The sequence below is a fragment of the Rhodamnia argentea genome, chromosome 3 (assembly GCF_020921035.1).
Source record: "Rhodamnia argentea isolate NSW1041297 chromosome 3, ASM2092103v1, whole genome shotgun sequence".
In the NCBI taxonomy this organism is placed as follows: Eukaryota; Viridiplantae; Streptophyta; class Magnoliopsida; order Myrtales; family Myrtaceae; genus Rhodamnia; species Rhodamnia argentea.
In genome coordinates this window covers 23,873,501-24,017,679 of record NC_063152.1, presented here as the reverse complement: position 1 = coordinate 24,017,679, position 144,179 = coordinate 23,873,501, and the positions used below count along the sequence as shown (strand labels likewise).

The following is a 144,179-nucleotide window of genomic DNA, read 5'->3' as shown; positions in this document are numbered from 1 at the left end:
CAAATATATGTGCCAATCTTTTTTTTTCGTTCTTTCACGTGCTGGAGCATCCACACAATACATCGTCGGATTTCGTTCGAACTCAAACTCGAGACATATATTTTAACAGAACAGGTAATGTGTGATATACAAAACAAGTTCCAGATTTAGTTTTTTTGCAATGCCCAGTCAAAACTAGCGTAAGCAGTTCTGAGTTGACATTATCCATCAAGAACCGACCTCAGTTTCGCAAAATCTACTTAGGAAGACAATGAAGCTAGTTTGACATTCTGGTTTCGACGAACGCGAGAACAGAAATTTTCGGAAATCGCGACGGCAAGGACGGAGGTGCTGAAAAATCACTCAACGACGTTCGGATCCTCTCTCTTTTCTCTCCTTCACTCCCTTTCTATCGCTCACCCACTGAAATCTCTAGGCGTGTGTCACTCTCTCCACCGTTCCAAACTCCAGAGAACCTCAATCACTCCCTCGTTTTCCCTGCGTTTTTCCTCCCTGTTCCCCTCCTTTTCCCAGCTCTCTCGAGCGAGCTTCCAACTCCTCTCCGTTACACGCTCGAGCAAGAAAGAAGAAAGTAAGAATTGGTTAGTCAGGCCGTTCTTGGAGGAAAAAAGCAAAAACGGGGCTTTAATGCCAATTCAGTCGTAAATCTTTTCATATATCTAATTCATTCCTTCCGGCCAATTTTGTTCGAAAATCGCTGGCGTGGATACTAATCGTGCTCAGCAAATATTTAATAATATTTTAATAGGTTTTTAGAGGTTATTTTTGTTTATTCATTCTTTTCATTTTCCTTCTTTTTGAATTTTTATCTACAAATCTGGTCCGCGACCTCACTCACCGACCATGGGTGGCCACAAGCGAGGGACCGTAACCCTCGCCTACAGGCGAGGACATCGTGGCCCTCTCTGGCCCTTCGCACCTTTATCGGCCATAGACAAGGGCTATGAGCCATAAACTGGTTTGCAGACGACTCACTTGCTTTACTGCCCACTTTAAGTGTGCCATAAATTGGATTTAACATATAATATCCCGCGATGAGTATAACAATTAATACATGTCATCTTAATTGTGTACTGGTTCCCACAATAATACTTTACTTTTTTAAAAGAGTGGTATTTTGTTCCACCACTTTCTTCTAACCATGCTTTCATGGTGGGTTACAGAAATGAACGATTATATTTAGTTAGTTAACAAATAGGTAATTCTCGAGCTTTGTAATCTGACGGGGCATGGCAAGGATGAACCATAAGATAGTTCTTTTCTTCAAATTACGAATTGAATTGAAGGACGGTTGAGGGCTCATAGTCTTTTTCTTCAAATTGCTAATTGAAGGTTAAAGCATACTACAAGTGTCAAAACTTGTGTACGGTGCTCACATTAGTGCCAAAACTTTCAAAACGATCACTTAAGTGCTAATTTTTTTTAAAAACGATCACTTAACTGTCAATTTTTTTAAAAAATGCTCACTCTAGCTCCAATTTTGATTTGAGCTGGCGTGGCTCCCGAAAATCCAACGTGGCCTATTTTTTATTAATATTTGAGCTGACATGGGTCGTCGGAGTTGGCACTGAAATGAGTATTTTTTTAAAAAAAGTGGCACTTAAGTGGTCATTTTTTTTAAAACAAAAATTGTCACTTAAGTGATCGTTTTGAAATTTTTGACATTGAAGTGATCGATTTTCAAAAAATTTGATATTTAAGTGACCGTTTTAAAAGTTTTGGCAATAAATTGAGCATCGTATACAAGTTTTCGCACTCGTAATGTACTTAAGCCGCTAATCGAAGGACCATTGAGGGGCTCATTCATCCTTTGATGAATGAGCCATGCCCAAACGGAGGGTGCGTTTGTGAGAGCTTTTGCAAATAAAAGAGACTTCAGATCAAGGGAAATTCATGAAATGCAAATTATGTGTGTGGTAAATATTCTTCTCTTAGGGTTTGTTTTTTATAAGGAATTTTTAAATGAAAAAGAAAAAGGAAAGGACAATGAAGAGGACGGCGACGAAGAGGAAGCAAACCTGAAAAAAGGGCGAATTTATACTTGCCTTCGATTCTTCTTGCCTTAAGAAGAATCGAAGAGGTACTTGCCTTCATTAAGGGGAGAGCATGCGATTCTCCTTAAAGGCTCGACAACTTCAGTAAAACCCTCCCAGAAACTGATGGATCGTACCATCCATTCATACTTTCTGGAGATTGCAAGCTGCACGCTTGCCACGGACAGCGGACCGGGTACTTCACTTTATTTCTTGCCCTTGCGCTCTATTTTCATCTTTTTTTTCTCCTTAATCTATGTCTCTGTTGTTGTTCTTGATAATCCACGTCTTTTACTTATGAACGGTTTCCAATTTTATATGGTTTTGTAATGCCGGACAAAAAATGGTTCGAAAAAGACCTTTCTACTTCCGTGATCATCCACAAGCGTTAAGAAAGAGCTTGCCTCATTATAATTAGGCTTCATTCGTTTCGCAGAAAATGAAGTGTTTATAAAAAATATTTTCATGAAAAATGACAATATTTTTCGTTGTTCGGCTGAAACTAGAAAATGTCTTCCGCAATTCGGTATGGAAAATTGGATTGGATTCCTTTCCGTGCACTCTTTTTAATAATTTTTATGCTTTAAAAGAATTAGATTTTTATTTATTTTAATTTAATTTAACCTTTTCCTTTTCCTTCCTCCTTCCTTCGCCAGCCACGGCCTTAGGGACAGCCGGCAGCTCGGTAACAGGCCATGACGTGGGCCGGCGAGCTCGAGGCTATCGACGGGTATATGACACATGGAGAAATGGGATTGTAGCTAACATTTTAGGAAATTTTCTCAACAATTTCTAGAACATTGTTGATCTGTTAAGCACATCTAATATCAAGTTAATTCTCCATTTGTTTTTAACACGATTATGTTTGAAATTCACTGTAACTTATATGGAAAATAAGAGAAGTGTCAAAAACACGTGATATATGTATGCCATGATAGGTATGTCACACCTGTATACAATTTTTTGCGTAAAGAATCCTGTCTTACAATTATGTGGGCAGAGGGATAGGGACAGAACAATGCACAATCAAAATTTAGGAGTGAACAGTTTCAGATTTCGCCTAAAACTTGGAACGAACCTTTTTTTTTTTGCACCCGAAACCTATCCTATCACAGATTCCAAGGTCTACACAGGTTTCTCCTATAATTACAGTGAATCATTGCCTTTAATAAGCACCACTTGTTATAATCTACTGACCGTAACTTATATTTAGATATACGGAGAATATGAAATGTTAACAAAGTAAAAATCTCAATAATAGACACTATAGTGAATAGAATTTAGACCAGTGATTCTAGATTGTACACTAATTATCGAATATCATGAAATACCGCATGATTGCGTGAAGATATTGATCAAGAAATACACAAAAACTTGTTTCAAGTTCTACTTGCTTAGAACTTGGAATCCACCCGTCAAAACAGATTACCTAATTTTTGTACCTTGGAACCTACCCTCCATATCCTGAAATTGAACAAATTTCCAACGGTCCGGTTCTCCGGTTCTAGATTCTATCCCGGAATCATGCTCACCCCTATCGAAATTCACTTTCCCAAGTATAGATTACCAAAATATATGAATTTAATATGAGGGAGAGAAAACGAGAGGACATGCAAGTCAGCTTAAATTAATAAGTTTAAAGAAATAGGAGAAACAGAGATCTCATCCCAGAACCTTAATGCGAAACGTGTTCTAGGAATGTCACTGTGATCTGTCACCCAACAAGTATCGTCACAACGGCAAATTATACAGTTATGTTTGTTCTTCAAAAGGATCAATAAAATTCATAATATTTCATATATGAAAGAGATAACTAGCTTAAATGGTCTCTTCACACAATCATGAAGCTTTATTGTGTTGTGCTACTATAAAATGTCCGGAAAATTATAAAAATAAGTCCTCAACTTATGACAATTATGCTAGTTCAGTTTATTTGGCCGGCCGACAATGACGTAGTGAATTTTTATTTATAGTTTAATGTCTTTATTTATTCTTTGTTCTATTTTTTTCCTCTTTCTTCCCTTGTGGCCGGCGAGGGCTTCGTGGCCCTCGCCCGGCCTTGCCTAGACTACGAGCAAGGCTGCCTCCCCCGATGGCCCGCAAGTTCCAGCAAAATCCTTCAATATGCAACAATGTGGCTATTATATGTGGGGCCGAAATCTATTTGGAAATTTCAAATATATATATGTGTGTCTTTACATAGTTGCCATTCCTCTCCACTTGATTCTCAGGATAAGAAAAACATGCGCGTCAGCCAGCGACTCGTAAGAACCAAACGAAGGCTCGAGAATTTTTCAGTATATATAGCGGGGTGCCTCCTTTTTTAACCCGTGGTCCGAAAGGTTGAAATTTCTCGAGAGACAAAATCGTTCGTCAGACACAAACATGAGGAACTTGCAATCAAGCCAACTAACAGTGGGAGTGCTGAACAATACCCTCACCGAGGCCACAGCGCTCATGAAGAAACTCGACACTCCGAAGGCGAGTCTCGCCAAGATTGAGCTTCTCGTGTTCCTCGCGGCCTTGCTACTAACCTGTCTCACCATTTGGGGCTCGTCGAGGCGTCGGCACATCCACCCGGTGCTCAACAACGTGTTATGGGCAGCATACACCCTCTCAAGCTACCTCATCACGTACACGATTGGTCTCATGACTGAATCTTCGTTCCGAAACGACCTGTTCCCGGTTTGGGCTGTTTTTTTGTTAATCTTCTTCAGCAGCTCCGACTCCTTCTCCGCCTACAGCCTCGAGGACAATGAGCAGTGGAAGAACTATGCTTGGCAATATTTGATCACGAACTTTGCGTTAGCCACGTTGTTGGTCGTGTACGCAAGCCCATCGCCGATGTTCACGGGGGTCGTGTATCTATTAATGATCGTGCAGGTCAAGGTCAGTGAAAGAGCAACGTCTCTCAGGATGGCGAGTGGGTATGGCCTACAGAGTACCACCAAATTGATCGCTGACTACATGAGCTCTGAACACCTGCTGCCGAATGAGCCTGATCCGAACCAGTCTGATCCGAACATGACTAATCCAATGAGAGGATACAAGTATGTTGTGATAGGGGAAGAGGAAAGACGGTTAGGCTGGAACCCCTACAAGTGGAGAGAGGAACAAGCTCAAGCAAGAGTGGAAGAGCTGACCCGCCGCAAGCCATTGGAGATTACGGACGAAGTGATCACGGTCGAGAAGGTGTGGGCATGCAAAGGATCTCTTTTGAGCTCGACAGGCGGGGACCAAGACGGCAAGCTCAAGGACATTTGCCTCTCGTTTTCGCTCTATAAGCTTCTCTCCTTGAGATTTGGCGGCTATTCATTGCCCAAAGAAGCTCATGAAAAGACGTGGAAGTTGATTCAACACGGTTTGCTCGCGAACGAAAATGGCTTGGAGCGTGCATTTAGGGTCGTTGAGCTAGAGCTTTCCTTTCTCTTCGATTTGTTCTACACCAATTACCCAGTCATCTTCTACCCTGGACGTCGGAAACGAAAGCTGATGGTGTTCTATTTTTTGGTCATTGGTTCTTTGTCGATTATTTTGTTTTGTTTCACGTGGCACTACTTGAAGAAACCCCTAGATGTAGTTCAATTGGCTACTCCCGGTGGGTTGAACATCGACATTCTCGTGACAACGGTAAGTCTTGTGGTATTCTTATGTTTGGAGTTTGCGCAGCTTCACTTCATGAACATCTCGGATTGGGCAAAAGTATCATTGCTATGTCAGTACGTACGGGAAACCTCGTGGCATGGGAACGAACGGATCGAGAAGAAGATAGGACGGATATGCCGGAAATCGCGGGAGCCTTGGGAAAGGAAACTTGGCCAATACTCGCTTCTCAAGTCGCATGGCTACGCCCCTTCGTGGTGGCTATCCAACGGCTTCACAGCAACTTATATTGATCCCCCAAGGGACGGTCAACAACAAAGCGAGCCCATCGAATTGTCCTCGGTGGTGAAAAAAGCCGTTTTGGATTCTTTAATATTGAATCATGAGGAATTGAAGAATGGAAAAGCTTCTTTGACACAGAACAACGGGGTTCAGCTCTTGTGGGCATGTGGGCTCAAGACGCAGACTCGAGTAATTTTTGCGTGGCATATTGCCACAAGTATTTGTGAGCACGAGGTGGATATTCCCACGAGTATTGGCGAGGACGAGGAGAAGATTGCACGTTCGAACTTCGTCATAGCTACCAACTTGTCCAAATATCTCGCTTACTTGGCAGCGTTCTCTCCGAAGTTGTTGCCCGATCACCCGTTCGACGCGGAATGTGCTTTTAATCAGATCATCTTCGACACAAGAGACTTGCTCAAAGGGTGCAAGACAGAAGAAGAAAGAATTGAGAAATTGAAGGAGACTGGAAGAACGGAGAAATTGAAGGAGACCGATGGGACAATGGATGATGATAGCGGTAGAGTGATAAACCAAGGAGCGCGGTTAGGTCACGAACTGCTGCAACCGAAAGGAGAAGAAGGAGGTTCGGAGCTCATTTGGAAGGTATTGGCTGACTTTTGGGCAGAACCGATGGCGTATGTGGCTCCGTCGGATGACATCAAAACACATGCGGAGCACTTGGCGAAGGGTGGGGAGTTCGTGACTCGTGGGCGTTGGCCTCTCATGGCAACATTAGGCGACCCTAGCCAGAGCTAGCCCATTTGTTGTATCGCATGTGGACGGCACTGTCAGCATGTCTCCATGAGTTTAGACGAGAGGAAAGGTTCGAATCCCTGTCATCAAATAAAGTAAGAGGCGACTCGCTAGTAGTGTTGTTTGAGTGTTTTTATTTACTTGTACTACTCCGTAAAAGGACGGTCAATGCTTTATGTAATTGAGATGGGATGGGTTGCTAGATATGTTTCATTGGGTGTGATCAATACATTTCGAGACACAAACTTCGAGTTTTTCTGACATCCGTCATCGGAACAGGAAGCAAGAGGTATAGGGTATTGCATAAAGGTAGACCAACAGCCCTCGATTAGGTGCGGCGGCCTCTCCCAAGCCCATACCTTACGCGACATTGAAAGTTGACATGTACCACATGAAGTGAGCGGATTAATAGCTAATAGAGGAGGTCACATGTGCATGATGAGAAGTGGAGCGACGGGAGTGGATTAACCCGTACACGATTTCTTGGATCCCCCGCTATCGGGCCAAATTGGCTGATTTAACTCTATATTCAAAGAGTACAGGGATCAAATCCGCCGAAATTAAAGTTCAAAAACTAAATTAAAATTTGAAGGAAAATATATGGATTACTTTAACATTTCCTTCAAAGAATGTTCTAGAGAGCCGTTCCTCGTAAGTGAAGGGCTGTGATACTCAAAATGGTAGAAGAAAAATCTGTGCAACTAGAGAGGTATGAAGTTGTCGCGACCCTCCCGAAGGTTAATGTACCCCAAGGGATGGCTAATGATTATTAAGCCAAGACGGCTTAGCTCAAGCTCTTCGAAGCTCATACCAATTTGCGATTTTCAAAATACTCAACATGCAAAAATAGTCACTACTAGCCTATTGGAGTCGGCTAGAAATCAAGTAAGGTGCAAGAGTATACCTTACTTCCTAGGAAACTAGAGTTTTCTAGGTTCGTGAACTTGATTACACTAGCTAATTTGCTAGTGCCATTTTGGTACCTAAACTTGATTATTCATTTTCTAAAGTGTCCATGTAGTCTTCTTACCGATTTTAGTCCCAAAGTTCTAGTCCACTAAATGTCCATGCAACGGCTCTAATAAGGCAAGAAATGAAACGAAACAATTAATATAAAGAAATGTGCAATCAAATAAAAATCGAAATGAAATGAGAACGCACAATGAGCGACCAAGCATTTATGTCTAGGAATAAACAAGGTCCTAGAGTCTTATTCAATATATGAAACCAAGTTCGCCTAAAGATTTTTACATTTTTTATGCTAAGTCTAATGTTTATTAAAGTTCTAAACTAAGAATGTCTAAACTAATTCCAGAATAGTATTAATACTAAAACCTAGTAAAACTAGTCAAACTAATTTCTATTTTTTTGAAATTTTCTAGAATTTTTTTTAGAAATTTATTATTATTTTTTATTCTAATTTCTTATTCCTGGAATATTATCAAGATCGGGTCAGAGTCAGAGAACCCGACCCATTCTTCAAAGGATTTCGATCCGGATCCTAAAGGCCCAAGTTGTACAAAAAGCCCGGTCCGGCTCCTCATTGACTTGATTGGATTTGGTCCGGCCCAACTCCTAACTGACCCTATCCGATATCCATTTAACCCGGCCCGACTCCATTTTATTCTAATCTCTTTATTTCAAATTATCTTTTTTATTTTCTGTTTTTATTTTTGTTTTTTTTTTTCCAAATTTTCTGCTCTTCTCTGCTTCATCGCAAACCTTCTTCTCCGAGAGATCTCACCGACAATTGATCGAACCTTCTCTGGCCGTCATCGATTGTAGGTCACCATCGGTTGTCGGCACCGCCACCTCCACCTCCGGCGACGATGCCGATCAACACAAACATCATCTGACCGCGAATTACGCTGACGAACGTTTCCAGCATTCAATATCTAAAACCAAGTCGAATTGCACACAAATATAGTAAACCAGGGAATAAGAAAGCTAACAGCAAATAGGCTTAAACCATGAGCATTGCCGGCTCGAAAATAGTGCGTCTAGTCCGACAGCTCATTCGCAGCAGATTCCGACGAGCAAAGATACGATAGAAAACCGAGGGAAATAACAGAATCATATGCAAATTCAACAAAAAACGAAGTAAAAAGAAATCTATCGCTACTTCGAGCGCTGTCCTATGACGGATGAAACCTATTCGAATTCGATGCTTCCTAAACCTTTCATCGAACAGGTAATGTGTGATATACAAAACAGGTTCCAGATTTAGTTTCTTTGCAATGCCCAGTCAAAACTAGCGTAAGCAGTTCTGAATTGACATTAGCCATCAAGAACCGACCTCAGTTTCCCCAAATCTACTTAGGAAGACAATGAAGCGAGTTTGACATTCTGGTTTCGACGAACGTGAGAACAGAAATTTCCGGAAATCGCGACGGCAAGGACGGAGGTGCTGAAAAATCACTCAACGACGTTCGGATCCTCTCTCTTTTCTCTCCTTCGCTCCCTTTCTATCGCTCACCCACTGAAATCTCCAGGCGTGTGTCACTCTCTCCACCGATCCAAACTCCGGAGAACCTCACTCACACCCTCGTTTTCCCTGCGTTTTTCCTCCTTGTTCCCCTCCTTTTCCCAGCTCTCTCGAGCGAGCTTCCAACTCCCCTCCGTTACACGCTCGAGCAAGAAAGAAGAAAGTAACAAACTGGTTAGTCAGGCCGTTCTTGGAGGAAAAAAGAGCAAGAATGGGGCTTTAATTTTGTCAATTCAGTCATAAATCTTTTCACGTATAGTCAATTCATTCTATCCGACCAATTTTATTCAAAAATTGCTGGCATGAACACTAATTATGCACAACAAATATTTAATAATATTTTAATATATTTTTAGAGGTTATTTATTTATTTTTTTTTTGTTTTCTTTTTCCTTTTTTATTTATTTTTATCTACAAATCTGGCCGGCGACCTTGCTCGCCGACTATGGGTGGCCACAAGCGGGGGACCGTAACCCTCACCTGGGCTGCTGAAGTAGAAAAGTCTTGGGTGTCGTTCATCCCATTTTCACATGGCGCCGAACGTGCATCCGTATCAGTATAACATTGATTAGCATGTAGTGTTTGGAATTTGCAGATTCTGTCCAGCATTCATTCGCATGTATCCAAGCATGGAAGTTGGACCCGGGGGGCCGGGGCGGTGTCGGCCCGGCCTGACCCGCAGCTAGCTATGCCAAAATGAATGATATGGGCGGAGGGCGCAAGACCATGGCATGGCATGACCCATGGCCCGTTATGGTCCGCGGTTGGCATATGGCCTAGTGAAAAAAGAAACAAAAAAAACAGTGTTATGTTTCGAAATTGTTTTTCGAAGAAGAAAAGGAATTTATTAACAAATCCTAAGTGAAGTCTTTTGCATGTACTTGTTTTTTTTGTTGAACGATCTAGCTGTGATCAGTCTAATATAGGTCAAGACATTCAAATGCACTCATCGAATCAAGATTGCGCCCTTAATACTGGTGATGTCCTAATGAAAAAACGAGGATATACGAAATGATGGTTTTCTCTTTGTGTTAGCATGTTTAAAACGACAAGAATTTTTTTTTTTGGGGTCCAAAAACGACACGATATTTAATACAGTATAAACAACCTCCTTTTCACCTAAAAGTCAGGTAGAAACATAAAAATACTTGAAAGTTCCAAACAATTTAAACTGATAAGTTGATGGCGACAAGTGTATGTAAAGAGTGTAAGAGTTTTTATGAGGTGATGTGAGCTCCATTAATTGATAGTGTAATTAATCGTTTTACGGGTTTAATTTAATAAGGTAAGATACATTAATCGGTAAAAGGATACTATGAGTATCAATATTTGTGTACGGCACTCACTTTAGTGTCAATATTTTTTTTCGGATCACTTAAGTACCGTCTTTTTTGAAAAATGGTTATTTCGGTACCAACTCCGATGAGCTTCGCCGGAAATCTAACATGGCATATACATGGCTCGCCGGACCTTCCAAGTCAGCAATAAAAAAAACCAAAAGTTAAAAAAATTAAAAAACTAAAAAAAAGCTAAATAGAGCTTGGAAGCCCTCGCCGCTGCAACTTTTGCTTCCCTTATTATTATTATTTTTTTGGGTTTTTTATTTTTAGGCTATATTTCTATTTAATTTTAATTTTTTTAAAAAATTTAACTATTTTAAAGTTGAACAGTCCACGTGAATGGCGGATCCCATGTGGATTGAATTTTTTTAAAAAAAATTGACAAGTGATTAAATGTCACACGTATTGTTTCGCCGGCATTGGCATTTAAGTGATCGTTTTTTGCTGGAATTGACACTTAAGTTATCGTCTTTTCTACTTTTGACACTTAAATGATCCAAAAAAAAAAAAAATATTGGCATCAAAGTGAGTGCCATACAAAAATATTGACACTCTAGGTGTCATTTGCATGTATTAATCTATATAATATGAGCCTAACTTATGTAGGTTGAGTTGGGTCCGACATGTAATGAGGAGGCTTGGCTGAAAACTCCATAAATAGTGATCAAATCTCTCCTCTAACCCTAATGCAAAACAATCTCACATAAGAAACAATTATAGAATTGCGTTGTGAGGGGCGGTCTCATTGAACCAGTGATAGATAGGGTGATAGAAGAGAAGCATTTGAGCTTTGGATTTTTGTTGTTCCGCACAAAAAAAGATTGATTCCAAATCAGGTGCATAAATTCCTTTAAATCATTATTATACTTTTAATTTCTAGTTCTGGCGATCTTGGGGTGCTGTTTTTGCAGCTATAATGTGAATTCCACTGTCAAGCCACGTAGAATATTCAACAAAAGTGAATGTACTCAGCATGATTCGTACCTTTGGCCCCAAAAAACAAAAAAATACAAAGAAACGTGTTTTGTACGAGTTACTTTATACCCCTGGAGTCAAACGAATTTTCCTTCTACCATTTTGAGTATCATTATTCTTCACTTACTAGGAACGTGTCTCTCGAAAAATTTTCTAAGGCAATGTTGGAGGTCCAACTCAACATTCCAGAAGAAATCGTGTGCAGGTTAATCCAATGTGAGCTAGAATCCATTCCCTTCGCCTCCGCTTCTTGTCGTTCGCGTGAGCCTCCTCTGTCAAATTTGAGGAAGGGAACAAGAGGAAAAGAGAGGGGGCAGGGCTCAGGATACTTCATGGATCACCAGACTTTGGGCTAAAATGAGCCCTGCTCCAACTTCTTTTGATGAGCCCAATAGGACCCATTAACCTGCACTAGGTCGCAATTGAGGACGCGAGATTGACAACTGTTTTCTTTATGGGCTCTGCTAAGACTAGAATGACAACCATTCTCTTTTCGGACTTTATTTCTAGCCATAAATAGTTTTTCCTATTTCTATTTCCTAAATAAATTTCTGAACGGAGATACGCGTTCGATAACGGCACAAAATTTTTATTCTCGAAACAGAAATTTATTTGATAATAATGTAAAATTTCTACGTTTGGGCAACTAGTGAAGGACGGAGTAGGGCGATTGGAGACCCACGACGAGCAATTGGTGGACGGAGATCGATGGATGGCGATGGACGGATGGATATCGGTGGCCGGCGAATGAGGATCGGATACCGGTGGCTGGCAACCGAGGAGAGCGGCTTGAGACCCACGGACGGTGATCGGCGGACAACAATCGATTAACGAAGACGGGCGGATGGAGGCCGGTAGACGGTAGCCCCCAACCGGCGGCCATCATTGGGCTACTGATGGCTGGCAATTGACAGCAAGGATGTGAGATAGAGGAAGACTGCACACGAGAAAGAGGCAGTAATCAATGAAAAGAATTCATAATTATATTTTCTGTTTTAGAAACAGAAAAGTAGAAAATTGTTAGTTTTCATTTCTGTTCCAAACTTGTTTTGGGCCTAAAATTTAACCTGAAAATAGGAAAATAAAATTACGTTACCAAACGAATTTATGTTCCAAACATACTCCCTGAAATAGAAAAGTGAAAAAAACAAAGAAATAAAATTGAGCGGCCCGTCACAAATGCAGGCCAAGCTCTCGTGGGCTGCACGAGATGGACTGAATTAGTTTTGCCCATTCCTTTTCCTTTTATTCTGAATTCGAGTAAGGTCACCTATTTAACTAAGTGGGCCAACAGAAATTTTATCGGGCTTCAGTAAAATGAATCGAGTCCAATTCAATAAATTTTGATTGGCCTGATTCAAACTGGAATGGTTCGGTTCACTTGGAGTGACTCTTGATATCCTAATTGCTTTTTCTTTGGGCAAAATAACATTTCATTCATTTTAGCAAAAAAATAAATAAAGAGAAACATCGCAATTCAACTGCTACAACTTCAAAACAAAACAAGTTTCAGACAATAAGATGAATAATCAAGAATAAGGATATGGCTCGCACGCTCAAAGTGCAAATCCACGACTCCATCAAACCAAAATCGGCGATCAATCTTCGAAGCCGTCCTCAGCAATGAGCATACACCGATATCTTCATTTGTTGTTATGGCTTTGCTTTTCGGTGGTGCACGCTTAAGTTCGGCATGCCCAACACCATCGCAATACAGAATAAAAAGGTTGAATGAGCACATAAATGATAATGAGAGCAAAACCTTCATCGAGCTCTTTTGATCTCTTTCAAAACTAGGCTTTCACGCTTACGAAATCCGAGGAAAGCGAAACTTTGAAACCATACACTACAAAATTCTTTGAAATGAAAGAGAGGAGTTTCCAGATCTAGACTAGATAGGAAGATAAAGGCTTTACAAATTGGGAAGGAAGCAAGAAAAACAAATGGAGAACCAAATTAGTTAACTAAGAGGGGAGAGAAGGAAAAGATCTAGCTCAACCCCTCCCCTTCATAGAGACAGACGAAGGAAATTGTGTTAAGATGAGAGGAAGAGGAGAAGGAGGCTAGTGGCAATAGTTTGTGGGTCCTTTATCCTAATTGATTAATCTCTCTTGAATTGCATCACGAGCCCAGCCAATTTCATCTTAACTGGCCCAAATGGTTTGGGTACAAAATTTCCCAAAAAGATTTGAAATATAATTACCCATAGTCCCCGGATTAAATGTTTCATGTTCACACTTTGATAGATGCTTTCAATAGCTTGAGTGCTTACTTTTCGCATTGTTTTTTCAGTAGCTTGATTGTTAATTTCTTTTTCAGATTAGGCAAGGACTAGTTTAGATATTAATGAAAATCACCTTGCAAAAATATTTGCATGACAACTTAGAAATGACTTCGGTACCTATAAAGTCAACTGACAATCAAGAGTGCATGATCATTTAGGTAAACAACCAACTAGTTAGAGATAGGGAAAGGGCGTTAGTTGAAATATTAGCGTAAATAAGTCCCTGTTCTTAAAATCTTTGCTTGCGTATGAAACGAGGTGAATCTCTCGCGTTTTATTTGGGTTCTAGCTAACCCTCGAAAATGGCTAGTAGCGATTCCCAAAAAATACTTAGGTTGTTAAGAACTAAACAAATAAATGTCCCAATGCCGCACGAGAAATAAGCTCGAGAGAGATCAACCTCGTACTCGATGAACCATTCAGAGCATCTTCTGAACGAATACCTCTAAACCCATCTACCATTGTCCGGAGGGTCGAGACAAGCCAATAACTCTTGTAGTAAAATTTTGTGAATTCTTTTGTTAGATTGAGAGATGATTTCGTGAGGAATTGCAAAGTTAAATACCGTGTGAGTTATTGGTACAATTTAAGGCTGAGAAACACTAAAAATATTTGAGTGACTTAAGTGTGTTTGTAATTTTCGTTATAACGCTTGATGTATAATGAAATTTTGTACTACTCTCTCCATGAATGTATCTCACTTCGACCGAATCACCCAAATCCGGTGGCCAATTTGTTTTCTTATTGTATTTATTCTATTAAGTATGATTGTATTTTTCATTATAACGCTAGAAGTATAGGGTGTACTTTGCAATAATAGTTATGTACTCTATTACTAAACAAAAGGAACTTTTCAATAAAGAAAAGAAATTAACAAGTGCGAAAAGAAATTAATAATCATGTACGCCATAAATTCATATGCTCGATTGTTGATTAATAAAAGGAGCTTTTCAAAAATGCGTGCCACCTCAGCGGGCGCACGTTTCTTAGCTCGAATTGGTTCGTGCACACACGCATGGTCCCCAGTGCCATTGCTTGCATAAAAGAGCAGATGAATTTATGGGACATGGATTTAAGAAATTCTTAGGGTTTTGCTTTAACTCTCTCTCAAAAGTTCACTTTAAAGATGCCAACCATGCAACTCCAAAAACACCCATGATACTGACAAGAGACGACATCCTGTTTTCAAACCAAAACAAAAAAAAAACAAAAAAAACAAAAAAAGAGGCAAAGGCTTCGTTAACATATTAGCATTGAAAATGTTAAGGACAACTTAAAGTTCAAGCATATAAATGTCACGTGCCAATCATATTAGAATTGACACGTGAAATTTGATGAATGGGGTGTTCCCAAATGCAAAATAAGTTCAGAGGTGAAAGAAGACGACATGTATAAAAAGAGCATATAAATGTCACAATCAAGCGATGTGAAACATTTTAACAAAGAAAATAAGTGCACTTTCAAAAAGTTATACAACATGGATCCTATTGAATTCCTAGTTTAGTGATTGAATCGATAGATGAAAGAGACTTTTGTCTACATGAACATATAGACATATATAGAACGCACTACATATGAAGGCCGTTTTAGTGACTGAATCGATACGTTGGTAACAAGAGAGTTTTCTCTTGATTTGTCACTAACAAAGCAATGGCCAAGAGTTATTATTTTCTAGTTCTGATAACTAGGAAAGAACATTTTACTGATGTTTCATTCAAAGTGAAATATGACGGGGAAGCAATTGGTTGGGCTATTGAGGATCCATGTTAAGAACCGAAGGTCATTTCTTCAAATTTTTAACTGGTTGCTTGCAATTTGTTTCATAGACCTGAAAGTACACGGGTCTAGTGTTTGTACCCTCGACATATTCAGAAAAGTCAAACATTATTTTTAACTACTCATCATTTGTAACTAATCTGTAGTCGTTTGAATATAACAATTCATTGCGTGAGAAACTAAGCAAGATGAGATCACTTATATCAAGCATCATAGATTGAGAAAAACAAGAGATCATGTTGCCCCCCAAATTATTGCCAAGACAATATTAAATATTTTCATATAATCCAGAGATTAAACCGAACATGTAGCAAAATTTCAGGGACTACATTAAATGAATTAAAAGTTCGGGGACCATATTGTACATTAGGCTAAAATTCATGGATTAAATTGATCGAATTAAAAGTTCATGAATTAAACTACAAATTAGATCAAAATTTAGGAATCACTGTGCCATTTTGCAATATAGGTTTATCGACCTATCTGATATAGTCTGTCTAATCAAATTTACAATGGCTCGTACGTATTACTTCGGGATCGCGATTTTAACCATTCAAGTCGATACCCATCATGTCCCGATCCAAAATAAACAAGCAAAGCCCTCGATTCATGGGTTTCGGGAATGGGTGCGGTTGGACCCGTTCCGCTCCGCAATCTCGCATTTGACAGATTGTGCTAACTTCACTAGATGGGATTGTATGAGGTTGAGATAAAATAAATGCTTCCTTTTCTCCTCCATTGCTTCCTATATCAATCATGAAGGCTCCGTAGTCTCTAACTTTTTCCTTTTATTTCCATCATTTGCTTGAGAAACACTAAAAACATTTGCGTGACTTAAGTGTGTTTGTACTTTTCGTTATAACGCTAGATGTATAATGGAATCTTGTACTGCTCTCCCTATGGATGTATGTCATTTCGATCGAATCATGCAAATCCGATGGCCAATTTATTTTTTTCTTGTATTTATTCTATTAAGTGTGATTGTATCCTTCGTTATAACGATAGATGTATGGGGTGTACTTTGCAATAATGGTCATGTAATTTATTACTAAACAAAAGGAACTTTTCAAAAAAGAAAAGAAATTAACAAGTGCGAAAAGAAATTAATAATCATGTACGCCATAAATTCATATGCTCGATTGTTGATTAATAAAAGGAGCTTTTCAAAAATGCGTGCCACCTCAGCGGGCGCACGTTTCTTAGCTCGAATTGGTTCGTGCACACACGCATGGTCCCCAGTGCCATTGCTTGCATCAAAAAGCAGATGAATTTATGGGACATGGATTTAAGAAATTCTTAGGGCTTTGCTTTAAGTCTCTCTCTCAAACGTTCACTTTAAAGATGCCAACCATGCAACTCCAAAAACACCCATGATACTGACAAGAGACGACATCCTGTTTTCAAACCAAAAAAAAAGGAGGCAAAGGCTTCGTTAACATATTAGCATTGAAAATGTTAAGGACAACTTAAAGTTCAAGCATATAAATGTCACGTGCCAATCATATTAGAATTGACATGTGAAATGTGATGAATGGGGTGGTCCCAAATGCAAAATAAGTTCAGAGGTGAAAGAAGACAACATGTATAAAAAGAGCATATAAATGTCACAATCAAGCGATGTGAGATATTTTAACAAAGAAAATAAATGCACTTTCAAAAAGTTATACAACATGGATCCTATTGAATTCCTAGTTTAGTGACTGAATTGATAGATGAAAGAGACTTTTGTCTACATGAACATATAGACATATATAGAACGCACTACATATGAAGGCCGTTTTAGTGATTGAATCGATGCGTTGGTAACAAGAGAGTTTTCTCTTGATTTGTCACTAACAAAGCAGTGGCCAAGAGTTATTATTTTCTAGTTCTGATAACCAAGAAAGAACATTAATTTTACTGATGTTTTATTCAAAGTGAAATATGACGGGGAAACAATTGGTTGGGCTATTGAGGATCCATGTTAAGAACCGAAGGTCATTTGTTCAAATTTTTAACTAGTTGCTTACAATTCGTTTCATAGACCTAAAAGTACACGGCTCTAGTGTTTGTACCCTCGACATATTCAGAAAAGTGAAACATTATTTTTAACTACTCATCATTTATAACTAATCAGTAGCTGTTTGAATATAAAAATTTATTGCGTGAAAAACTAAGCAAGTCGAGATCACTTATATCAGACATCATAGATTGAGAAAAACAAGAGATCATGTTGCCCCTCAAATTTTTCGCTCTATGAAGCTTCTCAAGAACGCTTCATATGACAATGACAGATTATTGTTATTAATTTAACCATACTCAGATGCATTTTTGTACATAGCACAACTCTCTCCTTATGAACGTGCACAACTTAATCATTAATTGAATTTATAATTCTCATACCTCATTCTATAGTTTTGAAATGCAACTTGAGCTCCGATGCTTAGGGGACACTTTTCCTGGATCAATTGCATGGCTTGTATCGAGAAAATTAAGTAGAACATCTTCAGCTTGCTAGGCTGAGATTGCCGGATAACTTGATTTGTCCGATAAACTACTAGGAAGGCGCATCTTTGATTATATTAGTCCTTCAATATGTAATTAACAGTTGATGAGATCACATCGTCGCGTCATTTGACCTTAGAAGCAATTATAATTAGTAATGCAACTGGATAAGAGTCATTATTCTACTATTTCACATTGTATAGTAATAAGTACTTGCTGTAAATGATGTGCGAAACCAGAATCTTGTAATTTAAATCAATGCAAGAGAGCCAAAGAAAATAATCAAGGAACAATAAAGAACACCAAAGATTTACGTGATTTGGTTCGAATATCAGCACCAACATCTATAAGGAGAGTCGGCAACAAATAATTAGCTATAATTGGAGAGTCGGAGATACAAAATGCTCATGTGCTTGAGTGTTTTCCATACCTAGATTATATCTAAACCTAAAGTATTCACAATCAGACAAATCAATTAAATGTGAAACTCAAGGCACAAATTCATGTGTGCCCCAACTCCTGCCCGCAACCAAACACATACACACACATATATATCCCTTTCACGGTCAAAACCTTCGTTGACCGACCGCACTTTAAGAAGAGGCCAGTTCACTATTTGTTTCTTTCCTCTTGGGCAAATAAATGTACATACAATAAATGAACCCAATATTTTGTCCTGTAATGACAGAAGTTTTTTTTTTTTTTTTTCATCTTTGTTTTTACCTCAAATCAAGCGCCCATCTTTGAATCTATTAATGTCATCAATCTTGCATATTTATCTTATCGGGTCAGATTTCGTAAGGGGCTCAAACTCGAAACATAATTCAACACTACTGACATTTTGTTTTTGTCCCCTCCTATGAGAGTCTATATAATTAACGTTAACAAAGTGTTAGTAGTTAATACTATGCAATGTCAAATCGCACACTAATGACTCTTATCCTGCTGCATTACTAATTACAATTGCTTCTGAGGTCGAATGGAACATATAGAGCATCTTTCAAGATTTGATATCACATTAGACTAGTTGACCATATTTACTAACTTATGAGAGTCTACCCCATTACCTAAATATCCATCGGTGCAACCACACCGTATAATAATAATATCGACTTTTTGTGAGAAAAATTGTCCACAAAGTCTTAATCTTAATGCACTTTTGCTGGAAAAATTACTAAACACGTCTTAAACTTATTGTAGTTGTGTCAATTCAGTCCTAGACCTTTATTTTTTATTTTTGGTCAATTTAGTCTTAAACCTTTTAAATTCGTGTCAATTTAGTCATTCCGGTCAATTTTAACAAAAAATCGCTCACATGGCTTGTACGGTGCCGACGTGGCTCGTCCGGTGCTAAGGTGACCAATTTTTAATGCTCGATGGGTGAGAAAGAAGCGTGGGTCCCGACACTATAAAATATCACGGAAGATGGTTGGTGAAGCCTCGCGTGATATATAATTGCAATACGGAACGATGGAAAGCGACTAGACACATGTCGATCCGGCATACATTGGCCGTTGGGTTACTATCGATAAGTAAAACTTGTACCGTATCCATGTTCACCCCACGGTCCCCATTGCGCAGAACAAGCGATCGAACAATAAAATAGACATAACAAGAAAATAAATCGGACACCGGATGTACGTGGTTCGTTTGTAGAGACCCACGTCCACGGGGAGAACAGCAACGAATTCCACTATAGAACGAGCGATACACAGAGATTACAGACCAAACTCGAGTAACTCAAACACTCTCGGTGTTTCCAAGCCCCAATTACATCCAATAACGCACACAGTGTTTAGCCCCCAATTCCTAGCGATATAATCTCTCAATCCCGCAAAGAAATTAAAATACAAATTCTTACCGTAAGAATTTCTTGACTAGAACACAATGTTATTGAAGTAATTCCACGGACAGAATCCACGACGAAGTTAACCCACTGCTAAGCACTCGTCCCCGGCGCTTCTTGAAGACTCCACGTTTTTTTTTCTTTGTGTCTCCCTTTAAACCACAAGTACATATTATAATATATATATATATATATGTGTGTGTGTGTGTGTGTGTATGTGTGTGTACTCTGCCAAAAGATTAAAAAACGAAACCAACTTCTGCAGGGATCCGTATCTTCCTTTTCTTCTTATCTCTTATTGACCAAGTCAAACTTCAAAGAAAACAAAGTCCCACTTGGACTTTCCAATTGAAAAGCCAAGATCAAAACCGTATATCAAAGTGCATCCGATAAAAATTCCTTATCCGAATCCAATTGCACTTTCCTTTTATGTTTATTTTCTGCGTGGACTCCAATTCGAAATATTTAGATGTTGGCTTCGGGCTCAAATTCGAGACATATTTTAACAATCTCCACCTTGGCTCGATGTTTGAGCCAAGTCACAACCGCTTCGCTAATAATCCGAACATCATTGCAACTACTCTCCCAACAGCCCCAATGGGCTCAACCGCCACAGATATCATCCAAGTCCAAGCCGCGCTTGAACTTCGTCATAACCGTAGACCTCATCAGAATGTCAACTCTACATGCACCTTTAATCGCTCCACAAGTACTTTCCGATACAAGCTCCTTAATCACGGATAAAGCAAAACCTTTATTGCATCCATATCTGTCGGGAGGTCGAATACGTACCTTGTCAATATCAGCAGTTACAGCAACCATTGGCTCTACGGGCTTCACCTCGCTACAAGCACTATCTGTGTCGATTACCACGCTAGTACTTGCTACCTCATGAGTTTTTTGGTTGCAACTCCACCTCAAGCTGAACACCGTCCGTATCCGTATTAGCACCGCCACAAACACTCCTACCCCGAAGTACTGGAGACTCGTTAAAGGTAACTTTTCTGCCGCGAACAGGTGAATTTATATTTGAGTGCCACAACCGATAGCCCCGTTCACCTCGTGCATAGCCATGGAATATGCACCTTGCCCTCACATCGAGCTTACCATCACTCACTCGATAATAACACGGGCAACCAAACATTCTAAAAGTAGAATAATCAGCAACGTTACCCGACCACACTTCTTTGGGAGTCCGATATTTGATCGCAATCGATGGAGATCTATTTATCGGGTAGCTCGCCCCACCAAGCACATCCGCTAGAATTCTTCTAGCCATACCAGCACTAGAGATCATTTTACTGGCCATCTCTGTTGTGGTCTACCGGCACTAGTGCGGTGTTTCACTATGCCCTTTGTCATGCAGAATTTATTTACTAGCTTCGAGCATGACTCCATGCTACTGTCAATTCGCTCATGCTTGATCGACTTAGTAGTCTCCATCTCGATCAAAGCTCTCGATCGCGTATTCCCGACAACATCATCAAACTTGTGCTTCGGTACAATTACCCAAGTCTTCCTCGAGCGGTTGTTAGACCCTCAAACAGATACCGACGTCTTCGGAGCGAAACCCGTCAATGTCTCACCTTGAAGTTCATATAGGCTTCCATGCTTGATTCCTTTCATTATCACAAGGGCACCTCGAACAATCTTCAGAACTCCGCCTTGTGAAGAATACATGCATCCAACTGAATCTAGGGCACCCAAGGAAATTAAGTTCTTTTTCAATTCGGGAACGTATCTTACTCCGATCAATGTCCTCACAATACCATCATGCATCCCGATTTTAACATCACCAACACCCACAACATCGCATTCAGCATTGTTCCCCAACCGCACTTTACTACTATCCGTGCACCGATAAGTAGCAAACCAGTTCCTGTTTGGTGTAGCATGAAAAGAACAACTAGAATCCATAATCCATCCGTCAAATGACGAATTCTCGATGATAGACAAGACACTATCGACAGCATCAGAATTTTCTGCTACATTTGCAATATCATTCGCAGATTCAACTCTAATTTCCTTACCTTTCTCGTTTTTCAGCCTTAAGCAATTCCTTCTAAGACGCCCTCTCTTGCCACGGTTCCAACAGACAGCACCGCCGGGCTTAGACGGACAGCGTCTATTCGAGTTCATACTATTTCTGCTAACACGAGTATAAGTTCTTCCTCTATTTTCACCTACTAAAGCAAGAGATATAGATTCACCAGATTCTCTTCGACGGATGTCCTCGCTCAGAATTAAATCTCGAATCCCATCAAAAGTTAAACTTGTTGATCCAAAGGAATTACTAACAGCAGTAATGGTAGTATTCCAGCTATCAAGCAATGAGGATAATAGAATCAAAGCACATACCTCATCTTCAAAGTCAATATCAACTGAACTCAATTGACTAACAATCACATTGAATTCATTGATATGATTAGTAATAGACGCACCTTCGCTCATCTTCAAATTGAACAGACGTCACATCAAATAAACCTTGTTGATCACAGAGGGCTTCTCGTACATATCCGATATGACTTTCATCAAACCCGCAGTGGTCTTCTCTTTGACGATATTAAACGCGACGTTACGAGCCAACGTCGGCCGAATAACACCAAACGCTCGTCTATCCAGCGGTTCCCAATCAACCGGCTTCATCGTCTCTGGTTTCTCCCCGGATAAGGGCAAGTGCAGCTTCATCCGATATAGATAGTCTTCAATCTGCATCTTCCAGAAACCAAAGTCCTTCCCCTCAAATTTGTCGATTTTTACTTTTACTTCTTCTATCGCCATCGATTCGCTTCAATTTGACAAACCTAGCTCTGATACCAATTGTTGCGCGGAACAAGCAATCGAACAATAAAATAGACAGAATAAGAAAATAAATCGGACACCGGATGTACGTGGTTCGGTTGTAGAGACCTACGTCCACGAGGAGAACAGCAACGAATTCCACTATAGAACGAGCGATACACAGAGATTACAGACCAAACTCGAGTAACTCAAACACTCTCGGTGTTTCCAAGCCCCAATTACATCCAAGAACGCACACAGTGTTTAGCCCCCAATTCCTAGCGATATAATCTCTCAATCTCACAAAGGAATTAAAATACAAATTCTTACCGTAAGAATTTCTTGACTAGAACACAATGTTATTGAAGTAATTCCACGGACATAATCCATGACGAAGTTAACCTACTGCTAAGCACTCGTCCCCGGCGCTTCTTGAAGACTCCATGTTTTTTTTTTCTTTGTGTCTCCCTTTAAACCATAAGTACATATTATAATATATATATATATATATATATATATATATGTGTGTGTGTGTGTGTACTCTGCCAAAAGATAAAAAAATGAAACCAACAGTATCTTCCTTTTCTTCTTATCTCTTATTGACCAAGTCAAACTTCAAAGAAAACAAAGTCCCACTTGGACTTTCCAATTGAAAAGCCAAGATCAAAACCATATATCAAAGTGCATCCGATAAAAGTTCCTTATCCGAATCCAATTGCACTTTCCTTTTATGTTTATTTTCTGCGTGGACTCCAATTCGAAACATTTAGATGTTGGCTTCGGGCTCAAATTAGAGACATATTTTAACAGTCCCCACGGTAATTTTTGCATCCCAAATTGTCAGTCCCAAACGCCCATCATTGTGATTTCATAGTCTATGTTTGAGCAATAGTCTCATATGTATACAAGAAGTTCATGCTTATCTTATAAATTAAATCTAGCATGATTGGAGTAAGCATTACGATCACTCGTGGTATTTATCATACTTCATGTAGAAATTTAAAGACAATTAAAAACTAATTGATGACATAATGTCATGCAAACAATCAGATACAAATTTTCCTTTCATCTTATTTAAAGATGTTAAGCCAATTCTCTCAACTAAGAAACCTTTTCTTCCTTCCAAAACTACCCCCGCATAAAACAGTCATGAAAAATCAACAATTAAAATTCTGTCAACAATTCAAGCAGCCATTTGCTCCTCTCAATATTATTAATTTGACTGGTGAGAACAGAAGAACTCCACTTCAATGCCAAAGTCCCGCTCGCTCATCTCCGGTCCATCCAAAGCAAAACTTGAATTGAACACGGATTGTAAGGGCCGTTGCATGACGTCATGCGTCTGTTGTCATCGAGCGATCGCCGGAAATCAAGGACATTTGGCGGTTGCATGAAATTTTGTCCGGTAACATTTGCACCCGAAAAGCTTAAAGCTGGTTAAACTTAAATGGGGTGAGTATTGTGGGTTTTTCTCGGTCGGATTAAATATGGATATATTTTACTAATACAGGTCGTTAGATTTGTATTGCATGTAGAGAGATCTATTTGAGTCCGGCCATTTTCGATCCTACCCAAAAAGCACCTATGTGACGGACCTAGATTCGGAGTAAATTAGGACAATCTCCTTCGGAGCACTGATTAATTTCTTTCCGGATTCTATCCGGTTTTGTATTCATAAGCCACAAGTAGTGCTGTAAAGGATCACGAGACGTGTTTTGGGAAGTGATGAAGAATGATTATTAGGGATCTAGAAACTTAAAGCTACCCAAACTTTCAATACTTAGTCGTCGGGAGGGTCTTTTTTTAAAAAGCAAAAGTAAGTACTGTACAGCCATGAGTGATGCTTTTCTTCACACTATATTAACCCCACTGAGGTTGGGGTTGATGAACAAAGTCTACGACCAAAGGTTGAGAGAGAGAGAGAGAGAGGTGCAAATCAGAAAGAAAGGAAGAGGTAAGAGCAAGCTAAGAGACATCCGTTCTGGAGATTGCAAACTGCTCGTGCTCGCTTGCCACGAGCAAATGAGGACCCGGTACTTCACTTTATTTCTTGCCTTTGCGCTCTATTTTCATCTTTTTTTTCTTAATCTAAGTCTTTGTTGTTTTTCTTAATAATTCGTGTCTTTTACGTATGAACTGTTTTCACATTTATATGGTGGTAATGCCGGACAAAATGTGTTCGAAAAAGACCTTCCGACGTCCACAACAGTTCATGAGCATTAAGAAAAGAGCTTACTTCATTGTATGGTTGGTATGGAAAATTGGATTTGATTCTCCTCTATGCACTCCTTCTAATTCTTTTGAAAAATTGGAATTTTGTTTTTCTTTTTTTTTTGCATTTTTTTTTCCTTTTCCTTCTTCCTTCTTCTTTTGCTGGCCGTGAGCCTCAACGAAAGGCCATGACACGGGCAGGCCAGCTCGGGCACAAGGCTCGCTTGATCCGGGCGATTGGACTCGCCCGAGGCCGCCGAGCTTGGGGCTCGCAGATCCAAGCAAGGGCTAAAGCTTGTCGGGATCGGTTGAGCGTCGAGCGTGCCAAGTAGAGTCGTGGCTGGTCGCCGCCAAGGCCCATGGCTTGCGGAAGGAGGAGGAAGACGGAGAAAGGAAAAGGAAAAAAAAAGAGAAACATGAAAAATAGAATACAAAAACTTCAAATTAAAAAAAAACAAAATTTTTGAATTACTAGAAAAAAATAAAAATAAAAATAAAAAGAGAAGGGATGTGAATGAGTGGGGAAAGGAAAGATGAGGGAAACCATTTTCCTCTTTGCGAATGTGTTTTTTGGGTGGAAAATTTTTCCTTGGCTCATTTATTTTCGTTGAATCGAACCCCGAAAATTTTGAAAAAAAAATTCCGGAAAGATTCCCGTCTTACAATCATGTGGGCAGAGAGATAGAGACAGAACAATGCGGAATCAAAATTTACGAGTGAACGGTCTCAGATTTCGCCTAAAATCTGGAACGAACCTTTCATTTGGCACCCGAAATCTATCATGTCACGGGTTCCGAGGTCACGCAGGTTTCTCCTATAATTGCAGTGAATTATTGCCTTTAATAAGGACCATTTGTTGTTACAATCTACTGATCATAACTTATATTTAGATACACGGAGAATATGAAATGTTAACAAAGTAAAAATCTCAATAATAGACATTATAGTGAATAGAATTTTAGACTAGTGATTCTAAATTGTACATTAATCATCGAATATCATGAAATACTGCATGATTACGCGAAGATATAGATCAAGAAATACACGAAAACCGGGAAAAGTGTCAAAAAAGTCTTAAACCTATTGTATTAGTGTTAATTTAGTCCCAAACCTTTTTTTGGTGTCACTTCAGTCCTAAACCTTTTATGTTGGTGCCAATTAATTTCTAAACCTTTTGTTAGTATCAATTCGGTCCTAAACCTTTTACAATAGTGTCAATTTAGTCCTAAAAATTTTGTATTTATGCTAATCGAGTCAATTTGGCTAATTTTGATTGGAAATCACCGGCATGGACGTTAATTATCCTATGTGGCACGGTTAGCGCTAACATGGATATTTTTTTAAATATTTTAAATAATTTTTTAAAAAATGCTTAAAAATTATTTAAAATATTAAAATAATATTAGAAATGTCCAAGTTAGCGCTAGCCATGCCATGTAGGACAATTGATGTCCACGTCAACGATTTTAGGTCAAAATTTGTTGGATTAACTCAATTGGTACAAATATAAAAGATTTAGGACTGAATTGGCAATAACACGTAAGGTTTAGGACTAAATTAGCACCAATAAAAGGTTTATGACTTAATTGGCAATAACATAGAAGGTTTAGGACTAAATTAGCAACAATAAAAGGTTTATGACTTAATTGTCATTAATGCAAAAGGTTTATGATTGAATTGGCACAAAAAAAAAAGATTTAGGATTGAATTGATACTAATGCAACGGGTTTAGGACTTTTTTGACACTTCTCCCCACAAAAACTTGTTTCAAGTTCTACTTGCTTAGAACCTAGGATCCACCTATCAAAACAAATTCCCTAATTTTTGTACCTTGGAACCTACCCACCATATCCTGAAATTGAACAAATTTCCAACAGTCCGGCTCTCCGATTCTAGATTTTACCTTGGAATCATTCTCACCCCTATCAGAATTCACTTTCGCAAGTATAGATTACCAAAACATGTAACTTTACGATGAGGGAGAGAAAAGGAGAGGGCATGCAAGTCAGCTTAAATTAATAAGTTTAAAGAAATAGGAATTACAAAGATCTCATCCCCGAACCTTAATGCGAAACGTGTTCTAGGAATATCACCGTGATCCGTCACCCGACAAGTATCGTCACAACGGCAAATTATACTGTTATGTTTGTTCTTCAAAAGGATCAATAGAATTCATAATATTTCATATATGGAAGAGATAACTAGCTTAAATGGTCTCTTCAAACAATCATAAAGCTTTATTGTGTTGTGCTACTATAAAATGTCCGGAAAATTATATAAAAAAAAAAGTCCTCAACTTATGACAATTGTGCTAGTTCAATCTATATGGCCGGCCGATGCTGATGTGGTGAATTTTTATTTATACTTTGATGTCTTTTATTTATTCTTTGTTCTATTTTTTTTCCTCTTTCTTCCCCTGTGGCTGACGAGTGCTTCCTGGCCCTCGCCAGGCCTTGCATAGATTGCGGGCGAGGCTGCCTCGCCCAATGGCCCGCGAGGTCCAATGAAATCCTTCAATATACAACAATGTGGCTATTATATGTGGGGCCGGAATCTATTTGGGAATTTCAAATTCCATATAATTCTAATTGATTGATTGATATATATATATATATATATGCCTTTACATAGTTGCCATTCCTTTCCACTTGATTTTCAGGATAAGAAGCACATGCGCGTCAGCCAGCGACTCGTGAGAACCAAACGAAGGCTCGAGAATTTGTCAGTATAAATAGCGGGGTGCCTCCTTTTTTAACCCGTGGTCCGAAAGGTCGAAATTTCTCGAAAGACAAAATCGTTCGTCAGACACAAACATGAGGAACTTGCAATCAAGCCAACTGAGAGTGGGAGTGGTGAACAATACCCTCACCGAGGCCACAACGGTCATGAAGAAACTCGACACTCCGAAGGCGAGTCTCGCTAAGATTGAGCTTCTCGTGTTCCTCGCGGCCTTGCTACTAACCGGTCTCACCATCTGGGGCTCGTCGAGGCGTCGGCGCATGCCGCACTTCCACCCGGTGCTCAAGAACGTGTTGTGGGCAGCATACACCCTCTCAAGCTACCTCATCACGTACACGCTTGGTCTCATGACCGAATCTTCGTTCCGAAATGACCTGTTCCCGGTTTGGGCTGTTTTTTTATTGATCTTCTTCGGCAGCTCCGACACGTTCTCCGCCTACAGCCTTGAGGACAATGAGCAGTGGAAGATCTATGCTTGGCAATATTTGATGAAGAACTTTGCGTTGGTCGCGTTGTTGGTCGTGTACGCTACCAGGTCGCCGATGTGGTTGGGGGTCTGGTTTCTTTTGAACATGGTGCAGGTCAAGGTCAGTGATAGAACAACGTCTCTCAGGATGGCGAGTGCGTATGGCCTACAGAGAACCACCAAATTGATCGCTGACTACATGAGATCTGAACACCTGCCGCCAAATCCGCTGAATCCACCTAATCCGAACGCACCTGATCCGAACCCGCCTAATCTGATGACAGGATACGAGTATGTTGTGACAGGGGAAGAGGACAGATTGTTAAGCTGGGTGGACTTCCTTCTTGAGACCTGGAAACTGCTGCCACCCTGGAAGGGGGAAGAGCAACTAGCTCAAGCAAAAATGGAACAGCTGACCCGCCGCAAGCCATTGGAGATCACGGACCAAGTGATCACAGTCGAGAAGGTGTGGGCATGCCAAGGATGGCTTTTGAGCTCGACAGGCGGGGACGAAGACAGCAAGCTCAAGGACATTTGCCTCTCGTTTTCGCTCTATAAGCTTCTCTCCTCAAGATTTGGAGGCTATTCATTGCCCAAAGAAGCTCACCAAAAGACTTGGAAGTTGATTCAAGACGGTTTGCTCGCGAATGAAAATGGCTTCGAGCGAGCATTTCGGGTTGTTGAGCTAGAGCTTTCCTTTCTTTTCGATTTGTTCTACACCAACTACCCAATCGTCTTCCACCCTGGACGTTTGCGGCTAAAGGCGACGGAGCTCGGTCTTTTGGTCTCTGGGTCACTGCTGGTAATTATACTTCATTTTACGTGGTACTACTTGAAGAAACCCCTAGATGAAGTTCAACTGGCTGCTCCCGGTGGGGTGAGCATTGACATTCTCGTGACGACGGTGATTATTGTGGTATTCATATGTTTGGAGCTTGTGCAGTTTCGCTTCATGGCCATCTCGGATTGGGCAAAAGTAAGATGGCTATGTGACTACGTACGAGAAATCTCGTGGCATGGGAACGAACAGATCGAGAAGAAGATAGGACGGATATGCCGGGAATCGCGGGAGCCCTGGGCAAGGAAACTTGGCCAATACTCGCTTCTCGAGTCGCATGGTCACACCCCTTCATGGTGGCTAACCAACAGCTTAACAGCTGCTTATATTGACCCCCCAAGGGACGGTCAACAACAAATCGAGCCCATCAAATTGTCCTCGGAGGTGAAAAAAGCCGTTTTAGATTCTTTAATATCGAATCATCATGAATTGAAGAATGGACAAGCTTCTTTGGGACGAAACAAAGTGGTTCAGCTCTTGTGGGCTTGTGGGCTCAAGACGCAGACTCGAGTAATTTTCGCGTGGCATATTGCCACAAGTATTTGCGAGCACGAGGTGCGGATTTCGCATCCAAACTTCCTCGTGGCGACCGATTTGTCAAAGTATCTCGCCTACTTGGCAGCATTTTCTCCGAAGTTGTTACCTGATCACCCTTTCGACACGGAGTGTGCTTTCGCTCAGATCATCCTCGACACGAGAGACCTGCTCAAAGGTTGCAAGACCGGAGAAGAAAGAATAGAGAAGTTAAAGGAGACTGGAAGAACAGAGAAATTGAAGGAGATTGTTGGGACAACAGATGATGATAGTTTTAGAGTGATAAACCAGGGAGCGCGGTTAGGCCACGAACTGCTGGAACCGAAAGAAGGACAAGGAGGTCCGCAGCTCATTTGGAAGGTGTTGGCTGACTTTTGGGCGGAACCGATGGTGTATGCGGCTCCGTCAGATGACGCTAAAGCACACGCGGAGCACTTGGCGACGGGTGGGGAGTTCGTGACTCACTTGTGGGCCTTGGCCACTCATGCTGACATCACGCGACCCTAGCCAAAGATATGCCCATTTGTTAGATTCCATGTGGACAGGACTTTTAGTATGTCTTTAGTTGAGTCGAATAGTTCGGATTTCTATTATAAAATAAAGTAAGAATCGAGTCGCTAATGTGTTGTTTGAGTGGTTTTTCTTACTATGTACAAGCCTATGAAAGGAGGGTCAATGCGTTGTAATTGAGATGGGACATGTTGCTAGATATGTTTGATTGGGTCCGATCAATCAATACTTGTCGAGATACAAACTTCGAGTTTGCCAACATCGGCAGGGAAAACCAGAAGAAAGAGGTATAGGGGCATTGCCTAAAGGTGGACCAATGGCCCTCAATTAGGCACGGGGATCACCCAAGGCCATGCCTCGCGTGACGTTGGAAATTGACATCTATCGCATGGAGTGACTTGATTAATAACTTACAGAGGATGTCACGTGTGCACGGTGACAAGCGAAGCGAAGGGAAATGGATTCTCGCTCACGGTGGACTAACTTGCACAAGATTTCGCTGGACCCCTTGCTCTTGGGCTAATTTAACTCTATATTCGAAGAGTACAGGGATCAAATTGGCCGAAATTAAAGTTCAAAAACTAAATTGAAAGTTGAAGAATATATGCAGTACTTTAACATTGCCTTAAAAATTATTTCTAGAGAGCCATACCTAGTAAGTGAAAGGTTGTGATACTTAAAATTGTATAAGAAAAATCTATTTGACTAGAGGGGTATGAAGTCGTCGCGACCCTCACGAAGGGCTAATGTACTCCAAGAGATGGCTAATGGATTAGTAAGCCAAAAAGACTTAGCTCAAGCTCTTCTAAGTCCGTATCAATTTCAAAATATTCAACATGCAAGAAGAGTCACCACTAGCTCATTGCAATCGGCTAAAAACCGAGCAAGGTGCGAGAGAGCACCTTACTTCCCATGCAGCAAGTGCCGACATCCATTTAACCTAGCCCGGCTCCATTTTATTTTTATTTTCTTCTTTTTCATTTCTTTTTTTTTTATTTTCTATTTTCTATTTTTTATTTTTATTTTTCTGCTCTTCTCCTTCATCACACTCCTCCGAGAGATCTCACCGACAATTTGTCAAAGCTTCATTCTCCTGCCGTCCCCGATCGTTAGCCACCGTCAGCCATCGCCACAATCACCTCCAGGGACAACGCCGATCGACACAAACATCATCAAGCCGCCAACTACGCCAATGAACGTCAACCATTTTAGATCCGACATTCTTCGCCATTAAATCTACCGTCGACGGCCGAAATACAACACTGATGCAAGCATTCAAGATCTAAAAACAAGTCGAATTGCACACAAATATAGTAAGGCAAGATAATGAGAAAGCTAACTGCAAACGGACTTAAACCGTGAGCATCACCGGCGTGAAAATAGTGCCTCCAGTCTGACAGCTAGTTCGCGGCAGATTCCGGCGAGCAAACACATGACACGAAACCATGGGAAATAACAGAATAAGATGCAAATTCAACAAACAACGAAGTGAAAACAAATCAATCGTTACTTTGAATGCTATTCTACAATAGATTAAACTTGTTCAGATTCAATCGCTTCTTAAATCTTTCATTGAACAGGTAACATGCGATGTACAAAAAGAGGTTCCAGATTTAGATTCTTTGCAATTCTCAGTCAAAACTAGCGTAAGTAGTTCTGAACTAACATTATCCATCAAGAATTGACCTCAGTTTCCTAAAATCTACTCAGGAAGACAATGAAGCTAGTTTGACATTCTGATTTCAACGAACGCGAGAAAAAAAAAACTCCAACGAATACTTCGTTCATCAACAGAAGTAATACGTACAAAATATGTTTCTTTCTTCTTCTTTTTTGCCAAAGGCCCGAATTATGCTGAGTTAATTCATTTTTCACATCGTTTGACTGTGGAATTCATATGCTCTTCATATACAAAACATGTTTCTTTCTTCTTCTTTTTTGCCAAAGGCCCGAATTATGCCAAGTTAATTCATTTTTCACATCGTTTAACTGTGGAATTCATATGCTCTTCATATACAAGTGTCTCCCTCAACTTGTCTTTCTTTTTCCATAAATTTCCATACTTCATATGCTCTTAATACGTACAAAACATGTTTCTTTCTTCTTCTTTTTTGCCAAAGGTCCGAATTATGCTGAGTTAATTCATTTTTCAAATCGTTTTGACTGTGGAATTCATATGATCTTCATATACAAGTGTCTCCCTCAACTTGTCTTTCTTTTTCCATAAATTTCCATACTTCATATGCTCTTAACACGTACAAAACATGTTTCTTTCTTCTTCTTTTTTGCCAAAGGCCTGAATTGTGCTGAGTTAATTCATTTTTCACATCGTTTGATTGTGGAATTCATATGCTCTTCATAAACAAGTGTCTCCCTCAACTTGTCTTTCTTTTTCCATAAATTTTCGTACTTTGTCGCCCAGCAGTCGGTGAAAAGAGATCTGTGAACTTCTGGCTTTCAAGCCGCTCTCTCAAAGCGAATTTCAGGCCATCTTTCGCTACGCCGGTTATCTCTTTTTTCCACTAGGGAGACCATGCACCGATTTCTCAACTTCTTGAACCATGCAATGCACTGGTCGACCATTTTGTTGTACTATCTAAAGCTGGCCACGTCCGACGGTGTCACTTCGGGGACAGTCCTATAGAATTGGGCGTGGAATTGACTTTCCATGTCATCCCAATTTTGAACCGAATTGGCCGGCACGCTTGTGTATTACGTAAAGGCTGCCTTTGACAACGACAAAGGGAATGGCCTCAACTTCATACACTCATCTGGGCTGTGAACTTGCTAATATGTTCTACTATCAATTGGCCATCCTTCCTTTTTTTTTTTTTTCGGTCAAAGCCATCCTTCCTATTAAATACGTTAAAGTCTGTTTGATAATGCATTGATCCCTTTGGGATCCTGTATAGGTTGTATTTGGCCCATCTGCCCCTCAGGCGGGGAAGGTGGCCTCTGCAAGTTATCAACTAGCTTCTGCGCCCTACACAGGAACTACCCTTGATTTGACAGCATTGGAGTAGTGATGTTTATTGGATTTAAGGGTTAATCACTCCGACTAGAGGCTACATTATCACATTACCCATAGGCCTAGCGGTATTGCTGGTAAACGATGATAGAACTGGTCTTTCGTTCTCTGCGTTCGGCAAAGGGATATGCCGGTCCGCCATCCTAATGTTGTTTCCATTAATATTGTCCTAGACTTGGCCATTCTTGTTAACGATACCATCTAATGATGTTTGTCTGTGAAACAAACAAAAGTGCCTTTTCCTTTGTCCCACGTAGGAAAAATGAAAGAGTGTGAAAAACTTTTTAAGTGAAAAGTTGTTATAGCCTCTCAAATGAAAATATATATATATATATATATATATATATATATGTGTGTGTGTAAAGTATGCTAGACCCCATTATATGCGGGTATACGATTTTTGTGCGATTATTAGGCACACTTAGCATTTGGTATGCTTTTGTTGTCACAGATCAGAATTGACACTAATCAATGATCATCTTTTTTATTTTTGGAATTATAATAATAAATTAACTATAAAGGTGTGTCGAACATGATAATTGCAATTATAATAATAAATTTTCTAGTGGTTATTAGGGGCTCTTACTACCTCCGAAAAGGTGTGTTACACTACAAAAAAAATGGATTTAGCCACGAAAATTAGTGATGGAAAAAATTTGTCGCAAATTTGGGACGGATTTTGCGATTTTGCGACGAATTGAGTTTTTGTTGCAAATTTATGACGAAAATAGCGACAACAACATTTCATTGCTAATTTGTGACGATTTTTTTTTTCGTCACAAATTTAGCGACAAAAACCCAATTTCGTCACAGATTTACCGACGAAGACTAATTTCGTTGCACATTTAGCGATGAAAACATAATTCCTTGCAAATTTAGCAACGAAAACTCAATTCGTCACAAATTTAGCTACCAGAACTAAATTTCATCGCAACTTACGGGCTGTTGTTTTGTGACGAAAAGACCTTTTCTTCGCAAAATGCGTGACGAATATTATTTTCGTCGCAAATTGTGTGACGAATAATATTTTCGTCGCAAATTGTGCGACGAAATTCAATTTTCGTCGCAACATGCGCTCGGTTATTTTGCGACGAAATTTTGTTTTCGTGGCAAAATTTCCCACGAATTCACGTTAGTCGCAAATTTAGCAACCGAGAACTAAATTTTTGTGACGAAAACGCCTTTTCCTCACAAAATGCACAACAAATATTATTTTTGTCGCAAATTGTGTGACGAATAATATTTTCGTCGCAAATTGTGCGACGAAAATTGAATTTCGTCGCAACATGCGCTTGGTTATTTTGCGACGAAATTTAGTTTTTGTCGCAAAATTTCCCACGAATTAATATTCGTCGCAAAATTTGCTACGAAAACTAAATTTCGTCGCAAAATTTGTGACGAAAACTAAATTTCGTCGCAAAATTTGCAAGGAAAATTAAATTTCGTCGCAAAATTTGTGACGAAAACTAAATTTCGTGGCAATTAGGCTCAATTGTTTTGCGACGAAATTCAGTTTTCGTCACTAAAAATCATCTCTAAACCCCACCGACACTTTTGCGTCGCAAATTTCAATATTTCGTGGCTGATTAAAGTTTCCCCCTTTAAAATCCCGTGACCTTCTCTCTCACCGTACTCTTGTCTCTCTCTCTCTAGTCCGCACTCTTGTTGTTCGACCGCTCTCTCCTCTCTTCATTTTGCCTTCTATCTTCTCGCTTCTCCATTTTTGTATGTGTCTTATGATAATCATAGAATAAGTTATTCTTTATTTCATCATTTTCTTCTATCAAATGGTACAAGCTTCATGAAAGTTAAGTAATTTTTGTTTGTCTTTTTTTAGATACGTGTCTATTTGAAGATCTTGCAATCCAAGCGAACGTTGCGATTTTTATCAAATTAAACACTTTCTCCTACAAAATATTGAACCAGATACTTGGGTAAGCCCCGTTGACATTGCAACTTTTTTTTTTTAAATTACGAAGTAAAGTTGAGCTCATAAGTTAATGTGTCTGTGAAGTAATGCAACATTAGCAATAATATTTGTGACATTTTTCCGAAAAAACGTTCATTTAGGGTCGCAGACTTGTAGTGAATTTTGTCTTTTGTCGGTGCTAGATGAAAATTTGTCCACAAATTTGAGACGAAAAGGGTATGTTCGTCGCAAAATTTGTGATGAAAACTGAATTTCGTCACAAACTATGCTTTGTTGTTTTATGACGAAATAGATTTTCATCGCAAAATTTGTGACGAAATAGTGCTCGTTGCAAATTTGGTATGAAAAATGTATGTTGTTGCAAAATGTTGCGACGAAAATAAAATGTGTCGCAAATTTCACGACAAGGACAATTTGTCGTCGCAAACTACACTCGGTTTGTTTTGTGACGAAAACTGAGTTTCGTCGTAAAATTTGCGACAAAAGTTGAATTTCGTCACAACATAGCGACGAACACATTTTTTCATCGCTAATTGGCTATGAATCGCTTATTTCGTCGCTAATTAGCAACAAATAATCTTCGTGACAAAATTAACAATGGCTTTAGGGTGTCGTCGCTAAATTCGCGTCTTATGGTAATCGTAGAATAAATTATTATTTATTTCACCATTTTCTTCTATCAATTGTCATAAGCTTCATGAACCCGAAGTAATTTATTTTTTAAGATACGTGTCCATTTGAAGGTCTCGCAATCCAAGTGGACCTTGCAATTCTCATCAAATTGATCTTTTATATTATAAATATTTCAGTCACTTCTTGAAATGGTATTTTTTTTTCATTTTTTTCAATTTGAAAGTAATTGTTTCATGGCTGAGTGTATTTTAATTTTTACAATTTGACGATTTTAATTAAGAATATTAAATAGTAGATATGGTATTTTAATATTTTAAGAGATTTTTTAATTTTTATACAGACACCATGCAAAGAGAGAGGGCTTGGATGTATAATAAGAACTTACCTAGACATCAAGGATTGACCGATGAGTTTCGTACTAGGTTGGAACAGTTTTTAAAGTTTGCTAGTGGTAAATTTGAGTTGATGGATGGAAATAAGTTAAGGTATCTATGTAAAAGATACAATAATAATAAATTTCATGTTTGTGACAAAGTTAGAGAACATCTCTGTAGATTTGGGTTCACTCCGAACTATTATAATTGGACTTGTCATGGTGAACAATTTATATCCGATGAAGGATATGGAACAAGTGACCAATTTTCAGTTATGGAGGAATGTAGCTATTATAATCAATTGAACCCATATCGGAGGATGGTGATTGATGCAGCTGGTCAGAATTTCGTTTCGAAATCGAACTATGGGAGAACTAGTTTTGCTCATACATTTGAACAAGTGGGTAATAGTTATGCATCATAAATGGAAGAGGCGGGAGTAACAAGTTTTGATGAGAATGTGCACAATGAAACTTTTACATCTAATCAGTTTTGTGAAGTGTTGAAAGCAGCAAATGAACCTTTATGGGCGGGTTGTGACAACCACACTAGGTTATCAATGACAGCAAGACTATTAAACATCAAGGCAGAGCATAATGTGCCCGAGAATTGCTTCAACTCTTTTGTTGACGTAATGTGGGGAGCAATGCCTTGCGATAATATCATGCCAAGTGATTTTTATGACATGAAGAAGTTAATGGATAACTTAGGTCTACCAGTGGTAAGAATTGATGTATGTAGTACGGGTTATATGTTATATTGGGGGGATGATGAAAATGCCTAATCTTGCAAATTTTGTGGCCAACCGAGGTACAAGATTAGCATGAGGCATGGTCGTTATCAGAAGCATAGACCATATAAGCAATTGTTTTATCTGCCTGTAATTCCCGGATTGCAAAGGCTTTATGCGTCTAAAGCCCCTGCTGAACACATGAATTGGCATGCAAATCATGAAACCGAGGAGGGTTTGAAGTGTCATCCTTCATATGCAGAGGCATAGAAACATTTTGATAGAACATATCCCGAGTTTGTGATGGAGCCTTGAAACATTAGTTCAGGTCTCTGTGCTGATGCATTTGCCCCATCCGGGAAATCGGGAAAAAGTTATTCATGTTGGCCAGTTATCCTAACTCCGTACAATCTGCCACCTGGTATGTGCATGAAGACACCTTATATGTTTTTGACGTTGATCGTGCCTGGCCCGCAAAATCCGAAAAAATTGATAGATGTTTATATGCAACCATTGATTGCGGAGTTACGACAGCTGTGGAATGAAGGTGTTCTTACGTATAATGTTTCTACTAATCAAACATTTGTAATGAAGGCTGCACTTCTTTGGACGATAAATGACTTTCCAGCTTATGGGATGTTATCCGGATGGAGTACAGTTGGGATCATAGGATGTCCGATATGTATGGAGAGATCAAAGTCATTCAGATTAAAACACGGTAAGAAGGCCAGCTATTTTAATTGTCATAGACAATTTTTGCCGATAAATCCTACATTCCGATGGAATAAAAAAGAGGTCATTAAGAATAGGACTGAAAGAACACCCCCACCATTGAGGTTGACTGGTGATCAAATTTGGGAGCGAGTGTATAACTTTCCGAGTGTTGTTGAAAACCCGTATGGCACGACTATTGCGAATGGAAGCGCACATAAATGGACTAAGCGCAGTATATTTTGGGATTTACGATATTGGAAGACCCATCTTATTCGCCATAATCTTGACGTCATGCACATAGAAAAGAATGTTTTCGATAATGTCGTCTATACTCTGATGGACGTCATTGGAAAAACAAAAGACAATTTGAATGCAATAAAAGATATGAGAGTTATTTGTGATCGGCCAGCACTAGATGTGGATGCAAGCAGTAGGGGACCAAAAACCAAAAGCAATTTACACATTGGACAGGGAGCAAAGACGGGTTGTTTGTCGGTGGTTGAAATCAGTACGATTTCCTTATGGATACACTTCAAACATCGGGAGATGTGTTGATTTGAATGAATGCAAGTTGACAGTCCCGAAGAGCCATGATTGCTACATATTTATGGAAAGATTAATTCCAATAGCTTTTAAGGAACTTCTACCGAACTTTGTATGGGGCTCCATCACAGAGTTAAGTAATTTTCTTTATGATATTTGCTCTACAATGTTAAAAGCATCACACATGGAGAAGCTAGAGGGAGATATTTCATTCATTCTTTGCAACTTAGAAAGAATATTCCCTCCATCGTTCTTTGATTCAATGGAGCATCTCTTAGTTCACTTGCCTTTTGAGGCCAGAGTTGCGGGTCCCATCCAATTTCGCTGGATGTATCCATTTGAGAGGTAAAATATATTTTTTAATAAATTTGAAATTACTTTATCACTTATTATATTCTGATGAACTTTTCTCTATTGCAAGTAGGCTCTTATATCATTTGAAAAGAAAAGTGAAGAACAATGCATTTATTGAAGCTTCAATTTGTAATGCATATATTATGGAAGAAGTAACAACATTTGTATCTTACTATTTTGAGTCGCACGTACAAAGCAAGAGGCGGAGAGCAAGAAGAAATGATGAGGGGCCCATTAATCCTAATTGCAAATCATTCTTTATTTTCTATTATCTTGGTCGACCAAGCGGCGCATGTAAGTCTTGTTACTTAACAAACGAAGAATGGCGGGCATCCCAGACATATATTTTGCTGAACCGTCCAGAAGTGGAGCCATACTTCGAGTAAGTATACTTTTACATATATATTTATTGTGTGTCAAACATTCGCTAATATATATATGGTATTTGTTAATAGGATTTTTTGAACTTCAATGTATGGACTACCACCAAATGAGTTCGACCGTGTGTGCGATAAACAATTTGCAGCATGGTTCAAAATACATGTAAGTTGCTTATGGATGAAAAGCAAGTTATTAATATTTTATAAATCAGTAATTAAAAAAATATTGTTAACTTTGCGTGTGTGACTTCAAGTTCACAGTACACATGATCTAGTCGAAGAGCAAGAATTGTTATATCATTTATCATGTGGTCCAAAAAGAATGGTATGAACTTGGCCAATGTATTTCATAAATGGGTACAATTTTCACACTCGAGAATATAGAATGGGAAAAGCCAGGAAAAGTACACTAGAAGTGCCATAACTTTTGTACGGCGTTCACTTGAGTGCCATAACTTTCAAAACGTTCACTTAAGTGTCATAACTTTTAAAAATCGTTCACTTGAGTGCCATGTTGACGTGGCGGCCGGAAAAACTGACGTGGCAGTCGGAAAAGTTACTGTAGCACGCCGAAAAAGTTACTGTAGACGCCGGAAAGATGACGTGGCACGCCGGAAAAGTTACTATAGCACTCAAGTGAACGATTTTGCTCCGATGTAGTACTCAAGTGAATGATTTTTGAAAGTTATGGGACTCAAGTGAACGTTTTGAAAGTTATGGCACTCAAGTAAACGTCGTACACAAGTTATGGCACTTCTAGTGTACTTTTCCCGGGAAAAGCCACAATGAATAGTAGTGTGTGTGTGTTCGGTCATCTAATGGTGGTAGTACAAAAGATGATTTTTATGGCTTGTTGGATAAAATCATAGAGATAGAGTATCTTGGACCATTAATGCGAATGGTGTTATTTAAGTGCATGTGGTTCGATCCCGTCAAAGGAATGAAGGTGAATACGAAGTTTAATTTGGTCGAAGTAAATCACAAGAAAAAGTATATGAAATATGAACCATTTATTTTAGCACAACAAGCAATTCAAGTATATTATGCATCGTATCATAGTTTGAAACGCGACAAAGCTAATTGGTGGGCTATATGTCAAACCAAAGCATGAAGAAAAATCGAGGAACACTGGAAGGATATATCGTATCAACGGGAGGAAGTTTGTAACACAGTTGAAATTGAAGAATATAATATTCTGACTTTACGAGATCCATACGGAGCTGTGATAGATGTGGATCCAAATGAAATTCGCGAATCAAATGTAGAAGACGTTGAAGAATCTGATTTCGAGATGGAGGCTGAATATGATACTCTTGATGAAGAAGAAGATGAAGATGAAGATTAGGATTTTTTACACTTTCACTAATAGGACGTTCGTCGCTAAATTCGATGATTTTGCATTGGATAGGACATTTGTCGTACATTTGCGATGACTTTATGTTGTGTTGTTGTTGTTGTTGTTGTTATTATTATAAATTATTATGTGTTAAATATGTCTTGAATTTTATGTATTTGGTCCGGTGCATCACCCGACCCGACACACACATATATATATTTTTGGGTAAAGAACCCGATATATTTTTGTGTGGCCCAAAAGTGGAGAAAAATTGAGATTTAGTTCGTGATGCGGAGAGTTGGGTGATGAATCGAACCAAGTATAGCGGTGCGAACGGATCTGTATGGGGGTTCAGGGGCAATGCTTCAAAAAAAAAAATTTGGGCCCTATTTATACTACGACTAGGGTTTTTCGTTTTTTTTCGTTTGTCTCAAATTTTTCCACGAGAACTACACTTCATCACAAAAATTTGCGACAAAATGCGATTCCTCGCCAATTTTTCCATGAGAACTACACTTCATCACAAAAATTTGCGACGAAATGCTATTTGTCGCAAATTTTGCAACGACATCTGAATTTCGTGGAAAAAATTTGTGACAAAATACCCTTCGTCGCAAATTTTGCAATGACATTTGAATTTCGTTGCAAATTTTGCAAGGAAATGGATTATTCGTCGCAATAATTTTGCAACGAAATGATGTTCGTCGTAGTAAATTTGTGACAAACATCATTTTCATCGCAAGATTGGCAACGAAAAATTTTTTCGTTGCAAATTTCCAACGAAAACTCTATGTCGTTGCAAAATTCCCCACGAAAAGATATTTTCGTCGCAAATTTTGCGACGAAAATAGCCTTTCATCGCAAAAAAAGAGGGCTTAATTCTCAATTAGGTCACTCTCCCGGCTTCTCCAATCTGTCTTTGCTGAGTTTGCTCTGTACTCTGTCGCACATCTCCTCTCCGAGTCCTCTATATCACGGGTCTCTCACTCTGTCCCCTCGCCTCCCCTTGACACCGATCTTCGCCTCATGGCTGCTACCCTCCCCTCGGGCCCTCGGCTCGCCGCCTCCCTCGCCTCGCATCGTCTCGTCTTGCCACCTCATATCGCCTCCTCGTCTCATCTCCTTGGCTTGCCTCCTTCAAGCTCTCTCGCTCTCGCCGCTCGATCTCCTTCGTTGCTCGCAGCTCCGTTTTGGTGTTACGGGTCCACTCTGCTGCACACGAAAATCGGGTAATTTCTTGTTTAGATGTATCGTGTTGCGGCATTCAATTTGAAAATTTTTGGATCCTTTCCCTTCCTTTTGAGATCTGTTTGTGACGATGAGTTCTCGGTTGAGTCGGATGTGGGGGCTACTTTGGGATGGATGTATAGGCATTCTCTTATTCCGATCCGTTGCTCTTCTTTATGTTCGTTGCATTGTTCAAGCTTGAGGTGAAAGCTTTTGGTCCGGTGATCTTGATTTTGTGTCGTGAATTAGCATGCGACTACTGACGAAAAAAAAAAAAAAACGTCTCTCCGTTACTGCGTTTTTATTTTCCAAATTGCTCTTGTTCATAGGTTTTCTGTCAATTTTGGTATGCAGAGCTCTCTAAATAGGACTCGAGAATTGGTCCCAAGTTCCTTAATGCTAGTGTTGTTGGCTCTGGAGATCTATAATATCGTGATGTTTGGAGTTTATAAAAATGGTATTTGTTACGCTAAGAGCTAATTGAATGGTGTTGTAAAGACATTGGGATTCAAATTTACAAATTTTGGCATTAAAAGACGAATTCCTTTTAGTTGAAAGCACCGGGCTTTTGCTCGGTGGAATTTTTTATACGTTCTATGTGTTGAAGCCGATGCGATCAATGACAGTGTTAAAGCATGGTTTACAATGAAAGAGTGAAGTTGTACAAACATAGAATGGAGCACTGCTTTGTGAAAAATTAGTTGCAACGTGCAAAGAAGGTCAATGGGCATCTTAGCTTTGAATTGCCCTCATTTCATCTTGTGATAATGGTCTTTTGTTTTTTTAGAAAATTTTCCGTCTATTTTCCCATGTGCCTGCTAAATGGTTATCATTTTCTACTTGTTCTTGTATTCTTTTATAGATTTATCTAGTACTAAATGATTTTTCCTTGTGCCCCAAAAAAGTTTGTGGGAATGTTGGCTGCATAGCTGCCTATCTTAAGTCAGAGATTGAATCGGAAGGAAGAGCTGCTTATTATATAGGAGTGCCAATTGTGATATACGTGCATCTAAATCTGACCATTGAAGAGGTAAAACACAGGTTTCAATCTTGGTCCAAATTGGGTTATATTTAGAAGATTTTTCGAATTGAATTACGTTTTCAAATGTTAATATAAAGTGTTTAGTTCAATGTAAAGTATATAGAAATATTAAAATTTTGATATGCACTGTCTACAGTAACTAGGAAAAGAAAATTTCCTTAGGCCAAAGTAGGAAAGAAAATGTTGGGAATGTTTGGTGTGGCACAAATGATATTTTAAATCGTGTAATCATGTGCCACTAGGATCTTGATTTCCCTTAAATGGCCTAAGTTGGCCTTATTTGTTCTAACTCATACTCTCATACTCTCATACTCTCATACTCAAGGATTTTGGATAAAAACTGGTTAGGGAGAGCTATCTTTATATTACTGAAATACTTTGGATGAGGTGGAAAATAGTCTCGCAATGAGATTAGACCAAGTGATGGTATATATAGCTCATGAGGTAAATAATTTCTTTCAATTTTTTAAATTATTTACATAATGACTAAATAACGAAGGTACTATTGATTGGATTGTATTCATTCTATGTGAGGGAGATATTGTTAGCCTTATTGAAGGACTCTCTTTGATGGAAGGGCTTGTTTGGTAAGAACCAAACAAAAGATAGGCAAGTATATAATGTCATGTAATATACTCCTCTTTATTTTTTGTGGAATCTAATGACTACAAGATTTCAATAAGTTCCTTTAGTGCCAGAGCTTTGTATTTATTAGAGGCGATAGCAAGTTCCTTACGCTTTTCACTTACTCTCTGAAACAAAATGGTAAGCTTCATGATGTACGTCATTATGTGTTCCTAATACATGTTCTTATTTTTTCTTATGTTTGTCTAACCTTTTTAATCATCAGTATAAGCATGGAGGTCCCATTCGTGGTATATCTTCACAAGGAAAACCAGGCGCTTCCCATTCACCTTTGCCTTCCCCTAGCTCGTCCCTAGCCCTTTCCTCCGGCTCGTCCCAAGCCCTTTCCTCTAACTCGTCCCCGGCCCTTTCCTCTCACTCTCAACCACTACATGCCGAAGGACCCATCCGACCTGAATGTACTTCAGTTTCACGTGCTTCTGCTCCACCTTCTTCAGTGGAACACTCACATGATGAGGGAAGCACACCTGAAGAAGATAGCCAGACCGTGATAAGGTCATTTGGAGATTTGTAAGTACTTTTTTTTTATTGGTCATCCCTTTGTTTGGTTTTACATATAGATGTGAATTGCATTGTCCTTGTTTGCGGATTCGACGAAGCTACGTGGGTGGTGCGGGTTCTTAATAAAATTGTCAATAACTATTGGAGGAGGTCGTTGATTAGTTATAGTGCCGCTCCAAGACAAGTGAAGGATTTGTGGTGGAATGAGTTCGATGTAAGTTTTATTCTTTTGTTTTTTCACAAACTAAATTCGGCATAAATGAAATCAGTTGTTTTTCCATTGATTATAGCGAAAGTTCAAATGGGAGGAATCGGACGAGGAGGAAATTAGAAGAATTTTTAAGAAAAAAGTTGGTGATCACATTCGCAATGTGATGAATAGAGCAAAGACACAAAATGTGAAGCTAGATTTTATCACTAGTGACGATTGGGCGGAAATGAAGACAAGTTGGGAAAGTGAAAAAAATAAGGGAAGGAGTGAACAAAACAAGAAGAATCGAGCTTCTTGTTCTTTTGAAGGATCTGCGACGTATGCTGGGGGCTCCATCAACGTTGCGGAGCATAGAAAAAGGATGGTAAGTTCTAATAAATATATGGTAAGTTAATTTAATTTAATTGCTCATTTGTGTTTCAATTTTGTAGACACATGAATTGGGGATGGAGCCGATGTATTTCGCTACATCTGAACGAACATTTCAAAAAAAAGATAAGACATGGACTAACAACCGAACGAAATGTATTAAAGTATATAAGGTTATATACTTTTGACTTTATGGAAACACGGTTTGAAAACCATGAATGCATTCAATGTTTATGGTAATTAGATATATGCAGTTATTTTATTTTCATTTCCATTTTGTTGATGTAGGAAAAATATGATGAGCTGTTAATGAGTACGGCTAGTGGCGGTGAAAGTGGGAGTGCGGATGAACTTTCAGCAATCGACAAACAGGCATTGTGGATGAAGGCAATGGGTGGGAAAATATATAGCCCGGGATCCATGTCAAGGGTATGCCCGGGAAAGGCGGCTGGGAGTTCGTCCTCCAGTACGGCTGCTTCAAAGAGGACACGTATGGAGGAGGAAATGACCCAACCGAGACATTTGCTTGAAGAGAAGGATGAAGAGATTAAATTGGTCAGAGACCAACTTGCACGAAAAGATGAGCAAATCAAACAGATGGATGAGCAACATAAATCCTTCGAGTGTCAAATGCGGTCTCGGATGCAAAGGGTCATGCAACACCTCCATCTAAATGACAAACGGGTTCCTCCTGTACCTCCCACTAATGAAAGAGGTGATGGGCAAAATGATGGGCGACACAATGAGGACGAGATTTCTGATGATGATGAATTAATTAGAAGTCTTATCAATGGTTAAACAAGAAGGTGGAGGAGGTGGAGATGAAGACATGATACACGATCGGTTTGAATTTCCGAAGAAGGTATTTTGTTTTTTTCCAAGTTAGGATTTTAATTTTTCTCTCCTTTAAGCCTAAATTTTACTTAGTGAAGTCGAGTAGCACTTGATCTTAAGGTTTGGTCTTTTACTTGATCTTAAAGTTTGGTGTTTTATTTTGAATCAACGATATATGTTGGTAGTGGATATTCTATGGCCTCCTACATATGCTAACAAATGAGAATTTACTTTCCTCGAAGAAAATGAGTATACCTGGTTGATCTTTCTTAAAAAATTATTTGTTTCCAGATAGATTAATATTTCTGTTTGTTGTGTATTCGACTCTGCTGTTTCTTTCCATCTTTTCCTGTATGAAGTTTTCAATAGTTTCTGCTGTTTTTAATGTCTCATTTGATTCCCATGTGGTCTACTGCAATTTGTTAATCTCATTCAACATCACTAGTCTTGCTTATAGAATAGTCATGTTTCATATTGTTGAAAAAATGGTGATGGTGTGATAGATAAATTCCACCCATTTTATGGATTTTTGCACGTGCTTATCTATTCGCCATTTTCTGATGGCCTTTTTTTCTTCATATAGGTACAAGAGTGTCATGATAGAAGGTGTGTCTCAAATTTTTGCGGCCATTTTCCAATGCACTTTAGAGGTGGGATATACTCCAATTTGGTGTTTGTTTGTGTGATGATACCTTTTTTACTTGTCATGCGAGGTGCAATTTCAAAGTAAAATTTGTGCCCTTTGAGTCGTGTGCCATGGATCAGTGATGGTCCTTTTGTTGAATTATGAGACCTTATGTTGTGCTTGGATGATTTGTTATGGCACTTTCGCCTTTGTGACAATCATGTAGACATGATCTAATGCCTAAGCGCTACTCTTTCTACTGTAATGCAGCCAGCTATTCTTCCAATTCAAATGTCGAGATTAGGACAACTGACCATTCTCTCTGTACCAGGAGGTTCGTTTCTCTCTAATTCCATCAGAGGATCTTAATTTCTTGTCATAGCAATGGTTTTCTTAGAGTCCATCACATATAAAGACAACAGAGGATACTCCATAAGTAACTCGGCAACTGGTCGACCTAACAGTATTTTGTGGCTCAAGCTGGATGACAGTCCCTATAATACATGATGTTAGTCAACACAAGCAGTTCTGGTCTCTATGCGTCTTCTAAACAAAATGGGAGGACAACTACTATTCCACATCTGAGCAATAGACTTCCTTTTGCTCCGATAACACGATAAATAACCACACAATTGTAGGGACTAGCGAACAGACATCTGTCCCTATGCAGAAGCTTTCGCACAATTAGATTCAAGAATTGAAGCACAGCCTTTGGGTCTACATTCCCAGAGTTGATTAAGGATGTTCCCACAAAAAATTGGGAGACTAAGAGAAAAGTTTTGGCCCGACTCTTCTGCCTTCAATAGATTATCATTGATTTGTTATATTGTGTTTCCAAATCATCATTTCTCTGATTGATATGCATACTTGTATGAGCTCTGTCATTTCACTTTTGCAATTTTTCGGTTCTTTGTAGGTCAAATTGACGATTATGATCGTGGATCCGAGGGATGTTGAGCGAAGGAGACTTTTTGGGGATCGAAGACCCCGATGCCCCTACCTTTTGCTTTTTGCCTCGTCAAGACTCCTTTTGAGTTATCACAATGCATTTGTATAGTTAGAGTACTAGGAGATCTTTCAGTTTCTTGTAATTGAAACAGATGAATGTATTTTATATTATATTATTATAATATTTATATCTTATTACTTGCTTAATTAATGGTAACTATAAATTTTCAAATTAATTTTGCTTTTAATTATATTTCAAATCAGAAAATAAAAAATTAACAAAATTCGCCGCTAAATTCATCGCTAAAGAATAAATAAAAATTTGCATATCGGCCACTAATTAGCAACGGAAAGCGAAGTTCGTCGCAAATCTGAAATTTTGTGACGAAAATTTTGCCAAAATTCGTCACTAATGTGTTTTACGAGGAATTTTGCGACGATAGAAAATTTCGTCGCTAATACCGTGTCGCAAAATTTGCGACGGAAATTTGCAGATTCATCTCTATTTTGCAACTAATTTTGCAACGAAAATAGGGTTGTCGCAAATTTGCGACAAAAGTCATGTTCGTCCTAAATTTGTCACGAAAGAAAAATTTGTCGCACATTTGCAATGAGTTATCCTTCGTCGCAAATTTGCGACGAACATTGTCTTCGTCGCAAATTTGCGACAACCCTATTTTCGTCGCAAACTTGCAACGAATTACCCTTCGTCACAAATTTGCTACAAACAGTGTCTTCGTCGCAAATTTGCGACGAACATTGTCTTCATCGCAAATTTGCGACAACCCTATTTTCGTCGCAAAATTAGTTGCAAATTTGCAACGAATTATCCTTCGTCACAAATTTGCGACAAATAGTGTCTTCGTCGCAAATTTGCGACGACCACGATTTTTGTCGCAAAATTCGTCACAAATTTGCGACAAATCTGCAAATTTTCGTAGCAAATTTTACGACACCGTATTAGCGATGAAATTTTTTTCATCGCAAAATTCCTCGCAAAACACATTAGCGACGAATTTTGGCGAAATTTTTGTCTCAAAATTCGTTGCAAAAAGCGCGTTTTTTTGTAGTGTTAGACATAAAGAGGTGTTTGAATAAATCGATTTTGGACATGAATAGTTTGGTCTGAATTTACAATTTTTTGGAATGAAGAGCTGTGTTCTTTTCAATAAATATACTACATTCCGTTCATTATTTTTAACTTCTTCCATTTTCGTTTCCTTCAATTTTAAGAGAAATACAACCATTGTTTTCGATTGTTTCCACTGAGAGTTCTTGAAGAAATATCCTAATTGCTATATGATATTCTCGTTGTGAGACTTTGTTGAATCCCGAAGGATTTTGTCAGTAATCATTAGCATCATTGTGAGGCAAATAATTTCTTAAAAAGAGTGTTGTCAAACTTCAAAGTCTAATTCCATTTGTTCTTCTCTAAACTTCCCAACGCGGTCAAGGCCACCTAGACCTAGGTTGTTTTGATTTTGACTGTCGATGGTCCCAGCCCTTTGAAGAATTCTAACCGCTGACTGTAGCATTATCTGGGCCGAATTCCCACCAATGTACATATTAGTGGAGGGGTTGAAGTTACGTAGCCTACAGCCACCTGACCGCCTAGGGTAGGAAATGGGTGAGCCGACGGCCCTGGTGCCGACATGAGTTCCGTCACCACAGTGATCATAGGTTTGTTAACCCCGCAACAAGATTCATCATGGATTGGCCAAGTCGTTCTGCTGCCCTTCAAACATCCTCCTCGTAGTGGCCACCATGACACAGTCTGGGGCCAATTTTCTCTGTTGATCTTCGGTGTAATTGTCATAGTCGGCGACTCCGCCCGAGGAGGCCTCTTGTCTACTAAATGCGGGGACTGATTATCCTCGCCAGCAATGCTACGAGGCGCTTGACTCCTCCTCCTCGCTGTAAACACTTCTTAAATCGAACCATAAATGGTCTCACCAAGCATGCTAAAAAGATGTTCCTCTGGAAATGTCCATCGACGAAAAATCTTTCACCAAAGGATAAGATCTTTGGCTTTTTAAGAATTGAATCGGATTCTATGGCGATTCCGATAGGAAACAATACATATGGCTAAACTGCGAACTACTAATAAAACAATAAATAATGCAGATAAAGAATTGGTAAAATAGATTACAAAAAGAATTGATAATTGTTAGTGATTGTTGGGATCCCTTTACTTCCTTGAGCAATTAATAGCCGAATACGAAAGGTAACCGTCACGTAGCGATTATTGTTCAAACCCTAACTTCTCCCAAGATTCTAAGGCATAATCCTCGCGAATCTAAGACATGATTCGATAACTCCCTGCACTCATTTGAAGTTCTATTCTCATCGCCAACACCAAATGGGGGTTCTCAGAGTATCACAGCCCAGATTATTTTTTCAGTGTCAACGTCTAGATAGTATAAACTTCCATCCTGTCGGTAATCTGATTGTTATCCTAAACCCTAAGCTTTGATGATGATAATTATCTTGTATATTCAACAACAAAAATGCCGGTACATGCAAATAAGACTTCATTTAGGATTGGTTAACAAATTCCATTTTTCTTCATAGACAATTTCAAAACATAGGGCTGTTTTTTTTTTTTTTTTTAAAGTACGAGTTTGACGAGCCATGCCGGCCTGCTCCACATGCTGGAGTGTGAACCATAACGGGTCATGGATCATACCACGCCACGGTCTTGTGCCCTCGGCCTAGGATGGCCCCGCCCATTTCGTTCCTTCCCATATAGCTAGCAACGGGCCGGGCCGACAAGGCCCCAGCCCAACTTCCATGCTTGGATGCATGTGAATGCATGCTGCACAGAATTTGCAAATTCCAGATACTACATGCTAGTCAATACTCGATAGATATTTAAGAAGAGAGAGAGAAGTTCAGAGATGAATGCACATTCGGTGCCATATGAAAATGGGATGAACACAGCTAAGACCTTTCACTTCTGCTCCGGACGTGATCTTGGTAGCTATTATTTTTGCTTTTGTTCGAAAAGACTATTTCATTCATCAACCCAGAAACTCGGAACATGATAGATGAGTCTCGGAGCACAAAATATTCCAAAGAGGCGAAGGTGGATAACACAAGCAATTAGCAGGGAGGAATTTTCCGCGATGAGCTTTGGCAACCCAGTCTGCTGGCTGGTTGGCCTCGCGTGGGCAATGATTCACGCGCAAATCTTTCATGATAGCCTTCTTCGACTGCTAGGGCTTCGGTCTGGCTTGCAGAAGACGCACGAACTGTTTTTCGCAAAACCAGCAATCGGCAAACCCGTTTCGGTCTTTACAAACGGTGAGGATAACGCACCGGTTCATTTTGTGATCTTTCTGAAGCAAAAATAAAAACGATGAGGAGGAAGACGACACGGTATTTAATACAGTATAAACAACCGCCTTTTCACCTAAAAGTCAAGTATGAAACATAAATGGCAAAAGGACATCTGGAGTGCCAATATTTGTGTACAGCGTTGGCGCTCACTTTAGTGCTGATATTTTTCTTTTTGGTCACTTAGTACCAAATCGGAGAAAAAATAATCACTTAAGTGTCAATTCTGGCGAAACAAGACACGTGGCACTTTTTTATTAATTGCTTAATATTATGTGGAATTTTTTAAAAAAAAGTCTGTCCACGTGGCAATTTTTCTTTTGAAATTCAAACCACGTGGACTTTTAAACTAAAATTAGGTTAGTTTTTTTTTTAAAAAAAAAAATAAAAGTAAATAGAAAAATAAGTTATAAAAAAAAACAAACTTGCGGTTTAGCGGCGAGGGCCGTGAGTCCTCACCGCCACCGGCCACCATTGTCGAGGCCTCACCCGGGGTCCGTGAGACCTAGACGTGGCCGGGCGAGGCCGAAATCGCCCAACCACGACCACGCCGAGCGATGGCCGGGCGATTCCGACCTCGCTCAGATCTAAGCAAGGTCGAGCCTTGCCATGGGGTCCGTGAGGCCACGACGGTCAAGACCAGGCCTTGCCGATCCCCGGCGTGGCCTCGGCGGGGGTCGTCGGGGCTAGCGATGGTGGTTAGCGGGACGAGTGCAACCCTTGCCGCTAAAACTGCAATTTTTTTTTAGCTTATTTTTAGTTTTTTTAGTTTTTAAATATTACGTGGATTTTGTTATTTATTTTTAATTTTTTTGTGGAGTTGGCACTAAAATAACCTTTTTTCAAAAAGATTGACACGTAAGTTATCCAAAAAAAACTATTGATACTAAAGTGAGCGTCGTACACAAATATTGACACTCCTAGTGTCATTTTGCCAAACATAAACATAGTTAAGAGTCTAATCCAAAAGTTTAAGCCGTAAAGAGTATGTGAAAATTCATCGTCAAGCAATGTAGAATATTTCAATAAAAATGAATGCACTCAGCATGATTTGTAGCTTTGGGCAACAACAAAAAGAAGAAGAAGAAGAAGAAAAATGGACAAACAAAAAAAGACATGCACGTATTACTTCATACCCCTCAAGTCAAACCGATTTTTCTTCTACTATAATACTTCCATGACAATCCGACAATACTATCAATTATTTCTGACCGTGGATCCTCACACCATCACCCGTGTTTTACATAAAGCACTCATTAATTAGAAAATCGTGGGATAAAAAATAGTGACAAGTACTATCGACTATTAGGGTAGCAACTTTCTATTGAGTATCACCACCCTTCGCTTACTAGGATAGCGTCTCTAGAAATTTTTTTTAAGGCAATGTTAAAATAATGCATATATCCTCCTTCAATTTTAATTTAGTCTTTGAACTCTAATTTCTACCAATTTGATCCTTGTACTGTTTGAATATAGAGTTAAAAGTAGTCCCTTTGAGTCAATATTCGGTCCCATAGACCTCCGACGGGGCAATTCAAACTAGCCCCCCGTAACCATTTTCGCTGATGTGGTTATACACGTCAAAATCAAATCAACAAACATTGTAAAAGATTATGAAAAATAGGAAAAGAGGAAAAGAAAGAGACACAAAAGAGAGAGAGAGAGAGAGAGTCCTTTCCCAGCACGGGGTGTCGGCCATCTCACGATCTCCTCCGGCCATCGAATCATTGCCGACCAGGGCCTGCTTGTCATGACGACGCCGTGGTGGAGTGGCAACTGGCCACCATTGAGCGAGGGCCAATCAACCTACGCTGTGGGGGCGGCGTGAGACGTCACCACCATGCAAGGGGTGCTTGTCGTTGTCCAGATCTAAGCGAGGGACGGTATACCGCTCAAGGCCTCGAGGAGGGCAGCCGATGAAGGAGGGGCGGCGGCGGCGACGAAGGAAAATATGCCATGGTTTAGGGTTTCTAAGGTGACAATTACCAATGTCTACGTATTCAACGAGCTGGAATAAGTTCTTCCGGACGTTATGCTAAGAAAAATGAATTTGTGTTGGTACTGAATTAAATCCCTTTGTCTGAACTGATGAATGGTCATAAAGGTTTAAGGAGTTGAAAACTACGTGAATCACTGCAAATCACATTAATTCATCTGTAAGATCGTTTCATCTCAGGATCATGGTTACCTTTCAAACTATAAATAGGGCACGCTGTCCGCCCAATCCTCAGCAAAAAGTTTTGGAAACCAGTAACATTAGGGCTTCAGAAGAGTAAGCATGGCCACTTTTAATAACAACTGGATAGTTCTAACAGTCCTGATCGTTCATGCGCTTTCGGCGACATCTCACGTCGAATCAGCGGGTGGAGACAAGGGAATCGAAACGTGCGTGAAGCAATTGGACGAGGCGTGTGGCAAAGAGATCTTGCTGAGGGTTTTCTTCAACGACGGGAATCCCTCGGCCGACTGCTGCATGGAGCTCGTGGAGATGGGGAAGCCGTGCCACGACAAGCTGGTCAAGGCGACCGTTTCCTCGCCGCAGTACCGGAAGAACTCGAAGGCGATCCTGGAGAGAAGTCAGAGCACCTGGAGCGAGTGCCTCTTCGAGGCGAAATCGTCCGCTCCCCACATCACCTCGTGCCCCCCAACGTCCGACGTGGACTGCGGGAAAGAGATCTTCTCGAGGATTTTCCGCAGCGAGGGAGAGCTCAGCAACGGGTGCTGCGGCGTGCTCGTGCAGATCGGGAAAGACTGCCACGACAGGCTGGTGAAGGCGCAGATCAACCCTGGGAAGCATGGGTCGAACAAGACGGCGATCCTGGGCGCGAGCTCAGCGGTCTGGAACTGGTGCTCGTACCTCGCACCGAGCCTTCCGTCTCTGAAGGCGTGCCAGGCGAAGATCGACGACAAGTGCGGCAAGGAGATCGGGATGGGCATCTTCCACGGGAAAGGGCAGGTTACCAAAGCATGCTGCGCGAAGCTTGTGAAGATGGGACCAGAATGCCACGACAGATGGGTGAAGACCAATCTGGCGAAGCCTGAGTTCGCGAAGAGTTCTTTTGCCGTCATAGATAGAAGCACTAAGATTTGGAAAAAATGCGTTTCGTATGTTTAGGTTTGCTAGATCGTAAGGAGATTATTAGAACGGTTGCAAGAAATAATGTGCATCAACCTTGTTTTTTTTTTTTTTTTTTTTTGGTAGCTAACGAGCGAGCCTTTGAATGGCTGAGAATGTGCACGGCTTTCCAGCATATTGCTTACCCAAAAAAAAACTATGAGATGAAAAAATCGCATGCAAATTTGGGTTTCTCTTGATTTATTAATTCAATGATCCAATCTTTTTTGTCGATCCATTAATCTTGTACATTTTATGTTTCTCATTTGGAAAACAAATTGTCTTCAACCATATTATTTAATAGCAGATTCTACTAAAAGGTAAAGAACTCTTTATAACTACATTACTAGTATACCTGGGCTCAATTTGATTAGTGGAGGATGTGAAGAAGAATTGTCATCTCGTTATTAAGTTAATTATTCGCATATTTTCTAATGCTAATTCCGATATCGTTTCCGAATCTAAATCACTCAAACTTTCGTGAGATCCTCTAATGGTAAGTTTTGAAAATTTTTCTTGCGGTTCTTTTTTTCGTAGTATTGTATTTACCTATGTAATTTAAGGAAGATATCAGCCAAATTTTATGTGATAGAGCTAATTTTAAATTTAATTTTTAGTAGAATTGTGTTTATGAATTTTTCATAAACACACAATTAGTTTAATTTAAATTTCGGTTAAATTATTTTATTTTATCAATCATTGATTTTGGTATTATGCACTCTTATTTTTCATAAAAATATATAGTTTTGCCAATTTTTTAATTGGCCAAATTTGGCATTTGCACCCCAATAACTTGTGTCTTAGTTTCTTCATGGAGGAATCAAATGATCTCGACATTGAAGGACACGTATGTGTGCCTATATATGTTCAAGCATGTCACATGCCTTTTTATAGCGATAATCACCACGGTTCATATAAGGTTGTTCTTAATTTTGCGATAATAATTTCTTTCATTGTCTTAAAGATATGTGCCCGACAATCGGAAGCTCGTGCAGTATTCATCCGCGAACATCTAATGCCAATATCAAGGCCGCCAAAGACGGTTCGGGGAACAAAAAAACAATTAGCGAAGCTGTAACCACGGTATTGAAGTGATCTAGCACGGCAAGGTACATAATATATATCAAGGCGGGTACGTGCAAAGAGAATGTCGAAGTTGGATAGAAATTGGAGAACATTATTTTCGTGGGTGATGGTTTTGGAAAAGACCATAATCACCGGAAACAAAAGTGTTGGTGGAGGATCTACTACCTTCAATTAAGTAACAATGGGGTAGCTTATATTACTTAAGTTATTCACGATCTTGTGCATTTTCTTCGGGATAAATACTGGAAAGGGGAAAAAAAGAGAGAATTATCAACTACCAGTTAGTCTATTCATGGGGCCACTAGGCTTAACATAGTGTACTTAATATCCCTTATAAGATCATAGTCTCTTTTTATGTCGGCATAAGAGATGCAACTTCGATTGGACATGAAAGATTTAAGAGTTAAAGCATCAATTGACGCATTTAAAGATTAAAAAGACCAGTGGCAAGACAAATTAAAGAAATGTGCACGGCGAGGAAATACAATTAGTAGCACTTTTTATGTTACGTAAAAGCTCATCCATCAGTTCCGATTTTTCTTTTTGTTTGTGTAATATTATAAATCTGTGTCCACGTCGGTCTATGTTTATAAAAAACATTAATTTGCTTGGTTTTTCTCCAGGACATAGTAGTGCAACTGCTCTGGCTTTGCCAGAACAGTCACTTACCAACTTTGGAAATTTACTCCTTTCGGAATGCCACACCAATACACAATGCGCCGTGAGCAGCCAAATGATCAATTCTTCGAGCCGAATGGAATACGCATAGGAAATTGAGTGTTCTTGGATGTGTGTTCATTTGCCTTTCCCTTCTTTCTTCTAGATATTTGTATCTACTTTCGTCTTGTAATTGCTCAGCCAGTTATTTTTGTGTTTTCAAATCTTTAATCTTGGCGCCTTCAATAACTACTCCTTTTTGACCATGTTCTTCATTGTTTTTGTCCCCCAAAACTTGATCTTCAACTGCCATAATGACTTTGAATTTGAATCTTTTTGAATAACCTCCCATGATCTATTTGTACCCATTACTTTCGTTTCCTGCTTGTAACTTCCCATTGATGTGACTAACTTAACTGTTCCATGGCCCTCTTTATGCCTACAACCCTCCATCGTTGACCTTTTGCGATTTTCGGGAAGTTCCAGAATCATAACCACTTACCGAATCTTGAACTTAATGACCTTGCTGCCCACTTCCCGAATATCAGGTTATTGCAGCTTTCGGCATATTACGACCAACTTACTGAATTTCGAAAAGACATTTGTCGCTCATGATTTACCGACTTCAGGACATATTGACGATGATACCCATTTGGTACTTGTTATTATTTTGGTGTTAACAAGCTCATACCGAGTTTTGTTTTGTCAAACCAGTTCGTGCGCTACCCACCATACTGTGAATTCGAATAATTTGTCCTATATTGTCTACGTAATCGGTAATTTGATGTTCACTTGTAGCAGTGTGGCTTAATAGTTGTTAGACTCTATCAGGGATATTGAAATTCGAAACGAGGAGTTGGTTGGACATCTAGACGCTTTGCTTTTCTTTTCTATTTTATCATCAAAGTAACGTGAAGATGCTTTCTTACGATTTTGACATATTCACATTGCAACCATTACTTCCCAACTTTAAAACAATGAAGATCTTAATTACATGCACAATACGAGGTGATGCGTGTTTTATCTCTTTCACCGGTCCTTTCTCGATCAACTATATGTGCTGTATTCCACATGTGATCAGATTCTCATAAATAATTTCTGAACAACCTAATGTAGTGTATAGTCGAATCGACAATTCAACAAATTAAGGTCGTCATTTGATAATAACCATGTGAAGCAAGCAAAGATTAAACATTACACATGGATAACATGCATAATTTTTTTAACAACCGCATAAAATCATATACTATCAGGTCTATATTGTGGTTCAAAGGCTACTCTTTTTTATGCGAAAAAGTACAATTTTAGTACTAAAAATTGTGTACGGAGATCACTTTTGTGCCAAAAGTTTCAATTAGATCACTTTAGTATCAAGTCGGAGACTACAGGATCATTTTGGTGCCTTCGTCGAAATTTTCCGGCCAAAATTGCCACATGCCATTAACAATTAATTTTTAATGTAAAATGACATTAAAAAAAATTCCACGTAGGCTGCCACGTGGACTTCCGCACTTTAAAATAATTAAAATAAATCAAATTCAAACTTAAAAATTAGCTAAAAATTTAACAAAAAACCTTAAACTTAAAAAAAAAAAAAGGGATGTTTATGGGTAGAGAACCAGGTGGTGAGCGCTGTGCAAGCCCTTGCCGCCGGTTAAGAAACATTCACATATTTTATTTTATTTTTTGAGTTTTGACCTTTTTTTTTTTTTTGTTAATTTTAACCTAATTGTTCAATTTTTAAAAAAATTGTATTTTTTATTTTTTATTTTCCAATTTTTTATTTTTGTAAACTAATTAAGTTTGCATTTTTATTTTTAGTAATTTTTTTCCAATTTTTACCTTTTTTTTATTGCTAAATAGATCTCGCAAGGAGCCATGTCGGCTTCAAACAATAATAAAATAATGCCACGTCAGATTTTCGGCGGAGCAAATCGGACTTGGCACTAAAACAATCCTTTTAAAAAAAAAAACTTAGGCACCGAAGTGATCCGATTTAAACTTTTGGCATCAAAGTAATCTCCGTACATAACTTTTGGCACTAAAAGTGTCATTTTCTCCTTTTTTTATGTATAAAAATTCATGAACAGTATTTGTACATAGTTTCTATGTAATACCGAAATTTTTATGCTAACGTGGCTATTTATCGATATATTTTTTTCAAAAGCGAACACGCAACTAGTTGTACCACTTATCAGTCAGCATCATCAAAATAGCAAACACGGCTACGACTCGGGAACCCACCAGTCGATGTTCAAATGCCTAAACTTTAGTCGTATGAACGATCGTGATTTTCTTTGGGGAACGAAGGAACGATCGAAAATAATCATCAACTTAATAAACTACCATGGTAAAAACATAGGAATTTCACCAAAATTTAATTCAATACCAAATCCAACCATTACATGATAAAAAACCAACAAATACAAAAATAAGATGAAAATAAGACTAAAAGAGAGTCTTGAGGAGGAGAGTGGACCGTGAAGGTTGGAAAAAATGGTGGACTTTATTATTCTATTTTGTTTTCAATTTTTTTTTTTGCAATGTATATATTTATATATAAATAATTATATATTATTGGCGTCCATCCAATACAAAAACCCGAGGAACGGCCAAACCGGTCCCATTTTTGGGACCGGGACGACCATCCACTCAAGCGGACCAACCGGCTCTCGTTTTTTTGGCGGGGGTCTGGTCCAGTTTGCACACTCCTACCAGCAATCAATGCTCAATGAATAAGGGAAAGACTCGAGAAAACGAACGCCCAAGCGTGGGCCCAACGTTGCCCCGAGCAACAGAAGCCTGATTGGACTTCAAAACGATGAAAAGAGAGGCCCATGAGAATAGATGAACCGCTGGTCCATGGGCCGTCCTCCCTCTTTCCTCTTCCCTCTTCTGGAAGATTCTAGAAGGGGGGCACGTGGCCTTTCGACGTTCGTCTTCGTTGTGTCTGAACATCACCGTCTCCCGACCATCGTACCTGCGATTTCAACTACCATCTTCATCCATCGCAGAATCCCCAACGCCAAGAGAGAGAGAGAGAGAGAGAGAGAGAGCACAATGATTATCACGTTGACAAGGGAAAATTGGAGAGAGAAAAGGGTCATAGCCCATAGGGAGCGAGTTCGAGATTGGGGGAGGAAAACAAAAAAAAAAAAAAAAAAAACGCAAATAGAAAGAGGGTTCTTTTCGGGATTAATAATACAATTAAAAATCTCAAATCATGCTCATCGCGCCTCGACATAAATATTCCGAAATTCATTCTATGTCGCTAAAAATCCTAAATTTGCTCATTGACACAAATATCCCGAACATTTTTTCGTATTACAAAAAATTCCGAGATTGGATGAAACTGAAATAATATAAGTATAAGTTCAGTTCTTTATTGATGTGAAAAAAAAAAAAAAAAAAAAGAGTCTTCGTATTATAGTGAGTAAGTTCAGGGTTTTTGAAAAGAAGAAAAAAAATTTGTGCTTTTTTGTTGAATTTACTATTTACCGTTCTTTTTAAGGAGTTAGGTTGTTTACGAGAGTAACATTTACTCAGGTATAGCGGGCTAAAAAAAAAACCTATCGAATGAAAATCTTGATCGGGAGAAAAGAAGCCATAACCCCGTTATAAAACCCTCTCACCTACAATTAAATTGTATTTATTGGAGCGTTCTACAATTATTTCACGTGTGTTCTTTTTTTTTTTTTTTTTTTTTGCTTTGCTGTTTTCTTTTTTATTTTATTTCCCATGTGGATTATTTCCAATGAGACCCCACCTCTGCAGCTCCTTCCTCAACCCTAGGAAGGACCGACAACCTTAAATTATCCGCATAAAACCCCCTCACAATCCTTGCATGGGGGTACGTGTCTTTTTTTTTCAGTGAATTCATGAGCAATCGTTGTGTATATATTTCATCAGTCCATCGTCAACAATTGGGCGCGGGAATTGTAGAGCTAGATCATTAATCACAATTTTATTTAGCCTCAAAACGGCATTCCATTGCATGACATACGGATTTTAATGAGAACCTTAAAATCCAAGTAGAAACCATCCACATACGAAACCCTAAAGCCCCAAATCGCCTTCACCCAATCAGCTAGCAAACGAGCTCCGAACAAATTGAGCTTCCGAGAGAGAGAGAGAGAGAGAGAGATACTAACCTTAAAGTCCCAAATCGAGTTTTGAATGTAGAGCAAGGAAGAAAGATAAACGGAGCCCTAGCAAACGACATTCTTTAATACTTTAGCCACATCAAATTAAAAATATCGTTGTTTCCCTTCACTTTAATCCACACTGGCATCCCATTAGCATTATTTGAAGTCCGTCATTCAAGTTAGCGGTTCCATAGGACTTTCAACGGTGATTTCTGATGGAAACATAATCAAGAGTAAATGTGTCATATGAGTATAAATGTAGGATTTTTGATGTCGTAAAAAAAAAATTTAAGGTTAAATGTATCTTAATGGATATAGTTTGAGGATTTTTGACTGCTTTTTCCCAAAAATAAAAGAAATATTAAAAAAAAAAATAAATATATATGCACGTGTAACATCAGTATATATTAAAACTTGAACATGTCACATCGGTTTCTTTTCTCCTCTCATTAGTTTGCTATTTAATTGCCTCCACCCCTTATACTCAACAAATTTGTTTACTTTTAACAATAATAACACGGTGTCGATGAACGACAAAAACTTCTATTGAATTTGTTTTACACGCATTTGGGAGAAAGTAAAAATTGGACGAAGTCTAGGTCATATCACATTCGTGAATCTATTTGTACACTAGTTAGTTACTTCAAACTCTATATGTTTACATATATTTAAATATTAATCATCTGACGATCTATTAATATAATTTTTGTGCTTTGTTTTAATTGTATTATGATAATTTATGCAATGCGTGGGACCGTAGATAAATGATAGGTTGTAAAAGTAAAGCGGTCCTTCGTGTCTTGCTTAGGGTATATGGCAGTGGCCTATCTAACTTTGTGCTTTCCAATCTCTTCCCCACACTTGTGCTACGTCATTATCTCGCCATTAATCAATAACCAAAAGGGTAAGTGTATTGAAGGTCCTAAATCTTATCATGAAAGTGCAATTGAGTCCTAAAACTTTTAAAAAATACAATCAAATGTCAAGTTTGTGAAATCAAGTCATTCCATTAACTCCATCCAACTTGAATAACGGAAGATGTCGACATGTCTCTTTTTATTATTTTTGCTCTCACGCATAGCGTTGACGTGGCTACAACAAGAAGGATCAATCTAAAATGATGTCGTTTTAGTTCAAATTTGACTTTTAAATTTAAATAGAAATTAAAAGATAAACCAAAGTAAGTAGAAAAGAAAAGAGGAAGGAAAAATCAGGCGAGGGCATGCAAGGCCTTCTCCATTACCACCCCACCATGATTGAAAAGGTCTGGCAATGGTGGGGCGAGGGTCGGCCAGGATCGCCGGGCTCTAGTCAATGGCCGATGATCCTATCCGATCATAGCGAGGTCCTTGCCCAATGGGCTAGGGTCGTCACTAGTGGGGCCACCACCTCACCCTCGCCAATGGCAGCCATGCCAAATCTAGGAGAGGGTTGACGACCCTCGCTCGATATGGGGGGGGGCTGCGACCCTCACTAGGCCTTCACCTATGGTTAGCCAGGGTCACCGACATCGAGCCTCATCCCGGTCGTGCGGTAGGGCCCTCTCGCATGATTTTGACTTTATTTATTATTTAGCTTATTTTTAAATTTTGTTTAAATGCTAATTAGATTAGAAAAATCAAATTTGCACCAAACGACATCGGTTTAGCCTTTATCCTTCATGTTTTAGCCATCTCAATGCACATAGGAGAGGAAAAAAATCACATCAACATTTTACTTTTAATCAAATTGGATGAAATTAAAGGAAAGACTTGATTGCATCAATTTAATAAGTTTTAGAATTTTTTTTTTTATAAAGTTTTAGCACTTAATTGCACTTTTGTAACAAGTTTTAGGATATCCAATGTACTTGTCTCTATATGAAATAAATTGACTTAGTCTAACTGGATTTGTACATAAAGTTAGATCAACTTCAATTATGATGGCCATCAGCTACGCAATCAAATCTTGTAGTGCTTGAATTGAGGTAGTCAAGTTAATAATAAGAGAAAAAAACACATATTGTAATTGCAATCCCAAAATTAATAATTGTCCAATAGGATATAGGCCGGTCAAAAAACATCACTTGGCCCAACCCATAGGTATTTTTCTCTATGAAATTGCGGTGCCTATGCTTTAGGTACATGAGCTAAAGAAGTCTCGGGTAAAGATGAACTTGCTGTGTAATTAGTAAACTTCACGTTCTTAAATTGGATAAACAACGGGTTAATTCAATATAACCCTAAGAGGAACCACCGGTTACAAATCTCTTTACTTAGATTCGCACAAGATTTGGCGAGTTCTTTCGAAGCGAGTGTCGTTTTAGATTCATTCCCGTAGATGATTTCTCAATAAAGGTTCTGGTGTTTGTATTGAGACATATAGTCATTCTTCTTGTTAGGTTCACCCGTTCGAGTAGCGGAAATTTTCCTTAAATATAGGGTTTGTTTCTTACGGGAAAATTTTGAGGAAAGAAGGAAATATTTTTCCGGAAATCATTTTCCAGATAAATATTTCCCTCTTTCAAGATTAGAGAATTCATTTTTCTTACATTAAGCATGCATATTTTCTTGGACCGTAAATAATATCTCATGGACCGATCATTTTCATCAAGTCAAGCACGTGAAAGTTCAAAAAATTAATTCGTAGAAATTCTTTTCACTCAAACAAACGCACATGTAAACTAGTAAGAAGAGGATGAAGCATATGTAGAGTCACAATTACGTGGCCAAGAGTAAGGCATAACGCGGCCCCGTGCCAAGGTCAGTCGTGGCGAGTTAGAGTTGCGGAGTTGATGACTAGAACGTAACTAGAGAGACCCCGACAAATGCCGTATAGTGTTGATGTGGTTAGGAGATTATCGACAAATGCGCTTATGACAAGCTATTTTATAGATAGATGTCTCCATTGACAACAATTGAACGTCAAGCTCCTCAAGAAATCTTGTCAAGTAATGTCGCCCACTAGTATGACATGAAAAGAATTTGATCAATGCCATATTTTGAGTGAGCCATGACAAGCTCAACAAAATGGTAAGATGTATTTGTAGATTATGCAAGGTAAAGTGGAGCTATAGTCCATGATGCCTAGAGTTGCATTCACCTGCTTTCAATAGAAAAGTTATTTTTGACGATCCTGCTATCCTATTGTGCTAGGATGTCAAAATTGGTGCCAAAGCATATCTTGATGGTGTTCAAGAGGAGTTGTAACCAGAAGCTTCCGAGGTAGCTAGGGAGAGTACTAGTGCAGCAAATTAATGTAGACAGTGCAAATGGTCGAAATGGAGCCAATAGAACCAATCGGGGTCGAATATATCTCGAATTTAAGTCCAGTTAGATAATTAATATCGTGAAGATTTTCTCTTGCCCTATATAAACAAGAGGTATTTTTGGATTTATGACTCAACTGGCAAAAAAAAAAAAAAAAAGATTTAGGACTGAATTCGCACAATTGTAATAGATTTATGATTTTTTTTATATTTTTTCCTGTCAAATGGATACTACATCGAGTCTCAACAATATTGAGGGTTTGATGAAGTTTTTTGTGAAGTTATAGGAAAAATTTCTTGAGGATTCGTACAAGAGGCTTGTCTCTTAGTCAAGTTTACTCGAGACTTAAAAGAATGTTTGAGCATCTGAGCGTCGTTCTAAATCCTCCTGTTGTCTTACTTGTGCGACATTCACGTCTTTTGTTGCTTTCTCCATAAGCTTTAATCACATGGATTCAACAACATAGATCTAATCATAGTTCTATTCTCTATTGCTCGATTCAAATGTTCGATCGACTTGTTTACGTAATGTGAAAAACTTAGTGTGATTTTTTCTTTTAAGTGCCCCGTACACTATCGGAGTGAAAAAATTATAACTAGGTGGATTCAATGATCGTGTACACTTGTAAGAGTTTGGTTTAGTAACCCTATTGAAGGACCTAGGTTGGGCGTAAGTTTAATTTTCGAGAATTGGCGGGACTTAGTATTTGCCGGGTTGAGCGCACTCATTTTCACTAATCATGCTTATGCCATTCTTAGAGGAGAAGTGAAACATGTTTAGTAGAAGAAGAAAACTGGGGAAAATCCCAAAAAGCCCCTAAGATCGGAGGCCTTTTACGAAAAGAACCTGCCCACGCCGGCATTTGTCTCCTCAAATGCCGGCGATCACGTGCTCCTTTCTTTTGTGCTCATAAAATGCTCGTTGTTGGCTTACAGCTAATAAATCCAGTAATTTGTAAAACCTAACAAATCTTCAAAATTTCTTCCCGGTATTGGATTTTGGGGGGTGGGGAGATTTTTTTTTTTTTGGACAAAATCGCCCCTGCCCTATGGCAAGAAGCTATCATGTGATCGGCACATGATCCGTCGGAAGGTGCTTGTGATCGCCGGCGGCGAGAAGGGTGCCGTGTTTTAGTTGTAATAAAGTGGTTTACTTCGGGCAATGTTTACTGACGAGCGACAAAATAGGTTCTTTCTTCTTCTTCTTTTTTTTTTTAAAGAAAGTGCGCTCAATTTATGATAGACTCCGAACGCGAGAGATTGGTAAGAGTGTAAATGTGACTTGTCAAAAAATGACCACCCATTTTGGTTGGGTTGCGTTTGTATTGGATTTTTCACATGAAATCTCTTGTTTTTGTGTTGCGGCTCTCCACAGAATAATGTTCATAAAAGGGTGTTCGAAATTTTCGATACCTTAAAATATTGATGGGGCAACCTCTTTGAAAACACCCTAGGCTTACCTTTTGGTTAAACGAGGTTTATCTAACTCCGTGAAATGCTATATACAAAGACCATACGACCCTCTTTCCAAGTTTTGCCAAAAGGAAAAGAAAACCAGTAACATCTTGACTAAGCTTTGGTCCTAAACGCACGCGAAACAAACCCTGCGGGGCAAACTTTAATGGATCTCTCTCTCTCTCTCCCCCCCTTCCGTGTAGCAATTTCAACTTAGTCGTCCATCACCCTCTCAGGCAAGGCAACCAAAAAGAATTACAGCCCCCAAGACTTTGAAATTCATCAACAAACCCTGCAGCCTGCAGGGCAAAACTTTAATGGATCTCTCTCTCTCTCCCCCCCTTCGTGTAGGAATTTCAACTTAGTCGTCACTCACCCTCTCAGGCCAGGCAACCAAAAAGAATTACAGCCCCCAAGACTTTTGAAATTCATCAATTGGTTCAGTCCACAGGAGAGAGAGAGAGAGAGAGAGAGAGAGAGGATGAAGGTGAAGGGTGGAGGTAAGAAAAAGAACGTGGCAGGAGCGTCAAGCGAAGGACTTGAAGACGACCCCACGACTCCCGTCGGTAACGGCGGTGGTAAGCGCTGTAGCTCCGATGTCAGTCGTCTGATTCGCGATGTGGGTCTCCTTAGCATTGACCTCTCAGTGTCTGTAATCAGAAGCAGAAGGAGGCCCTCTTGAAGAGAAGGAGGTGGAGGAAGCCGAGGAAGGAGAAGAAGCCGACGAGGACGATGACGAGGACGAGGACGATGCCGAGGGCGAGGCTGATGAGGAAGGAGCTGAACGCCCGAAGCTAGACGAGGGCTTTTACGAGATCGAGGCGGTCCGCCGCAAAAGGGTTCGCAAGGTCGTTTTGTTTCCATGTCCCTTGACTTTTTATTTTCCCATTGTGTTGGATACGCCGTTTTTCGCTTCCGTGTGCATCGTTACTGTCTTGTTGGTTCTTGATTCATGGTAAAAGATCAATCTTTACGAGTAATGATGGTAGGTTTTCCCTTTGCAAAGTCTTGAACGGGACTGTTTGGATTTCTTTTCCTAGTATTTTGTTAATCGTGTTTTCTCGACACTGATTATGCTGGTTTTTATGGGACTGATGGGCAGGGGCAAGTTCAGTATCTCATCAAATGGTTAGTGCGCTCCGCTTTGGTTTAGTTACATTATGATTATTCTGCCTGGCGGAGTCATTTTTGTGCTAGTTATGTACTTGGTTGGTGAGATCTCATGCCTGATGACTCTGTTAACATCTTTTGCTTAATAGGCGTGGCTGGCCAGAGACAGCCAATACCTGGGAACCCGTAGAGAATCTCATGTCGTGTTCTGATGTTATTGAAGCATTTGAAGAGAGGTAGTCTTCTTGTTTTTATGCCGAAATATTCATGCTTATTTAAAAAGCTGCTCCAATGGGCGTTCATTGCTTTTGAAAGAAAGGATATTCAGATGTGGTATATGATTGTTTCTTTTCATTCTCAATGTATGAAGATGATGAATTTGGAGGAAAGGTTTCATGTCTTGCTGTCTTCTATTTAGCTACTGAATTCGTAAGATTAAATTAACAAAAACCAATTTTCCCATGGATTTCTACAGACCCTTGTATTCATATATTGGTGGGTCTTATGTTTCCGGTTTTGTAGTTTGAGGTCGGGAAAGCAGAGATCTTCTCGTAAGCGTAAACGCAAGTATGGGGCTCCTCATGCCCAAGCCAAAAAGAAGCCACAGAATCAGCAGCACCGAGCCCCTTCTGCAGCTTACAGTTCTGGTGGTGCTGAGACTAGCTCTATTGATGAGCCTCCTACTTCTTCTGCCCCTAAAATCTTAAGCTTTGCAGATCTTTCTAACCCTGCCCAAGCTGTGGGTTCTGGATTTAATGGAGAGATTAACTTGGATAGGAATGGATTTGAAACAGACCAGCAAGTGGCTCAAAATGGACTGACATATGGTCTTCAGCAACCTGTCCAGAGAGAAGAACTTGAGTATGATCCCAAGCTTAGTGAACTAAGGGCGACAGCGTGTTCCAATGGTGTTGATCAGGATAATCTTGCTGTAAATTTCCGAGAACCCAAGGCTATTGGAAGCACTGGCCCCACAACTGGGGTGCACAATACCGATTCACTTGATCCAGGTCAAAGCAATCGCAATACAGGAGCTAAGAGACGAAAATCTGGTTCTGTGAAGAGGTTTAAGCAAGAATTGGCCTCAGGTGGTTCAGCTGCAGAAAATGCCATTTGTAGCTCTGAACAACAGGGTTTTGGAAATCCTGACTTCTCAAGAAATGAATCTTGTCTAATTAAGAGCAGTGTTTCCAACAGTGATCCTGTTATAACCAAGATCATAAAGCCCATAGGCTTTTCAGCTTCTGTGTCGAACAACATTCAGGATGTGTCAGTAACCTTCATGGTGATGAGGTTTGTACTGAAATTTTCATCTCTCTCTCTCTCTCTGAATTATGTGGGAATCCTTAGTCCTGAGGTACACAGCCAGTTTACTATGTAGTTTGGCGCTCCCTTGACGGTCGAAAACATTATTTTAGTTGAGTACAAGTATCTGCTCAGTTAAGTGAGTGATAGAAAGCAATCAAAAGGATGGTTGGGTTATAGAACTTGATTAAATATTTATTTTTGTGATATTACAAACAATGGTTTTATCTTATTTGGTCCATCATTTAAGCAAAATTTTTTTTTGTTGGTTACTTGAGTGCAGCACTGATTGGTGTAGGACGTGTGTTGCCTTAAATAGTGGTCTTATGGTGGAGAACAATGATTCATGTGTTGATTTGAGTCGTTCTTCATTAAAGCTGATGACTTTTATGTTTCTACACTTGCGTCAATTGTGGGATCATGTTATACAACGATAAATGAATAAATTTCTATGTTGTGGCTATCTGCTTTTGAGACCTGAGGATGTTTTAATATTAGGTCCCTAGGGTTAGTTTTTTGTATGTCTGATTCTTGCATCCTTCATCATAATTATCTCTCAACAATTGAAATACCTAAAGAAATTGAACCTGCGATATCTCCTCCTCTTCTACCTTTGTTTTTAGGAATATCTGTCCTCCGTTGGAGAAGAGATTATTATTTTCTTGCAACTAGTTCTGTCCATGGAGGAGTTCTTTGACTGAATATTTCTGTTGTCCATGATGAGGCGACATGCCATTTCGTTTTTGCATCTTTCAAGGAGAAAACCTCTTTGATAAGTGCAAACCTCATGTTGGGCCCGACTGATGGAGGAAGTAGCTTGTCATTGTGATTTATTTGTTTATTTTTCCCGTGGAGCTTGTCACTATGATGACTTATGTGTGATGAGCCCAACACTTGTGACTTGGCGCTTCTCCTTTTCCAAGTGAAATGCAAGGTTCATTAGTAGGCCAATGCTAATAAGTAGAGGAAAATGAGGGCACATTAAGAATTTTAACAAGGTGATGCCTTTTGCTTGTAAAGTTGATAAAGCTGAATGAAGTGGAGATAGTATGCTAAAACAATTTCATAGCTTTGTCACACTAATTAAACATCTGACTATTGTAGATTTCGAAACTCTATTCTTGGATTCTGAAATGGTTTCACATTATTTAATGCTTGTATATACTCTCGTATGTCAAAGGGATTTATTACTGCTTTTCGCCCAGGTTTCTTGGTATTTCTGCTGTTGTGGATTATATACTGAAGTAGATAAAATGTTGCTGATTCTTTTTGGATGGCGGCGCTGAGATTAGGTTATGCTAGTCGTATGTTTGCTTGTGTGGGTGTGGATATGTATGGTGAGAGTTAAAGCTGCTACAATTGAATTTTTATTTACTATATCACTAAGAGTTCATTGTTAAGGGAGCATAAGTCGGGCATGCATGAGAATGTGCATGCATGAGAATGTGGGAGAGTTTGGGTGCACGAGCATTTGTGTGCGTGTCCTTGTTTGTGCATATGAGGTGTGCTTCTCCATCATATGTGGTTGAGTATGTGCTAGCACGCTCTCATGTTGTATGCACTAATTAAGTAACTAAAAGATCTATTTGTCACTGGAGGATTTTCTATGGACTATATTAATAAGAAAAAAAGTGAAGTTGGTCTAATGCTAAGTTGCTAACCAAATGACTAAATGTCCACCTTTGTTGAGGATTTATACATGAGGTCCTATATTTCTGCTGGTAATTGTTGGCTACTTATTTTTCTGCTGTTTGTTTATGGCTTAAAACTCCAGAAGTGATCCTTTGCATTTTTATAATGTGAAGGACCTATTGAGCTGTTTCGAAAAGTTTTCATCTAGAGTGTCTTCATGACTAATTCTAGCCTCAAGCTATGGCGATTTAATGGGCTTTCATGTATAAGTAATTGACTTTTGATTTGCTCCTTTTATACTGAAATGTCCTCTTTAGTGGCTACTTCCTCCAAGTCTTGCACCCATTAGTTATCTTTACTTCCTACTTAATCTTGCACTTATGAGGTTCCATTACGACCACACAGCCTCTCGACTACTGGTATGTGACAAACTGCTATTTCGTCTTCTGCAACGGGACAATATTTGTTTTGCCATTTTACCGGTGTTGCCAGCCATTAGTTATCCTTGCTGCCCTTCGATTTATGTTAAGTTTTTCTTTAAAGGAACCCTGTCATTCTTCTCCACATTCTGCTTTTGTTATCTTTTAGACAAGACTGCTGTTTCTTATTGGATTTATTTGTATATATGTATTCTCATCTATAGCCACTGGACGGTATTCAGGAGACTCTGGTATTGCTTGTTTGCATAGAAACAGGGCCATACTTCATTCTTGATTGTATGTGATTTCTATATTTATAACTACAAACCAAAGCTCTGGTTGGAGGAAGTTTCCTTAAGTTAGGAATGGAGGAAAACATAGCCATAGAAAATATAAAGAGGGTAATGCGGCTTAACATGAGGATCATTAAGTTTTTCATTTGGTAATTGTGAGGATATATTGTTGGGAAAAGGGTTGTTTCTGATATCTTGTTTTTATATTAATTGGCTGGTATGAGATCTGAAGCTGGTCCGAAGTAGTTTTTCTTGTTCATCATTGCTTAGTGTTTCAGCTGCATGAGCTTATTACACCCTTTGCCTCCAGACATCATAAAAACATTGGCCTGACGAGGTGAAATGAGAGTTCAATTTTGTTGAACTGGATATTAGTATGTTGACTTTGTGATGTTACATTTACCTGTTTGTCCGTAAAGGACTAATGCGTTGCTTGCTTCGTGTTCGTGTTTGGTTTTCTTTGCACTCGATACTCTAATCAATTGAACTTGTTCATTTCACCGTGTAGGTCCGATGGGAAAGAAGTGATGGTCGATAACCGGTTTTTGAAGGAGAATTGCCCTCTTCTGGTATTGCCATTTCCTGCATACAAGTATCACTTCATCTGCATTCCTGGTGATTGATGGTTTTGTGCTTTTGTTTTGCAGCTGATCGACTTCTATGAGCAACATCTTCGCTACAGTCCGACGTCATGATCGAGTAGAGCTGTATATGGTGAGTTTTAAGCTATTCAGGCGATGTACATGCGAGGCTCTGTGCAGGACAGGCAAAGGTATTTGTAATGAGAAAGACTATTTGCTGTGGAAATTCTGCGTGAGTATGTTGTGAACTTGTTTTGTTAGATCCTCCTATGTCTCTCTCTTCTTGTTGTTAGCAGAACCAATTGCAGTCTGACCATCTCTGTATCATAATCTATAGGGTCTCAGGGTTTAGATGATCTGATGTCTTAAAGACTCGAGCTTTTTAACATTTCGGCATTTGAGATTTCATTTACCTCTCTCCCCTCCTTCTGTCTGCCTTCTGTGTCGAGTGCATGCGTGCGGTCTGCTGTTGCTACATGGTTAGCCATAGTTGTGCATGTACATCTACCTTGATCGACCTTCTATTATTCTATCCTTCTACAAGGACATAATTCGTCATGGTGTTGAGAATGTGGTGCATCTCTCTCTTAAAGAAATCAAACTGAAAAAAACAAACAGAATTCTGATTGAGGAGGGGTTGGAATAGGCCAACCAACCTGCTACTTTTTCAGAATATGCCCTCCCCCAATCCCCAGTTTGCAGCAGGCTTTTTAACTTTGCCAATATCAAAACCCATCTTGTTCAGAGAGAGAGAGAGAGAGAGAGAGAGAGAGAGAGATGAACAATGGAGGGCCATCGCCTCTGGTGCCTTCTCTGCTGGTGGGTGCATTCGGGTTGTACCACCAAGGGTCCACTATGGTTTCCTTCCTGAGGTTTCTGGTGGACATTCTGGAGCAGCTATTCGGAGAGGGCGAGGAAGAGGAAGAAGATGATGGCGGCGGCGGTGGGGTCCAGCTCCTTTGATGACGATGTTTCTTGCCCTCTCGCTGGTTTTCCTTGCGTTCTCGTTGTTAGTGCTCACGCAAGTGGTCACTATGATCTACAAGCAGTCGCATGCCACGATTCGGCGGCTTGGGAACCCCGGTCATGTCGTACAAGGCGTCGGGTGGGGAACTCTGCTTCTCGTCCTCCTGTTCATCGTTCTGTGTAATTTGTTGTGAGACTATTATATGTGGTGATGTGTATGAATTTTCGTCTAAAATAGAATTCGAACTACATCTCAAACGTAACCTATTTATTCTCATAATCTCATGAAAACAAGGTCAATGTGCAATTTGATCCCCGAACTTTTAACATGTTTTACTTCATGTCTGAGTTTTTGGGTACATGCTCAATATATTCCCTAAATTATATGCAAATGCATAATATTGTCTTTAGAGCTGAATTAATGGAAGGACAACATTGAACGTTTTTATGTAGTCCGAGAATTAAATTGAACATGTACCCAAAATTCAAGGCTCACATTGAAAGCGTTAAAAGCTCATGGATTATTTTTCACATTGAGTGAAAGTTCATGGATCATTTGTGTTATTTTCTCAAAAAAAAAAAAAATTTACCAAACAAGGAAAGCACACATTGACTCGTGTTGGAGCTGGGTCTACCCAAAGAACGATTAGTTCTCCTTTGAGAACTCTTTTGACATCTCGTTGTACAATGTTGCAAGTGTTCAGCAATGACACAAAATTAGAAATAGCCGGCCAATCATTATTAGGTCCACTTCCGATGCAAATTATCTATTTAAACGTTCGCGAAGGTGGAATAATCTCTTTTCCTAAAGCCTAGACCTCTAATTCTGCAAATCATGAAGTAATTGGGGCACTCTACACCAAATTGGTGGCGATTAAAACATTCGAGCGCCTACCTCGATCTCTCCAAGTTCTCCGACAAATCGAAAGAATTGAACTGGATGCCGAGGTGCACCCGGGGGCTTGAATCAAGCATTGGTAAGCCAAGATCCGAGGCTCGTGCTCGATTTGAGCCCCAAGTCTCAAGCTCATCGTCGTTGCTGCCTTGTCCTCTTGATGGTAGCTGGTGACAAGACAAAGGGGACAAAGCGGGAGTTTGTTCTCGCCGTTGCCGCAACGGGATTCATAATTCCAAAATTACAAACACTTAAGAAAATTGGGCGACTACAAAATATGAAATATGATAACAATCACCTAACGTTGAAAATTGTGGAATGTAGAAATCGATTAAGATGGCCTATTGATTCACAAATGTAAACAGTCGTGTGAATTTTCCATCTATTGAAAGCATACTAATGGGCCTGTTTGGTAGCCCAATCAAATGCTGAAAACTGAAAAATTCAACTTTAATGAGATTGAGCTCGTTGCCTAACTTTAATTGGCATTGACTTGATACAGTCAATAATTGATGCCGACTGAAATCTTGCAAACCTATTACTAAAATGGAAAAAAGGTGAAATTTTTTTTAAACCTTTTACACTTGCTAATATAATCCTAAACATTTTAAGTTTGTTGATTCAATTCTAGACCCCTTTCACCTTTACCAATTCAATCCTATGGGTCGGAAATCGTTTTTGTGAATGTAGGCCGTTCTACATGACACCGCCGGCGCAGGCGTGGACAAAGTTTTTCCTCTTTTTTTTTTTCCTTTTTCTTTCTTTTTTCCCTCCGTCGTCGGGTGAGGCAGCCCTTGCTCGCCGCCGGAGGGAAAAAATAAAGATTAAAAAGGAAAAAAAAGGAAACTGTAAAAAGATAAATAGAAAAAAGAATAAAATAAAATGAATAAATAAAAACATTCGAAAGAATATTAAAATCCTATAAAATATTATCCATATTAGCGCCGGTAGTGCCTCGTAGGACAACCGTTATCCATGTCAACGATTTCCAGCTAATAGGATCGAATCGGCAAAAGTTGAAAAAATTCACGACTAAATCAAAAAATTTAAAAGGTTTAGAACTGAATTGACAAAAATCCAAAAGGTTTATGATTTTTTTTAGCAATTTTCCCATTACTAAAACATATCGGTAATTGTCAGCGTTATACTTATATCTTTAGTACTTGAGAAAATCAACGCTTCATATTTTCAACTCATCGTCAAGAAAATTTTTAATTTTTAATTTTCACTACTTGAGAAAATCAAAGCTTTATATTTTCAGTACTTAATTTTCAATACTTCCGGAGAGAGTTTTTTTTTTTCTCCTTTTCTCTTTTGTTGAAACTATTTCATTTTTCTCTCTATTTCGAAGAAAATGGTAATATGTTTTCTATTTTAATGCGGGTTGACGTCTATAGTAACTATCGCGACTTTTTATTTTTGTTAAATAGAATTTTGTTTGGCCAAATTCCTTTTTATTTTTCTATTCAATAGGCTGAATTCAATAGACTGAAAAGAAAAAATAGATCATGACTTCATTTTCTTTAATGACAGCAAGAAACAAAAGTAACAATCAGAAACGGATCAAATTCTATTTATACCGCATCTTTCCAAAGCTGTAGGATTAACTAATTGCAATAAGGCACATGTAAGCTCCATTTCACTGCAATAACCTGCTAATTAGTCCTTCCACTAAGCATATTCACGTGATCGAATAATTTGGATTAAAAACTGAACAAGGAAGAGCGCATTCAAAAGATCAAATAAAAATCGAGATCCTAATGCATGTGGATACAAATGGTTCAATGGGAGCAAGAATTTCTAAGAACATTTGGAACATTTCGTTTCTAGGCGGAAGAACCGTTTTCAATTGCCGTCAATCCTTAATTCGGATGATATCGTTATCATTGGTTTCTGTTGATTAATTGGTCTCTAAAACCCTTCATTAATTCGACCAAAAAAAAAAACCCTTCATTAAAAAATTCGTATGATATATAATAGATATGTGTATGTGTGTGGCATTGAAAAATAGTTTTGTGAAAATGTGAGGGCAGATTTTACAAAAATCTGAATGTGAATTCTCTAACAAGAGAATGGTGGGTTCTTTGTTGGGCGTTAATATAAAGTCCTTCACATGCTAATAAATGACACAGAGTTCAAGCCATGAGATTAACGACATCGACATCAATAGCATCGAAAATTCTAGTAATGAAATATAAATAAGTCAAGCAGTACTAGCAAATCGTTGAAGAAAATCCTTGAAACTGATCAATAGGTGCTAAATCACACCTTTGGCCTAGAACAAAGAACATTTGTGCAAATCATGACTCTCTACCAAACCGGTTGGTAAAATATGTCAATGGATCACTTTTGCTTATATCTAAGTTATCCACTAAACAATGTGTGAAACAAAATAATTAAATGAACAATCTCGTTATTCGATCAATAGACATAATTTTGGGGTCTGGGCATTTAATGTTAACACGGGTGTATAGATGAAACAATGAACAATTTCAGCCAGTGGCTTCATCCTAAAAGTTATTTCAGTTGAAACATTCAATCACTTTAGCAACCGAGTTTCCACATATGACCCAAAGAATCCGATCAAAGAGCTCCTTGGCTTCATTTCATAGGACACTAACTATAATCCTAAGAACTGAGAAATTTCAAGAGCGGCATACGGTCCGGTCTGTAGTTTCTTTAATTCCAGACCATGACTTCCACAAGGAACATAAACATTTTCTCCTATCCAAGCATTCAAAGTGACTGTAACTTCCAAACGCACAAAGAATGCGAATGAGACTGAATATAACTGTGATGTGCACGGGTGCAACCGGTAAGACCGATGCATATGTAGCAGTAAAGATATACTGATGAGGAAGAAGAGTGACAATTCCTTTTGAATCCTCAGGTTTCATACATCTGGAAATTGAGGAAGAAGAGCGACGTGTATAGTTTCACCATAGTTTTATTCGAGTTAATCACTACAGAGGGCAGCATACACATACTTCACTAGGTAACTCCACTCATAGAAAGAGGTTCGCTCATAGAAAGAGCGGTCATCCAAAGCATTGTCAACCCGAGGTTAAATGACCAATTCAACATCGGTTCTTGATGCAAAGCAGTGGAAATAGCCATGTCGTGCGTGCCGGACGATGTTTGGCCTTTGGACTGCCTGTCGTCGGCACGCACGACATGGCTATTTCCACCGGTTTCCATGCAGAACCGATATTGAATTGGCCATTTAACCTCTTTTCATGAGTGGAGTTACCCGGTGAAGTATGTGCATGCTGCCTTCCGGACTTCTTATAACGGCGGAGTAGCTAGTGATAAACTCGAATAAAACTATGCCCCGGAAGTATGTGCATGCTGCCTTCCGGACTTCTTATAACGGCGGAGTGGCTAGTGATTAACTCGAATAAAACTATGCTGAAGATGTACACGTCGCTCTTCTTCCTCAAGTTTCGAGATGTATGAAACCTGAGGACCAATTACATTATATGCAACAACATGAACTGGTCCTACGAGACTGGAGAAGGCATCGCCCACTTCCCATCGATCCAATCCCGATGAGGACGGAGCTCTGAGTGGTGGAACTCCATCCTATCTCCAGTGCCCTCGAAATAAATCCGATACCGCATCCCGGCGAGAGCCCTCTCGACGATGCCCTCCCACCACCCTTCATTGTACAAGGCATCGACTCTTGCCTCCCGCTCGTAAGGGTCGACCACGAAGGTCTCTGGCGGGTACGGCCTCATGTGACTTGCGGCCACCTGCTCCCTCAAGTACTCCGAGCTTTTATCCTCCGCTCTGAGGGTTTGGTACTCGATCAAGAACTGTTTCCTCGCTGCCTTGTTGATTATGGTGCCCGCGAACCAAGCACCTTGGAGTCCATCTTCGTCACTTCTCACCTCGACCAGTGCTCCCTTGGCGAACACTCCCTTCGCTGTTTGGCAAACGTCGCCAGATTTCTCTTCCATTGTCGAGGTCACTTCCTGCAATATCCAAAGATTGAGATTGGCGTGAGAAGTCATTGGTGACTTCCTCATTTTCATGCGAACACGACCTTATCGAGATTGCAAAGCATGTCATATACTGCATAAAGTTTTCAAAATTGCATCTTGTAAACAATCGACTGTGAGAATGAGAAACTATTGCCACTGCGTCGACTCAGGTATTCTTTGCTAATACCTACTTTTCCTACCACAATAAATTGAGAACCAAATAATCTAAAGCGGGTCGTTTTTCTGAACTTTATCGACAGAAAGGATCTCTACTTGCCACTACCTTTCAATTGACATAACCATGTCATAAGTTAATCGAATTAAGCATTCATTGTGATTATCATGTCAAATCTTCCTATGCTAATCACGACTAGATAAAGAATTCACTGCTAGCAGTGAGACTTTCAAGAGATATAATTGAAATCCAACGAGAAACCCTAATCGACAATCTACCTCATCACCACCGTCTTCCTCCTCGGCCTCGAGCGGTGGGACCCAATTCCCGTTGACCCACTCGCGGTGCAGCCTCAGCTCCGCTGCGTCGAACCGGTACTGCTGCTTCACGCACCGGAAGTACACCATGTACCGCGAGCCCTTCAGTTCCTTGGTGATCGAGCCCTCCCACCACCCCCCGTTGAGGAACGCGTCGACGACGTCGCCAAGATGGAAACTCCGGCCCATTTCGGCTGGCGGGTTCGGCCTCAGGAGCCCGACGGAAACCTCCTCTCGGTGTGGCCTGGAGGGGCGGCCGGCGTCGCAAGTTGCGATTAGGGTTTTGTACTCTATCAAGAAGGCATTGGGTTTGCGGCGCGATGGAGCGACGATTCTGCCGGGGAAGAGCGTTCCCCGGAGGCGTTGGATGGGGCTGGTGATCTCCACCTCCGCTCCGGATCTGAAGATTGGATGAGCCATGAATCGGGGGATTGACTCTTCACGTCCCTCTCACACAATCGAAGCAACGTACAGAGAGAGAAAACGAAGAGAAAACGTAGGGAATAAAGCGTTCTTATTATTTTCTCTCTATTTATAGAAAATAACATTTACATATATTTTATTTTACATATTAAGTGGTGATATTTGAATATCACAGCAGATTGCGCTTGAGGATTTTCAAAATATGTTCAAATTTTTTTTTAGCTTATGTCGGATTGCACCAGACATGTAATGAGAATTTTTACAATCCGAGGGATATTTAGAGGATATCTAATCCCACTTTATCCTATCCAATCACAATTCAAGTCCGGACGACCATGAAAGTAGCCAGCACAAGTTGGTAGTACTCCCGACAACCATCGGGACCAGGCTCAATGAGTTCAATTAGATCGAAGAAAATGTGTAAGGCAAAGAGCTCGGGCTCTAGCGGGATCAACAAAAAGGCCTAGTTTTTTCCAACAGGAGTTAGATGCCTTGGAGATAATGTTAGATTAAACATTATCTTATAGATTTATCAACTGTTTAATAAATCTATAAAGTTATCAATCCACTTAATTGAAAGATGACAATGAGATTTAAAAATTGCAAAAAAGGGAAAAGCATGTATCCTATTTCATATAGAACTTATCTATTCTTAAAAAAAATGAAAATTAGAGAAGCCTCGTTTGGAAAATAGCTTCGAAAGAGATTTATTATCGTAAAAAAGAAAAAAGAATTTTGGCTTAAGAATATAAGTACTGTTGAGCACATAATGTCTTGTTTTTGTTGAAAAGAAACACCACACTTGGTCCCGTTTTATTTCGTTTGTGCCGCGATTCTCCTCTTTATACATGTCTTGATAACATGTCAAAAGGCACTTCTCGACATTCCTCGACATAAGTGTGGCTGGTTCCTACTAGACCGAATTCGAGGTAGGTCAAGTTAGGGGTGAGCGGTTCTAGGTTTTGAGTAGGTTCCACCTAGAATTTGGAATCTATCCGCTAGTACATATTCCTCGTTTTTCGAAACCTAGAACCTACTCTATGTATCTTGGAATTTGGAACTTACAGTATCACAAGTTCCAAGGTCCGGTTCCAAGGCACCCGAGAACTTGAAATTTTACTATGAACACTTAAGAAAAGTAGCTCTAATATCTAAATAATCATTTTTAATCAGAGAGAGTGATTGGCAGTTGATAAAAAAAGCCGATTGCATTACCAAAGTGCAAGATTGTAAATTATAAAACACGAGACTCGGAGAATTTAAAATATTTGCAATATACCAACATGCCACCTATACAATACCTTTTTGAAATTATCTCGAATCTCTTCCCTCCCTATTTGAGTACAACACAATAGAGCTCAAGTTTTCAATTTTTTTTTAGCTTGCTCTTGTAAACTTCTCTCACTCAGCTTGGGCTCTCTTTTCCTCCACCAACTCCAGAACAATTCGCTTCCTCTCCAAGACGATCTGTTAAAGAAGTTCGAGTGATTTCAAGATCACATTCCCAATTTCTATGACACATACAACATAAGTAGCAACATTCCCAATTTCTATGACACATATATAAAATGTCAGTTTCGGTTCTTGATTCCGGTTCCAGTTTGGTTCCATAGAGAATCGGGAACCGGAACCGGCGGTTCCTCAAAATGCAGAACCGGAAACCGGATCCTATTTCACTAGAACCTAGAACCGGACCAAAACTACAGGTTCCGTTCTCTGGTTCCACTTTTACCTTGGAACCATGCTCACCCCTAGGTCGAGTGGACTCCGGGAGGGCAATAATGTCGGGTTTGCATTGGACTCGGGTTGCTCCTACAGTGACGGCCTCGGCTAGCTAGGAGGTAATTGTCACAACCCGATTTTTCCTGTAACCATATAGGCTGTTCTCGACTAGGAAGATAAGGATGTCAATCTATTATGTGATGGTGCATGATCTGAGAGCACGTTTGCTATCTTTCTTTCCCGAGGATTGCGAGGTTTGTAACTTCATAACTAGATGAAGAAGGATATATTTTAAGCTCTTTGGGCGGGAATTGACGAGGACAGCGAGCCGATCATGCTGGAAAATAAATTGAATAAATGTTCCTAATATATTTGTCAAAATTGTATTATTTTGTTTTGCTTCAACTACACATTTCTTCTTGTACTATTCAAAGATCTTCTCAAGATATTAGAAAATGCATCCTACATATCGATCAATGTGCAATTCCTAACCTTACGACATTTTTAACCTCATAATTTCGCGTACGCTTTATGAGAAATTAGATACTTCACTAATCGATTTACTAACTAAAAATTCTACAGATTGGTCAAAATCAGTTGGACGATAGAGTAAAACATGATGCTCTGTGATGTCGCATGTGCAGCTTCAATCAATATGAATTTGGACAGAAACTGAAGAAGATGCAGGCTTTTTCTCAAAGGCCAAATTTTGATCTAAATTCAACCAGACCAAGCCCAGCCAATGCAAATTATGGACCACAGGACTTTATGGCATCTATAGATGATTACTGATCCTAATGCCAAAGAGGACTGCTATCGGCCAATAGACAATAGGAAAGTCAATAGAAATCATTTATAAATTACTACAAACTCGTACAAAAGCATAAATCTTCGAAGCACGCAGGATGCATAATCTCTCCTAAGACTCAAAGGTAGAGGAAACAATCTGTGTAGGCATATTTGGTGGTGGAAAGGCATCGTGAGAGGGTTCTCGCCGGGATGCGGTATCGGGGTTTATTTCGAGGGCATTGGAGATAGGATGGAGTTCCACCACTCAGAGCTCCGTCCTGATCAGGATCGGGTCGATGGGAAATGGGTGATGCCTTCTCAAGTCTTGTAGGATCAGTTCGTGTTGTTGCATATAGTGTAGGCTGGTCTTCGTACTGAAGTGTTAATTCTATGGGATCTTGAGTTGAGGTGTAGATTACCCATGTGGAGACCAAGAAAAGAGGGGTACGAAGACCTCAGCTCAAGATCCCATAGCCTTAACACTTTAGTACGAAGACCAGCTACACTATATGCAACGATACGAACTGGTCCTACAAGACTTGAGAAGGCATCACACATTTCCCATCGACCCGATTCTGATGAGGATGGAGCTTCGAGTGGTGGAACTCCGTCCTATCTCCAGTGTCCTCGAAATAAACCTGATATCGCGTCTTAGCAAGAACCCTATCGACGATGCCCTCCTATCACCCTTCATTGTACAAGGCATCGAATCTTGCCTTCCTTTCGGAATGGTCGGCCACGAAGGTCTCCAGCGGGTAAGGCCTCATATGACTTGTGGCGACGTGCTCCCTCAAGAACTCCGAGCTATTATCCTCCGCTCTGCGGGTTTGGTACTCGATCAAGAACTGGTTCTGCGCTGCCTTGTTGATTATGGTGCCCACGAACCAAGCACCTTGGAGTCCATCTTCGTCACTTCTCACCTCAACCAGTGCTCCCTTCGTGAACACTCCCTTCCTTGTTTGGCAAACGTCGCCAGATTCCTCTTCCATTGTTGAGCTCACTTTCTGCAGCATCCAAAGATTGAGATTAGCATGAGAAGTTATTGGTGACATCCTGATCCTTACGGAGATTGCAAAGCATTTTACATATCATATACAGTATAAAGTTTACGAAATATGCATCTTATATACAATCAACTATGAGAATGAGAAACTATTACTGTTGCATCGACTCAGGCATTCTCCGCTAATACCTACTTTTCCTACCTCAGTAAATTGAGAACCAAACAATCTGAAGCGGATCATTTATCTGAAATTTATAAAAAAAAGGGTTGCTATTCGCCACTACCTTTCAATTGACATAACAATGTCATAAGCTAATCGAATTAGGCCTTCACAGCTAGTAATTTAAATACTTTGAAATCAACCACAACTTCAACTTAAGAAAAGAAAATCAATCTGGACTTTCAAAGACGATAAGAAACTACAGGTAAGCTAACAAAGTACGGGGCTTTAGGTAATAAGAGAGAAAGCATTCCAATGCATTCGAATTCTGGCAAAAATTCATTGAGACTATTTCGTCAAATCTTTCTATGCTAGTCACTACTAGACAAGGAATTCACTTTAAGTAGCGAGGCTTTCAAGAAAGTAATTGAACTCGAATGAGAAAACCAAATCAACAATCTACCTCATCATCATCACTGTCACCATCTTCCTCCTCTGCCTCAAACGGCGGGACCCAATTCCCGTTGACCCACTCCCGATGGAGCCTCAGCTCCGCCGCGTCGAACCGGTACTGCTGCTTCACGCACCCTAAGTACACTATGTACCACGAGCTCTTCAGTGCCTTGGCGATCGCGCCCTCCCACCACCCGCCGTTTAAGCACTCGTCGACGACGTTGCCGAGATGGAAACTCCGGCTGGTTTCGGCAGGCGGTTTCGGCCTCAGGAGGCCTACGGAGACCTCCTCCCTGTATGGCCTGGAGGGGCGGCCAGCGTCGCTTTGGTCGATTAGGGTTTTGTAGTCGACCAAGAAGGCGTGGGGTTTGCGGCGCAATATATACCAAGAATGATATAGAGCGTTCTTATTATTCTACTTTTTTTTGGTGGAATATTATTCGACTTTGACTTGCACAATATATATAATATAAATTATGGTTTTGATGAAATTTTAGGTTTTATTTTAATTTAGGAAATAATCTTGAGAGAGATCTATTTTTGGAATTACCTTTCTAAACGTATCCCTTTTGGAAAAAAACAAAAAAGAAATCGAGATAGCCATATCTTTTTAAATAAGGATAAAATGTCAACAAGTCCCTTTTTCCATTTGATTACCTCTATGGTTTAGTCAATTTTTACTCCAAGTGATAAAGATAATGAGGAAGCGTTTTCTTTCTTTTCTTCCTTCTTTTGTTTTTCATTTAAAGGGTGTGTAGTAGTAAATAAACCTTTGAATCATTTTGATATTGTTCCATAAAATACTAAAACAGATATGCTAACCCTCAGAGATTGCCTTAAAGTTAACACATATGCCTCTCGATTGAAACCCCAACCAAGAAAGTAGCCAACACAAGTCGACAGTACTCCCGGGTACACATATGCCTCTCGATCGAAGAAGATGTATCTGGGCGAAGAGCTTGGGCTCTAGCGAGATCGGCTAAAACCCTAGTTTTTCCAATAGGAGTTCGATTGCTGCAGAAGGTGATAATTGCTCAAAAAGCCCTAATCTATTATATGACGGCCAATTCAGTCATAAACTTTTCAATTGTGCCAATTAAGTCCTAAATCTTATGACGATTTGTCAATTTAATTACCTTTCAATTATGCTAATTTAACCCTATGCCTTTTGAATATTTACCAAGTTAATTCTAAACCTTATTATTTGGATAATTGATCGAAAGAACTTTTACCGGCAAATTGTCAAAATATTTCGGACTACATTGGCACAATTGAAATGCTTAGGTTTGAATTAGCTACCATACAATATATTTAGGACTTATTGGATAATTTTCCCGTTGGAGAAGGCGATGCCGACAAACCCATTGAAGATGCATTGGGAGGGTGTAGAGGTTGACGAGCACTCCTACATTGCCTTCAAGATACTGTTTAATCTTGACATTGTTTTATGTATGAACTCGAATCCTATTAGTTAATTATGTTGATCAACCGTCTAATAAATCTATCAAGTGATCATCCAATCATGTGAAAGATTACAAATTGAGAAAAAAGAAGGGAAAAGTAGTATCATTTTTTACATAGAATGTAGCTTGACCTCCTACTTCAAAAAAAGAAAATTAGAGAAGTTTGATTTGAAAAATAACTTCGAAAGAGATTTATTTTGGGAATTAATTTTCCGAGGGATCTATTTTGGAAAAAGAAAATCGACTATTTCATGAAAAAAAAAAGCAATATTTTGGCTTAAGAATATAATTTCTGTTGAGCCCACAATATCTTGTTTTTGCCGAAAAGAAACATCACACTTGGTCCCATTTATTTTATTTGTATCATGATTCTCCTCTTTATACATGTCTTGGTAACATGTCAAAAGGTACTTCTCGACATTCCTCAACATAAGTGTGTCCGATCGGGAGAATTATCAATAAAGTCCTAAACCTATTATAATTATGCTGATTTAGTCATAAACATTTGTTTTTGCCAACTGAATCCTAAATTTTTTGCAATTGTGCCATTTGGTCCATTTAGTCGGCTAGTGTTGACATGGAAAATTTTTAGTAATACTTTAATGTTTTTTGAATTTTCCAATAATGTTTTTCCATTTGGCCCTCGAGGTCGGCTGCCCTTGGGTAGGGTCCAGCAACCTCTTTCGGCCCTTAACAAAAAAAGAAAGACAAAAAAAATATTATTGAAAATAAATAAAAAATTTGTGAAATATTAAATATTATTAAAAAAATTACCATGATAGAGTTGACCTACGATAAGGACTGAATTAACACAATTGCAAAATGTTTAGGATTAAATTGGCATAATTGTCATAATTGCAATAGGTTTAGGAGTTTTTGGTAATTTTCCTATGGCCGGTTCTCGCTGAGACCGAACCCGAGACGGGTCCAGTGGACTTCAAGCGGGCAGTAATGTCGGGTTTGCATTGGGCTCGGGTTGCTCTCCTACACCGAGGGCCTCAGCTATTCTTAGAGGCAAGTGTCACGGCCCAATTTCTCGAGTACCCATATTGGCTGTTCTCGGCTAGGAAGGTTTCCGCTCGTGACATAAGGATGTTAATTTTTTCCTATCTTTCTGAGGTTCATAACGAGATGAAGAAGGATATTTTGCGAAGCTCTTTGGGCGAGACCAATCATGCCGGGAAAAAAAATTGAATAAATGTTTCTAATTTATTTGTCATAGTCGTATTATTCCGTTTTGCTTCAACTACGCATTTCTTCTTACACGATTCTAAGATCTTCTCAGGATGTTAGATGTAGATGTCCAGATTGGGAGCTATCGAAAACGCGTCCTGCATATCGTCCAATCGACTTTGACCAAATCTATACAAGTAGTATTTAGTCCATCCATTAGTGAAGTTATCAAATTTCTCATGAAAGCGCATGCCAAATTGAACACGCACCGCGTGAGTCAGAACACAAGAGGAAAGCGCCGAAAGGCACGTAGAGGCTTGGCTCACCATCAGCTCGAAGTAAAACAAGCAAAAATTGCAGATTTTTCAGGAGCAATTGTTTGAAACATCAATGCCCTAACTGTTGCACTAAGAACAATTCACAGCTTCAACAGTAAATCCTGATTTCGTTTGGTCATTCAAATTTGAATTAGGATTGGATAGGATAAGATAAAGTGAGATTAGATATCCGCCAAATATCCTTCGGATTGCAAAAAATCACACTACATGTTTGGTGCAACTCAAGATAAGATAATTTTTTTTTGAAAATATATTGAAAATCCTCACTTGCCCGGTGTAATCTCTTGTGATATTCAGATATATATAGAGAGAGAATAATAAGAACGCTATATTCCCTACGTTTTCTCTCTCTACGTTGCTTTCATCATGTGAGGGGGACGTGAAGAGTCAATCCCGATTCATGGCTCATCCACGCTTCAGAGCAGGAGCGGAGGTGGAGATCATCGGCCCCATCCAATGCCTCCGGGGAACCCTCTTCCCCGAAAGAATCGTCGCTCCGTCGGGCCGCAAACCCAAGGCATTCTTGGTCAAGTACAAAACCCTAATCGCCCCTAGCGACGCCGGCCGCCCCTCCTGGCTGTACCGAGAGGAGGTCCCCGTCGGGCTCCTGAGGTCGAACCCGCCTGCCGAAACAGGCCGGGGTTTTCATCTTGGCGACGTTGTCGACACGCTCCTCAACGGCTGGTGGTGGGAGGGCGCGATCACCAAGGAACTGAAGGGCTCGCGGTACATGGTGTACTTCCGGTGCGTGAAACAGTAGTACTGGTTCGACGCGGCAGGGCTGAGGCACCACCGGGAGTGGGTCAACGGGAATTGGATCCCACTGCTCGAGGCTGAGGAGGAAGATGGCGATGGTGATGGCGATGATGAGGTAGATTGTCGATTAGGGTTTTTCATTCGATTTGAATTATGTTTCTTGAAAGCCTCGCTATTGGCCGTGAATTCTCTCTCTAGTCATGATTAGCATAGGAAGATGTGACATGACAATATCAGTGCATTCTTGCCATAATTCGAATGAATTGGAATGCTTTTTCTCTTATTTCCTAAAGCCCCCTACTTTGTTAGCTTAGCTGTGGTTTCTTATAGTCTTTGAAGGTTCTGCTTGATTCTTTTTCTTCGGGTCGAAGTTGTGATTGATTTCAAAGTACTTAAATCAGTAGTTGTGAAGGCCTAGCTTGAGTAGCTTATGACATTGTTTTGTCAATTGAAAGGTAGTGGATAGCGGCGATCCTTTCCTTCCAAAAAGTTCAGATATACAATATGATCCTCAAATTTATTGAGGTAGGAAAAGTAGGCATTAGCAAAGAATTCCTAAGTCGATGCAACGGCAACATTTTCTCATTCTTAGTTGATTGTACATAACATGCAATTTTCGTATACTTTATGCTGTACAGGATATGTAACATGCTTTGCAATCTATGTAATGTCGTGTTCGCACGGCATAGAGGAAGTCACCAACAACTTCGAATGCTTACCTCAATCTTTGGATATTGCAGGAAGTGACCTCCACAATGGAAGAGAAATCTGGCGACGTCTGCCAAACAGCAAAGGGAGTGTTCACCAAGGGAGCACTGGTCGAGGTGAGAAGTGACGAAGATGGACTCCAAGGCGCTTGGTTTGCGGGCACCATAGTCCAAAAGGCGGCCAGCAACCAGTTCTTCATCGAGTACCAAACCCTCAGAGCTGAGGATAAAAGCTCAGAGTACTTGAGGGAGAGGATCGCCGCAAGTCACGTGAGGCCATACCCACCAGAGACCTTCGTGGTCGTCCCTTTTGAGCAGAAGGCAAGAGTTGATGCCTTGTACAATGAAGGTTGGCGGGAGGGCATGGTCAAGAGGGGCTCTCGCCGGGATGCGGTATTGAGTTTATTTTGAGGGCACTGGAGATAGGATGGAGTTCCACCAGTCAGAGCTCCGTCCCCTTCAGGATTGGGTCGATGGGAAGTGGGTGATGCCTCCTCCAATCTCGTTCGTGCCGTCGCATTTAGTATAGTTGGTCTTCGAACTGAAATGTTAAGGCTATGCTCTGGATAATTGGGTGAAGAAGGTTTTCTGGAGTAGGACCTCTTTTCTTGGTTTGTTTACTTGATTGCAATTTGATGAGGACTGAAGATTAATGCCTGAATTGCAGGTGGGAATATCTTTACTGTTACATATGCATCAGTCTTGCTGGTTACACTCCTGCACATCAAAGTCATATTCAGTCTCATTCCCCTGCTTTGTGCTTTTGGCAGATAGACTTACTTTGAATGCTTGGATAGGGAGAAAATGTTTATGTTTCTTATGGAAGTCATGGTTTGGGATTGAAGAGACTACCCACCATATGCAGTTCTTGAAATTTATCGGTACTTAGAAAAATAGTTAGTGTCTTACAAAGGAGCTCTTGATCGGATTCTTCGGTTCATACGGATTAACTAGGTCGCTAAAGTGATTTAATATTTATGTCGCAAAATATACTCATCATTTCTCTGCGGATGGATAGAACTAACATGATATGACAGACTTTGGTATTGCAATCACTGCTGATGTGATTGGCCTTCGCGTGTCTATTTAAGAATTAATTTTGCTCTTTAGTTGATGTAACTTTCAGGATGAAGCCACTGGCTGATATTGTTCATTGTTTCATTTATACTTGTAGGCCTCCTCTCGGTTTTGCCTGGAGGGGCAGCTGGCATCGCTCTGGGCGATTATGTGTTTGTACTCGACCAAGAAGGCATGCGGTTTGCCGGACGACGGAGCGACGACTCTCCTAGGGAAGAGCGTTCCCCGGAGGCGGTAGTTGGGGCTGGGGATCTCCTCCTCCGCTCCGGCTTTGAAGTGTGGGTGAGCCATGAATCAGGGGATTGACTCTTCACGTCCCCCTCACACAATGAAAGCAACGGAGAGAGAGACGTAGGGAATACAGCGTTCTTATTATTCTACTTTGACTTGCAAAGTTGCAAATATATATATATAGTTTATTTCTAAATATTGAATATGTAAGGGGACAGATCGATAAGTAAAAAAATTTAGAGGTTGCATGAGTGCAATTTCGTTTGCAATTTGAACTACTCATGATAAATTAATTCTAAAAGAATAGAGGTTGTGTATAGTGTTGAAAATCATTCTGATAACCACGCAACTTTCAGGCGTGATTTAGCAATGAAAAGCCTAATTTAGTAACAATTTTGAGAGAGATCTATATTTGGAATTACCTTTCAAAATGTATCCAGATCGGGGGGGAAAAAAGAGTAAAAGAAATCGAGATAGTCATGTCTTATTAAATAAGGATAATTTTTTTTTTAAAAAAAACCTTTTCTAATTGATTAATCAAATTCACTATCCCAAACCCTAACATAAATATCTTATTATTACCATAATCTCTAGGGTTTAGTCAAATATTTTCCGGAGTGATAAAGATGATGAGGAAGCGTTTTCTTCCTTCCCCCTGTTTTTTTGGGTTAAAAGGGTGTAGTGGTAAAGTAACCTTAGTACCATATTGATATTGTTCCGTAAAAATATGGATGCTAAAGTGCTAATCCTCATAGAAAAATTAAATAATGATTACTTTACTGTTATATTTTTCTTTAATTACACATTTCTTCTCATACAACGCATCCTACACATCGATCAATTTAGACTTTTCTCATGCGCATTTTTCACCTCATAATTTGATATGCACTTTATGAGAAATTAGATACTTTGCTAAAAAAAATGTACTAAAAAAAAATCCTATGGACCAATATTAAGTTAATATGATCAACAGAGTAAATCGAACAACAATACATTGATCAAAATCAATTTGCAAAAAGAAAAGAAAAGAAAATACAGGTAAAAAATTAAATAAATATTAAAATATTACTAAAAATTGGCCATGTCATGGTCTTATGTCTACGTCGGTTAGCCAAATAGACTGAATTAGCACAAATGAAAAGGTTTAGAACTGAATTGTCAAAAAAATTGGTTTAGGACTTTTTGGATAATTCTCCCTTCACAAATGTCAACAGTGGTTGAATTTGTCATTTATTGAAAACATAACTATTCGTTGATAATCATACTAAAACAAAATGCAATTTTAATGAGATTGAGCTCATTGCATAACTTTAATTGGCATTGGCTTGATAGAGTCAATTAAGTTTTTTTTGGTCAATTAAGTTAAAAATCTACCTTTTGTGATATATGAGGAAGTGGTCAACTACTTCATTTTATAGATGTCAACTAAAATCTTGCCAAACCTATTACTACATTCTATTGGTCATTGTCATTGTTTTATCTTTAGTACGGAATAAATAAAATGTAGCTATTACCCTTTCAATCATCATAATTTTTTTTTTTTTGTATTAATTGAGAAAATCAATGCTTTAGATTTTCAATACTTAATTTTAGGTTTAACAAAAAAACCCGGGTATATCCAGAGAGTATCTTTTTTTCTCTCCTCTTCTCTTGATACCGTTTTCTTTTTCTCTCAATTTCGAAGAAAAATGTAAGAGGTTTTTCTATTTTAACAAGGGTTGATGTCAATAGTGACTCTCACCATTTTTTTTTAAGAGAACATTGATCAATCGAATTCATTTTCCTTGTTCTATTCAATAAATTGAAAAGAAAAAATAGATCATGACTTCATTTTCTTTAATGGCAGCAAAAATTAAAAGAAATATTAAGTGACGCATCAAATTCATTTTTTATTTTTATTCTCATTGTAATCCTTGGCAATTAGAAAAACACAATTTGTACCGCATCTTTCCAAAGCTTAAGATTAACTAATTGCATGCTTATCATGTAAGCCCCCATTTTCTCTAAGAACCCTCTAATTTCTCTGTCACTTGCCAATGTTATAAAATCAAAAATTAACAACTTCTACTAATGGCCATAATGCTTATGGATCTCATCATGATTTTGACATAAGGACCAAGAGCCAGGTAAGAAATTAAGGGATTAAGGACATTTACCATTGGAGTAGGTGTCAGGAATCTAGTTCTGTCGTGCTCTCAATCCCTGGACAATTGCTACCTAACGATCACGTCATGATTTTGGGAGAATAACCGACTTGAAAAAAAAAAAAGGTATGCAATTGAAGGACCTAACTGTCCAAGAAAAGAAAGTTGATGGATCAAATTGATTAATTTGCAATAGTCTAGTGATCTCCTTGCCTTTATCCCCACACGTAAACAGACAGAAAAGCAAATAACTGGCTCTGGATTAGGAAATGGCTTTGCAAATGAGTCCTTTCTCCTTTTTAAAGATAACCCAATGCTTCTCTTTTCTACTAAGTCCAATAGTTTTGAGTTTTGGTTTAATGAGGCCCATGCCTGTTTTATAGAACCACATTGATCTAATGTCCTGGACTTAGGCCTAGCCTAATCGTCCTCGTTGCTGCCAAGGATCGCTTTAATTTTTGTTTTAAAAATTTTCCTAATGTTTGCATTAATCCAAATGTTCCCCCACATGAATTTGGCTGAAATAACTTGGGATGATGATACAAATAATACTCGAACTTTTTTTAACATATAGCATTAAAAAATGCCATGTCAAAATTTTTTCGAGATAAATACACTATCGGTGCCATAACTTTTATACGGTGTTCACTTGAGTGCCATAACTTTCAAAACTCGTTTATTTGAGTGTCATTGCTGACGTGGACGTTGAAAAGCTGACGTGGACGTTGAAAAACTGACGTGGACATGTGAAAAGTTGACGTGACATGCCGTAAGCTGACGTGGCATGCCGAAAAGCTAACGTGACATGTCGAAAAAGTTGACGTGAACGCCGAAAAAGTTAATGTAGCACTCAAGTAAACGATTTTTAAAATTTATTGCACTCAAGTGAACTTTTTGAAAGTTATGATACTCAAGTAAATGTCGTACACAAGTTATGGCACTCATGATGTACTTATCCCAAATTTTTTCTAACATCCAAAATGGGTAGAACCGACGGAGAGACTTGATTGCACTAATTTGACAAATTTTAATATTTGATTACATTTTAATTACACTTATCCTTGAAATCTAAAAAGCCGATTTTAGAAAATATAACTTGTCGTTGGAGTGACCCGTATAGTACAGCAATGGTAAGTTCAAAGTACAGAATGCATCACTTTCGGATGCGTGTCATTAAAATAACACATACGAGTCACTCCAACAGGAGAGTGATCCTGCGCGAGCAAGCGAGATAGTCGCCCTCTATGAAAATGTTCCTTTCAAACGATGGTCAAGCTAGCTTAGAAGGTTATGGCATCTTTAGATGATTACTGATCCTAATGCGGAAGAGGACTACTATCGGCCAATAGACAATAAGAAAGTCAGTAGAATTCATTCATAAATTACTACAAACTCGTGCAGAAGCATGAATATTCGAAGCACGCACGATGCATAATCTCTACTAAGACTCAAAGGTAGAGGAAACAATGTGTAGGCATATCTGGTGGTGGGAGGGCATCAACGAGAGGGTCCACGCCGGGATGCGATATCGGGTTTATTTCGAGGGCACTGGAGATAGGATGGAGTTCCACCACTCGGAGCTTTGTCCTCATCGGGATCAGGTCGATGGGAAGTGGGTGATGCCTTCTCAAGTCTTGTATGACCAGTTCGTGTTGTTGCACATAGTGTAGTTGGTCTTCGTACTGAAGAAGGTTTTCAGAGCAGGACCTCTTTTCTTGGTTGTATATGCATCAGTCATATTGGTTACACTCCTGCAGACCCCCTCTTTTCTTGGTCTTCATATTTTTAACCTCCACTACCTTACTCACAAAAAAAAAAAAAGTTAATCTACACCTCAGCTCAAGATCCCATAGCCTTAGTACTTTAGTACGAAGACCAACTACACCATATACAACGACACGAACTGGTCCTACAAGACTTGAGAAGGCATCACACACTTCCCATCGACCAGATCCTGATGAGGATGGTGCTTCGAGTGGCGGAACTCCATCCTATCTCCAGTGCCCTCGAAATAAACCCGATACCGCATTCCAGCGAGAACCCTCTCGACGATGCCCTCCTACCACCCTTCCTTGTACAAGGCATTGACCCTTGCGTTCCTTTCAGAAGGGTCGACCACGAAGGTCTCCGGCGGGTAAGGCCTCATATGACTTGTGGCGACTTGCTCCCTCAAGTACTCTGAGCTATTATCCTCCGCTCTGAGGGTTTGGTACTTGATCAAGAACTGGTTCCTCGCTGCCTTGTTGATTATGGTGCCCGCGAACCAAGCACCTTGGAGTCCATCTTCGTCACTTCTCACCTCGACCAGTGCTCCCTTGGCGAACACTCCCTTCCCTCTTTGTCAAACGTTGCTAGATTCCTCTTCCATTGTTGAGGTCACTTTCTGCAATATCCAAAGATTGAGATTAGCATGAGAAGTTTTAGTGACTTCCTCATCCTTACGGAGACTGCAAAGCATGTTACATATCATATACAGCATAAAGTTTTCGAAATTGCATCTTGTAAACAATCAACGATGAGAATGAGAAACGATTGTCATTGCGTTGACTCAGGCATTCTTTGTTAATACCTACTTTTTTACCTTAATATATTGGGAATCAAATCAGTGAAGCGGATTGTTTGTCTGAACTTTATCAACAAAAGGGTTGCTACTGATCACTACCTTTCAATTGACATAACAATGTCATTAGCTAATCAAATTAGGCCTTCACAGCTAGTAACTTAAATACTTTGAAATCAACCACAACTTCGACCAAACAAAAGAAAATCAATGAGAACTTTCAGAGACCATAAGAAACTACAGCTAAGTTAACAAAGTAGAGGGCTTTAGGAAATTAGAGAGAAAGTATTCTAATGCTTTTAAATTCTAGCAAAAATTCACTAAGATTATCATGTCAAATCTTCCTATGCTAATCACGACTAGACAGGGAATTCATTCCAAGCAGCGAGGCTTTCAAGAAACGTGATTGAAATCGAACGAGAAAACCTAATCAACAATCTACCTCATCATCATTACTGTCACCATCTTCCCCCTCAGCCTCAAATGACGGGACCCAATTCCTGTTGCCCACTCCTGATGGAGCCTCAACTCCACCGCGTCGAACCGGTAGTGCTTCTTCACGCACCGGAAGTACACCATGTACCGCGTGCTCTTCACTGCCATGGTGATCGCTCCCTCCCACCAACCCCTGCTTAAGAACGCGTCGACGATGTTGCCGAGATGGAAACTCCGGCTGGTTTCTGCCAGCGAGTTAGGCCTCAGGAGGCGGACGGAGACCTCCTCCCGGCACGGCCTTGAAAGGGCTGCCAGCGTCGCTGATTAGGGTTTTGTACTCAACCAAGAAGGCGTGGGGTTTGTGGGGCGATGGAGCGACGACTCTCCCGGGGAAGAGCGTTCCCCGGAGGCGGTGGATGGGGCTGGTGATCTCCACCTCCGCACCGGCTCTGAAGCGTGGATGCGCCATGATCGACTCCCCACGTCGATCTAATACAATGAAAGCACCGGAGAGAGAGAACGGCGTAGGGTGGGCGCTATAATACCAAGAATGATATAGAGCGTTCTTATTATTCTATTTTTTTAAGTCAAATATTATTCTACTTTGACTTTCGCTATATATATATATATATATATATATATATGATACAATATAAAGTATGGTTTTAATGAAATTTTTAGGTTTTGGTTTAATTTGGGAAATAATTTTGAGAGAGATCTATTTTTGGAATTACTTTTCTAAATGTATCCCTTTAGAAAAAAAAAGGAAAAAGAAATCGAAATAGTCATGTCTTTTTAAATGAGGATAAAATGTCAAAAATTCCTTTTTCTAAATGATTACCTCTATGGTTTAGTCAAAAAAATTTTTTCAAGTGATAAAGATGATGAGGAAGCGTTTTCTTTCTTTTCTTCCTTCTTTTGTTTTTCAATTAAAGGGTATCTATAGTAGTAAATAAACCTTTGAATCAGTTTGATATTGTTCCATAAAATACTAAAACAAACGTGCTAACACTCACAGATTGCCTTAAAGTTAATATGGTACCTTACTACGTCCATGGTAGGAACTTGCCATGTCCATTGCCATATAGTTGCCTCTCGGTCGAAACCCCGACCAAGAAAGTAGCCAACATAAGTAGGCAAGACTCCCGACTACATACTAACCAAGCTCGATGAGTTCAATCAGATCGAAGAAGATGTATTTGGGCAAAGAACTCGGGCTCTAGCAAGATCGGAAAAAACCCTAATTTTTCTAACAAAGTTCGATTACTAGGGAAGGGAATAATTGTCTAAAAAGCGCTAAACCTATTGTATGGTGGCAAATTTAGTCATAAACTTTTCAATTGTATCAATTGAGTGATAAACCTTTTGACGATTTGTCAATTTAGTCATATATCTTTCAATTGTGCCAATTTAACCTTATATCTTTTGAAGATTTGCCAAGTTAGTCCTAAACATATATATTATTTGGATAATTGATCAAAAGGACTTTTATTGTCAAACTATCACAAAGGTTAAGAATTACATTGACACAATTGAAATGTTTGAGATTGAATTGGCTACCATACAATATATTTAGGATTTATGGATAATTTTCCCGATGGAGAAGACAGTGCCGACAAACCCGTTGCCTATGTTCGAAGATGCGCTAAGAGGGTGTAGAGATTGATGAGCACTCTCACACTGTGCTAGAAATAAGGTTTAACCTTGAAACTATTTTATGTACAAACTCGAATCCTCTCCGTTAATTAGGTTGATCAACCATCTAATAAATCTATAATGTGATCATCCACTTATTTGAAAGATCATAATGAGATTACAAATCGAGAAAAAAAAAAGGGGAAAAGCAGGTGTCCTATTTTACATAGAATGTAGCTTGACCTCCTACTTCAAAAAACGAAAATTAGAGAATTTTGATTTGGAAAATAGCTTCAAAAGAGATTTATTTTGGGAATTAATTTTCCGAGGGACCTATTTTGGAAAAAAAAAATCGACTATTTCTCAAAGCAAAAAGCAGAATTTGGCTTAAGAATATAATTTCTATTGAGCCCATAATATGTTGTTTTTGCCGAAAAGAAACATCACACTTGCTCCCATTTATTTCATTTATATCATGATTCTCCTCTTTATACTGTCTTGGTAACATGTCACAAGGTACTTCTTGACATTCCTCGACATAAGTGTGTTCGGTTGGGAGAATTACCCAAAAAAATCCTAAACTTATTATAATTATGCCAATTTTTTTGCTAATCGCATCCTAAACCTTTTGCAATTGTACCATTCAACCCATGTAGCGGGCTAGTGTTGACGTGGAAATTTTTTATTAATACTTTAATATTTTTTGAATTTTCTAATAATTTTTTTTGCCAAGGTCGATGGCCCTTGGATAGTGTCCAGCAACATCCTGCTGGCCTTAAAAAAGACAAAAATATATATATATATTGAAAATAAATAAAAAATTTGTGAAATATTAAATATTATTAAAAAAATTTCCATGTTAGTGTCGACCGGCTAAATGAACTAAATTGGCACAATTGCAAAAGGTTTAGGATTCAATTAGAAAAAAAAAAAGTTCAAGACTAAATTGACATAATTGTAACAAGTATAGGATTTTTTGGTAATTTTCCCCAGGCCGATTCCTTCTAAGATGGAATCCGAGACGGGTCCAGTGGACTTCAGGCGGGCGGTAATGTCGGATTTGCATTGGGCTTGGGTTGCTTTCCTAAATCGAGGGCCTTAGCTATGGCAAGAGGTAAGTGTCACGGCCCAATTTCTCGCGTCCCCATTTTGGTTGTTAGGAAGGTTTCGACTCGTGACATAAGAATGTTAATATTTTCCTATCTTTCTGAGGTTCATAACGAGATGAAGAAGGATATTTTGTGAAGTTCTATGGGCGAGGACTTTGGGCGAGGATTGACGAGGATGTGCCAATCATGCTAGAAAAAAATTTTTGAATAAATGTTTCTAATTTATTTGTCAAAATCGTTTTTGCTTGAACTACGCATTTCTTCTTACACGATTCAAAGTTCTTCTCAAGATGTTTAGATGTAGATGTCCAGCTTGGGAGCTATTGAAAACGCGTCCTACATGTCGATCAATTTAGACTTTCTCTCCCGCTCCATTTCTTGCGACATTTTTCACCTCATAATTTGGCATGCGCTTTACGAGAAATTAGATACTTCACTAATGGACGGGCTAAATACTAATTCTATAGATTTCGTCAATGTCAATTGGACGATAGACCAAAAAACACGATGCTCTGCGACGTTGCACGTGCCACTTCAATCGACATGAATTTGGACAGGAATTGAACAAGATGCAGACTTTGCTCGAAGGCCAAATTTTGGTCTAAATTCAACCAGACCAAGCAAGCCCATCCAATGCAAATTATGGACCACCGGACTTGAGCCAGGTAACAAATGTGAGGAATTATGGAAATTTTGATATAGGAGGGGGTGACAGGAATCTAATTCTGTCGGTGTTCTCGATCCATGAACTGTTGCTACCTATCGATCCCGTCATGATTTTGACAGAACGACCAAGAACGAGGTAACAAATTGAGGAACTAAGGAAATTTTATGCAGGAGGGGATGACAGGAACTTAGTTTTGTCGTGCTCTCGATCCCTAAACTATTGCTAGTTGCTACCTCACGATCACCTCATGATTTTGACAGAATGACTGACTAAAAAATATATAGTAATAATAATAATAAAAGGGTTGTGTAATTGAAGGACCTTATTGTCCAAAAGAATAAAGTCGATGGACCAAATTAATTAATTTGCAATAGCTTAGGGATCTCCTTGCCTTTACCCCGCACACGTAAACAAAACAAAATAGCAGATAAATTGCTCTCAATTGGAAAATGGGCTTTGCAAATGAGTCTTATTCGCCGGCATCACCTCTAGCCAATCGCCAGGCTCAGCGACCAGCCGGAGGAAGAAGGAAGAAAAAATAAAAAAGAGAGAAGAGAAAATAAATAAATAAAATAAGTACAAAATACAATAATCGAAAATATATTAAAATTATTCAAAATTATCCACGTTAGTATCGGCGACGCCAAATCGGTGGTTTCCTTGGTCGGATGGATCGAATTGGCACAAATGCAAAAAACTTAGGAATGAATTGGTGCAAATGTAAAAGGTTTAGGAATCAATTTGCCAAAAAAAAAAAAATTGACTGAATTAGGACAATTGCAATATGTATATGAATTTTTTGGTAATTTTCCTTTTCTAAATGTACCCATTTCGGGAAAAAAAAGTATAAGAAACTGAGATAGTCATGTCTTATTAATGTCAAAAATCTATTTTCTAATTGATTAATCAAATTTACAATCCACATAAATATGTTATTGCCATAATCTCTAGGGTTTAGTCACTTATCTTTTGGTGTGATAAAGATGATGAAGAAGCGCTTTCTTTCTTTCCTTCTTTATTTCTGTTTTTGGTTAAAGGGCGTGTGTAGTAGCAAAGAAACCTTCGAACCAATTCGATGTTGTTCAGTAAGATTATTAAATCAAACTTGCCTTAAAATCAATAAAGTACCTTACGACGTCCATGGCAGGAACTTGCCACGTCCATTTGCAAGAAGGTGGCATACCGTTGCCTCTCAGTCGAAACTCCGACCATGAAAGCAGCCAGCATAAGTCAATAGTAAACCCGGCCGCATCCGGACCGGGCTCGATGAGTTCAATCCGATCAAAGAAGATGTATCTAGGCAAAGAGCTCGGGCTCTATCGAGATCAACAAAATCCTAATTTTCATAACAGGAGTTCGACTACTGGGGAAGACAGTCTTGCCGATGAGCCTGGTTACCCATTTCCCCTACGAAACGCTACGAAACGCATTGGAGATAAAGTTACATTATTCACAGAGGATTCTTGTAGCGATACTGAACGATTCGCAACTTTTTTTTTTCTTGTTTTACGAAAAGAGAGAATCTTTGGTTTGCATCTGACCATTCAGATGAAATTTTAGAATTCTAATTAACCAAACCCACGGGTTGTACCCCAATATATGTCGAGAGCCTGTTTCATTTTCAAGAGAAAAGCAATCCAGATACTGCGAATGTTCTCACGCACTAAACACACCGCCAGTGATGAAATTGAACGAAAATGGATCTCTTTTGCCATCAAAGACACTTCCAAACTCTTCTGCGTCGCTTGACTTGCTGTATTTGTCTAGTTCAACACAACGTGAGCAAGCGGAGAAAGGGACGGTCGCCCTCTATGAAAACAATCCTCTCAAACGATGGTCTATCTTAGTTGAGAATGTTATGGCGTCTTAGATGATTACAGATCCTAATACGAAAGAGGGCTACTATCGGCCAATAGACGATAAGAAAGTCAAAAGAATTCATCTATAAATTGCAACAAACCCGTGCAGAAGCATGAATCTGCGAAGCATGCAGGATGCAGTCTCTGCTAAGACTCAGAAGTAGAAGAAACAATTTGTGCAGGCATATCTGATGCTTTACATCTAGTTCGGTTAGAAGAAACAGTTCAGGCATATCTGATGCTCTACAACTAATTTGCTGACTGTGGTGTCATTACATGGTTCTCTTCCTGTCAAATGGCCAAGACTTTCAATTGTTTCGGGGAGACTTCACTCATTGATGAGAGTAATCACTCTATTAGATGTACAACACAACTATTGTCTAGTTAATTTTCATGTGGCCATCTCAGATCATGGACCTCATGTCATTTTGTGTCTAAAGTCCGTCAGATTGATAGCCTTTTCCATAACGCACAAGGACTCATCTTGATTACTATTCCACACCATGCAGCTTATTGCACCACCTAATTTATTGATAGCGAAAATATCTTCCATACCGAGAGTCACAGCTTTGAGATAGCAGATGCAGGCAAATTTGATCTGGCAGGAAGCTTTAGATCTTCCCAGTCTTCATCATCCACTTTGGAGAAATACTTGTCTACCATCTTGTCAGTGACAAATTCCAATCTAGGAGGCTCCCACTACAAAGGAGAAGGATGAAAATCATAGTAAAGCGACTCAGGAGATTAGGAGAACAGGAACGACACCAGAAAATAGAAAAAGGACGCTCGTCAAACCTTTGGATTCTTATCCTTGTCCAAGAGTAAGGCTCTGCAACCCTGCATTACACGGACAAGTGTCAATGTATCACCTCAATTCAAATGAAACTATACAACAATCATCTGAATAATTTCAGAACCTCAACAAAGTCCTTGCTGACTTCGCCTCGCATTACATGGCAAACCATTCTGTATTCTCGTACAAGGCACTGGCCAACTCCTTGTAGTCGACCTTCTCTTATCTGCAATTGCCGGATCAATGCTTAGAAGTGTGACCATTTCACAATTTTTAAACAGGTCATCTGCCTGAGCTAAATTCTCACTTATCTCTACTATCAACAAAAGGAAGCTTGAAACTTAATTAACTATTGCAATTAAATGCTCTTTTAGAACAAATTATGTGATTGTACTTACTCAAGGCACTTTGACCTTTATAAAAGGATAGCGAACGGAATTCTACTATTGCACACCGACTCAAGTTGTCAGTGAGCAAATAATGTACACTGACCTCACTTCTCAGCCCTACTATGAAATTTAGTTATAATTCTGCCCATCTACCTATCATAGGTTAGGTGAATTTGTAAATGGCTTCTCCACGTTTTAATCAATACTGGAGGCCCCTATCCAGGTCAGAGACACTAATGCACAGGTGTCATTATAGGCAAATGCCTGCACCTCTAAATCTAAATCAAGCATACAGTTGTCATGATATCTGTTCCAGTAGGTGATCTGAGGCAAAAGAGAAGAAAATGAAATCTCGGTTTTACAGTAGAATAATGATGTCATTCCCTTTAGCAGACATTCCAACAAGAAGTTGGTTGGCACGTCTTAGATGGAACTCATTCGAACATTTCACAATTCACATATCTATAGATTATTAGTTGTCACAAAATGCACTGATGATATGTCAGCAAAAGATTCAGCAACCTTACCGATCTAAGAGAAATTTTAAGGCTTGTTGGTGATGCTTTCTTCAGTGACTGAAGTGAGGCATGGATCCAATCATCTACCTTATTTGTGGCTTCTTGCTCCTGCAAAAGAATATAAGAGAAATGTTGAATCAAAATAATGTGCACAGATCAGCATTGACTAATTACTCCATGCACGCACATGCAGAGGCCACTTCTCATGAATACAATAAGGACTCCAAATGGAGAACAAAAGCACCAACAGCTTACAAGAGCAGATAGAATGTCTTCCACTGTTCTTCGTGAGAAGCACCTATTGATGACATCCAACCTGTCAAAAACAGAACTTAAAAATGATGAATATGACATTGATCAAGAGAGTGAGATGGATCTACTGCTAGCCACTCAAGCTGTCAACATAGCAGGACTTTAAACCCTCTTTTATCTACTAATAACATGTGTAGTAGACTTCCAACTTTGACAAGTGAGTTAAAGTTGGAAGTCTATACACATGTTACCAGTAGACAAAAGAGGCTATAAAGTCCTGCTATGTTGACACATCCTTGATTTGGTAAAAATGTATATTTTAACCTCAATTTTTTTTTTTTTTTTTTTTGCATTCTTTCATGTTGTTTTGTTTGCTATATAACCAATTCATCCTCTTTCCAAATAAGAAGTGTTGGAGGTTTCTTGGTATTTTCTAGGGTAAGAACATTTGTGGATGGACTTGTAGACAAAACTATACAGAGAACTCAACAAGAAGATAGAAGAAATGGTAGGTCAAAACTAACCAATGGTACGCACTTTGCTCTTTCAACAAAGGCAGCTCGGAGTATTGACCAATAATTGCTGAAATTATTGCTTGATCACTAGAATCTACCGTGTGTAGAGCTGCTTCTAGGGACGGCAATTTCTGAACAATGTCAAGAATGGACAGAGAAATCACGGAGCCATAGAAAATGAGGGCGAAGATGAACATCTGTTGTCCGCACAAGAAACACAGGCCATTTTTATAAATTTAGCATCGGCTTACCATTCCCAAATTAGTGAAAGCAATATGACAAAGCTTTTTCACTTCTATCCGAGGTCAATTTCTATGAGCATTCCTTCTTACATATTTCATCTACGAAACATGAGGAGGCCATCTTTCGACTGTCCTAAACCATCTTAGGTTAGATTTCCCTGGTCTTTCCCCAAACAGGTATATACTTGAAGCTTTCTTGAATATGGATTCATTTCTAACGACTTGAAAGTCAAAGGACTTCATTTCCTTGTTGTAAACAATATGAAGAAATGATCCACCTTTCAGCACATCTCATTCCGTCTATACGACAAGCTTCATAAACAACTCACCTAAAGAAACAAACTCCCCTTCTATAAGCATAGTTGAAAACTATTCTGTGAGCCCATCAGTCAATAAAAATTCATACTTGTACGAGAGATCAGCCATAAACTATCCATTTTGCACTTCCCCAGACAATCTGCAATAGTACTGAATTGATTCTTCTCATGATCTCTATCTCCAACCTTGCCACTTCCCATAAAACATGATTATATCAAGTGATGTCAAGTTCAAACCTATGTAGTGATGAAAGCTCTTTTTCTAATTTTCTTCCACCTTTTCTACAACACTCTTCCTGTAAGCAATGAGACATTTCCCTAGCTCTGACTAATTAAATGAATCGAAGGACAGCGCAAGATAGATGCTTTCCCTAATAAGCGCTAGTTGTAAAGATTGTATTGGTCTTCAATACTTTGTTTTTCCTTTTTCCCCGACAACTACTTCACCTTTACTTGGGCAGAACTTCTGTAACAACCTCTAGTACTAAAAATCCCAGTAGTCTTCTATGATTTGTCTTTTCCCTTTTCTCCCCCCAGTAGCTTGTACATTCATCAAGCAATTATCACACAACTGAAGTAAAAGCAGATAGATACCGCTGAGGGAACAAAGTGAGTTGCAAGGCCACATGCAAGCATCTCGGCTCCATCCAATCTAGCACCAGTAAGACCAAGATACTCCCCTGGCAGAGATAAGCAAGAAGCACGGTAGAGTTCAATACTTAGACAAGACAATGGGGTAACAAGTGAAACAGTATATCAAGAACATGAATGCGTATAACTTCCCAAGAAAGTATGAGAATATATGAGCTGGAACCTAATGCATGACATTTATCTTTATTATTACAAGCCATACGAGCTGTAATTTAGTCTGCAGGAAAAATGCTTCTTCCATGTCAAGATCATATTCAGTTGCAAACTGGGTTAATCTATTATTTTGATACAAAAGGATAAAATAGCAGGCTAATTGACAAGAAATATCAGATAAAAGATGTGCAAATTATATTCTTCTCTCTTCTCAAAGCTAAATTGAAAAGCATAACATCATACATCCAAATCTATCAAAACTGTTGAAGTATATCCCACATTGCTTGACAACGGGTCCTAAATGCTCTTTATATTCATGTAGTCTCCCTCCACTTATTAGCTCAAGCTTTTGGGTTGGATTTTCTAACAACCAACATCCAGAATCTCTTCAATAAATTCTTTTGAGCAATTTGTTAGTGCTATTAACAAATTCAAGTTAATCCATCCCAAAGCCACAAATGAAGTAGCAGCAGAAGCTCAAAACAACTGACTATCTTCCCACTTAGGTGATTCATCTTCCAGCTTCAAATGGAAGAAAAGAGAAAAAGAATCAATGGGTATCTTCCATCTGGGAATTAACCATCCCCCATAAAAGAGGGACCAAAAGCAAGGTTTTTCCCAAAAACACCAGAAAGAGTTTTGTTTTCTTCTCATCCTAATCCAAGTGTAAAAATGGATGGTCGCTAAAGTATGTCAACCGTGACCCTGCATTTCATTAAGTAGCATATAATCACTATCATATATCATTTGTCGCCTCCATTGATTGCAATGTTTGTCCTCTTAAAATATGATTTGAGGAAATTTTCTCTGTCTCAAGCTTCCCAATCTGCAGAAGAATAAGCTTCCTAAATACCATCTCAACATGGCAGGAAAATCTACCATATTTGCAGACTATAAGACAGAACCCACCAGCTTATGAGCTGTTGATTCAAGAACTCAAATGTTTTGGTTGTTGCCTAGGTTTTGAAGTCATCCATAGTACAGACTAGCACTAGCAGTAGAATGCTCCAGTTAACAATAACAACTGAACCTCTAACTAATAAGGATTACAACATACTTCCAGAAGTTCGAAACGTTTAATCTTCAAGTAATATTGATTGGTAATACTGATATGAAATAAAGGGCCATTGTTTATTGTTGGTCATTACCAAAATGTCCTGGGAGCCTTGACAAGAAATATGAGGCGCCTACGTCTGGAAAGAGACCCAGAGCTGTTTCAGGCATAGCAAAAACCTGCAATAAGATTAAACAAAAAAATGCTGATAAAAAGCTGCTGGAAATCCTGCTAAGAACGATATTTAAGGAACAAGAAGCTGGACAATCAACAACCACAATAGCACGTGCCACTTGCTTGCTTACATGAAGCACATGAATCAACACATATCTGCAGTATTGGTTACATAATCCAGGTTATGTAACCCAATCGCATAAGAAGTGGTAAAAGGTACTGAGAAAATAACCATTTATGTGTTTTAAGAATTGCCAATAGACATCTACCATGTCTTACCCATTAAGCAAACAATAATTTCAATCTCGTTAAATGGGGTCAACTGAATGGATCCTCTCAAGTCACTATATCAGTTTATGTATAAGACATATAAGAGTATGCACAGTAAATTTATGCTAGTCTTGTATTGACTTCTGTGGAATCTTGCCAACCTATATATGTATATCATCCTTGTATAAGGCCAGGGAAACATTCCCCATTCAAGTACGTGCTCTTTACGGACTAAGCATGTTCATGAAATTCCAAGATATTGCCCCATAGTAGAAAATGGCAAGCTACACTCCATTGTACATTCTCCTGAAGAAACCCTACCCTCCAGTGACACTGTAAAGTTTCCATTCATGATCTAAAATTAGGGTCTACACTTGAAGAGTGTCGAACAATGTAAGGATAACCACTTAACTATGCAGTTTCCTTTATGTTCAGTAATTACTCTTTTGAGCACCTGGACAGAAGGAATGGCTGATTTATTTGGGTCTCTGACTCTGTGTGCTTCACTAAATCTTATTCACCTAACTTCTAGCGATAATAATCCTAAATTCTTTTATTTGCTAAACCAAACCCACCAGAATTGGGCGAAAGGTAATGTTGTTTCAAAATGCATAGCTGCAGATTAGCCAGTACTAGTGAAATGGAAAGCGAGATTAATGACATCAGCAAAGCATCCAACGCAAAAGAGATTCTTTTTTCAAGGAATTGACTCTCTAAATTGGTCAAACTGAGAAGTAACCTATGCACCACCCTCAACATTGACTCCCAGGATACAACACTCCCAACTTGACTATAACAGTAGGTTTTCTAACAAATAAAAAGAAATGTAAGCCAACATAAAGAGGCAATACCGAATTTTCTGTTGCCACGCGTAAACTGCCATGTATGGAACAACCAGCCCCTCCTCCCATGACAATGCCATTCAAGATCGAAACCTTCATTAAACCAGCATATAAAAAGTAAGACTAAACATGCAAGTCCAAATGAAGATTCCTCAGATATACGGACATCAATGTCGCTATTATGAACCCCCAAAAAGATATGCACAACAATATCAAATTACCTGAGGTTTACTGTATGTTGCCATCAGATAATTTAAAGTAAACTCCTTCCGAAAGAAGATTGCACCTGACTTCCAATTTCCTAGCACATTAATATATCCCAATATTATCAACGACATACATTTTCCAAGTCCGAATGAACACCATATAAATTGCATATGACAGAGATCAGGCCTCGTCTGAAACTGATGGACAACATGATCTTTTTTATATGTTTCGAAGGATGGATCGACAAGATTGCCACTATAGACACGTGAAACTTTACCTTGAGACAAGGGAAAACTGGATGCTTAAGTGCATCGACTTATAACAGGATATAAGTACAGTTTGGCCCTATTTCTGATTTACAGTCAGTATGAGATGAACCATAAAACTACTAAAATGATATGTACCATTGTTAATATCACGCACAACAGTTGCAACATCACCACCAGCACAAAAAGCTCTCCCCTTGCCCTACAGAAACAAAAACACCAACAAAACAATAATATTGAGCCAAGAAAATTTGTTGAATTTCCAAATAAGCAAAATATGAAAGGAGAACATTGTTACAGAAGATAATGACCACAAGATCTAGCAATGTCAATCTATAATTAAGGTCTTGCAATCTAAAGGAGCCAACAATCCTCTCCTCAATGACAATGAATGCCAACAAGACCAATCTGACAAAATGTTCTTAATGCGATGTTAAAATTAAGAGAAGTATGGCTGGATAGCCCAAAGAGATGGAGCATTTTGTTATTGCTACCATGAAGTACTTCAATCATGGACTTGGTTGTCACTTACATGAAATACTTGAACGACAGACATCTTTATGTTGTTTACCTTTCCAAAAGAAGGACCAATGCAAAATTCTTAATCAGCCAACAGTAACATCAAAGCTAGAGTACACCCACTGCAACTCAGAACAAGACATTGGAAAGGCTATCAAACTCCAAAATGCTCCAGAAATCTACATATTTCTCATTTTGCAGACCACTAGTCCCCATGTTTGTAATGAAATACCCAAAAAATTGCAGCCAAAAAAAAATCTATGAAACTCCCAAAAGACGGTCTCAAGGCTGATGATTCTCATGCTTCTATTCGTGCAAATTTGAGATCTCTTTACAGTAACAAAAAAAGCTTTGTAGGAAGCAATGTACCTTTAAGATTACCAACTTCACATTAGAATCCCTCTCATAAAGAAGGAAAAGTTCTGATAACCGAGATATCTGCAAATAAAAGCAACAAATACTTACACAATAACAACGTTTGCAAACCAAGCTTAATTGACGACGTGAACTATTGAGGTTTGAGACAAGAATGAGAAGTCAAAGATGTCACCTAAATGTACTTCAATTATTTGGAATGATAACAGAACCCAACTGCCGTCAAGGTGACTACTTAAAAAAAAAGGAAGTAGAACAATATACAATAATACTACTGCATGACAATTCCAAAGAAATATTTTGGTGGGTGCAAGAAAAAGAGGCTATATAGGCTGAACTTGCTACAAGGAGACTCACGTATTTTATGCAGGATTTACAACATCCTTGACATGTATGCCGACATTGCCAGATTTGATTCTTGATCTCATAGAGTAACTTTCTTTCCCTATGACCTTTTGTAATGTGTGCTTCCAAAATTCGCATAAAAAGTGCACATTCCTTTTTGCTTAGGGAAAGAATAAAAACCCCCAAAAAAAAAAAAAAAAAAATTAAGCAGAAGACTACTAAAGCTCTTAGGCAATCCTCATGCAGTCTCCAAGGTATCCATCAAATGCAATACAAGAGCAGGATAATACCAAACTTGAAACAGTAGACTGGATAATGTCATCAGAAGTTAGTTAATCCTGTATGATAAACAGCGATGAATATTTTTGAATTGTGGAAAGACCTTTCATTGAGAATGCAGGGATTCAGGTGCTATCGGAAAACTCTAACAAATTAATTACACGAACCATTTCGCAGAAAGCAACACCCATGAATAGTTTGAAAAGCCACAACAGCAAGACAGCAAATCGGCAACCAACGTTGCAAAAGAACCCCATGAAATACTCCCAACCAAATAGTAAGAGTGAAGGAAGACCCAACCACACAGAGTATCCAGCAGCCAGATAAGAGGCATACCATATAATACGATGCAGCATTCAGTTGCTTGGGTCTGTTTAGTATCAGTGTTCTCACAAACGGCTTCTCCTCCACCAAAACCTACGAAAAGAACGAAGTAAATCAAATCTCGAATACAAGTTCTTGAAGGACTAGTACCCAGTTACCATGATCATCCAGAGAACGGTATTCGGGCGCTCTAGAGAACAAAATGGTAATGCCCCAATCAGCAGAACAACACCTCACGCTTCATTTCTCAGTAATTCCAGCTCAAATTAGATTTTATTAGACACCTAGAGTCATTTCGACCCATGACCATGTCGACCCACGGGCAATTCAAAGCGCAGGGACAGTCAAACTCAGCAGCACAAGCACAAGTTCATCGAACCTCCGACCGGATTCACGGCTCCCACAATCATTGAAAGAAACAATCACAAGCCTATACGGCGCTTCTCTGCACAGTATAGTCGCACTTTGTCTGTAAATAATGGATCTCAGTACAGTACCTGATCTTCCTGGCCACTACCGGCGGAGGAGAAGGAAGCCATGGAACTTGTGCTTGTCGATACAGCGAGGAGTGCCTTCTCTTCTCCGTCTCCTGGGACGTAACAATTGTCGTGTGTTTGCCACAAAATAAATAATTTAGAAAATATCATTTAATAAGGAACATATCACTTAAAAAAAAAAGTAATATATCACTTGAAATAATTAATTTATTAAAAATATTATTTATTTATTTTTATGAAAATATTTTTCAAATCGTTTATTTTCTAAGACACAAACAAATTTTTAATTTTTCAGGTTCTTTAACTATCGCATAAAATAATATTTAAAAGCAAAATGTCAGTGATAGCAAGGATTGGGACGCCCATGTTGGCCTTTGGAGAGGGTCGACGAGGGATGGATTAGCCTTTCCTTGTCAACGAAGGGATCGTTGCAAATTCGACAAGGGGACCCTCGCTCAACCCTTGCCAGCGCCCAACAACTTCCATCAGCCACCACGGAGGTTAGCGGATGGAAAAGTGAAATAAGGAAAAAAGAAAAAAGAGAAAGGAAAGGAAAAAAAAAAAATGGAAAAAATTTAATAAAAAATAAAACAAAGAGATATTTAAAATTTATTTAAAAAAGATCTATGCCAATGTCAACCATGCCACGTAAAATGATCGATACCCACGTCAGAAATTTCCTACCTAAATTTGCATGATAGATTTAATGAGTACAAAATGTGAAATTATTTAGCACTAAATTGATTCAATTGAAATATTTAAGGTTGAATTGGTACTAATATAATAAGTTTATGACTTTTTTGAAACTTTACCCCAATTTTGCACTATTATTTCATCTTTGATTTTTTACCGTAATCTACCCTTTCTTCTAAATTTATTCTTCTAGTTGTTTTTTCAAGCTTTTCTCTTGATATGGCGCCCAATCGCATGTGTGTTCAAAAGATGCCACGTTAGTGTTTTTTGATAGGCAAGGGACGAAGCTAGCGAAAAAACTATATTGCACTATGAAAGTATAACAATCTTTGAGTGACTGTAAAAAAATATACTAATCTTTTGAGTGATTGTAAAAGTAACAGTATGTTGTGAACCACAAATTATTAAAAGAATATATCTCATAATAATTTTTAATTGTTATTTATTTTTTGTGGCTCATAATAGATGTGAGTGTCATTGTATTAAAGACAGTGACATAATTATTTCTCATTGCACTAATTGACAAGCTTTAGTATATGACTCCCGTTTTTCTCATGACTTCAATCCTCTGCTGATTTCTAAATCTCAAAGCCGACTTTGGAAAAAATAATTTGCCCAAAGGTGGTGGTAAATTTGATGCTAAATCGTATGCTTTTACCGTAGCCACGAGTGAAAAGAGACTTGGATTGAGATAATACTTTGTCAGCGTATTACCATCAAAATTAACGAACCTCCTGGGTCAAACTTAAACCCAAACATGTGTTCACAGCCTGCTTCATTTTCACAAGAGAAGGAAACCAGAAATTAGTGATGAACGCAAATGGATCTCTGTTTCCAATCAAAGACAGTTCCAAACTCTTGCACTTTGCTTGACTCACTGTATTGGTCTAATTCAACACTGACATGAGCAATCGGCAAAGGGACGGTGGCCGTCTATAAGCACATTCCTCTCAGACTATGGTCCAGCTAGCCGAGAACATCCCGCGTCATAGATGGTTACCTATCCTAATATGAAAGAGGACTTCTATCGGCTGCTAGACGACAAGAAAATTGACAGGATTCATTCATAAGTTACTCCAAACTCATGCAGAAGCATGTATCTGAGACGCGCTCTGTATGCATAATCTCCAATTAGATGCAAAGTAGAAGTTTTCAGTTGAAACAATTTGAACAGCAAGAACCCTTTTCTCAATGAGATCACTGCGATTCTGCTTCCAGAAATCTATAAAAGATTGATGATTCGCTCAAAAAAAGATACTGCAATGTTTTCCATGATTTTAGTTCCTAAGAAGGTTACCAAGATCAAGAGAGCTGAAATAAGATTAACGAGAGTCCCTCATATTGATGAATGGAGCAAGTGCTCTGTATGTACAATGCAAGGAACAACTTAAATATTCAGTCGTCTTCAACCAATAAAAAAATAATTCAATCGTCTATCTTCAGCCATTGCCTCATGTAGTATCGTGTCAAAAATCGTTGGAGGGACAGCCTTTTCGATAACTCATTATCTTGATAGTTGTTCCACATCATGCAGGTTATCCTTAATGCACCACCTAATATATTGGATGGCGAAAATCTGCCATACCGAGAGTTACAGCTTTGCAATAGCAGATGCAGGCAAGTTTGATCTGGGGGGCAGCTTTAGATCCTCCCAGTGTTCATCATCCACCTTGGAGAAGTACTTGTCTACCATCTTATCACTGACAAGCTCCAATCTAGGAGGATCCCACTGCAAAAGAGAAGGATGAAAATCTTTGTAAAGCAACTCCACTATAAGGGAATAAAAAGAATAGGAACGACACCGGAAAATGGAAAAGAAAGCTTGTCAAACCTTTGGATTCTTATCCTTATCCAAGAGTATGGCTCTGCAGCCCTGCATTACATGGAAAAGTGTCACTTTATCAACAAATTCAAATGAAACTATACAAAGTCCTTGCTAATTAATCATCTGATTAATTACAGAACCTCAACAAAGTCCTTGCTGATTTCGCCTCGCATTACATGGCAAGCCATTCTGTATTCTTGTACAAGGCATTGGCCAACTCCTTGTAGTCGACCTTCTCTTATCTGCAATTGCCGGATCAATGCTCATAAGTATGACGATTTCGCAATTTTTAACCAGGTCACCTGCCTAACCTAGATCCCCACTTATCTCCAATATCAACTAAGGCAATTGTGCAACTTAATTAACTATTGCAGTAAAATGCTCTCTTAGAACAAACTGAGTGACTGGAGATACTCTACACACTTTGACCTTTATAAAAGGATAGGGAATCAAATTCTACTATTCCACATTGACTCGAGTAGTCAATGAGCAAATACTGCCCAGCCTACCATGAATTTTGGCTATTACATTGTTCATCCATCTATCACAGGTCTTTAAGTTAATTCTTATTCTCTACATTTTAATCAATACTGGTGACCATTATCCAGGTCAGAGACTAATGCACATGGTGGCATTATTGGCATATACCTGCATGTCTAAAATTTAAATCAAGCATACAGTTGTCATGATACTCGTTCCAGTAGGTGATCCGAGGCAAAAAGCGAAGAAAAGTAAACAGTAATGATGTCATTTTCTGTTGTATCAATTATCATTTTAACGGTTAGCTGACACCACAACAAGAAGTCGGTTGGCATATCTTAGATGGAGATCATGCAGGCTTATTCACGATGCACATTATTTACATGTTATAGTCATGTCAAAAATTGCACTGCTGATATCTTGTTGAAAGATTCGGCAATCTCACCGATATAAGAGAAATTTTAAGGCTTGTTGGTGATGCTTTCTTCAACGACTGAATTGAGGCAAGGATCCAATCATCTGCCTTATTTGTGGCTTCTCGCTCCTGCAAAATAGAGATCCAGGAAATGTTGAAGTCGACATAATATGCACAGATCAACATTGAGAAATTACCCCGTAAAAAAGCTCATGCATGTACATATGCAGAGGCCCTTTCTCATGAACACAACAAGGACTCGAAATGTAGAACAAAATCACCAACAGCTTACAAGAGCACCTAGAATGTTCTCCACTGTTCTTCGTGAGAAGCACCTATTGATGACATCCAACCTGTCAAAACCAAAATTGGAAAATGATGAATGAGACATTGATTGTGAGAGTGAGTCAGCAGGATCCACCGCTAGCCACTCAAGCTTCTTGAGTAAAGTTGGAAGTCTACATACAGTTAATAGTACATCATAGGGGATACAAAGTTGTGCTATGTCAATAAGTCCTTGGTTTGGTAAAAATAACCTCTCTTCAGTTAATTCCCTTTCTTCCTTTCATGGTGTTTTGTTTTACCTATAACTAATTTATCCTCTTTCCACATGAATAAAGTTTTAAGGTTTCTTGTAATTTTCTAGATAAGAACATTTGTGCATGGACTGCTAGACAAAACCATTCAGAGAACTCAACAAGAAGATACAGGAAATGTTAGGTCAAAACTAACCGATGGTTTGCACTTTGCTCTTTCAACATAGGCAACTCAGAGTATTCACCAATGATTGCTGCAATTATGGCTTGATCGCTAGAATCTACCCCGTGTAGAGCTGCTTCAAGTAACAGCAGTTTCTGAACAATGTCATGAATATACAAAAATAAAAAATATAAAAAAAATTCAGAAAACCATAGGAAATGACAAGTGAGAATGAACATCTGTTGTCCAGCTCAAGAACACAGGTAACTATTATAATTTAGCATTTGGCCTAGCATTCCCGAATTAGCATCACAATATGGCTAATCATTTTCACTTCTATCTGACAATAATTTACATGAGCATTCCTTCTTACATATCTTTAGAAGACTTGATCCCTTACAAGACCTCAAATGCCAGGATTTTCCCCCAAAACTTTAAACGTATGCATAGTCTATCCACATATCCTAACACGGCCCACTTCCAAAGAGTCACATTTTATCCATGAAACATGAGGAGGCCATTGTTCGACACGTCTGAACCACTTAGGTTGAATTTCCCTGGTCTCACAGACAGGTATATCCTTGAAGCTTTCTAGAATGCGCATTCAGTTCTAATTCTTTCATTTGTGCACGTCCACCAAGCAAGCAGTTCTCTCAGCCACACTGTCTAATTTGCACATCGAATCTTTTATCTCGTAATATTCAATGATATCCAGTGTTACTTTATCTATTAGTATCAATGGGGTCCTATATGATTTCCAGCCAACATACTAGAATCCAAATGCACTCCTTCTCCCCCACCCCAACACCCCACCCCCCCACACCCCCACCCCACCCCAACCCCACAAAAAAAAAAAAAAAAAAGAAGATCTTTCCCTCCAACAAGACATATAACTGAAAATAAAAGGACTTGAAAGGAAATCATTTTCCTGTTGTAAAACATTATAAAGAAATAATCCACCTTTCAGCACATCTCATTCCGTCAACATGACAACATTCTTCTTGCAAACAATCGTATATTTCCCTAGCTCCGAGTATCTAATGAATCGAAGGACAAGACATGCTTTTCTAATAACCGCTAGTTGTAAAAGTTGTAATGGTCTTCTATACTTCCTTTTTTCTTTGCTCACAACGCTTCTTCCCCTTTCCTTTGGCAGAACTTCTCTAACAACCTCTAGTGCAAAAGATCATATTGGACATCCGTGCTTTGTCTATTTCCCTTTTTCCCCCTGTAGCTTCTACATTCATCAAGCAATAATCATAAAACTAGAGTAAAAGCAGATGGATACCGCCGAGGGAACAAAGTGAGTTGCAAGGCCACATGCAAGCATCTCTGCTCCATTCAATCTAGCACCAGTAAGACCAATATATTCCCCTGGCACAGATAACAAAGAAGCATGGTAGATTTCAATATTTAGACAAGACACTGGGGTAACAAGTGCAACAGAATACATATAATCTAACACAAATGTGTTTGGACCCCCCAAAAAAATAAAACACACAAATATGTGTAAATTTCCCAAGAAAGTACAAGACTATAAGAGCTGAAATCTAGCGCAAGATTTTTATCTTTAGTATTGCAAGGTATATAAGTTGAAATCTAGTGCAAAGGAAAAATGGTTCTTGCATGTCAAGATCAGGTTTAGTTGCAAACCGAGAGAATCCATAATTTTGATACAGGAGGATCGAAGACCAAGGATAATCCAGAAAAAACATCATTATGCAGGTTGATACAGAGAAATAAAAAATATAACCCTGAACCTCAGGTTAAAGATGTGCACATCAGGTTCTTCACTTTTCTAAACAGTAAATCAAATAACATAGAGTCGTAGATCTAAATCTATCAAAATCAACATCAGGAATATCTTCCATAAGTTCTCTCATGCAATTTCTGACTGCCATTAACAATTTAAGTCGAGGCACAAACAATGTAATTAATGATTTTTAACTTCAAGATGCCAAAGCCACAAATGAAGTGCCAGCAGAAGCACAAAACAACTGAATGCAGTCACAATTATGTGATTCATCTTTCAGCTTTAAACGGGAAGAAAAAGACAAAATTTAATGTGCATATTCCAGGTGGGAATTTTTCCCATCTTCCATAAAGGAGCAACTGAAACCAAGGTTTAACCCAAAACACCAAAAAGAACATTATACATTCTCATCACCCTCCAGGTTATAATCAAAGTGTAAAAAGTGGATGGTCGCTGAAGTATGTCAAAACTGCATTTCATTAAGTAGCATCAACTAGCCATACAACCACTATTATGTACCATTTGTTGCCTCCATCGACTGCACTGTTTGTCCTCTTGACATATGATTTGAGGAAAATTTCCTTATCTCAAGTTATCTAATCTTCTGAAATACCATATCAACACAGTAGCAAATTTGCTATTTTTGCAGAATACAACATGAAAGTCCACCAGCTTATGATATGTTGACTCCATAACTCAAAACGTTTTGGTTGTAACGTAAGTTTCTGAGTTAACCATAGTTAGGACTAGCACTCCACTGGCACTGCCAGTAGAATGTTCCTGACTCAATTAACAACTGAACCTCTACCCAATAAGTATATCTACATACTTCCAGAAGTTAGAAACTTTTTATCTTCAATTAATATCGACACATAAAACTCGATAGGAAATAAAGTGCCCTTTTCGTTGTTGGCCATTACCAAAATGTCCCGGAAGCCTTGACAGGAAATATGAGGCACCTATGTCTGGAAAGAGACCAAGAGCTGTTTCAGGCATAGAAAAAACCTGCAACGAGCAACAAACTATGCTGCTAAAAGCTGCTGAAAATCTTCATAAGGATGATGTTTAGGGAACAAGAAACTGGACAATCAACACCTCGATGGCACCCACCAACTGCTTGCTTACATGAGGCACTCCAATTAACACATATCAGCAGTACCGGTTAGATAATCTAGGTTATGTAACCAATTGCATAACAAGTGGCAAAAGGTACTGAGAAAATAATAATTTCATGTTCCACAAGCAAACATCTGTTTTAGGAATTGACAATAGACATCTACCCTGCCTTATCCATTAAGCAAACAAGAATCTCAATCTCGTTTAGTGGGGTCAACTGAGCCCAAATCACTATCTCAGATAATACATAGGTAAATATAAGTGTATGCACAGTAAATCAATGAAAGTCTTGTATTAACTTCTGTGGATCTTGCCCACCTAGATATGTATATTATCCATGTACTGAAGTCAGGGAAACATTCTACCATTCAAATATAGTGCTCTTTAGGGACTAACTACTAAGCACATTCATGAAATCCTTAGATGTAGCCCAAGAAGGGAAAATGGCAGGATACACTCCATTATACATTCTCCCCAAGAGCTCTAACCTTCTCTGATACTGTAAAATTTTTCATCCATGGTGTAAAATGAGGGTCTATGATTGAAGAGTCTAGAGCAATGTAACAATAACCACTCAATTAGGCATCCTTAAACGTTTGGCTGTTACTGTTTTGGGCACGCGAGCTCTCATATTCTTCTGCTGTCCCCTTATTTGTGTGGCTCCCATCATTTCCTGCTTCAAACACGTGATGATGACAGTAGGAATAGTTGATTTATTTGGGTCTCTGACTATGCCTGATTTACGAAACCTTGTTCAACCACACTTCTAGTGATAATAATCTTAAGTTCTTTTATCTGCTCCACCACCACCCATGATTGAGCAGACAACAATATTATATCAAAATGCATCATCATGATCTTTTCTCAACTGGAATTTCAAACAAGGAAAACATGTTATATTCTATTTAATTAAAACAATTTCACCAGCATTTAAGTAAATAATTAAGATGCGGATCAGCCATAACAAGTGAAATTGCAAGCGAGATTAATGACATAGCAAAGTGCCTAACACAAATAAAAATAAAAAGAAACAAAAAATCTTTTTTCTCTCCAATCAGACAAGCTTAGAAGTAACCTATGTGCTACAACACACCACTGACTGCCACAATAGAACATTCCCAACCTGACTATAACAGTAGGTTTCTTAACAAATGAAAAAGAAATTTAAGCCAACAGAAAGAGGCTATACCGAATTTTCTGTTGCCACACGAAAACTACCATGTACGGAACAACCAGCCCCTCCTCCCATGACAATGCCATTCAAGATTGAAACCTGCATTAAAACCAGCATGTAAAAAGCAAAACTACACATATGGAACTACCAGACCCTTCACTAACATGGATATCACTATTAGAAGTCCCAAACAGATACATGTTATAATATCCGATCACCTGAGGTTTACTGTATGTTGCCATCAGATAATTTAGAGTGTACTCCTTCCGAGAGTAGATTTCACACGACTTCCAGTTTCCTAGCACATTTACAGAAACCAATATTATCAACAATCATACGTTTTCCAAGTCTGAACGACACCATATAAATTGCATATATCAGAGATCAAGCCTTGTCTGGAACTGATGGACAACGTGATCATTTTTATAGGTTAATGAAGGACGGATCGAGAGGATTGACACGGTTGGCACGTGAAACTCCACCGTGAGACAAGGGAACACTGCATGCATAATTGCATCTACTTATATAATGCGATATGAGTACAATTTGGCCCTATTTTTGACTTTACAATCTGTATGAGATGAACCATGTAACAACTAAAATGATCTGTACCATTGTTGATATCATGCACAACAGCTGCAACATCACCACCGGCACAAAAAGCTCTCCCTTTTCCCTACAAGAACAAAAACACAGACAAAACAATCGTCCCCGAGCTAAGAAAAAGATTCCCAAATTGAGAAAGCAATATAGGAAAGAAGAACACTCTAACAGAAGACAATGGCCACAAGCTCTAGAAATGTCAAGCTATAATTAAGGTCTTGCAATCTAAAGGAGCTGACCATCGCCTCCTCAATTTCAATCAATGCCAACAAGACAAGTCCGACAAATGTTCTTCAATGCGATGCTGAACTTGAGAAAAGTATGGCTGTGTAGCCTATATAGATGAGCACTTTGATGTAGTCGATATGAACTAATTCAATGAAAGACATCTTGGGGTTGTTTACCTTTCAACATGTTTGACCAATGCAAAATTTGTAAACAGTCAACAATAATTCGAAGCCAGAGAACACCCTCTGCAACTCAGAACAAGACATTTGAAAGGCCATCCAACTCCCAAAAGCTCCAGAAATCTATTTATTTCTCGTATTGTAAACCACTAGTCCCATGAATACGACAAGTTACCCAAAAACAGGTCTTTAAATGCAGTCAAAGAAGCTAACAAAACATAGTTTACCTTGCTGCTCAAGCATATTAATAAATTATCTATACATTTTGTATAATATATGTAAATGAGTGCACAGCCCTAAATGGTACACCAGCAAGAGAATTTTCACCAAAACTTAGTCCAATAAACTCTACCAATCTTCACGGCGGGGAAAAAGAATCTATCAATCTCCCAAAAGACAGTCTCAAGGCTGACGATTCTGCTATTTCTACTCATGCAAATTGGAGGGCTATTAACAGTCAATTTTAAAAAAAAAAATCTTTATAGGAAGCCATGTACCTTTAAGATTACCAACTTCACGTTAGAATCCTTCTCATAGACAAGGAAAAGTTCCAATAGCCGAGATATCTGTGAATAAAAAGCAACAAATAGTATACAATAACCACATAAGCAAACAAAGCTTCATTAAAATCGTGAACCATTGAGGATTGAGACAACCAAGAGAAGTCAAATATGTCAAGTACGCGTACTTAAATCATTTGAAATGACAACAAAACCCAACTGCCAACAAGGTGACTATCACAATCAAAAAATATAAAAGGTTTTCAAAAGGCAACAAACAATGGTACTACTGTGTAACAAGTCCACAGCATCTTTGACATGTACTGGACGTTGCCAGATTTGGTTATTGATCTTGTAGAACAACTTTCTTTCTCTGTGACCTTTCGTAATGTGTGCTTCCAAAGTTTGTATAGAAGGTGCACATTCATTATTGCCTAGCAAAACAATTAAAAACCAAAACTTGAGCAGAACACTACTCCTGCTCTTAGCAAAACCCCATGCAGTTTCCAAGGTATTCATCAAATGCAAGACAAGCAGAATCTACCAACCTTAAAATACTAGAGTAGATAATGCTATCAGACATTTAGTTGGTCCTATGTGATAAAACCCTGATGAATAGTTTTTGCATTGTGGAAAGAGCTTTCTTGAGAGTGCAGGATTTCAGGTGCTATATGCTCAACATAAAAATTACACGGTCATTTCGTAAAAGCAATACCCATGAATAGATTGAAAAGTCTCGACAGAGAGACAGCAAATTGGCAACAATATAACAAAAGAACCCCAAGCAACACTCCCAACCAAACAGTAAGAATGAAGGAAGACCCAACTGCACAGAGTATCCAGCAGCCAGATACGAGACATACCATTTGATATGAAAGAGCATTCAGCTGCTTGGGTCTATTTAGTATCAGTGTTCTCACAAAGGACTTCTCCTCCACCAAAACCTACAAAAACAACGGATATGAATCTCCATTGCAATGTTCTAATCAGTGAAACAACAACCCATGCTTCATCCCTCAGTAATTCCAGCTAATATATATATATATATATTATAAACACATAGCAACATTTGAACCATGATTGTGTCGCCAAAATTTAATCCACAGGCAATTCACGGCTCACCCATTACCGGAAGAAACAAAGACCACTATCTGCACACTATAGTTGCCTTCCCTGCAGAGTAACGGAGCTCAGTACCTCATCTTCCTGGCCACTACTGGAGGAGAACGAAGCCATGGGACCTGTTCTTCTTGACCGAGCGTGGAGTGCCTACCCTTCTCCGTCTCCAAAGCGGCCGACCCAAACGCGACTCAATCAAAACTCTTTCCCGAATGAAGCTCGCAGCGAAACTACCCACACATCTTACCCAATGTCCGCTCAAGAACTCAAGTCTCTCGAATGCAGGAATAATCGGTCGAAACCTTAACTCGGTATTCCTAGTACCCGATCGCGCAAAGACGAAGATAGTGGATGCTCGAACAAAAACAGCCGAGCTCGGGCCTTGGCCGGTGCTGCTGTTTCTTCTTGCTTCGGTTCCAAACGATGCCCACGCTCAGATTGAACGGACCAAATTAGGTAGCAAAATAAAGAGGTCCCATAAAATAATCTGAAGGGATAGAGTCACTATAATATTGTTCAAATGCTAATGAGGAAAAATAAATGAAAAATTAAGGGCATAAGTGAAAAAATAAAAGGTACAAATTTTATAAAGCATTACACACATTCTTACATATATGCTTAATCCATCCATATTTCAAGTGATTCAAAAGAATGCAACATATGAACGAAGCCGATCGCTTCTGATTGCTTCCTTCCCTATCTTTCCCTCCATCCAAACATAACTGTGCTTTTTTAGAATCCCTTCTCTTCCCTCTTGATCTCTCCCCGTATGGATCGCAAAGATGGGATGAGCCGGAGTTTTGTTCTTGAATCGGAATCATTGTCCACCCAAGATTGGTGCTTCAATCGATCGGGTTTCAACTAACCGGCACAATCTCAAATCTCAACTCAAAAAGTTTTCGACTATAATAAGATTTTATCAAGGTGCGTCTGTTTAACGGAAAATGAATAATTTAGGAAAAAAATTTCTTGAAAAATGATCGCTTGAATCACTTACAAAAATGAATGAAAGAAAATTATTGCCATTCTCCACCAAAATGCTTAGGCGTAAATTATTATCCATAAAGAAAAAATTTATCATTGGCTAATTATTCAAAGTTATACTAGCGATTATATTTAGGAAAATATTTTTTCAATCATTAATTTTTCGCAAATCAAACGGAATCTTAATAAAAAAAAAAAAAAAAAAAAGTCCCAAATCTTCAATAAAGCCGACTGCTGGTTTTGCCTTTTGGAATTTCAAACTTGGGCAAAAGACCTTGTCTCCATAGAAAGCCGCAAGGAAAAAAAATGACCAGCTGAGCCCCTCAAAATCAATAGCTAGCTTGATCTCGAGGAATAATTCAGGCAACGGTTGTTAGCTTACTCACACCGATTGATCGAATCACGTAAATCGAACAAATACCAATGCCCCGGCTATAGGGTTTTGGATTGAGAAAGTTCGATCGGCCTTTTCTGACATGCAAAGATACAAACTCTTTTAGCTCGTATGTTGCGTGATGTTGAAGGGGCCTCTGCCAAAAATGACATTTCGATAAAAATAGGGATGATTTATTGGATTGCACTCCCTCCAAACGATTTAGATTGGTCATCTGCGTTTAATGAGAGGTCATGCATTAATCGTAAGAGGCAACTTTGTGGGTCAAGTTAATTAGAGCGCCTTCACACGGCCGAAAGACGACTTAGTGAAATTTTTCGATTTTAGCGTTTGGATTAAATCTCGTTATCATCGAAACTCTTTAGGAAGATTCTCCAACATCAGTTGTGCCAACATTGAGATAGAGAAGTGGCGGTACTCAGGCCAAGGCCCTGAAATATGGGGACGTGGGATCACGGTCGGACACATGGCACACCCATTTGGCAAATTTTAGAGGAAACAACTTAATTGAAGTCTTGCGACGTACACACTTTGATTTCTCTTTCTAGACCATCGAGCCAATGTTGGGTTAGTCAAAAAATCAAAGTCGAGACACCTTAAGCTTCCTTTATTTTCTTTCTATAATCTCGAGACACGAACGTGGAGATCCGATTTCTTAGAAACAACATACGAAGTTTTTCGTAACAAGCAAATGTTGATACGTAAATTCACGTACAATTTCTCTAATTTCTTTAGGAATTTGAATGATATTTGTTGGGTTAGTAAAAAATTTGAATGTGAAGATTAAGCCGTGATTCTGTCATGTTTACAGCGCCACGTCCACTGTTGGTCGATGCCATGTTGCACGGCCGTACGTTTCTAGGGGCTGTTTTTGTTGAAGGCAGGTGACATGCCCCATCCCCACCCTCCAAAATATTTTCCCAATTTTTTTCCCACCCTATAAACAAGGATGGCGGGTGGGGATGCAATGTTCCCCCTACCATTATGGCAGCCAGTTTTTGTTTGCTTTCGTCTTTCTTGTTAGAGAACGAGAATGTCCGTTCGTCTATTATAGCAAAGTGACCTGAAAGAGAAAACGTCTGATGTCGGATCAGAAGTTATGCCCACTTAGAATTCGGATCTCATTCCTCCAACTCCATTCTTTCCTTCAAATTTGCTGCAAATCCTTATTGAGAAAGCATCCGCCACGAATCGATGGAGAACGTCCACATGTTCGACACTTGTAGGCAATACAACCACGAAGAAAAAGAGAGAGAGAGAGATCCCAGAATAGAATGCTCTCCTTCTATAAATTGTTTTCAGATGTCTGAGAAAAGCTTTGAGAAAACATCACAGTAAGCCAATTTGAGGGAGAAAGAGAGACAAGATGCAGGCCATTAAGGAGAAGCTTAGTGACATGAGCCACACGCGCAAGGTCAAGGCCGAGGCCAGGGCCGAGGAGAAGGTACATTGATCTTATGTCTTTAGATTAATTTGCAGTTGAATTCTGGTCACGGTTCGTGCATGTGATCAAAGCTACGCGGATATCCTTTCATCCATATTGGTATGTGATTGCACTAATCTTGTGGGGTTCCAAATAATGACCCATTTGACGACATTTTCTTGGGTCGAAATCCTTTTGTAGGCCGAGAAGGAGTATGTGAAAGCGAGAGCTGGGGTGGCACACGAGGTGAGACTGGCGAGAGAGGCCGAAGCCGAGATGGACAAGCATGTGACCAAGGCCGAACGGCTGGCCCGGAAAGAGCTGGAGAAGCACGAGGTTGCTGGTGGTCCTAGAAGCAACAGTGTGCACGAGAGCTCCATGAACAGTGATCCGGGAGCTACGGACCCGATTGGAGCAGGTGCTTCTCCATGCCAACCATTATCTGCTCCTGCATCCCACAATTTATTGTAGAGGTCCCCTGAGAATCTCTCATGTCTTGTGGGATGGAACTAGAGTGATTCTGCCACTCCATTTTCCCTATGTATTTCCGGGTTTCTTCGTATTTGAAATGTCGCTCGACCTATGTAATGATTTCTTTCGACTAGCTTGTACAGTAACCGGAGCGGAATCGTGACACACATTCGCCTCCACGTTACGTTTCTTCATATAAGTTGCAACGAAATTTGCTTAAATATGGATCTTGTTTGTGTATATGGGATTTTGGTTAGTAGATTGCCCAATGCCTTGTATGATCTCCTTTATGTTGGTGGCAGAGCTAATAGTTTATATGAAATGTTGACTGATGATCAAAATTGCAACTCCGACAAGAGCAAGGAATGCTACTGAGGTTATCCCACAAAGATGTTAAATTCGTATACAAGTAGCTTAAGAAGTTTTCTTTGACTAGTGCATGAAAAATATGAGTCATAAGCTGGGGTTTTCCCACAACTTTCTGTTGATAATAAGGTAAAAATTGAACCTGAAATGTATACGAACAAGTCAAACCTAATTAAACAAGCAAACTCTTAATAAATATAATGCCCTAGATGTGGAGCGTATTTGGTTTTTCCCAGTTAAAGAATGAAATTGAATTTTCTTTTTGTCTGGGGAAATCGACAATAGGATCCATTGTGCGAAGACCTTATTAGGATATTTATTAGGTTCATTATCGAAGGCTATCCATACCGATTCCATTATCAGAACGCGTAAACTATTCTATAGTAGTCGCGACATCAATAATATTCGTATGTAACCGAAATCCTCCACCCACAATGGACCTAACACTAATTAAGAAAATGTATGACATCATTCGAATCTTCTTTTTTCCTTTTGAACACGGGCATAACATGACCGCGGCGAAGACACGACTAAATTTTGTAGTTTCTAGGCAAGTCCCCAGACAAATCGACAGTGCCGACTACCGTCGTTTCGAGCGTTTTCCATCATTTTCCACCGTGAACACAAATCCATGGACCGTCGCAAACGAAAAGATTTACGTAGAGGCCGGTGAGCTAAGGTGCTCTAGAGTAGGATCATCAAATCTAGCAAATCACTTATGGGTATCATGATTGACCTGACAATTTTTTTTTCATTACCCAGATCTTGGTTGTGCTGAATTCCAAGTATCAGTGCATGATCCAGCTTTGATCCCCATCCACATTGAAATGGAAGCCATGAATGGGGTTTGATCTTATCCACCCTTGACAGTTCACCTGAGCAAAAGCAAACTGTAAACCCCGCAATATAAAATGATAAATTTTGTTACCACAAATTTAATTTCCATTTAGGACAGCCGACCACAATCATCATCTCAGGAATTCTAGTATTCAAAAAGAGAAAGGCAACCAAATCTTCTCCATTTAATAAAATGATCTTCTTCCTCGTACTATATAAACCCTATGCCCTAAGGGGCAAGAAAGCCTCACAGAGATCGTCCAAAACGATTTCCTTCCAGAGCACCAATCCCCCTAGCCATGACTAGAAAGAAAGTCACCCTGGCTTACATCGCCAACGACGCCGCGAGGAAAGCCACTTTCAAGAAGAGAAGGAAGGGCCTAATGAAGAAGGTGAGCGAGCTGAGCACGCTGTGCGGGATCGAGGCATGCGCCATCGTCTACAGCCCGTACCAGGCCGAGCCGGAGGTGTGGCCATCCACGCTGGGGGCACGCCGCGCCATTGCCAGGTTCAAGAACATGTCGGAGATGGATCAGAGCAAGCGGATGGTGAACCAGCAAGGGTTCATCCGGCAGAGGATTGTGAAGGCCGAGGAGCAGCTGAAGAGGCAGCTGCGTGAGAACCGCGAGAAGGAGATCTGCCAGGTGATGTACCGGGCCCTCGTCGGCGAGCCACTCCAGGGCCTGACCCTCGTGGACTTGAACGACTTGGGGTGGATGTTGGAGAAGACCGGGAAGGAGATCGAGGAGAGGATCAAAAAGCTGAAGAACATGGTGCCGGGCTCGGAGCAGGCGGCACCAGCGGAGCCAAAGGTAGATAAGGGTTCGGAGGAGGAGAATGGTGAGGCGGCTCCGAAGAACAATGCCGCTCTGAATGATGTCGTGGCCGTGGAGGCCATGCAGAACCAGCCTTGGTACATGGAGTTTCTGAAGCCGCGCAACGAGAGCAATACCATGAATCTCAGCAAGAACGAGCCGAGGCCGTCCTACCCGTACGGAAACCCTCCTCCTCCATGGTCGAACTTCTTCTTCCCATGAAAGAATTTGGAAGTGTTCTCCTCTTGGTCCTTAGTGAATCGAAATAAGATGAAAATAAGATCGTTTTGGTGGGTCTAGGGCGAAAGTGATGTGTTGTTGTCTATTCATTTCTATGGCTATTGGGTTTATATGATCTGTGTCTAGCTTATTTCCTGCCTTCATTGATTCTTGAAGATGACCTAATGTTTGGGGACCATTTTGAATAATTATAATAACGTAAATTCGATGGTTTTTCGGTTATGTAAACTCGAAGTGCAACCGGCGAGGGCGAGCCTCGTCCGCCCCCCCTGAATCTCGAGATTTCAGGGCTCAACTATTGGTTCATCTTCATAAGGCCCGAGGTTGTTCTGTGACTTTACAAGGACGAGCATAAGTGAGGTTGGATTTGAGAAACAAGACACCAGTGAGATTCGGTGAGCACTGGCGAGGTTTGTACCTGTTCTATCCAAATGGTTTGGTGCGCTTTACAAAACCCTAGATGTATTGAAAAGTTCCCGTCTGGGGAAATTGACCATGGGATCGATCGTAAAACGACCTTATGAGGATATTTTTTAAATTTATTATCGAAGTCATCCGTACTGATTCCATTATCAAATGAGTAAACTATTCTATTTATATAAGTCGTGACATCAATAATTTCCATATATAACCGAAATCCTCCACCGGCAATGGACCTAGCACGAATCGGGCAAAGACATCACTAGATTTTGTAGCTTCTGGGCTAGTCACCAGGCATATCAACAATGCCGACTGCCATTATTATGATGTTTTTCACCCTGTTCTCGAATCGATGGACCATCGCAAATCGAAAGATTAGAACAATGCGACGTAGAGGTCGGTGAGCTAATGTGCTCTAGATTAGGTTCATCAAATCCGGCAAATCACTTATGGGTAGTATCATTATTGACCGGATAAGTTTTTATTATCTGCCCAGATTCTTGACAGTTCACCCGAGCAAAATAAAACTGTAAACCCTAAGGTACATACCATATCAGTCCATAAATCTCAAATTATAAATTTTGTTACCCAATTTTAGTTTCCATTAGAACAGTCAACGACAATCATTATACCTAGGAATCCTAATATTCAAAAAGAGGAAGACAACAAAATCTTCTCCATTTACTAAAACGATCTTCTACCTCGTACTATATAAACCCTCTGCCCTGAGGGGCAAGAAAGCCCCACAGAGATCATCCAACGTTTTCCTTGCAGAGCACCAATCCCCCTAGCCATGACCAGAAAGAAAGTCACCCTCACCTACATCGCCAACGACGGGGCGAGGAAAGCCGCTTTCAAGAAGAGGAAGAAGGGCTTGATGAAGAAGGTGAGCGAGCTGAGCACGCTGTGCGGGATCGAGGCCTGCGCCATCATCTACAGCCGGTATCAGGCCGAGCCGGAGGTGTGGCCATCCACGCTGGGGACACGCCGAGCCATTGCCAGGTTCAAGAACATGTCGGAGATGGACCAGGCTAAGCGGATGGTGAACCAGCAAGGGTTCATCCGGCAGAGGATCGTGAAGGCCGAGGAGCAGCTGAAGAAGCAGCTGCGCGAGAACCGCGAGATGGAGATCTGCCAGGTGATGTACCGGGCCCTCGTCGGCCAGCCGCTCCAGGGCCTGACCATCTTGGACTTGAACGACTTGGGGTGGATGCTGGAGAAGACCGGAAAGGAGATCGAGGAGAGGATCAAGAAGCTGAAGAACACAGCACTGGGCTCGGAGCAGGCGGTATCGGCAGAGCCGACGGCAGATAAGGGTTCGGAAGGGGACAACAGCGAGGCTGCTCCAAAGAACAACTCCGCTCTGGATGATGTCGTGGCCGCGGAGGCCATGCAGAACCGGCCTTGGTACATGGAGTTTTTGAAGCCGTGCAAAGAGGGCAATACAGCGAATCTCGGCCAGAACGAGCCGCTGCCGTCGTACCCGTGCGGCAACCTTACCCCTCCATGGTCGAACTTCTATTTCCCATGAAGGAATCTGGGAGTGTTGTTTTCTTGGTCCTTAGTGAAACGAAATAAGATGAAATTAAGATTGTTTTCTTGGGGCTTTTTTCCAAACCAGGTGGACAAAAACAAGTAAATACCAAATCGGGTGTTGACTTTTTTATTTACCAAATCGAAATGCCGAGCGACACCCGGCTCGGAACACGCAGCGGCGGAGAGGGGCCGCCACCCGCTCGGCACTTATAGTGCCGGGGTGTCCCCGCATTATGGATGCGACGGCCGCCGCCCGCATTTTGGTGCCGAGCGGTGCCAATCGCCCCACCCATCCCACCCCACCCCACCCACCCACAATGGAAACGTAACATATGTTGGTGCTTGGGACAAATTTTAGGGGTGCAATTGTGACAGTGGATGATATGGAAATATCCCGTTTAGGAAAAGTCTCTACGAGAGGGAATGATTCAGAGTAAAAGACGAAAAGGGGTCATTCCAGAAGTGAGCTTGGGTTGATATGTGAATGATGGAAGCTAAATGGGCAAAAGGTAATTTTCGTATGTGCATGCATTTGAATCGGGGGTATCCCGCACTCCAAAGGGCTAGGTGATTACGAAAATTCAGTGTAATTGACTAATCTTAGGGAACCAAACTCTTAGCTAGGGATGAAGCTTGAATTCATCCGAACAAAAAATCACGCGACAAACTAAGAAGTCTCATAAGCAATCGGCGATTTAACAACCCGTGGATTAAGGGGATAGCGATTCGGCTCGAGAATTCTTATAATTATGTATGTGTATGTAGCCACCGATATCACACGAAAGCATATGATATTCATGCCTCATGTTTGAATGAGGAGGGCAAAAAATAAAAAATAAAAAGGCATTCTTTGTCGAATGAGACTCTCATCACTCACGAGCCTCAGAAACAAGCAAAGGATTACCCAAAAAAAGAAAAAAAAAAAAGATGCCTCTTAGGCTATTCAAAGAATGGCTTCTTAACATGCAATTTGCAATTTTTTATTTTATTTTAATCATGTTTTGTCAATCAATAGTTACCAAGTGCTTTCTTGTGTAAGTGGAGCAAAAAAACATGGCTGTGAACAAATTGAAAAGTTCAATGTACATGATATTGAAGAGATTAATTTACATCAAAGGACATTAAGGCGTCTTATCTTTTGGGGTTGGTGAAGTTCATTTTAGTACTTGGAAAGAGGCAAATTTCACGAGCCGATGTTGACTTTTTAGTAGACCATAAAGCTCATTAGGGTTCAAGTCATTGTCTAGCTTACGTGGATTGGAGTAATCTCGTATTAAACAACTCGGGTGTGGAGCGATATAAGATGGATTCGAATACGATGTTTGCTACGTTTTAGGAAGAATCTGAGGAGATTAGTGACCGCGAACGACTAGAACCGCTCTTCTTCCCACTTAAAATTGATTAGAAAGCGTAGGGTGGGTAGAACAAAATAGATGTTGTTAGAGAAATTGTTAGAGAAATGCTTTCAGTTAATGGTTGGAATATATGAAAGCGGGACAAGAAAAGTCCGAGGTAGATAGACAATAATGATTTGGGGCTATTGAGGTCGTCTCTTCCTCATCCCTTTTATGCTCATGGTTTGAGCATTTTCTTATTTCTTCCATTCTTCACCCTCGTCCACTTCGGTTCTTAGTCCTCCTCTTCTTCTTCTTGCCCGTGGGAGTAAAGCCTTCCCCATTCGTGTCGGATTTTCCAATCTCGGGTTGACAATCCCGACTAGGCAATAACGAAAAAGATAAAAAAATAGCCGACATTCCAAATTTATAACAAACATCTTTCATGATGCATACGAAATGCAATGTATCATTATGTGATGTAATTATAGAGGTGTGAGGGGAACTTACCGGTGGACGCGTATTCAAAAAACAAAGCTCCTCAAAACCGGTATCTCGCATTGGAGCGACAATCGCCCACGAACATAAAATCAGGGTAACCAAACCTTATTTGGATTTTTAGGCATTTAAAAATGTACGGCCTTAAAACCGATCAACCTAATTCCACAAAATGAAACCAAAATTGTGATGGTTGTGAAAAAACGATAATGAATGAACCTTTACAGAAATTAAGACGAAAAGTCTAGGAGGCAGTATCTACCATTTCCTTGCTGGATTCAGCCACGAACGTAGAATCCGTCCGGCCATGGGAACTGCAGCTCGGCGGGTCGGTCTTGTTGGACGAGAGAATCCATCCGTCCTTCCTTTTTCACGAAGCACTTAAGAATGAGAGAAAATAACGGACTAACGTTTTGCGCTCCAACTTGAATTCCTTCCCATCCACTTTATCCCGAGATTTGGGGAGGCCCTCCGGCTGAGCCGTGTTTGGGAGGGCCCCGCCGCGGCGCCTGCAGGTGGGTTGCAGGGGCCCGCCGGGATGCCGAGCGGCAGAGGGGGCGGGGCCTCCCAAATACGGGGAGAGAGAGAGAGAGAGAGAGAGTGAGAGAGGGAGGTGAGAGGTCATGTCACTTCAAATTTGAGAGGTGAGAGAGAGAGAGAGAGAGAGAGAGAGAGAGAGGGAGGGAGAGGTCATGCTACATTATGGCACGAACCGAGTATTTGGTTGGGGACCTCCTCAACCAAGACGTGCGGTCCAAAATGACCGCATGAAAAAAAAAAAAAAAAACGTTGCAATAAGCACGCAAAGGAGGCCGCACACCTTATGTGTGCGACGTAGCTGCGCACACAGGGCGATTCACGGGTTTGATTAATTTAGTTTGAATTATTCTCTTTTTGCATTTGAAAAGTCCATGATGCCCAAGTTTTTGGCTCCATACGAGGTGGGAAGGGATACTCCGACGACGTGTATGTGTGCAATTACATGTAGCAATTATATGTGCACAAAGTAGGAAACTATTGGCCGTAGATTAATTAAGTAATTATATGTACACATAAATGATGAAATATCGCGCAATTGAGATATGGTAATGTCAAAAAAAAAAAATTACACATGTAATATAAAAATCAACTAAAAAATGAACGTAATAAATATGATCGTTGAGCGGTATTATAACATTACAAAAATGTCAACAAACTATTTTACATAATTGGCACAACTAATCCGGCCGATGTGCGCACATGTTTACTGTTGTGCCCGATTTCTCGCGCAATGGTTACGCGAATCGCCACGCTCGGGGTTCTCGATCCATCTCATTACGTATCCGAGATGCAGAGGCCTTCCTTTCTTCCTAATACGCCTGATCGGAACTAATGGCAACTCATTAGCTTTATCCCGTATGATGCCCTAACGGATGAAACATGTCCGATAGCAAAGGGTTTTGACCAACGTATAGCATTCATCTACGAACCCGTGTAATCAATTGCACGTAGTGGCATAGCAATTACGTGGGAACAAGGAATTTTCAACTGTTCAAATTTCCCACATGTGCATGTTCGCTCGTGTAGATGCACTTTGTATTTGTTGCCCCCGTCCTCTAGTTCTATCACGTGCGTTTCACTGTAAATCCCTCTTTAGTGAAACATCTTACGATGCCTCTTTGCCTTTCGCTATTTTGTGGAGCGTTTCACCCGCAATTTGCGTAAATTGCCATTGGTTGGCCTTGCGTCGTGTACATCGTTCTCCTCGTGTCAAAATAATGAGACAACCTTTTCCACCATGGCTGTTATTGGAACCACGAACGGGTTTAGCATCCCGTTGACCGATTCAACCAAATTTGTGGTCATCGACCCATATCTCTTCCCTCCATCATAAGCCTTTGTCCATTTCTCCCTTGGAATCGATCACACCATTACATGGGTTGATCGACCTCCTAATTGGCTCATGATGAAATCGAACTTCGTCGTTGATTCGCGTAAAGCACATTACAACAATAATCAGACAAGACATTATAGTAAAATTTTGTAAAAGTTTTGAGGTGGGAATTACAAAATTTAACATTTACGCCATTTGAACATGTTTTATCCCGTCAGCATTTTGAAATATTTTTGTAGTTGCGACAATATGAAGAATGCAATATCTATGGTGGGCATGTGGAGGACGCCACCGTCTTTCGCATTGCTTGTTGAATCCGATATGTCTGTAATATCAATCCCTTCAGTGACATATCTCCAGACATATTCATAAACCACCGCTTGTCAACATTTTCCCTATCAACCACAGAAATGCCAATGGAAATTATGATTATTCCCATCAAGTGAGGCCGCACAAAGGAGCGTTCCTCGGTATTTTCCATACAAGAAAGTACCGTCGACAAATATAAAAGCCGACAACTTGAAACCTTCAATTGTTTGCCTAAAAGTTCAAAACATGCGGTCGAAAACCGTCAGCTCTCATCCTAGCCATGCGTTCTGATCACGAAATGAGAACTGGATTCTCTTTCATCATTGCGTTCATGTATCTCCTCAACTTACCATATGACTCATCCCATCCGCCAAATTCTTTGGCAATGCCAATTGTTTGGCCTTCCAGTTTTACGGTAAGTAGGTTGGAAGTTAAGCTTGTCTTGAATCTCCGCCATGATCGCCTTGATTTTGATATCCGGTTGGGCGAAACCATTTGTTGGATGAAGCTACATATGTACATTTGATCGAGGTGCGGATGATCGGATGCATGTATATTACCATGTATGTGGGCCATTATACTTACTTATTTTCCAAAACATGCCACCCACTTTTGTGATGGCGACCTACCACATGGTCCATTCGATTACCACACTTGATGACATATTCTCTCTTCTTCGTGGTATCATAGCAAAACCTATGATTTCTTCTCATTGAGTACTCCTGGCAACTAGCACCGCATCCGTGATGGAAAAAGTGCCCAACAGCAAATTCTTTCGACGGATCAAATACCGTACCGCCGGCTTTGCTCTTGTATGTCTTCATCATATCAAAGTCGATCTGAGTAGGGCGTGGATGTACCAAGTGAATGGGGTTACTATACTGTTATAGTAACTCTCCATATTATCGATTCAACACATCACTATCATCACCGTCCATCCAACTATCATCGTCTTCATCGCTAGCCTCATCATGGTCATTATCATCATTATCACCATCATCATCATTATTATCGTTATTATCATCGGACTCACCGGTCGATTACGCAGCAAATTGTCCTTGTTCTTCTCTTCCTCCTTCTTGTTCTTCTTCTTCGCTCCTTCTTGATCTTCTTCTTCTTCACAAACATTGGACCCTTCCCCGTATGATAATCATGTATCACCTGGTGTTCATCTACAATGACATAAAACACTAGAAACCCCATTCCAAGATCATTAGCAAATTCTGGATCATCCGAACATATTATCATCACGCCGTCCATTATATCATACACGACAAACCCTTGTGTGACATTTGGGCATCTATAGATGATCTATGAATATCTATTTCGTAATATTCAATGCGCTCTAATGTAGCACGTAATGCATCTAATGTCATATATTTGCAAACGCGAACCGTGGATTCTCCGCCTCGTAATTAGCTCATAATCTTTTGCACTATTCTACCTCCCCAATGCAAAATCGCAACGATGTAGACGCCATTCCTAAAGAAATTATAAATTATTTGGGCTACATTTAGAAACATTACAACAACCAATATATCAAATGAAATAAACATCCTTCTATAGCCATAAAAATTTGCTAAAGAAATGTTTACAAAATTAAATTCAATGAATTTTAAATATTATAATTATTTCACGTATAAATAACAATCAAAAAATAAATCTATACTTGAACTAAAAATAGGTACAACAAAATTAACCTCGAAATATCGATGGAGAGCACGTCGAATGAATATTTCTTAACTCAAGACAATGCACCGAGCAACAACGTTGCTTGGGACAAAATCACAACTGGAAAAAAATTTAGAAATTAATTTCAATAGACGTAGATATTAATAAAAATATAAAAAAACACACCGTAATATACACTTACAACAACAAGGGCAACAATTTAGTGAAATAGAGGAAGTGCGAGGTTGGAACACGAGAGGGGAAAGCAAGAGTGATGAAAATGCGAGAGTAAGAGAGAGGAGCTTTAGCGTGCTTTAAACACGAAAGAGAAGCGTAGCACCCGTGAAGGAGGTAGGACGGCAATAACACCATAATGACGTTGCAAAAATAGGGGTGAGGCACCCCTCCTAGTCACAATAATGGCGCGGGAGGGCCCCCATTTCCGCGCCATTATGGCGGAAGGGGCCTCCCCACTCCTAGGGCTGCGCGCCAATAATGGCCGCAGCCACAGGGGGGGGCGCCCTCACATGAGGCGGCGCCAATAATGGTCTGCGCCATGGGGGTGCGGCGCCTCACGGGCGTGCAGTGTCCTTTTATTTTTTTTAGAGGCGAGTGCTCTCATTTCTCATCATCGACTATATTTCTTCGATTGATTACTCAACTCTGTGCTCTTCCTCGATTACTTAGAGTTACGAAATTTTAGCATTCTTCACAATTGTTGAAATGGCACAGAGGAGTCACATTCACGGGGCCGAGAATGATTCACTACTTAGTGGACAGGGCGCGACACGATCACAAGCTTTATGGGACAGAGGTAATTGCGGAATTTAGCATGTTAACCGTCATTTGTCACGACATTATGAAAATAGTCACTAATAGTTGATGTGACAATTTTGCGAATACCTGCAATGCGGTTCTTAGATGTCAAAGAGCGGCGCAACACGTAGGTGAACTTGATCCCGAATACTCCCTTATCGCAAGATTCGGGATTTTACGGTGTTTATAAAATGGGGTTTGTCCAACTGTTGGCATTTGATTACAGCATTGGTGAGCGATGGAAGCCGAGACCCATACCTTTCATATGCCGGAAGGTGAAGTTACGATCACGCCGCAGGACATTGCGATGATTACAGGGCTTCCTATCGAGGGACTTGTCGGCCCTACGATTGGAATTGGGGCAATCTCGTGATCATCCTCAACGCGCGGCACACAAATAAATTTAAGATGGTTGAGTGAAAACTTTCACCATCTTCCGGAAAGATGCCGATGAGGACACCGTACTATATCATGCTAGGGCATTCGTTCTTCGCTGATTGGAGGATATATTTTGCGGACAAATCGGGTGCTCGAGTTAGTTTGCTATTTCTCCCACTATTAACGAACATCGAGGCCCCTAACAAAGTGTTGGGGTTCCGAGCACTAGCATGGTTGTATCGGGAGCTATGCCGTGTAACCGATCCAAACGCAGGCAAATGGGCGGTGCCCTACATGTACTCAGTTGGGCGTGGGAGCGTTCAAATGTGTCTCCCCGGTCGACTTCGTGCTCCTTTCCCGGATACACCTTTGGTGAGTCGGTATGTCATGTATTGCCTTTTTTCATTTCGTGCGTCATTAATTTTTTGTAGCGCGTATAGTACATGAAATCTAAAGTTGTATGTTTCGAGAGTCGAGGCCGAACTACAACGACGTCCCCACGATCTGTGACACATGCGCTACCAATTTGATCGAATGGGGACCGATGATGTAAGTAATGATAGCACGAGTGGGTTTAATATAATGTTAATCTTTAAATTTAGCTTTGGTGTAATTTGATATATTTCATTACGATAACAGATTATTTGGGAGCCGTATGACGAAATTGAAGAAGATGTCTACCTTCACGGACAAAACTATTGGAGGGCGAAAGTCCCACTCATCACCTTGATAGTTGACTATCCCGAACTTCGGCAGTTTCGGTTGCGGCGTTCAATACCTAAGAATCCTCACGATCATAGTGCCTTGCATGGTCTTGATAACACGCCACCCAAGGCGATTGGGAGAATAAGCATAGACGGTGGATCGATTTGTGGAACAGGCGTGCCGAACGTATAGTGCGGGGTAGACATTCAACGAAACACTTCACTTTCATTCGGATATATGGAGTGGTTCCGTCGACATACAAGGAAGTGGATTTACATTGCGGGAGCAATGGGTTCAACGGTTCGTGCATTTTAATTTTAATTTATTTCACTACTTATTTTAAGTAACATAAATTATTGATATATTGATAACTTTTGTTAATTTTAATATCATTACTAGGGTGACAGGGTTGAGCAGATCGTACATATCATGGATTCGGTCGGTCCATCTCCTCGAGCTTGGGAAAAAGTAAGGACGATAGCTAGGACAATGTTATATGCCCGGAATGAGGAACGGCGGCTAACAATGATGCCAGCACCTCAACCAGCAATTACGGCAACACCCGTTGGGCCGGACGAGGAGGATGACCCCCATGAGACTGTTCACCCGACCCGGAGAAGTCCTCGAGCTCATACATATGATGATGTCGTCCCGTATTCCATGGAATATCATACAACGGATTTTGCTCCCGAGTTCACTCCGGGGTTCAGCCAACATTTCGATGCGGGGTTCACCCGGTTCCACGAAACATTTGATGATCAACATCCGCAGACTCCGGCTAGTTCTCCTTCGGAGTATGGACCCGATTTCTCTCATTCTTATCCAGTCCCTCCTACAGAAGGGTATGACATATTTTCACAAGATATGCCTTCGTCATCGAGATATCCTACTCGGTCGGACCCTCGTTCTCGTCGGTATGACACTAGGCTCCCTGATCAACGGAGACAACCTCATTGCGGAACAGGAGGTCATGTAGGAAGACGACATCGTTAGTACATGTAATTGCAATTAACTTGATATACGTTATGAAGATTTCGTGTTTTTGTATATCTTATGCAATTATATGTCGTGTTTCGACACGTATCCATTTTTATTTATTTGAAGAAAACACCAAAAAATAAAAATAAAAACCACGAAACGGTGCCCATGGTAACACATACGCAATTTTTTGTTCATCACTAAAACCTTAAAAATTGACCTACCACAAAAACCGTAGACCATGTGCATCAAAAGGGGATGGTGGAAGAAAAGCATTAGATGGAGCAATTTTAAAACACTAATCTCCATTCAAGAAGATCATATAATTATTCAAGAAGATCATATGATTATTGGAGAAGCTACTTTCTACGTTTCTCCCGGTTTAAACACACGTAAGTTTTCCAACAGCAAATTTCATGTTCACTTTTACCCGCAAAAGTACACTTTTAGTGTCATAGTTGTGTATGAAGATTACTTTAGTGCAAAAAATTTCAAACGGATTACTTTAATACTAAGTCGGAAACAAAAGGATCAGTTTGGTACCTCCGGCAAAAAATTTTCGGTAAAATTAATACGTGGCTTGAGCATTTTCTCCTTTTAAATTTCATCCAAAAGGAGCTTTTGGTGATCAAGTTAGTAAATCTTGTGGAAAATTATGTGAATTCGTCATCGATTGTCTCGCGATGAATTGTGAGGACTATAAAAGTGACAGTATTTTAGTGACTCAAGTGTAGTTGTAATTTTCGTTTTGTCGCTTGATTAATGGTGAATCATGTGCTGCTCCTCATGGAGTATGTGTGCCAATCGGATCGCGTAAATCCAGTTCCGATATATTTTCTTGTTTTTATTATTGTGTTCGATTGCTTTTTTTTTTCCTTTTTTGAAACAACCGTATGAATAGCTTCAAATTAACTTGATCAGCGGAAAAGAAATGAACTCTCATTTTGCGAGAGATATTATCAACCGTATTTCCTTTAAAGTAGTATATATATATAAGGGGTCAACCCTCAAAAGATTCTATGCATGTTTCTATCCAAGATGAAATCACCGATCCAACTACCGGCAGTCAAATTCCTATTTTGTTTCCCAATCAATGTTCGAGATAATTTTGATGAAATGTCCCGATACAATTTATCCTTAAAAAAATATGAATCAGTGGTTCGTTCTCTCATAATTATTCCAAAAGAGCTAAAGACAACATATCGTGTAGACACATATATGAGCTCAACTTGCATCTTTCCAAACTTCATAGGATGAATGCTTTACCAATGAAAATAATAAATTAAAAAACCAATCGATCCCTTAAAAAAATATAATGCCTACTCATATAAACACTGGTAGATGATAGTTCAAAGTAACTTACAAAATGCATAGAGGTGTACGATATACTAATTATGTTTGAGAGTGACCACGAATTCTTTTCTTCAAATTTACAACCTAGAGCAAAGAGGAAAATCCTTAGCAAAGTTACAACCGTCAAGTTACGCCGCACCATCTTGTGTCCAGGCTTCTTGTGAATTGGTATCACAATTTGCATACAAACAATTTTGACTCATCATCAATATATTTGCAAGTAACGCTCTCTTACATTTGATTCAACGATAACAATTGCAGCTAGCCATTTCAAGTACGCGAACACGGGGTTAGCGCTCGGACCAGGACAAACTCACATACAGCTACAATCGGATCGAGCGACGCCCGATGAACATATTCGAAAGATCTCGTATGACATCAAGATCGAGGCCAACCGAGGAGGGTCCATATGCAAGAACAGAAGCAGTACTACGCCCCGGTAACATTCAGTTCAGAGGAGCAAATCAACGAAGGCAAGGAAAGGTCTTCTTGTTCAACGCTCTTGAGGGCTATCTCAGGCCAACCGTAATGCTTGCTAAGAATGTCAAACGTTACCGTCTATTACCACAAGATTGTCGATCTTATCATGATGTCTCTCCTAAAGGGTGTGTGTCTCTTCATGGTTGTTCATTTTTAATCTTGGGTTTATGTTCGGATTAAGGAGCCTCGGGTGCCGTAGCAAGTCTCGAGATCGTTACGTTGTTTTGAGTATTTTGAGAATGGTGTGATGTCAAAAAATAAATACGAAGGAAATCCTCTTTCTATTTTCTTAGTATGCGCGTAATTTATTATTCCTTAATTTGATACGTGAAAACTAAGGAGGGAAAACGTCAACCGTCAAAAGCAACATGCTCTTTATTTCTAAAATAATTGGTGTCCGCACTATCATTATTTGGATAGTATATGACACCTCAACTAACAATTTATTCTACAAAGAATAAATCGTTAAGTACTTAGCTTACAAAGAACGGCTAGGTGTTTGAGGTCCCTATGCTCGATACTTAAAACTCCAATTCGTTTGCACCTTCTTAATTACAATGTACTGAATAATCGTTATCAATTTGTGATCAACCCAATTTGCCTACTTAATTAATTATGATTAATACATACTCTTCAACAACTCGTCATTTGGATCAAATGAAATTAGCGCATGCCATCAAGTCAATCAATTATAGACAATATGAAAATGATAGGAGTGTAGTGTTGTACATTTTACAATCTAATTGTCCACAATTTGTAAATGAAAACCCATGACCATTTAGCCATGCCTTTTCTTCCCCAACCTGACCGCTTTCATGTGTGATAAATTATTTCTAATATTACTCTATAATACAAGTTTAATGAAAATCAAATATATAATTATTATATTTGTTTATTGGAAACCGGTGGCGGGGCACTTATAGTGCGACGGGCGCGGCACTTATAGTGCCGACGGCTCCTAACGGGGTCGCACTAAAGGCCCAGCTCGGCGGTGTGGCGAGCCGAGTGTCGCTTCGGCACTATGAGCCGAGTGTCGCTCGGCACTACGACCGCGGCGACACACGATTTGGTAAATAAAAAAAGTCAACCCCTGATTTGGTAATTATTTGGTTTTTTACACCTGGTTTGGAAAAAAGCCCGTTTTCTTGGGTCTAGGGTTAAAGTGTGGCATGCGTCGTTGTTATCTATTCATTACTGTCTGTTGGGTTTATATAACCAGTGTCTAGCTTATTTCCTGTCTTCATGAATTCTTGAAGGAGGCCTAATGTTGGTGTTGTATCTAGCAATAACACCTAGATGGGGTGAATGGGTGCTTCTAAACTAAAATGAAACTTAATGCGGAATTAAACAATTTCAAGTCCAATTAGAATGAGAATAGTGAAACAACGTGCATATGGTCTAACAAAATATTAAGAGTTTAGAGAAAGAGAGATTGCACACTTAGTTTATAGTGGTTCGGCTTGTTAGGCCTACATCCACTCTTCCACGATAACAACCGATTGGCTGGATTCCACTAGAATGAATCAATGGAGATTATAAGAGATGATACTCTTAGTCGCTCTTACAACACCTCACGCAAAACTTAAGAATTCTCTTGGTAAGTAGATGAATCTAAACAACTCAGGCACTTTTGAAAGTATCCGTTTATGACTCCCTCTGCTGGTCACCATGGCTCTTCTTTTATACTCCTTTGCTTCCAAACTAGCCATTGGACAGACCTCCAAAGGATCGCGCTTCAATTATTGATTGGACGTCATCAATGATTAAACGAGACCGTATTTTCGGAAGATATGATAGCCGTTGAAGTAGAGTCAGAACACTTCAGATTCAGTCGCCCATACAACTAAATCATTATTTTCCAAAAGTGGAGTTAATTCAAAGAAACTACAAAACTTATTTCTAGAAGGTAATATCCAATTGTATATACTCTCCGATTTGATAGAACAAATATCTTGTAATCAAATATTGCAAACTTCCATAAAAATACCGCCATCATCGGAAACCCGCCAAAAGTAGGTCTTTAGAATCAGTCTTAAAAGAAATCGTAGAATCTAAACGTTATCCAGAAGGGGTCTTCAGAAGTAGAGACCATTTGAATCCGAACAGACTTTAGAACAGTGACATTGAGCCTTAATAAAGTCCTTCTGACATGTCATGTAAAGCTTCAGACGGAAGCAACCTTCGGGGGCAATCACATACACCATCCGAATTACTTCAGAAGCAAAATATATGGCTACTTCTACTTGAGCCAAAAAGTCAAAGTTGGCTCAATATAAGCTTCAATTCACTTGTTCGTTCTACAACAAAATATTATAAACGTTATATAGATTCTATCCGAACAAGGATAGTTTTGTCAAAATCAAAATATTCAGAGGGAAGGTTTTCTCAACAATGGGCGATCATTTTGATTAATTACTATTCTTTTTTTATTTGGTTAAAGATTAATGACTATTCAGAAAGTGAAAATAGTTTTTGTGCTTGAGCTTCATGGGAAATGATTCTCAGCAAATTCATTAAGGAATGAAATAACTTATCCACTGTTCATAGATATAGCAACCGCATAAATCTACCGATTCTTTGGTTACGTAAATTCGAAGCGCCATGACAACCAATTGTAGCCCACGCGCGCATCATGGGGAATTCGTGTCGTATGCTCACGTCAACTGTAGAGCATGATAGAGGTTGATCTCCTTGCTTTGCTCATGAGCCATGATCGCTAACTGACACTAGCGGTTACTGTCGAGCCAGCGCGATACGCGTGGTCGGCAACTAGCAGTTTCCAAACTAAATAAAACTTCTAGGACTCATATTGTAATCAAATGATTCCTCTGGGATCGCATACCTATTTACGATCCAATTAGGAAACAGGATCCCCTAACACTGAGCATGGAAATAAATGGAAATGAAGCCAAAGCCATCTTCGGCAGTCAAAGAGTACAAAAAGGTAAAAAAAAAAGGGGGGGAGGAGGTTAATCATGGTGCATAGCATGATATGTCAACAAGATTTAGGTTACGGTGTGAAAAATTAGGTTGGTGGGTTGTGCGAAAGCCATGATTTGTACGAATATCGAACTTCATGAAAGATAAACGCAATGTGATAAATTGTGTTGTACTATGAGACATGAAAAAAATCTACTCATAACTGCGCGATAAATATATTATTACTAGCAATCTCAAAAACGAAATTCAAAAGCAGGAAAAATTCAATGGACACATTTAAATTAAATAGTTACTTGAATTGACAAACGTGTGTATGTGTACATATAGGGTAAGTAATCCAGGGAATTTCGGGAAATGAATTACGTTGTACAACTCGGGGATATGACATAAGAGAGAGCTCATAATTATTTCCGTTCTGGGAAAGAAGGCAAAGCTGGCTCAATCCTTGCATTTACCTTTTTGAATTTTTTTTTTTTTTGTTGCATTTTACCTATTGTTGTTTTTGTACTTTGGCAATCTTTCTAATGTGGCAACAACAAAAGGGAAAAATGCCACGTACGCCAAAAAGCATTTATGTAATGTAATGTTGGATATTCGGCGTGCCACAAAATTATGACGGGAGGATCTGATTGTATATTAATTCAATGAAGCTGCTAGATTGACAGTCTGAAAATACTGTTAGCTATTTATGACCACATGATCTTTCAATTAATGACTGTTTTATGCAAAACACGTAATGATGATGCGTGAATCTATGGTTAAGATTACACCGTCGCTGATAATATTGTCGGGAAAGTATTTTCCTTGATTCAAAAGTACAGGACCGTCGATATAATTTTCCTTTAGAATAAAGAAAGGAAGATAAAACACGTATGTGCATACAGATGTAAATAGGGAAAATGAGAAGGTAACAATTTTTCACTCTCCCACGTTGATTGAAATTTCGCTTGACAGGGATTTGTAAAGTTGGGGCGTTTAAATGGGGGAAAAAAACATACATAGTTGGCCAAATAATAGAAAAATACCAAAATAACAACGGAAAATCATTGAGAAATTAGTAATCAAAATTTAAACGATTACAAGTATGAAAGTATTATCACAAACAACATTTCCATTGCCACTGAGAAGATCCGTAAAATTCACCTAGTGACAGATTATATTTTTTTGTTTTCATTTTAGTCCATGTTCAAAGTGCTCATGAAGTACAAAACCTTGGAAGAATTGAAATCGATCCACGTAAGTGTTTCGGTCAATTATTGATTGAAACCTTATAAGGATGGTTTAGTGATTGAAAAACCGATATAAGTGGCAAGTGTGTGAACGTCTGGCATGTGTTCTATCCCAAATGAATACACCGTGCTGCATCTTTTTTTTTTTTTTTTAACAACATGTATTGCTAACTCAATGACCTTTCGGTCCATATTCAAAAGATTTAATTCTTCTATCATTTTGCCAACCCTAATGCCTACAAGAATAGCTAGAGGCAGAGCCAAACCCATGCTCGAAACGAAATCAGCAATGAATTTATACATTATACTGACTCTTAGATTCACCTTCTCTAAAAGAAGACCGCCAACTTGTATCCCGAAGATACAAGACAAGCAAAGCGGCCGATCCTCCCCAAGTTTAGTGTGGTGTGGTGTGGTGTGGTGTGGTTAGACTAACATTCTTATATTTGAGATACGGATCGAAAGGGTAGTCCGTGACCTATTGGACTATTTACTGGACATTAGTGCAATATTTCATATGTCTAAGATCTATAATGAGTCTCTCTATGGAACAAAAGGTTGATTGCTTTTTCTTATGTTTGTTTTTTTCTTTTTAATTTTTAATGTACGTTTAGCCTTTTAATTTGGAACTAATATCCACTGCTCGACGGTAATTCAATATCACGATTCTTTTCTCTCCAGGTTTCTGTTTTTTTATTTTTGCTAGAAATATCTCTCGCTTTTCCAGCAAAGAGAGAAGTTTAAGTCTGTATAATAGATATATTCTACGCATCTAGCTAGTTTCGATCCTCCAGACGGGGGAATAAGGGTTTGAAACTTAATTACCCCTAGTTATTTTATCTAATGTCCTTTCGGTGCCTTGACTTGATTGATTTGTCAACGAATTGTCGTGCCGTCTTTTTACCAAAGTATGAGTGCTAAAATTGTCATCCTCATATGTTTTTGAAAATATTTTCAGAAAATTGCTTTCTAAGAAAATAACAATATTTTTCGGTATTTGACTGAAACCTACAAATAAACTGGAAAATATATTCCAATGTTTGTTATGAAAAAATTTCTATTTTTTTATTTTCTTTTATTTTTTAAATTTTCTTTCTATTTTTTTTCTTTTTCTTTTTCCTTCTACCTCTGCCGCCACCGTCCAAATAAAGTCATAGGCAAGCCCGAGCTCAATAGGATCGGTTGAACCTCGAGCTCGCCAATCGTCGTTGTGGCTAGTGCCCGAGAAAAAAGGAAAAAAAATAAAAAGGAAATAAAAACAAAACATAACTATAAAAAGATAATGAAAAAAAAATTAAAATTAAAAAATTAAAAATACTAAAAATTAAAAAGTTATTAAAAAAATCGAATTTTTTTTGCAGAAATATTCAAAATGAAAATGAAATTGAAGAAGTAGAGGGATGAAAGATGAGGTTCCGACAAAAAAAAAAAAAAGAAAGATGAGGGGGAAATCCCAACTTTTGAAGGAGTTTTTCATTGAAGAAAACTGTTTTTCTTGACTCATTTATTTTTTGTGAACCGAACACCGAGAAATCAGGATAATATTTTTTTGAAAGTTATTTTCCATGAAACGAACAGTGCCTAAATGTTCATGTGCTGTTTTTTTTTTTTAATGATTATTGTGATCATAAAAATGTAACCTAACCATCTAGCACGAGCAAATCACGAGCCAATTAATCAAAACAGTCAATAAAAGAACAATTAAAAGATTGAGTGCACTAAAATAATCTAATACGAGTTGGTTAAAATTATAGCATGGCCCCGTTATTGAGCCCTATAACAACAATCCCATGAGCTAAATTCCATTTGAATCGAATCCGTTGTCTTAAAAGACCGATTCACATAAATTAAATGGTTATTACCATAAAAAAACCCTAAACCGATACACTTGTAACAAATTTATCCCAAACTATTTTTTTAACCACGAAAAATTCCAAACTGATACACATGTGATAAATTTATCCTAAACTATTTTTTTGACCACCAAAATCCTAAACTGGTATATCTATGAAAATTTTATCCTAAATTAATTATTTTGACCATGAAATACCTCAAACTAGTACATTTATGACAAATTTACCTTCTGTTAAATTGAATTAATATCACAAAAAATCCCAAAATGATAAACCTATGACAAACAGAGGGTAAAAATCCCAAAATAATATATCCGTCAATTGTGACATGTCATCCAACTCAGGAATTTGATAGTTAAATTTATCGAAAACTAATAGATGGTAAATTGTCACAAGTATACCAGTTTGGGGTAAATTTATCTCAAGTGTACCAGTTTGGGATTTTTTGTGATTAAAAAAATAGTCCGGGGTAAATTTGTCACCTGGTGTATCGTTTGGGATTTTTCGTGGTATTAATCCTAAACTAAATCAAAAGAATTCACTAAAGTTCCTAAACTATATGTATATGAACTAAAAGAAACCAAACTAAATCTAGCACTAAAACTTAACAACACAATTAAGTTCTTTGTTTCTAACTATTGCCTGATTTTTTTATTATTGCAATCTTTTTATTTTTTTTATTTAATTGTAATTGGGCGATCGAGCTCGGCTAGGATAGCGTCCCCTGATTAGGTGTTTAATTGGTCTTTCAAGTGTGAAAAGATTTAAATAAGTAAGATGTGTTTAATTGCACCACTAATTCCATTTCATCTTCTCTCTTGTTTCCCAATGTTTGTAGTTATTTTTAGGGTGATATGATATTGGACAAAGCAACTAACGTTTACTCTTGAATAGAAGAAAACACTCCACCTTTTAATTATTTAACTTTAAAATATCTTAGGTATGTCTAGAGACGGGTTTATTATTCACTTATCGATCATTTGAGAAATGGGCAACGCAATTTTGCCCATCATTTCTTAGTTTACTAATTTAATGATAGAGTTTTCTTATATTCTGAATATACAGGTGTCAATTATATAATATGTCCCTTATCAACAAATCAGAATTTAGATATTACTCGATAAATTTAAAAGAAAAGAAATCTTTACTTATCTTTTTGGTCGCCTACGATGTCACTCACAATCCCTTCACTTACTTTTGTTGCTAGTGTATTTTACCTTGGCTAATATCACAAATAATTTTCGCATGAATTGGGCCAAAGATTCCTCACAAAATAATCTTTGACTTTGTAATAACATGATTCTTTAGTAAGAAAGTTTACTTGAAAATGTTAGTTTTTGGAAATAATATCCATCTAAGGTAAGTAATTATTAGTTTTTTTGTTTTGTGAAAAAGAGGGAGAAAAGCACAAGACATTAAGGTTCGTTTGTTTCGCGAAAAATGAGTAATTTGATAAATATTTTCTTAAAAATAATCATTTATATTATTTATAAAAATGAATGAAGGAACAATATTTTCATCATTTATGAAAATACTAAGACATAAATTACAGCCGATAAAGAAAATATTTTTTATTGGACAATTATTTCAAGAGGTACAAGCGGTCATTTTTACGAAAATATTGTCCAAATTACTCATTTTTTGCAAAAAAAAAAAATAGACACCCCAAGAGTATAATGCCATCACCTCTTGTAACAAGTATTCTCACATCAGTGAAATTTATAGCTTGATGATTAATTTTTTTTTTTTGTGGAAAAATTATCAAAAAAGTTGTAAACCTATTGCAAATTTGCCAATCCAATTCTTTTTTTTTGTTGTTAATTGAGTCATAAACCTTTTGCCATTGTACCAATTTAGTCCATTTAGCCCCGATGTGGCATCGCTAATGATGACGTGGATATTTTGTCAACAACTTTGAATATTTTGGATATTTCTTTTGCCTTTTTCTTTTCTTTTTGGCCCTCACTCAGTGGCCAGCGACCTTTACCAGCCCTCTCCCAATGTCGGCCCTAACCGTAACAGAAAAGAAAAGGCATAAAAAATATTATTAAAAATTGTCCACATTAGCAATAACGCCACGTCATCCGGCCGACCAAATAGACTGAATTGATATAATTAAAAAATATTTAGGGCTCAATTGGTAAAAATAAAAAGTTTCGGATTGAATTAGCACAATTATAATAAGTTTTATGATTTTTTTCGTAATTTTCTCGATTAACTTGGCAGGACAAAGTTAAGCGGTGAAAGAATGATGGAGGAAAACCTAATTTTTTTTTCTCATTAAGTACGTTTAAGAATGACCTTCCTTCACTTTTCCAAATACCAATACATCGTTGAATACAATTCAATCTAATAAAAATGGAAATTGGAGTTAAATATGAACCTCTTGGAAAACTTGCCAAAGAGGCATCCATTTTTTATTCTTTAGAGCTTTTTTTAATGTATGAAGTAACTTTAGTCTTGATGACAATAAGATTCAAAATGCATGAGTTTTGAAAATAAATTAAGAATATTCGAATACTCCCCGTGAGGACACGTCATTTTATTGTCAATTCATGGTCATCTCTCCGCCACCCATATTCTCTTAATTATTTTTAGTAACTCGGTGTTGTTAGGTTTGAGTGAATGAGGAGCTGGTGGGCCCCACAGATTAGTCGCTATGAACGAAACATTAGTAGAATTACCATTTCGCCCTTCAAGTTTTTGGAAACCAATTGCGATGTGCGTCCCTCGAAATAACTGCGAACAAATTTTGCTTGAACCTTTGACCATACGACATGGCGTGAGTAATTACACAATGGCAATTTTGTCATTATGAGAATACGTAACTAAAGTCTCAAGGAGAATTTAACAAGAGCGAAAGATAAATGAAGATTGATAAATAGTTCGTGGCATTTTATATAAGAGATAGTGTTGTCACGTGGACAGATATAGGAGAAAAATTATTGGAGTCGAGATCGGGGGTCAACGTTGCCATCAATTTTAAAAAAGTCGTACTGTAATAGGTGAAGATAATTACCGTTATTATTGCGGCCTTACATAAAAACAACAAAATAATTACTTAAAAGTAAGCGTTAAAAACTACAAAAGCAATTTGTTCAGACCACTTAATGATAATCATAAATCACGTGCTTTATAAGCTATCACGGTGGTGACGGGAGTGGCACATAATCTGAAGTCGAGTCCCATCTGGCGGCGGCGGTTCACTTGCAGGCCATGCTGATGGGTGTCGTGGTGAGTTCCACACGACGACCCCTCCTTTCCGGTGGCTCGGTCTCTCTCCGCGTCCATTGCCGCACCATCGTTGTTGCCGTAGCTCGCCTCCTACACATCCGGTGAAGGCCACCGCCAGGCGGGTGCCGTTACCGCCGCCATGTCCTCATCACATAATTCTTCCAGCCATGCTCTGCAAGCACGGAACGCTCTTCTTTGACGCCCCGGCCAAGAAGGGTGAAGAATTCTACATAGCGTCAAGAACGACATTGCTGGCAGCTACCACGCTACACGCCAAGCCGGAGCGTGTCGTTCTTGACCGGTACGAAGGGAAGTATCACCATCTCGATCATTCATCACAGCTGCAACCAGGTGTTGACAGATCCAAGAAGGTGATGAACTGATGATATAAAGCAACGACAGCTTCCGTTTATCTCATTTTGCTTATCAACTTCATTGGTGAACAACTTTCACGATGATAGCAACAAAAAACGCAGCCGAAGCTTTTCTTACTGCAGTCGAGTGATGGTGTCGGGCATGCCGCTCAGGATGCCTCCGTGGAGGATCATCCAATCGCCACCACCATTGCCGTCCCTTGGAACTGTTAAGTTAACGCCTATGCAGGAGACGTGCGCAATGAAAACGGCCACCCACCACGGACCCAAGTGGATCCTCCGCTTGGCTTTCGCCGCCACGTCGATGGTCACCTCCCCACTTCTCAACGTGCTCGCCAAGCCCTTCACGCCAGAGTCCTCGACGGCTAACAACATTGACAGGGACTCGGCTCCGATTCATACCTGACTTACGTTTTACATCCCTTTTTGCACTTTTCTAATACGAAGCCTTTTTTTAGCTAGAATCGGAAACTTTTTTTCATAAAAGAAAAGTAAAAAAAAAATTTGAAAGGGGACATGAAAAAGAAAAGTAAAAACAAGGATAATCTACTTTGTGCAAACTCACGTTGTTTTTATAATTCGTACGTGACCTTGGTTTTACATTCCTGTTTCACACTTTTCTAATGCGAAGCCCTTTTTGAGTGTAGAATCGGAAACTTTTCTTTATATAAAAGAAAAGTAAAAAAAAAATTCGGAAAGGGACAAAAAAAAATTCGGAAGAACCAAACAATCTTTGCGTTTGCATTTCCGCTGAATTACTTTCTTTTGTCATTATTTTGCAATGAGGTTGACCGATGTCCATTCACTTTTTTTCATAAAAGAAAAGTAAAAAAAAATTGAAAGGGGACATGAAAAAGAAAATTAAAAAAAAAAGGGTAATCCGCTTTGTGCAAACTCATGTCCTTTTTATAATTCGTACGTGACGTTAGTTTTACATTCCTGTTTCACACTTTTCTAATGCGAAGCCCTTTTTGAGTGTAGAATCAGAAACTTTTCTTTATATAAAAGAAAAGTAAAAAAAAAAATTCGGAAAGGGACAAAAAAAAATTCGGAAGAACCAAACAATCTTTGCTTTTGCATTTCCACCGAATTAGTTTCTTTTGTCATTATTTTG

The 144,179-nt window shown here is 39.3% G+C and overlaps 10 protein-coding genes and 2 pseudogenes across 13 annotated transcripts; 7 read left to right on the top strand and 5 right to left on the bottom strand.

Annotated features, from left to right (window-relative positions):
* Positions 1-4,418: 4,418 nt before the first annotated feature.
* On the top strand, positions 4,419-6,677 carry LOC115730875. The gene is made up of 2 exons (XM_048275630.1): positions 4,419-6,343; positions 6,437-6,677. Exons 1-2 carry the CDS (start codon positions 4,419-4,421, stop codon positions 6,675-6,677), a joined length of 2,166 nt encoding a protein of 721 aa, XP_048131587.1.
* Positions 6,678-27,669: 20,992 nt separating this feature from the next.
* On the top strand, positions 27,670-32,966 carry LOC115728764. The gene is made up of 3 exons (XM_030659140.2): positions 27,670-29,611; positions 30,142-30,230; positions 32,856-32,966. The coding sequence occupies exons 1-3, from the start codon at positions 27,670-27,672 to the stop codon at positions 32,964-32,966; spliced, it is 2,142 nt and encodes a 713-aa protein (XP_030515000.2).
* Positions 32,967-51,347: 18,381 nt separating this feature from the next.
* On the top strand, positions 51,348-69,156 carry LOC115729628 (chromo domain-containing protein LHP1). Of its 4 annotated transcripts, none has more exons than XM_048276058.1 (8): positions 51,348-51,373; positions 63,860-63,986; positions 64,069-64,256; positions 64,511-64,536; positions 64,668-64,754; positions 65,041-65,811; positions 68,676-68,736; positions 68,815-69,156. In XM_048276058.1, the coding sequence occupies exons 2-8, from the start codon at positions 63,890-63,892 to the stop codon at positions 68,860-68,862; spliced, it is 1,278 nt and encodes a 425-aa protein (XP_048132015.1). In that variant the 5' UTR covers positions 51,348-51,373; positions 63,860-63,889; the 3' UTR covers positions 68,863-69,156. The 4 variants fall into 4 exon arrangements, 3 of the variants coding, with proteins under 3 accessions (XP_048132015.1, XP_048132016.1, XP_030516097.2); XM_048276059.1 differs by lacking the exon at positions 51,348-51,373 and adding an exon at positions 57,562-57,616; XR_007197801.1 differs by lacking the exon at positions 51,348-51,373 and adding an exon at positions 66,679-66,821 and having other exon boundaries at positions 63,719-63,986.
* A 4,920-nt stretch (positions 69,157-74,076) lies between these two features.
* Positions 74,077-75,519, bottom strand: LOC115728763 (protein AGENET DOMAIN (AGD)-CONTAINING P1-like). The gene is made up of 2 exons (XM_030659139.2): positions 75,046-75,519; positions 74,077-74,583 (listed from the first exon to the last, which is right to left on the bottom strand). Exons 1-2 carry the CDS (start codon positions 75,502-75,504, stop codon positions 74,110-74,112), a joined length of 933 nt encoding a protein of 310 aa, XP_030514999.2. The 5' UTR covers positions 75,505-75,519; the 3' UTR covers positions 74,077-74,109.
* A 3,182-nt stretch (positions 75,520-78,701) lies between these two features.
* On the bottom strand, positions 78,702-81,010 carry LOC125314148 (protein AGENET DOMAIN (AGD)-CONTAINING P1-like). Its single transcript, XM_048275629.1, has 3 exons — positions 80,996-81,010; positions 79,645-80,049; positions 78,702-79,022 (listed from the first exon to the last, which is right to left on the bottom strand). Exons 1-3 carry the CDS (start codon positions 81,008-81,010, stop codon positions 78,702-78,704), a joined length of 741 nt encoding a protein of 246 aa, XP_048131586.1.
* A 1,038-nt stretch (positions 81,011-82,048) lies between these two features.
* On the top strand, positions 82,049-89,193 carry LOC115726062 (annotated as a pseudogene).
* A 239-nt stretch (positions 89,194-89,432) lies between these two features.
* LOC125314147 lies at positions 89,433-90,987 on the bottom strand (annotated as a pseudogene).
* Positions 90,988-95,816: 4,829 nt separating this feature from the next.
* On the bottom strand, positions 95,817-104,904 carry LOC125312431 (3-hydroxyisobutyryl-CoA hydrolase 1-like). The gene is made up of 14 exons (XM_030655783.2): positions 104,771-104,904; positions 104,286-104,366; positions 103,320-103,388; positions 102,570-102,633; positions 102,180-102,259; positions 101,968-102,051; positions 100,767-100,851; positions 99,409-99,494; positions 98,265-98,386; positions 97,744-97,804; positions 97,498-97,596; positions 96,706-96,807; positions 96,584-96,625; positions 95,817-96,487 (listed from the first exon to the last, which is right to left on the bottom strand). The coding sequence occupies exons 1-14, from the start codon at positions 104,810-104,812 to the stop codon at positions 96,350-96,352; spliced, it is 1,155 nt and encodes a 384-aa protein (XP_030511643.2). The 5' UTR covers positions 104,813-104,904; the 3' UTR covers positions 95,817-96,349.
* A 1,988-nt stretch (positions 104,905-106,892) lies between these two features.
* Positions 106,893-116,024, bottom strand: LOC115726066 (3-hydroxyisobutyryl-CoA hydrolase 1-like). The gene is made up of 14 exons (XM_030655786.2): positions 115,633-116,024; positions 115,299-115,379; positions 114,433-114,501; positions 113,538-113,601; positions 113,144-113,223; positions 112,941-113,024; positions 111,556-111,640; positions 110,171-110,256; positions 108,916-109,037; positions 108,476-108,536; positions 108,214-108,312; positions 107,429-107,530; positions 107,295-107,336; positions 106,893-107,192 (listed from the first exon to the last, which is right to left on the bottom strand). The coding sequence occupies exons 1-14, from the start codon at positions 115,669-115,671 to the stop codon at positions 107,055-107,057; spliced, it is 1,152 nt and encodes a 383-aa protein (XP_030511646.2). The 5' UTR covers positions 115,672-116,024; the 3' UTR covers positions 106,893-107,054.
* A 2,155-nt stretch (positions 116,025-118,179) lies between these two features.
* On the top strand, positions 118,180-119,053 carry LOC125314267 (late embryogenesis abundant protein 6-like). Its single transcript, XM_048276192.1, has 4 exons — positions 118,180-118,194; positions 118,279-118,376; positions 118,557-118,901; positions 118,938-119,053. The coding sequence occupies exons 2-3, from the start codon at positions 118,299-118,301 to the stop codon at positions 118,824-118,826; spliced, it is 348 nt and encodes a 115-aa protein (XP_048132149.1). The 5' UTR covers positions 118,180-118,194; positions 118,279-118,298; the 3' UTR covers positions 118,827-118,901; positions 118,938-119,053.
* A 1,234-nt stretch (positions 119,054-120,287) lies between these two features.
* Positions 120,288-121,254, top strand: LOC115726063 (agamous-like MADS-box protein AGL80). The gene has a single exon (XM_030655779.2). The coding sequence runs from the start codon at positions 120,329-120,331 to the stop codon at positions 121,064-121,066; it is 738 nt and encodes a 245-aa protein (XP_030511639.1). The 5' UTR covers positions 120,288-120,328; the 3' UTR covers positions 121,067-121,254.
* A 1,043-nt stretch (positions 121,255-122,297) lies between these two features.
* On the top strand, positions 122,298-123,035 carry LOC115726064 (agamous-like MADS-box protein AGL80). Its single transcript, XM_030655780.2, has one exon. The coding sequence runs from the start codon at positions 122,298-122,300 to the stop codon at positions 123,033-123,035; it is 738 nt and encodes a 245-aa protein (XP_030511640.2).
* Positions 123,036-144,179: the final 21,144 nt, after the last annotated feature.

What these genes read in the sequence shown, in the direction of transcription:
- LOC115730875 (XM_048275630.1), top strand. Translation starts at nt 4,419, where the DNA reads ATGAGGAACTTGCAATCAAGCCAACTAACAGTGGGAGTGCTGAACAAT. An exon ending in ACAAGAGACTTGCTCAAAGG is followed by an intron (nt 6,344 to 6,436) that starts GTGCAAGACAGA and finishes GGATGATGATAG; the next exon opens with CGGTAGAGTGATAAACCAAG.
- LOC115728764 (XM_030659140.2), top strand. Translation starts at nt 27,670, where the DNA reads ATGAGGAACTTGCAATCAAGCCAACTGAGAGTGGGAGTGGTGAACAAT. An exon ending in CACGAGAGACCTGCTCAAAG is followed by an intron (nt 29,612 to 30,141) that starts GTTGCAAGACCG and finishes ACATGTTGCTAG; the next exon opens with ATATGTTTGATTGGGTCCGA. An exon ending in GGGAAAACCAGAAGAAAGAG is followed by an intron (nt 30,231 to 32,855) that starts GTATAGGGGCAT and finishes GATCCTGTATAG; the next exon opens with GTTGTATTTGGCCCATCTGC.
- LOC115729628 (XM_048276058.1), top strand. Translation starts at nt 63,890, where the DNA reads ATGAAGGTGAAGGGTGGAGGTAAGAAAAAGAACGTGGCAGGAGCGTCA. An exon ending in TCCCGTCGGTAACGGCGGTG is followed by an intron (nt 63,987 to 64,068) that starts GTAAGCGCTGTA and finishes GTCTGTAATCAG; the next exon opens with AAGCAGAAGGAGGCCCTCTT. An exon ending in AGGAGAATTGCCCTCTTCTG is followed by an intron (nt 68,737 to 68,814) that starts GTATTGCCATTT and finishes TTTGTTTTGCAG; the next exon opens with CTGATCGACTTCTATGAGCA.
- LOC115728763 (XM_030659139.2), bottom strand. Translation starts at nt 75,504, where the DNA reads ATGGCTCATCCAATCTTCAGATCCGGAGCGGAGGTGGAGATCACCAGC. An exon ending in AGGAAGACGGTGGTGATGAG is followed by an intron (nt 74,584 to 75,045) that starts GTAGATTGTCGA and finishes TGGATATTGCAG; the next exon opens with GAAGTGACCTCGACAATGGA.
- LOC125314148 (XM_048275629.1), bottom strand. An exon ending in GTGACAGTGATGATGATGAG is followed by an intron (nt 79,023 to 79,644) that starts GTAGATTGTTGA and finishes TGGATGCTGCAG; the next exon opens with AAAGTGAGCTCAACAATGGA.
- LOC125312431 (XM_030655783.2), bottom strand. Translation starts at nt 104,812, where the DNA reads ATGGCTTCCTTCTCCTCCGCCGGTAGTGGCCAGGAAGATCAG. An exon ending in CTCACTTTGTTCCCTCAGCG is followed by an intron (nt 98,387 to 99,408) that starts GTATCTATCTGC and finishes GACATTGTTCAG; the next exon opens with AAATTGCCGTCCCTAGAAGC. An exon ending in AAGACATTCTATCTGCTCTT is followed by an intron (nt 97,597 to 97,743) that starts GTAAGCTGTTGG and finishes ATTCTTTTGCAG; the next exon opens with GAGCAAGAAGCCACAAATAA.
- LOC115726066 (XM_030655786.2), bottom strand. Translation starts at nt 115,671, where the DNA reads ATGGCTTCGTTCTCCTCCAGTAGTGGCCAGGAAGATGAG. An exon ending in CAACATACAGTAAACCTCAG is followed by an intron (nt 113,025 to 113,143) that starts GTGATCGGATAT and finishes GTTTTAATGCAG; the next exon opens with GTTTCAATCTTGAATGGCAT. An exon ending in TTAAAATTTCTCTTATATCG is followed by an intron (nt 107,531 to 108,213) that starts GTGAGATTGCCG and finishes CGGCAATTGCAG; the next exon opens with ATAAGAGAAGGTCGACTACA.
- LOC125314267 (XM_048276192.1), top strand. Translation starts at nt 118,299, where the DNA reads ATGCAGGCCATTAAGGAGAAGCTTAGTGACATGAGCCACACGCGCAAG. An exon ending in AGGCCAGGGCCGAGGAGAAG is followed by an intron (nt 118,377 to 118,556) that starts GTACATTGATCT and finishes ATCCTTTTGTAG; the next exon opens with GCCGAGAAGGAGTATGTGAA.
- LOC115726063 (XM_030655779.2), top strand. Translation starts at nt 120,329, where the DNA reads ATGACTAGAAAGAAAGTCACCCTGGCTTACATCGCCAACGACGCCGCG.
- LOC115726064 (XM_030655780.2), top strand. Translation starts at nt 122,298, where the DNA reads ATGACCAGAAAGAAAGTCACCCTCACCTACATCGCCAACGACGGGGCG.